The 117,500-nt window shown below is 37.8% G+C and overlaps 1 protein-coding gene across 1 annotated transcript; it reads right to left on the reverse strand.

Moving 5' to 3' along the window:
* Window positions 1–20,518: 20,518 nt before the first annotated feature.
* On the reverse strand, window positions 20,519–85,291 carry LOC131077373 (uncharacterized). Its single transcript, XM_058014860.2, has 3 exons — window positions 84,870–85,291; window positions 21,785–22,035; window positions 20,519–21,572 (listed from the first exon to the last, which is right to left on the reverse strand). Exons 1-3 carry the CDS (start codon window positions 85,014–85,016, stop codon window positions 20,993–20,995), a joined length of 978 nt encoding a protein of 325 aa, XP_057870843.2. The 5' UTR covers window positions 85,017–85,291; the 3' UTR covers window positions 20,519–20,992.
* Window positions 85,292–117,500: the final 32,209 nt, after the last annotated feature.

Here is a 117,500-nt window from a genome sequence, read left to right on the forward strand (position 1 = left end):
GCTATTTTTGAGGCAACTTATTTCTTATTCTTCTTCTCATTTCTATTCTTTTGTTTTTCTCCGTATTGTTACTACTTTGTCTTTTCTACTCGTTTGTGCCTTAGTTGACAACCAAGCATGTGACTTAGAGGATTTTAGAGGACCCATCTAGATTAACTTATCATGCTCATGTGTGAGAGAAATAGCAAAATCATCTAATGATGGCATGGTAAATTGAGTCCCAAGTGCACACTTAGTAGAATAGAAGGTAGACATAAATACTAAATATTCAAAACTTATCTTAGAGAGAATACTAAGAATCAGTTGTTCATCTTTCTTTTCAATTCCACATTGCTTTAATTTCAGCTATATTGATTTCAATTTTGTGAAGACATCTTGGATTGTGTTAAAACTGGTTGGACTTATGAGTTCATTTTCCAATATATGACCCCTCATTGAATCTTGAGTTCCAAATAAAGTTTCTAACTTTGTCAAAATTTCAGTAGGAGTACTCAAAGATTCAATTCGAAAGAGTAGGTCAGGAGAAGCAAACAAACACAAAGTTTCATATGCTTCATCACATCTATTAAACCACTTAGACTTTTTTGCATCTATAGTAGGTTAAGTTTCCAACCCCATTGTTATCCTATGCAAACCAAATTTTATTAAGTAGATTGTCATGTGTGATTCCCACTAAAAATAATTGTAAGGTGTTAGAATGGGAACTATTGTTTGATCCATGATGCAAAAATACTGAAAGAAGTGCTAAAAGAAAGAGAACACAAGAACAATAGTACACCCCCACCCTTTTCACTAGTCTCATAAATCAACTCCCCCGCCCCTAAAATAAAAAAATTACAATGCTAACACTTTATAGTGTAGTGTGATTACAAAGATTTTCCCAAATTACAATAGTGTTAAGGCCCACAATGGCTAAAAGTAAAATCATAGAATCTGAAAAAAATAGCTACGTAGATGTGTTTAGGACCAACTTTAGCATGCAATATTTGAAAAAGGGAGATAACAAATCTGATCAAAACCAATATGGACAAAAATTTCTTATATTTATCTTTCCAACAATATATTATTCGTTGAAATCTGACACCTGAGGCAAAAAAATATGATTTTTTGAAAAAATTGATTTTGTCCTATAAGAACAACTTTTTTTAGCAACAAAATGTTTGTTTCTATTTTGATTTTGAAAAAAGTATTCACTATATGCAGATAATATTAGAAACCCATAAATATTTTTGAGCTATGAACAAAACCTAGAAAGTATTTTTTAATTCAGCAAGCAGAAGTTGAAGTCAACCTTTTATAGTTGAAAAAGTGGTCACATGACACTTTTTGGACAACATTTTTTGTCAGATCTTATCAATATTTGTAAATTCTAAAAGATACCCAAATGTTTTTTGGGAACTGAGAAGCAAACCCATAAACCATTTTTTTATTTGACTTGCAGAAGACATAAATTTGATGCAAAAAATAAGACACCTCCAATCTTCCTTTGAAGTGCTCCAATTTTGGTGAAATGAAAGACAAATATGGCTTTCTTGAGCCTTCTGGATGCAATTAAATAGTTGTAAAAGCCACCAGGATTACTAGATTGTTGCAAGCACCCAGATTTTACAAAATATTTGCACAAGAAAAACCCTAGAGATTAAAATTTTCTCACTTTTTTGATTCTCAAGTTCATATGGAGATGCAAAAGATCAGCATACTCAATTTTTAGGAAACTTGCAGAAAACTTTTTAGCCCACCCTGGAACTCTCAAATAAGGAAACTAAAATCTATTCTTGCACTAAAATAGCTTTGATACCATGTAAAAATCTGAAAAGATGAATAACCCAAAATAACTAGTGTAGATGAATAGAAATAAAATTGTAAATGTAAATGATACAAGACCAAAATAACAACATGAAATTTTGCAAATATTGCAAAAGAAAAATAGCATTAAAAGAATGCAAGAGAAAAATGCTACAGAATGCAATCACAATGCAATATAATGGAATACAAAGACTAGCTAGGAGTGAATATATATAGGAAATGAGAAAGGGAGAGAGGTGGCAATTACAACCAATGGGAAGAGACCACCACAATAACCTAAAAAGGGAAAATGTAACTCCCATGGAAGATGCTGACACCTTGCACCCGCTCACACTAATACTCACTTAAGTAATCCTAAGAAAACTTTTATAAGTGTAGGAAAACCTAGGAATAAGAAAATAAATAACCAACTAGAAAATAAAAACCTACATTAACATGGAGAAAATTAGGCAATTGACTTCCACTAACAAAGAGTGGTGGCAAGTTAACCTCCTCAAAAATTGCAAGAGGTGGTGAGTTACCTATCTTTGACTGGGATACCTAACTAGGCTTAACATCATGTGTATAACCATGGCTATAATGCGTCTAGGATATATACACTAACATTATTTTACAATCTAACTTGAATCAATGCTTGAAAGCAGTTTGTTTTTTAAAAGGAAATGGGGAAATGACAACTAAGGAAAGTAGGAAGTGTACAAGGAACACTTTAAGGAGCTATGAATTGGCTTTTGGTCAAAAGGTTAACTTCTCTAAAATATATATCCTCTTTTTGAACACTACTCCTACATGCCAATAACAAATAGTGGATATTATACATTGTCAAATTGGGACCCTTCGAGGATGGCGATTCGCGGAGCTCTGGTGCGAGCTAGGGCCCGCGTGCCCTAGCTTGTTTTCCCTGATTTCTGTGCACGCCGGTGACTGGGTTCTGCTCGCGGGGGGGGTTTTCTGGGTTTGCAGGGGTCTGGAGGGGGCTGGACAGGGGTTTAATCTCCTCTTTTCTGCGGCTGGGTGTTTTTCTGGCCGCCATCTAGTGCGAGGGTCTCTTGGACGGGGGGCTCGAGGTCGTTTGGGCATTTGGGCCGACTGCCTTGCCTCTCTCCTTATTTTGTTTGGTACGTGGGCTCTTTTTTCCATGGAGAATCAGGGCCTTGCTTCTTCCCTTGATTTGGAGATGGTAGATCCATCCTCTTTGATGCATGCCAGTAACAAGGATCGGACTGAGTTTCCCCCTTCTGGGGAGGGTACCTCCTCGTCAAAAGGGTCTTTTCGAATTAAAAAAGTTAATGGATGTTTGGAAAGATCGGAAGATAGACCAGTTTTGGTTATTCAACCTGAGCAGGTTTTAGAAGATGTTGACTACTGGGGCAAGCATGCTCTTATATGCAAATTTTTGGGCCTTCGTCTCTCTCTTCCTGTGTTGGAGTCTTGGGCACGTCGGGTTTGGAACCCTGAAGGAGATATGGAGATTCTTTTAGCGGCTAATAACTACTTCCTGGTTATTTTTTCAAGCATAGCAGACAGGAATAGGGCTTTTGAGGGTGGCCCTTATTTCTTTAACCAAGTTGGGCTCTTCATCAAGCCTTGGCATATGGGCTTCAACTCTGCGGAAGAGATCCCGTCGCGGGTGCCTGTGTGGGTTCATTTGCCGAGGCTTCCGTTGGAATTTTGGAGGGAAGATATCCTCCACTCAATCTCTTTACTTCTTGGGAAACCTGTTGGATCGGCTTCACAGACTCAAGATCGTAAGGTAATCTCCTTTGCTCGCATTTGTGTTGAAGTTGATTTGAATAATCCACTACCAGACTCTATGGAAATTTGCATGGGTTCTTCCTCCTGGATTCAGCAGCTAGATTATGAAACCCTCCCATTCAGATGCAGAATTTGCCATGAATATGGTCACCTTCATCGCAGATGCCCCAGATTGAATTCTTCCCCCTTGCCTAACTCTGAACCTCCTAGGTTGAACAAGGGGAAAGCCCCAGTGTCTGATGGGCCTGTTGATAAGGAGGGATTTACCCCAGTTAAATCCCGTAATAAAGGCAAAGGCAAGAAGAGACCTTGGATGGATAGACAGAATGATGGCACATTTAACAGGTTTGAGGTTCTGGATAGCGTAGTCCAAGAAGATGGTATTCCAACTGAGCTTTCTTCTGGGGTTAAGGGTCAAGTAGAGAATCAAGAGGTGGTCGCAAGGAAGGAGGAGCCGATTCCATCGTCAGGGGTTCAACAGGTTTGTCAACCGGCTTTGGACTTGCTCTCTCATGTTCAGAATATTGGTGGCCTCCAGGAGTCACAGATTACGGTGGGTAATGCTAGCTTGGCTCCTTGTCCTGAAGCTTTGAAGGCATCTGCGGATCCTGTGAAGGGTGCTAAGGCTCCTCCTGCCTTAGGCTTGCATCAAAAACATTTTAAAAAGGGGCCTCTAGATAAGCAGTCAAGGAGTGGAAGGAAGACTGATCAAGAGAAGGTCAAAGTTATGGGGGATACTTTGGTTGAGTTTGGGTCTGTGAAACCCATTGATTCCCACTTCTCCCACCCCCCTAAATGATAGTCTTATCTTGGAATGTAAGGGGGTTGAACAGCATCCCCAGACAAAAGGTTGTTCGCAGATTAATCGAGTCTCAAGCTCCGGATGTGGTATTCATTCAGGAAACCAAGCTTTCAGTGGATGGTTTGAATAATTGTGCTCTGCGTATCTGGCCCCAAGGCTACTGGCAGGGGGTGGGGGCGTTGGGCAGTTCTGGGGGGGTGGCTTGCTTTTGGAACCCGAGGAAAGTCTCCCCCTTATGGTGGGTCTCTAGTCGGTCTTCTATCTCTATGGTTGCCTCCATTTTCGAAACTGGCGAAAGATGTCTTTTCTCCAATATTTATGCTCCTACTGATCTTCTAGGTAAGACACACCTTTGGGATCATATCAATTTTGTCCGTTCTCTGGACCCGTTTCTCCCATGGATTTTGGCTGGTGACTTTAATGCTGTTATTAGTATGGATGAAAAACGAGGAGGGTTAGCCAGGCTTGATCCTTCCTCTCTTTTGCTCAGAGATAATATTGGTCTCCTTAACCTTGTTGACGTGAAGCCAATCAATGGAGTTTTTACTTGGAATAATAGGCGATGTGGTGATGAGGCTATCTCAGAACGGCTTGATAGATTTCTAGTTTCCTATTATTGGATGAGTAGCAGGTGGACTACCAGTTCTGATATCCTGGATTGGAGGGGATCTGATCACTGGCCCATCAAACTTTGTGTCTCCTATTATGGGGTCACCAAAAATCCGTCCTTCAAATTTCAATTGATGTGGTTATGGGATCACTCTCTTCGGGATCTGGTGCTGGATTGGTGGTACGAAGGGCTTCCTGCTCATGGGAGGGCCATGTACACTTTTTGCAAACGGCTCCAACATGTGAAATATAGGCTTAAGAGGTGGAATAAACAACGTTTTGGGAATCTGCATGCTCAGAAACTTGCTGCTCAGTCCAAGCTGGATAGTGTCACTCGTCAGATTCGAGACCATGGGCTGTCCTCTGACCTTTTGTATGTTGAGTCCTTGGCCCTTAAGGACTTAGAAGAGTGGGAGCTTCAGGAGGAGATTTTCTAGAAGCAAAAATCTCGTATTGATTGGCTTCAGGAGGGGGACAGGAACACATCTTTCTTCCATAACTCGGTCAAGGCCCGTAGGCAGGGGAGCTCCTTTTCCATGCTTGTCTCGAGTGATGGGACCCAACTCTCGTCCTATGGTGAAATTTCGAGGGAAGCTGTCAACTATTTTTCTAATCTTTTTACTAGGGAGAATATTGCTGCTAGAGCCGAGGAGAGGGCTATCTTGGATTCTATTCCTTGCTTGGTCTCAGATGAGATGAATGGGGCTCTTTTGGGTCCAATATTGATGCTTGAATTGGAGAAGGTTGTGTTTAGTATGAAAAAAGGCAAAGCTCCTGGCCCAGATGGATTTTCGATTGAGTTCTTCCAGGAGTTTTGGGAAATAATAAAGTTTGATCTCCTTGAGGTGGTTCAGGAATCCCTTAGGAACAAACAAATGCTTAAGTCTCTGAATTCTACTTTTCTAGCTCTCATACCTAAGAAGGAGGGGGCTAATCGGATGGATCAATTCAGGCCTATTGCTTTATGCAATGTTGTCTACAAGATCATCACCAAATTGATTGTTGAGAGACTCAAACCTCTCCTGGGTGCTTTGATTTCTGCTGAGCAGGGAGGCTATGTGGAAGGGAGACAAATCTTGGATGGTGTCATGATTGCTACGGAGGTTATTCACTCTATGGCTTCCTCTAAGGAAAGGGCGATGTTCATTAAGCTTGACATGGCTAAAGCTTATGATCGGGTGAGTTGGGAGTTCCTTCAGAATATCCTCTTGGCCTTTGGATTTAAAGAGGAATGGGTGAGTTGGGTTCTTAGTTGTGTTACCTCATCCTCCTTCTCCATTCTCATTAATGGGGAATCTTCAGATTGGTTTAGTGCTTCTCGGGGACTCCGGCAAGGGGACCCTCTTTCCCCTTATCTTTTCATTATCATGGCGGAAGGTCTTGGTAGATTTATTAAATCTCAGGTGCGACAGGGTCGTATTCATGGCTGGAGCTGGAACAATGATCTCCCTCCCTGTTCTCACCTTCAATTTGTGGATGATACTGCATTGATGGGCTTGGCTAGAGTTAGTGAGGCAGTGAATTTCAGGAGAACTTTAGACATCTACTTGAAAGCTGCTGGTCAGAGTATTAATGATGATAAATCTTCCATTTATTTCTTTAATACTCCTCGTCTCATTCAGTACAGGATTGCCAGGATTCTTAGATTCCAAATTGGATCTCTTCCCCTGATGTACCTAGGGATTCCTTTGGCTTTGGGACCCCAACGGAGAGGTTTTTGGCAGGGGATTTTGGATAAGTTCCTGAGTAAGGTTAGTCATTGGACTTACAGATGGCTCTCTTCTGCTGGTAGAGTGCTTCTCCTTAAAACTGTGGTGCAGGCTCTCCCTATTTATAGGTGTTGTGTGCAGATTCCTCCTGCCTCCTTTATGAGGGAGTTTGATGCTCTTTCCCGGCAATTCCTTTGGTCGGGAAACCTTCTTTCTTCGAAGTGGAGTTTAGTCAAGTGGGAATCTGTCTGTAGGCCGAAGCATGCTGGGGGCCTTGGCCTTAGGTCTGTGGCTCTTATAGTTTTGGCTTTGGCGGCTAAGCTGTACTGGAGATGGTGCAACAACCAGGATCAGGAGTGGGCCAAGATTCTTTCTTTCAAGTATGTTCCTGGGGTTGAGAGTCAGGAAGTGCCGCGGATTGCTCTGTTGGGCAAAGGTTCTTGCATATGGGATATTCTTAAGAAGGGAGCTCAGCTTGTTAGGAATGGTCTCTTCTGGATCTGTAATAATGGATCTGATGCTCTTTTTTGGTTGGACTCTTGGGATGGTCACCCTCCCATCCTATCTAGTTTCCCTCAGCTTCTGCCTCTTTGCCAAATGTTCTCTGATGTTGGGTGGATTAAGGTGGAGCATTTTAAAACTGTTAAGTGTATTGGTCATCTGGAGGTGTCTTGCTGGAAGGATCCGCAAGAGTGGCCTGTGGGCAGTTCTGAGGAGGATCGGGCAGCTTTGTGTAAGGTCTTGGAAGGCAGGTTATGCAGCTCTCTGAAGGAGAGGGACAAATTGGCTTGGAGTCCTAGCCCAAAAGGTAATTATACTGTTGCTCAAGGCTATGCTGTGCTTGATAGGAATTTACATGGTCCTGCTGAGGTGCCTTGGTGGAGAAAGGTCTGGAACAACTTTTCTTGGCCCAAGTGTAACTTCTTTTTATGGTTGGTTGCCTAGAGGAAATGTCTCACTTGGGAGAACTTTCGTAAAAGGGGGTTTCAGGGACCTTCCATTTGTGTTCTTTGTTTGAGCAGTGAAGAATGCTCTTCCCACTTGTTCTTCCATTGCCCCTACTCACGTGAGATTTGGCACAGATGGTGGGAGGCTTGGCATCATGGTTGCATTCATGCTTCCTCCCTTATTGAGTTTTGGGAGAGTCTGGGCAGGCCTCCTGCGAAGACTCCCTTTCTTCAGGTGGCCTGGTTCATTGGGCCTAGTTTCATCCTTTGGAACCTTTGGCTGGAAAGAAACCGTAGAGTTTTTTGTGATTCCAGATTGGATAGCGGTCAACTGTGGACAAAGATTATCAGTAGGCTTCAGGAGACTATTCATGCTAAATGTGATATGTCCATAAGCATTGATCCTGGGGATGTTACGGTTGTGCGAGATCTGAGCTTGGGTGCTAATAGTAGGGGTTGCTCTGCTAATATTATGACCCGTCGTGTCAAGAAACGGGTCTGTCGTGATGGGAGATGGGCACCTCCTCCTGATGGGGTCCTGAAGATTAATACGGATGGATCTTCTCAGGGGAATCCTGGGCATGCTGGTATTGGGGGCATTGGTAGAAGTAAAGATGGTGATGTTGTTTTTTGCTTCTCTGTCTACAAAGGGCTTTACTCTAATAACCTGATGGAGGCCCTGGCTATCAAAACTGCTGTTGAGCGGGGTTGCTCTCTTGGCTGGAGGAGGATTATCTGTGAGTCTGACTCTCAGATTGTTGTGGATATGTTGAACAACCAGAGGTTGGATGGTGTTAGTTGGCATTTAGCTTTGATGGTCAGACAGATTTTAAGTGTATGTAGCTCCTTGGAATCTGTCTCTTTCTGTCACATCCCTAGAGAATGGAATACCGTGGCTGACTGCTTGGCGAAGTGGGCCTTGGAGAATGGGGATGGTTGGGATATCAGTGGTAGGGGTCAGTTACCTTCTGATTATCGAGGGATTTTGGAGAGAGCTTTATTGGAAGACAGGACTATGTAGTGTTGTTGTTTGGTTTGTTGGTTGTTCTCCTTTTTCTGAGCCTTTGGCTTCTGCCTTGTATCTTGATTTGGATTGAATAAATTTTATCCCCTTCTTTTCAAAAAAAATAAAAAAATTGGGACCCTTACAAATAAGTATCTTAGTGTCCCTCTTTTTTTGCAAGAAAGTTTTGGACTCTTTTTGGCTTGATTAGGTAGATAAATTTCAATCCAAATTTGCAACTTAGAAGGAAGTCCTCATCCAAGCAAGAAAAATTTAGTTGCTAAAGGCATCTTTTCAAAATTTAACAATCTTTTTCATGATTCTATTCAAAGTTCCTTGTAAATATGCAAAAACAATGGACTAGATTAAGATGAAATACGTATGGATTGGGACTAAGGAGAGAAAAAGTATCCCTTTGATGTCCTAGGATAAAGTCTATTTGCCTCCTAGTTTTGGCAGTCTAGGTGTTAGAAAAATTAAATATTTTAATCATACTATGCTAGCTAAGCTCACTTGGATATTTTTGAAAGAGAGCAATGAGTGTATCCAAATTTGCAAGAAAAAGTATATGAACAAATTGGAAGGATTCGTTTCTAAACCCCTCATTCCACTAGCATTGGTTATCTAGAAGAATATCTCAGATGGCATAAACATCATTCAGAAAGGTGTCAAATGGAGATTTAAAAATGGCTAATCAAATAATTTCTAGGAAGGCAAGTGCATTACAGACTTGCCTTTGGTGCAAATAGATTGGGTGAGACCTTTGCAAAATTCCTATAAGAACGAATTTGTTGATAAGGTGGTCGATTATATTAATTTTGGGGAGTGGAAATATGTTCTTGAGGTTGACTTTAAGGTTGATGGTTTTCCTAGGCTCCAATCTCTGATTTCTTACTTTCATATCCCTTTTTATTTTCCTAGGGATGTTTTGGTGTGGCTGACAACCCTTCCGGTAACTATTTGGTAGCTTCGGTTTATTCCCTTCTGGTGTCTCCTTCTACCAATTCCCCCTTTTGGGCATCCTTATGGTGGTCAAACCTCACTCCTAAGATCAATTTTTTTTTGGCTCATGACTGAAAACAAGATCTTAACTCATGATAACTTGAGTAAGAAAGGTTTTCTATTTCCTAGCAAGTGTACTTTGTTCTTGTCAGCTTCTGAAGATGTGTTTCACTTGTTCCTCGTGTCCCTTCTCTTGATCTATTTTGTCCAGGTTGTTTAGTCTAAGGAATCTGAACTAGGTCTTCCCCTCTTTTATTGAAGCTATTATTTCCCAAAGGGGCTTCACTTAGTGAACCTGGGTTATATCACGTGCGATCGTGGCATACTAAAGAATCCCCCTATTTTCAAAAAACATTGCCCTAAACTCCTTTTTTGACACCCCCTCCCAATACACAGCCCAAATTAAAAGCCCCCCTATTTTCATAAAATATTGTATTTTTTCATAACCCAGATTAAAAACCCCATATTTTTATCAATAGGCAATATATTGTACCCTCATTTTTGGGATATTAAACCCCCCAATATGAATGCACATGATATAATATTGCCTAGCTAGTGAAGCCCCCGTGTTGTTTCTGAGTGGTGTTGTCCTTCCTTCTTCTAATCAGCTATTAAATTGTTTTGGACCCTCATGTTTCCCCACTTTGCTTGGGGTTTATGGAAGGAATGAAACAATTGAACTTTCAAGGATTTAATGAGAAATAGTGACAAGGTTGTCTACAAAATTCTCTAATACTATTGAGAACCATTACGTGGTTCCTTAGAGAAGGACTAAAGACTCTAGGATCAAAGTTTAGGCCTCTAACCCTTAGATTTCTATCAATTGGAAAATTCAAATTGATCTCTCTCTCCCACTTGGGACTGACAAGAAACCCAAAGAGGGGAATCTTTGGAAGCCTTTACTTGAGGGACGAGTCAAGATTAATTTTGATGGGATGACCAAAGGTAACCTAGGTCTTGAGTGGTGGATGAGTCTTGAGATTGATAGTTGGTGGTTTTCTTAATGTGGTGACTATCCCATTAGGTTTCCAATATAGTCAATATGTGGAAGCTACAAAAACTTATCATTGTATTAAATGGGTGTTTGAGAAAGGCTTTAAAAAGGGTTTTGTAAAGGGGAACTCCCTAAATATTATCAATTTGTCTTAAATGTGTTCCTCCTTTGTATTGGTCCATTCAATTATTAGTTGAGGAAGCAATCCAACTATCCAAAGGCTATGAGGAAGTCGAATTTTGTCATACTCTTCAAGAGGGAAATTTTGTTGCTAATGTGTTTGCCAATGTGGCTATACCAAGTGAGGGGGGGGCATATTTATGAGGGTTTTTTTACTATCTCATTGCATACACAAAAATATCTTTAGATAATGATCACATTTTTCATAATGGGCCTTTTGGTCATCCCTTCTATCATGTTGTGAACTAGCTTGTATATATTGTGGGCCTAAATAGGGTAGTGATGACAAGTGATCTGAAGATCAGTGGTGATAGAAATTGTGTTGATCCTTGGAGATACTTGAAAACCTAATATCTAGAAGATATTCAAGGATGGAGGGATTTCCATCTTTGTGGAGAAGTTGAAGGGTAATGATCTTGATGCCACTAGCATTATGGAAAATTTGTAGAAAAAAAAACAATCATGACTTTCAGTTGGGAGATGGTGGTCACTAAGGAGGTTATTGCTAGTAACTTTGTTTTGTCCATGGACGAGAGAAAAGTCTTTAAGGAAATGAAAGTTGGTGAGGAGGCTATGAAGCTTTTTATCAAAGGGGATAAACGTAAAGACCTAGTAAATCTCCACAATGGCTATGAAAGAAGGACCCTCAAGTCAACTTGGGTGAATACTATAGAAGTTTTAATAAGGTACGTGACCCTAGAGGGTTGTTATAAGAGTATTCATGATTATCACTTTATCTTGCTCAATCATTTTTAACACCAACTATTGTTCTTTGTTTCTTTTCTTTCTCTCACAGTCTTTGGAAGCCTCCATCAATAACCATTGTAAGAACCAAATCGTCCCTATTATCCACGAGGGTCTTATCCTACTTTTCGTTAATCACATGAATGCCCTAACCCCTTATAAACCACCCTTAATAACAATTAGCAGAATCTAGCAAGGAGAATAAAAATCAAAGAAAATACAAGAAGTTTGCCTCTTTTTATGAAGATTTCCTTTTGGATTGAGTGTCAGAATCCATCTTTGACAAGAAGGAGAAAGCCACCTTGGAGAATTCAGTGGAAACTTTAAGGAGGAGCATTCCCCCCCTCCCACCCTAGAAAGGGAAACTAAAGGTTTCCCTCTCTTCGAGACCCAATAAGAAGGGGAATGGAATGGTGGAAAACTTGTGGCCTAAGAAATAAGGGTATTCGATGGATGGTGGTGAGTAGAGAGGGAGTCGAGCAAGAGGAAGTGATCAAATCAAAATAAATTCAAATACTTGTGAAGATCTCGATGAGTGCAAAGGGAAAAGAGATTCTAGAGGAGGATATGAGGAATCATAGAAAGGTAGTTGGGAGCTTTAAGGATAATCCTTTTGTGGGAAGTATGCTTATTTGCAAGGATGTTGGTCGCTATGCCAGAGTTGTTAATAAGGACAATGGGGTCTTTGTTGTCTGAACCAAGCGGGGCTTACTTCATGCTAGCCCTAAGCAAAATTTTACCATGGGTTACCCCTTGGAGGGTCCTATGACAAGGATTTGAAGGATGTCTTAGATTTGGTTAAGAACATACTGAGTTCTCAACAGAGAAACACCATAAGGTTCTTTTTTGAATTCAATAGAATTAATATGAGAACGGGAATTATCAAGGGTCGGTGGCAAGGTCAAAATGTTAATCCCAGTACAAAGGAGGAGGCTATCATGAAAAAATGGAATGAAATATCCAATGTTAAGGGTAAGAAGACTCTTGGGAATACTAACAATTGGGAGAATTGGAAGCATACTATAGAAGATAGAATGGGGGGAATAGAGAAGGACATCCAAGTGATAAAAAATATCTTGGAGAGGGTTGTTAACTTTAGTTATTGCTCCATTCAAAATAGAGTTGAAGGCATTTTCATCTTTCCATACAAAGTAGGCTCTCTCTGCGAAGATTAAATCAAAGAGACCAAAGGTAATAATATTGAGCCTATGGATCCTAGTGCATAGACAAGAGGGAGTAAGAAAAGGTTTCAAGATGAAAAATAGGAGTTGGTCAGCTTAGCTAATCTCTAGAAGTTCTACCAATAGGAGTTGGTTGTTGTGGAAGCCCTTAAGGATATCTAGTCTCTCTATGTTCTTTTCTATTTTGTTTTTAAGCTGTCTTATTGTTTGCCCTTGGTGGGTTGTTTTTTCATTGTTATCGAATGGTAGTTTTTTAATTTATTGTGTTGATTTTAAATATCTAATGAACAATATTTTGATATAGGGTTTCGAGGTTCCTTCAAAACCCATTTTTTCCTCAATAATTGAAAACATCCCCCCTTGATTCAGTAGTGGGTTCCCCCCAAATTTTGGCAATTTATATTGCTCAGTGCTTATACAAATCCAATAGAATGAAAAACGCCACTTTATAGTTTCAAGGGGATAAATTTCCAATGAAACAGGAACAAAAAGTTATCAACTTTTAAAAAAATGGGACTCAAATTGGAGTTTCTAGTCAAAAGTTATGGCATTTTAAATTTTTTCTCTATGTTACCTAATTTACACCACAGTTTCAAATTTACAAATTGTCTTTCAAAAATCAATTTGGAGAAAAAAATAAGGGTCATGAATTTAATCCCTCACCAATGGGAATCACGAGGTCTTAGCCTTCATGTGACCCTACCATATGGCATAGTGTTAAATTTTAAGATGAGTTCTCATCCGCCCTTCCAACTAATTATGAAATTTGAGGGTAAATGCTTACATCAACAAATTTCACCTTTTTGGAGGTGAATAGTGCATCTACCTAATAGATTTAAATTGATTATCGTTTGGACGATATTGTGTCATTTCAATGCCATGTCTCTCTTGCTAATTTATAAGTTTTGTTGTTTAAGTGGCATTCTTGTTGTTGGTCAATGGCGTGACTTTCTTTCCAACATGTGCTAGACAAGGCTCAACACACCCATTAACATCAAGCCACTAACACAAATTAAACCATAGGTCTCCAAGCCTAAATAAAGATCATGATCCACACATATCACAATGCTTCTGCACACATTGTTTTTTAGTTTTCTCCAACCTAAACTATAGGTTTGCTCTTCACCCTCATGGAGATAAGATCATGTTGGTTGCAAGCATATAGAATGGAGATGTAAACTCGCCTAGATCACAAATCATGTCCCTTTCTTATGCATAGGTTGGCCTCAAACTATCTACAACAAGATGAAATATGTGACCTCTCTATGCCTCAAAGGAGATAAACAATCTCTTCGAAGCATATAAGAAACACACAACAACCAATTTGCATTCATTGTGTTTTCAAAAAATAACTTACATAATAATAAAGGGGAAAAGAAAAACACTCATAGAATGAGGAGACTAACAAAGAATGAAAATTAGAATGCTCCAAAACCAACATTGTCACTTTTCTAACCAAGGGAAAAATAAAAAATAAAAAGTTGAGTGTTCCTACTACAAGAAACTTGGGCATGATGCACACAAATGTATGAAGAAGTAGATTGACCACTTCACACATCTTCTTGAGAAGCACAACATATGGATCCCTTAATCTATCAAAGAATCCACATTAACTCAGAAATCTACTAAGGCAAAGGAAAACAATAAAGATAAAACCAAGGGTAAGGCTCTAGTTGCTACTACATTATCATCTATCACGTTTTGGACCATTGACTAAAGTTCCTTACACCACATGGGATCGTCAAAACTTGAGTTTTCTTCCTTAAAGCCTCATATTTTGTATATTACCACTTTAAATGATGATCATCCAATATCGATTACAATGAGATGGTCTATTAAAGTTGAAAGTGGAACATTCACAAATTTTCTAAGTGTAAATTCTCTTTCAATTAATCTCCTATCAATCTATTAGATTATACACATTGGGATAAGAAAGATTGTTGAGTCCACACTTGATTTAGTGTTTATTAGAGTCTTTTAGATTGTAGAGTAGAGAGGCTTTTGTAGTTGGGGTAGTTGGTCATTCATCTCGATTATATGCCTTTTCGTATTTTTTTCTAGATGATCTTTGTAGTACCATTGACCAATTTACACTCCCATGCATCTAGACTAGATCATATACCTAAGGAGAAGTTTGGTCACTTGAATATATGTGTACTTTAATCCACATTGGTTCATAAGACTTATGCTAAGCTTCCATCTCCTCCACCTCCCACATCTTTAGCTATCAATTCAATTCAATAAGATGTTACTAATATTTTAGTTCCAACTTTGCAGGATGATTCTTTGCTAGATATTGCAAAGTTATTGAGTCACATATTAAAAATTTGAAGGGCACCATTGAGTATATTCGTATTCTCTTTGATGTTAATTCTTATAGAGTTGCGTCATCTTTTTAGATGTTCTAGGGGAGCATTTAGACCCTCTTGTTCCTTCTCTACCTCATCATTTGTCACAATTTGGCATTAGTGTGGAGAGCCTTGAGCAACATTTGGAGGAGCCATCTTTTTCTTTGGATAGTGTTCTACATCATTTTCCACAAAGTTTTGGATTGTCATCTTCATCAATAGGCCCTAGAACACTTGACTTGATTGTGGCATATTTCATCATTGAAATGGGGAGACTTGAGCATAATTCAGAGATACCACACATCTTCATCTTCTTCCCTCATCTTACTTTCAAGATGTGAAGAAAGCCTACATATATTATTGGTTTTGTTTCTTCCTAAGGGGAGGAAAGTTGTTCAATGAGATCGAATAATCTTCAACATTCAATGTCAAGCATCTACCATCATTGCAGCAGACTATACTTTGAGGGGGGATGCACAATCTCTATTCTTGTTCTCTCTTGTGGGGGAATTTTTCCTCGCATGAGATTGTTTTATTCTCATCTTTTAGAGAGTGTTTTTCTTATATCTTCTCTCTTTTGGGAGGGATTTTTTTCCCACTAGATTTTCTCCCTTTCTCCACTTTATGAGAGATTGCATTTTACTTGGGTATCTTATCAAGCCTAGTTGTCAAGATTCAATTTTATTTTGTCCACCCAAGTGAAGTATGGTTAAGGGGGTGTGGGTGTTAGCATATGTACTTTATGCATTATAACACATAGTTATACATATGGCATTAAGCCTAGTTAGGTGTCTTAAATAGAGATAGTTAAGTCACCACCTCTTGTGAGTTTTGGGGAAGTTAACTTGCCACTACTCTTTTTTTTTAACCAAGAAGAATCATCAAGTAAGCCCAACGACTCAAATAATATCTCTAGAGAGGATGAGCCCCCCTATACCCTTTGAGGTGATGGATTGAACCTAAACAAGCCCACTACCAAGTAATCTACAGGGAGAGAATCTATCTCGGGACCTACTTGGGATGAACCCAAAGCACTTACCCAATTGTGACACCCGTCTTTATTAATGGGAATTGACTACCTGGTCTTCTCCACTAATTATGTTGGTAGTTGCTTCATTCTTTGCTATATGCACATCTCTTTTTTGTCTTAATTGACATGTTGATTTATACAATTTTTTGTCCCTTCTTGCATTGTATTTATGTGTTTTCATTTCACAGGGAGTGTGCACTTGTTCATCTTGCATGGCTTGATCCAATACCGGCATTCTACAATCACCTTTTGGAGATGAACAAATGGATGAAAAAGTTATTCAAATCCTTACCCACTCAAGTCTAATGGCTAACATTCCATCATAAGATCAAAGATTTAATTTCTTAATCTACAACAAGAAGAATAACCTTTTTGAGCTCTAAACATCCCATCCTCTAAAGCTCTAAAAAAGGGAAATCTCCCACACTTAACACTTAGAATAAGTCCTAGAGCCAAAGTCACCTTTTGAAGCTTGAGAGTTATGTTAGGTAATTTAACTCTCGAAAGTTAAGCTTTTAATTTCTTAGCAAAAATAATAAATAATATAAAAAATTAAATTCTTATTGAGAAAGATGAATTGATTAAGTTCTTAAAGCAAATAATGGAAATAAAATGAAAAAGAATCAAATAAAAATAAGACAATAAATTATCTACAAGATGTTCTCTAAAAGAGATAAAATTGAGGCACTAACAAAGAATTTGTAGAGTTCCCTAATTGTCTTACAAAAAAAGATTGTGGAAGATTAAGATAAATTAACTATAGTTAATAATAGAAATTCCAATTTCGAGAAAGAACTAAAAGAATGCCAAATTGCCCTACCAAAATAGATAAAGAAGATCAAATTGAACCTTAAAAAAAAATGTTCCAAATACATATTACGCAATGCTAAATTACCAAGTGCCACTTTAGAGGCAAGCATTGCATATAATTATTTGATTAAAAACACAAGTAGCAATTTTGTAAATAAAAAATGAACACCTTGTAAATAAAGATTGAACACCTAAGAAAGGAACTATTGTACCTATTAGCCAAAAAAAACCATCTAGGGTGTATAATTGTTCATAAGGCAACAATTTTTTAGATGGAAATTATTGAGGATCTCATGTGGTTTTCCATATGACTGACAATGATACTAGATTTTGTCGGCTACAAAATAGGACCCCCACAAAATCATTTTAAGGGGCATTTAGGTTTTAGAGTAAATCTAATTTTGAGTGAATATTATAGATTTGTTCATTCATTTCATCACTATAATATCAAATTCATTGTTAGGAACAAAATATGTATTCATAAGCAAGATAAAATCAATAGGGTTGCTAATTAGACATCTGAATCTTGAGCCTAGAGAGTTTACAAAAGCATTATGCCATTGCCTACTACATTTTCAACCCTTTCAAGAAGTACAAAAGCCAAATCCTTTTTGCATCGCCCCCAATCCACAATCCTTCAACATGAATGATCTTGTAATATTTTGTAACATTCTTAGGTTGGGTTGTATGCTCTGAATTTTTATAATATCATTATTAGTCTCTTGGTTGATTTGCACAACTATTACATCATGTCCATTGCTTTTGGTATAGAAAGTTGTGATATCTATTGTAGACACCCATTGTCCACTTAATTAAATAGAAATTTGATATAATTTGATTATTTAACGATCATTTAACTATTAATTAAATAAACAAAATATGTGTTTAATTAATTCATCTTATCCTAAAATTTCATCTCTCACATTTAAATAAATTAATATTTATTTAAAATCATAAAACTCCCCTCTCTCACACTTAAATAAATGAATATTTATTTAAAATCCTAAAATCTCTCACCCACTTGCATCTTCTAGAAAATGCAAGTTGCACACTAACCCTCCTCTTAATCATTTCTAAACCCTCTATCATTGGCCTAATCACCTTTTAATGGTTTGCACATTCCTAAACCAAAGGTTAACCCAAAACCCATCAACTCAAACCTTTAATGGCTTCCTCCAAAGTCTTCACGCTTTTAATGGCTTCCTTCTAGAGTCTTTTTAAGCATTTAAAGGCTTCATTCGAAGTCTTCAAGCTTTTAATGGCTTTTTCTAGAGTCTTCTTAGGTCTCTAATGGCTTCCTTCAAAGTCCTCTTAAGCCTCTAATGGCTTCTTTCAAGTCTTCAAGCATTTAATGTTTTGTCCCCCCCTCCACTCAAGCCTTCCATTGTTGACACTTGTCAACATGTGATTGGCTTAAGAGAGAGCACATGGATTAAGGATCAACACTTAAACAATTCAATCTCAACCCTTTATTTACCTATTTTCCCTATAAATAGAGTTCTTTCCTTCATTGTTAGGGGTCACAAGAGTTATCCATATGCATTGTTACTTTGTTCTTGAATGCTTGTTTGAAGGAAGTCTTTGTATAATGTTTTAGCTCTTCCACTAGTTGAAATTGCTATTTGACATCTAATACTCCTTTCACATCTTCAAACATCCACACCTGACTATCATCAACCATCTCCCATTCTCCATTTGACATCCTTTTGTGCTAGTGCTCAAGTTGAGGGCATACTTCACATAGCAGCAAGATCTGGAGAGGAGGAGGACAAGGAAGAACTAAAGCATGATGCATGAGGGATGTAATATTTGTTTTGTTTATTGCTCCTAAGCTTGCTTCTTATTTACTAATCTTTCTTTATATGTTTTGAAAGGGTTTGAGTTCATTATGTTTATAGTTGAATATGTTTTTGATTAATTAAAAACAGGTTTTAAGGGACCCGAAACCCAGATACATAAGGGTTTGAGTTCATTATGTTTATAGTTGAATATGTTATTTAGATGAACTCATATTGATTTTTTACTAATCTCCATTTTTATTGCATCATCTATATTTTCATGTGTTTACTTTGAGAAAAAAGAAAGAAAAATAACTAATAGGAATCCTAAACTTTCAAGGAGCTCAATGCCTTAAGTCCATTTACATTATTCTCGTGGTTCTAATAGAGTCCATTTATATTATTCTCGTGGTTCTAATAGATTGATCACAGATATTGTACAATTGGAACCATAACTACATCATTCCACATATCCTAATATATGTCACTATTTAACTCATTTCGGAGAATGGCCAGGATTCAAAGAGGTCACTTACAATAAGGTTTGTGGGCTTCCTTGTCAAGTTTCTTACATTAAGTCTCACAAATTTAAGCATCTGATTGTTGCTAAAAGGACGCAAGAAAATTTAGCATTAACATGCCCATATCTTGAAAAACAACAATTGATAATGAACAGAATTAGTGAAAATAAATAATAATAAAATACGGAATTAATATAGTTAACGTTGAATTGATTCATCAACATGTTTGATACAAGAACCTAGCCTGAACAAAGTTCAATGGCTTGAAAAAAGAAAAAAAAAATATTGAAATATAAAATCCTTATATACCCTCAAATGAATGGGCACAGAATGATCAAAAAATGCAAATACTAACAGCAATGAAAAAATGCAAATCCTAACAACAATGAAAAAAGTACATCTAGTAGCATTTTTTTATTTTATTACCACTAATAGTCTCCAATAATTTATTGCAACCAACTTTTCCTAGACTAAAATTATTGTTAGAATGATAACTGAAATGCCCCTCGTAACAAATTAGCAGTCATCACGAATATCATATAATTAATGGTCTGCATTTAGCATTTGCGTCCTGATATCAACAATATTTGCCTCCAGTATTTAACGAATAACCAATGTTTTAGTTCATCCATCTTTTAATTTCATCAGATTTCCACAATCCATTAGTTTATCAAGTAGTTGCTTCTGGATTTGATCGTGTCTCATTTTTTGCATCAACATTTCGGATCACACTCCGTGATCCATCATCAGGATGTAAGAGAGTGCCAGGAGATGTAAAAATATAAATTTTCTGGTACTCTTAAATCTTGATGATGGATCACAGAGTGTCATCCAAAATGTTGATGCAAAAAGACAATCAAATCCAGAAGCAACTACTTGATCAACCATATTTTCTTGAGCTAAAATTATTTTTGAGTGAATTGAAATAACCCTCATAATAAATCAGCAGTCTCTATGAACATCAAATAATGATTTACATTTAGCATTTGCACTCTGATATTGATCATATATTTCCTACATAAACTCTCAATTTCAGACAACGATGCTTAAAAACTGCTATACCTGATTGAACCCTGGGCAAAAGTGCAGCATTTTCCTTTCCAATTTCAAATTGTAATACAAAAACTAATTCACACCTTAAAAGAAAAGAAAGCCAATATAGAATATTTGAAGCACAACATTATGCATCAGGACAATCTATTTTTGCAAAAAAAATCATTTTCTTGATGGTAATACAGAATATGTGTGGATCAAAAATCATAAAGGCTCCAACAAACAAGCAAGTGGTGGGATATGTAATTTGAAATAACAATTTAAACATATTTTATGAACAACGTGACTAACTACAATAATTCAGACAAGGGAAACAACAGAAAATAGTGAAGAGATAACAGTGTTCACCAAGGGAACTTTCTAAGTCATATTCCAATACTCTTCTCAATCTGACAGATTAATCCAAGTATCTTCTCTGACAGATCATTCCGAATCTCTTCTCTGACAAGGACAAGTTTCCAACTGTTTTGTCTTATTGGGTGCTGGTTAAAGTTTTACATCCATTACACAATACCGTGACAAATTGAAATACAACCCAGAGCATAGTCGTATCTTTAGATGCACTTTGCAATCTATTGAGTGGCATTCAAAAGTTTCACAACCTTTTCTGAATCAGGAAGTTTCTCTTCAAAATTCTGGATCATGAATTTCAAAGTTATCCAATTCTACGACAGCATAGGAATCTGTACAGTTTATGATCTACCGGATGATCATGCAATTCTAAGTGCCCAAACACAAGCCAATAGATGATCTCTTCACATTGTTAATAACAGTATCTGAAACATAACGAACCATGCGGCCAGTTACACCAATCCAGAAATAGACAACAGCAGAAGGCAATGCAAAGACACCACTGTCCACTACTAAAGATAAACTTGACAGTCCTTCCTCTATTATTCCATTCAATGTGACAACAACTAAATTAGGTCTCTTCTCTTGACATAAGGCTAGCCTTTTTAAAATGTTTTCTTCATCACCATTGATAATCTTAGTAATATCATGTATGGCTACACAAGTTTTTGGAATGGGACCCTGTGTATTATTGTTTTGTATAGATCCATTCTCACATTCTAAAGAATTACATCTAGAAGGTCCAACTTCCACTGAATTCTGAAACTTACCCTCTCGCTTAGCCCATTCAAAAACTGCATGATAGCCTAGGGTGACAAATTTATTGATCAAATCCTTCTTTTCTGATATCAAATGTTGTAGATTTGATTCCTTTTCCTCCAGAAGTTGTTCCAGGTGCCTTTGCTTATGCCTACAATAATCCATAGCTTTACCCATCTCGTCAAAGTCCCTGAAAAATTATATAAACCTTGGAATCAAATAAATAAATAAAATTATAATCCTTTTTCCTTTCTTAAAAGTGTGGTAATATTCTACGTGTTAATAGTTGTTTTATCAATTTGATTAGAGCAGAATGTTTGTGATGTTTTCATTTGAATGTTAGAATTCTGTGGCTACCTATTGCCATGAAAATGGAGATGTAGATGACTACAGAATACTCACTGCAATAATGTTTCCACAAACATGTTTTGTCTCGCCAAACCTTGTTTGATTTCATTTTTTTCCTCCTGGAGAGAGAAAATTGTTGAAACATATTTCTGCTCTTTCTCAGACATAGTTGCCTGAAATGAAATCAGCTTCTCATGTTGCGTGACACAAATTTCAGCAAGAGGAAATAACAACTCCTCCTCAATCTCCTCCATCACTCCATGTGCATTCTCTTGAGAGCATGACACCTCGGCAATCGCTAAATCCTTTATGAGGAAAATTAATAAAGAAAACAAACTATGTTAATTTTTTGCATCCAAGATATTAAAATATAATTGATATTATTTTTCTCTTGTGCCAAAGAAGTGAACATAACAGTCTAATTGATGCACAGATAGAAACCAGAGAACAGAACCATGTCATTTACAGTCACAAAACTAAAAGATTTTTATGGATAACAATCTTTGATTCACTATCTTTGCCATTTAATTAATGCAATTATATCATTATTATTATTACAAAGATGAAACAGTGTGAAATAATTTGTTCAAGAAACACAAATTGGTTGTATCAAGGAAAAATAGGAGTAATGACAACACAATTCCTTGGCTCACTTTGGCTTTTGGAGGTTTAGGCAAAACATGGCATAATAGGACTTTGATTGAAAGGTGATTCAACCAACTCCCAATTATAGTTCTTCATCAGAGCATCATTTGCAGATTACATTGCAGCTTTCCACTCAAGGTGTTCCTTAGCCTTTGAGTACTACTGTGGTTCATGCACCTGAAAAGGGTTAAAAGCAAGAGAACAATAAACATGCAAATCTGAACTAGTGATGAAGGGGCATCCAAGTCAATGAGCAATCTTGCATCACCAAAAACAAGTCGAGAGAATTTGGCCTTGAGTGTGGGTTTTTGAGGAATAAATGACATGCCCAAATGAGTCAAAAAGACCAAAAGACTGTTTTAGCAGAAAGACATCTTTGTTGTTGTGCAAGAGCTCTCAGAGATAAATGCAACGTTTCCTAGATGATGTGCAACAGTTCTGAGTTGCTGCACAAGATCTTCAGTTGCTGTGCAGCCATTCCTAGTTGTGTGACCAATCTTAGTTGCTACATAATTTCTCTTGGTTGTATTTATTCATTAGACATTTTGTTAAACACTTGGCATGCACAAAAGTAGGGATTTTAGGGTAGAATGTTAGCTGTCTTACTCCCTTTTGGCATCCATTTCTGTTCATACAGGGCCTGTGTGTCTTCTATCCTGCTTGGGTGGCATTCATCTGCCATTATCTTTTTGGCAGCTGCCATGACTTTTGCAACTTTTCACTTTCTTCTAAGTGACAGCTGTTCCTATTCACATGGGTAAATGACAAATGTTTTTCTAGTGGTGTTACCTTTTGGTAGTTGTTGAAACTCCTAGCAGTCAATGATCATAGTTGTGTCATTGCCCTAGATAAAACATAGGTACTTTTTATCAAGAAGGAAAGAGAAACAATGATGGCAATTATTGGGCGACAATATTAAAACCCACTGCTTTTCCTATTATGAATTCAAAACCTAGAGGAGATAGTTTAGAGTGTGGCTATCCAAGTGCTTGCAAGCAAAGATCTGTATGCAAATCTCAGGAAGGTGCAATAGAGGGATGAATCGCATCTGTGTGGGACTTGTGGGAAACACTAATGTTGAGAGTAGTAATTGTAATCCATAGTTAGCAGAGCATTAGGGATTAAGTGTGTAATGAATTAGGCTTCTTATCAACCTACTGCTGTCTATGAATAGCATTGTTTTGCTTACATTGGCATTTGATTTTGTGGTTGAGTTTGTAGCCTGCCCAATTTAGGCAGTCTTTCATTGGACACCCTTACCTAGATCATATCAAGTGGCATCAACGCAAGGCTTTCATTGTGCAGTGGTGTCTTCGCAAAGTAGATTTGTTCCACGTTAATAAATCTTGTGATTGCAAGGAATTGTGAGAGGAAATCGTGTTAGAAAGGGTGTGTCGTGTAAAAGAGTGTTTGAGTGTTGGCTAGAAGGTGTAGGAATATCCTCCATTTAATAGAAAGTGGGTAGAGGGAGTTCTAAGAGTATATTAGGTTCTTTTTAGGCGGCTGCCAAATCACTTGATCAGTCGAGCTTTACTTCTTCCAATCACATTGTTTCGTAGAGGACATGTGCAAGTGGTTTGAGATGAAAACTAAATGTCAATTGGTGTGTGAAAGTGTTGAGACATGGACCAGCTAGGACTCGAACCTAGGACCTTCCATACGCTGCTGGAGTGCTCTACCACTGAGCTACTGGCCCCTCTTGGACCAGTCCATCGTCGGTCCAGGTGTGGCTTATTTCCAACACCAACAGAAAGAGTGAGTGAGAAGAAGTAATCTAGGACTGATAGTTTTGAGGTTAATAAGACTTGCACTTTTAGAGAGTATAAAGAGGGCATGTGAGGAAAGAACTCTAGAGATGTTTAAAATATTGAGGGTAGAGATACATGCTCCGAAAGAGAGAAGAGTTGGCATTAGTAAAAGAAGAGAAGAGGTTGTGATAGTAGAAGTGGAGGAGGGAGTTGCTGATCCAAAAGAAAGAAGTGTTGCAGCATAAGTACCTTTGGAGTAAAAAGCAAATTTGGGACATAAAATGTTGATCTATGAGAGGCCCATATATGATAGAGGCAAAGGAAGATGAAAAGAATCTCCTATTGGAATAGGAGGCAAGAGAAATATGAAGCCTATTAAAGGCAGCCTTTAAGAAAGAGGAAACGGAAGCAAGCTCAGGGCATTCTCATGTTGTGGTAGAGGTTGGTGATAAAGAGGAAGTAGAGAGTTACTGTAACATTGTACATTGTAATCGGTCCAATTTACACCTTATGTTTGTGCTCCTTCTTTAGCGTGTCCTATCTCCATCACCCTCTCTAGGTTCATTTTGGTCCTATTCTCTAACTTTGATGTCATGAACAACATTTGGTGGGCCCCATCTTGGAGGTCCCTCTCCCATTTCTCTTTGTATTAATCTTGTTTGCTGGAGGACCAGGGTGCCCCAAAATGCCCTAGTCCCCCTTAAATAGGCCCCAATTTGAAATGGGGCAGGTTCTCTATCTCACCGACGACATTTCGTCCCCGTGGCTACACATGATTGTTGGAGGTTGGCCTAATCGGTAATTTAACTAGGGAACCCTATATAAAAGCATCCTCTCAATTCATTTAAACCTAAGTCTCCATACCCTAATATTCACAGATCCATGAAGCATTCATCATCAAGCATCCTCAGAGATTCAAGGCTGCATATTCATCATTCAAGCATTGCGGAGCAAAGTAGCATCAATCTTCATGCAAGCATGTGTGTGTGATTAGGGTTTTTCATGTTCATGTGTTTGTCATGCCATTACATTCAACATTTGTGATTATATTCAAAGAGCATTGCATCATCATCAACAATTGCAGATATGAGGCATATCTCCTTAACATTTATTTCGGTATTTGCATTATTTCATTCAAGGTTAATTCCTAAACCGAGGTTTGACTTAGGCAAACCCCTATCCACAACATCTTTCTCTCTCTTTCAGTGTGCAAGAAATAGGTGTAGGAGTTGTACTCGAGAATTTTGGCAATGTCAACAGTGACAAATAGGTTCAGCTTTCGACAACGAAAAACTCAGAGGACTAGGGCAGATTTTTGCTACCTGATCTTGAAAAATCAGGCCGAAATTTTAGGAACAGGGTCTAAACATCTTCTTTTGCCCAAATCTCAATTGGTGGCTCCGTCGGACATCTATAGCATTCTGTATTTGTCAATTTACTTCAATTATCCCTCATTTTGCCCTAATTTCACAATTACAAATCCAATTTCAATTTAAAAAGGAGAGGCAATGAATCAGTGAATCTAATAAGAATTCCAACCCTTTCCTTATTTGGATTGTGGCTAGATCTATTAGGTTCACCCTTCTTTCAATGTATGGTTAATTTGGTTAGTTGGCGATTTTATTCGTTAAAACCCTAATTCCAAATTTTCTTATCTTATTTTGATAGTTCAATTTCGAGTTACATTAAAGATGTTCATGATGTTCCCTTTCATGCATATGATGATAACTTAGTTCTCCCTTTCATTCATGGCTATGATTTACCCTCTCCCAAAATTGGTCCCACCAATGAGGGCATAGTGGTGAAAGAAGAGAATATGAACACTCCTTTCAAAGATCTCCCTCCTAGAGATGAAGCTTTGGAGAATGATGTTCATCCTTCTCCTAAAATGTACCTCCTCCATCAATATTATTTGGTGCAAGAGGATGTTCCTAAGCTTCGAGGATTTAAGATATATGAAAATCCCCTTTATGAACCATTCAATGACTCGTCTCCCCAAGTTTTCTCTCCCTAAAGAGGACATATTGATGCAAGAAGATTTTTAACACTTCTTTCAATGATCCTCTTTGGGATGAACCATTAGAGAATGATGTTGATTATTCTCTTAATATGTCCCTCCCCCATAAGATTACCTTAGTGAAAGAGGATGATATTATGGTAAAAGAGGGTGATATGATTGACAATTCCCTTAATAACACCTCACCTTCTATTAATTTCAATAACCTTCCCCCTAGATATGGAGCATCAATGTGATATGATTGTCCCTTTCCTCAGGTTTGTCATGAAGATACTTTAGAGCAAGAGGATAATACGGTTTCCCATCATTATAATGTTTCCAATACTCTCTCTCCTAAAGATGATGAATCTAACCAAGATCAAATCAATTTTATTCATGTAATGTTGTTGTCCACCTTCATCAAGATGTCTCTTAACTTCACCAAAAACCAAAGATTGTTATACGAGATGGAATGAACCATCAACCCGATTATCATGCAGAGCCTTGCACATATAATAATGAAGTGTTTACTTTAGAAGCTGACAAGAACATACAAATTGAAGCACAATATACTTTGTTAGTTCCTACAATCCTCCCTCCAATTCGAACAAATACACCATCTCCCACTAAAGATGTTCCTAAAGAAGATCTCTTGGAGGATGATTGGGGGTCATTAGATTTCACACCTTTTTGTAGAAAATCTAAGATGCTTGAATTTGATACTCAAAATTTTTATCATAACACATGTCTAGATATCGATTGGACCTCTTCAAACTTCAACCCAATTCCACCTTAGAGAAAATCCTCTCTTGATCATACACATGGATACAATAGACAAGTTACAGGATGTGTGCAACAAAGTCTTGAAAGTCATGAGAAATCACACTTTTCTACTAAAAAGCTAGGTTTCCAACCTCTTCCTCTGTCAACATCCCCTCCTCCATTGTCTAGTGAATCCGTGTCATCTCATTCCAATATGACATTACCACAAGATAATGTTTTGTGCAATCTTCTTCATGCCAACTTAATTTCTCCTCTTTGGCCTAAATGGAGAAAGAAACGTAGACAACATTTTGAAATTGCTACTATTTGCAAGTACCATCAAATCCATGGCTTTACTAATGAATGCCAAGCTTTGCAACTTAAAATACAACAATATATTGATTTAGGTATCATAAAAAATAGCATGTGACAATGAATGGCATATTTCTCATAATCATCTCAAATAACATTCAAGTTCCTATTATGTTGCTCCTCCTCACTATGTGACATCGTTAGCTTACCTATTGGGGGCTCATTGTCATTCATGGTGGTACAATTTCAGGTGCAATCATACTCAATGAGCAACATAATAGTCTATTTATTCTTGTCTCTATGCTTGGGGGGCAAGAATAATTTTCTATCTCATTCCTCTTTCTAAGGATTCACTTTTTCCTATATGAGTTGCATTTTTAATAACATGATGTCCTTTCTTGCATAGAATTATCCTTCATGTGAGTACATGTGTGTTCCTTGGGTAGTGTTGTGACGTTTTCACACATCACCCCATTGCAAAAAGAGACCCCCACTTTTTGCTTGGTAGCATAGTTGTCTTAGCTTAGGCATCCAGCTTGGCAATAGTTTCTTTTAGTTATTAACCTTTACCTAGTTAGAGATGCAATCAAGTCATATTGTTAAGAAGTGATCAAGTCAAGCAATCTAGCAGCAATCAGGTCTTCCTCCAAACTAGTTTGAGGTCTTCTTAGCTCTAGGAGCTCAAGTGATAGGTGCAAGCCAAGTGATAGATAGAAGTCAAGGTGATCATTGGGTGATGCTCCACAGTGCAACTTCTAGGCCACGTAAAGGTATGAGTCTTAAGTGTGATGAGTAGTCAAGAAGGCAAGTGGACATCTTTAGGTTGAAGCACGGAGGCAAGGGGCGATCAAGAAGTAATGAGCAATCAACTAAGAAGAAGTATTTGATAAGGAGCAACCAAGGTCTTGATGGTAATGTTAAATGGAAGTGGCAGTGAGTGAGTTACCCTTTCACTTCCACTTCCACTTCCTTCCACTTACACTTGCTGGTCAAATCCACGGACTTCCAGTACCCCCCCAAAAGTCTGGCCATCATGAGTGCACTTCCAGTTGCCTCCCAAAACCCCGGCCATGACTAATTTCCCTAATTTGGCAGTGAAAGTGCATCATCATTGATATTTGATCAGGTAAAGGAAGGAGTTTGATGAAAGGCAAAAGTAATTAAGATCAATAACTTAAAAGAAAAGTCATCTTTCCTTCAACTTCCACTTGGTGCCTAAAAGTACAGCCATCTCCCTTCCACTTCCACTTGCTTGCCAAAAGCCCAGCCATCTCCAACTTACTTCCACTTAGCCATCAAAACCCCAACCTGTCTTGCATCATTTCCACTTGACCTTCAAAAGTCCGGCCATCATGACTCAACTTCTAGTTACCATCAAAAAACCTGGCCAATATGAATAAGTCTTCCAATTCACATCAAAATCCACAGCAATACTGGTGGAAAATCAGGCCTGCTGATATGAAATCACCTCAAAATGCAAGCTCCAGATCAGGCCTAAAATCAATAAAAGTCATACATGAGATCAGATGTTAGAACATTATTTCACCCTATTGGGAAGGCATTTCAGTTTAGGAAGTTTGAAAAATATGTGAAGTCTGTTTATATCCTAATATGCTTGTTGTTTTCCTTGTTTATTTTGCAAGAATGATCAAGGAAAGGAATGAAGAGGCAACTTGCAAGATAGCACGCAAGGGACAGGAATGTTAGATATGAGAATGATGCAAAGAAGAAGACATTGCCATAAAGGAAGGAATTTTACAACTATCTTGAATTTCCTCCGAAAATCAAAAAAAATGTTGCCAGTACAACAAAAGAGTAATCAAAGATAGGAGATTCAAGATGGAGAGCAATGCAAGAACAAGTTCCAGATATCATAAGGAAGGAGTTTCCACACAAGAGGAGAAGGCAAGTGTGATCAAGTTAGATAAGATAATGTAATTTGGGAATATCTCCCACCATCATCTCATTCATCTCGGGCTTGGAAATGTTGAATATCAAGAGATATTTCCCGAATCACAAACTCTTGTGATGAATTACAAGGAGCAAGTAGCTGAGGTGGCGCCTAATTATCACCAACCCAATCACATCATTCCAAGTAAAGGCGTCCAGATTCAATGCACTTGACTCATCCAATGAGGACAACATGTGGAGGCACAAGTTCGATATACCTAACCTCATCATTCATTGGTCAAACATTCAAGGAAGGACATGTGTCCTATTTATTGTAATTTTATCATTGGTCAAGCATTAAATGCTATGTAATGGGTGTAATAAACCCTAATTAGGGTTTATATCTTTCAATATTGACCATTGATGTGGATTTGATCCAAGCCATTCAATTGTATTGAGAGCACTATATAAGGATTGCTCTCCTCATTTGTAAAGGTTAAAAGTTAATAGCAGATTAATAGTTAGTAGAGAGTAGTACATAGCAACTAGCAGTTAGAAGTAGAATAGGAGGAGAAGACAGAAATTGTTGCCAGGCTTGTAATAAACATCCTTTTCATTGAAGATATGGTGGAATGTGTTGTTTCTTCTACATAATTGTATGGTTTCTTTTTGTATCCTCATGTTAGATGAAGTTTGTTGAAACTAAGTAGCTTCGGTAGGATAAATGATTGAATGAGAGACTTCATTTATCTCTCATTCAATCATCTACCTTATCAATATAACTACAAGCTAATGGTAGCGGCAGTAGATCCAACAGCAGCCACGAAAGCAGAGGGATCAAGGGCAGCAGGAGGAAAGGCAGCTAACCCAGCTTCTTACCCTATCTTACCCTTGATATAGTTATGAACTGAGGCCCCCATAGAATTGTAGGGGGACCCAGTGCTCTTTATTTGGGCTCACATAGCCCACTTAACCAATTATCTCCTTGGTATCATATCAAGAGTCATTCTATTCCCGGGGGGGGCCTCCCACCCGTTCTAGCTATTCTAAGAAGCGGAGGCAGAGACAGAGGTAAAGGCACCAGCTGCACTACTGTTCTATGGGGACCTGGCAGAAGCACTTTAAGTTGTAACATTATTTGGGACAACCATATTAGAACTGATTAGGTTTTGCGGCCTATTCTATGGGCGATTCACTAGCATAATCTCTCATGATTCAGTAGCTCTCATGGAATGCGAAGGGAGAGACTTCATGATTATATGCATTCCACAATCCAAACATCGGATTGCACAGTTTGATATGTGAACATCATTAATCAATCATGCCATGACCATATTTCATATACTGTGATTGCAATAGAACAGATCGCATTTATTATAACTATCATAGTTATCATATGATAGCATCGATTGATGTTATCATATGATAACTATAAATAGTTATCGTATTAATCTCATCATACCGATTAGTTATCAGTTGTTAATGTAATTGCATTTGTCTTGAACCGATTAGTTATCGATTGTTAATGTAATAGCATTTGTCATGAACCGATCTGTTATCGGTTGATATTGTTAATTGCACTTAACGTGAACCGAATTGGTATCGGTTATTAAACATTATATAGCACTTGTTTTAAACCCGATAGTTATGGGTAACGCGCTTCATTGAAGCGATGCCTATGAAGCGATCAAGACATGTCTTGATCGGACATGTCAAGAGACATGTCCGGTCAAGGCATGCCTTGATCGGTGGGCATCACATATAAGTAGATGCCGTGTGAAGTGTTGTAGACGATATAGAAATTAATCAATGTTGTCCACAGCAATCTGAAACATAAAAAGCAACAGTCAATAACAACAAAGGACTATAAAAACTCCTACAACTTAGATTTGAATATAAATTTGAATAACATTTACATGGTATCAAAGCCACGCTGATCGAACCTAAGGCATTCAAATTTGAGAAGTTCAAATTGAAGATAAAAACATCACATTTTCCATGGCTAATGCTATCAGATTTGAGGACAGACTTGAAGGAGGCGACAATTTCTCAGCATGGAAGTTCAAAATTAAGATGATTCTAAAAGAAAATAAAGTTGAATCATTTGTAAGAGTTGAATCTAAAGAACCAGAGAATGAACCTGACAAATCGACATGGATTGAGGGAAATGAAAAAGCCATGAAGATCATAGTCGATGGAGTGAGAAATCACATTATGCCAATAATAACAAAGTATGAGACTGCCTACCATATGTTCAAAGCACTCGAAAGTGCATTCGAGATAAACAACGCAAGTAGAACCCTGGCTCTAAAAAGGGAAATAAATCATATAAGTATGAACAAAGGAGAGTCAATCAATGCATACTTTATGCGGATATCAGCTCTAAGGGAAGAACTGGCAACGCTTGGATATTAGATCCAAAGCAAAGAGCTAACGCTCATTGCTCTAGATGGGTTGCCTAGTACATGGGAAACATTCATCCAAGGCATTAGTGCAAGGGCTAAATATTCGAAATTTGATAGGCTAAGAGCAGATTGTCTTCACGAGGAGTCAAGGTTAAATAAGAAGGGGATCAAGAAAAAGAACATAGATGAAGATCTCCATGTTCTAAATACCAACTCCAACAAGAAAAACAAGAAGAAACATTTCAAGAAGAGAAAGAACCAACATGAGAAAAGGTCATCTAAGAAAGACAACTCTCACATTCAGTGCTTTAGGTGTGATCAATATGGACACTATGCAGCAAGATGTCCGAATAGAATCAAACAACAAGCTACATTTGCAAAAGTAAAAAGGGAAGAATATGACTCCGAGAAGCATGTATTCTACTCTGCCCTCTCTAGCCAAGTATCCAATAAATCTAACACCTAGATCATTGACAGTGGGTCTTCAAGACACATCACTGGGTATAGAGAATTATTGGATTCCATGTTAGAAGAAATTGATGAAGAAGTAACCATTGGTGATGACTCTGCACATCCAGTGAAAGGCGTCGGTACCTGCACCATTAAGCTGAAGACAAGCATGTCTCTCCAACTCATCGGAGTCCTATTCGTTCCTGGCATCAAGAGGAACTTAATCTCCATATCTGCACTTGAAGATGATGGGTACAGAATAACCTTCATGAATGGTAAAGTTCTAGTATGGCCACAAAATTCTTCCATCAAGAAGGCTATAACCCGAGGACATAGAAAAGGCTATTTGTACGAGGTATGTACTGAATCTAACCTAGCCCTACTTCATGAGATTGCAGATTCTAATGAAATTTGGCATAGAAGATTAGGTCATTTAAACTTTCGTGCTTTATGTTTAATGGAAAAATTAGTAATTGGTTTGCCTAAGTTAAAACGATACCATTCTGGTACATGTAAGGGGTGTGCCCTAGGCAAAAATACTAAGAGTTCCTTTCAGAATAGTTCTAGGAAAACAAGCAATGTTTTAGAACTAGTTCACTCTGACCTATGTGGGCCAATGTCTGTACCATCATTAGGAGGGTTCCTTTATTATGTAATATTCATTGATGACTTCTCCACGAAGACCTGGATCTACTTTCTTAAACGTAAAGAATCTGAAGAGATCCTCAAGAGATTTAAGGAATTCAAATCTCTCTGAAAACTCTTCCGGAAAGAAAATAAAAATCCTAAGGACTGATAATGGGAGGGAATATACCTCAGACATTTTTAGGGAATTTTGTAAAGAAGCTGGGATTAAGAGGGAGTTCATTGTCCCTTACAACCCCCAACAAAATGGGGTTGCTGAGAGGAAAAATAGAACCATTGTAGAAGCAGCCAAAGCCATGCTTCTTGATCAAAACTTAGAAACTCATCTTTGGGCAGAAGCCTCCAACACTGCTATATACATGCAAAATAGATGTCCTCACTCCCACATTGAAGATAAAACTCCTGAAGAAGTTTTCACAAGGATAAAACCCAATATCACTCACTTTAGGATATTTGGATGCCCTGTCTACTTTCATATACCTAAAGAGAAAAGAACAAAACTAGAACCCTCTGGAAGAAAAGGAATCTTTGTTGGATATAGTGAAACCTCTAAAGCCTACAGAATATTTGTGCCTAGACATAGCAATATTGAAATTAGTAGAGATGTAATATTTGAAGAAAACATAGCCTTCAAAAGGGCTAAATACTCTATTGAGTCAGAAATTTATGCTCCATCTTCAGACATAGAAGAGGATCCCACTCCTGAGATTCAGAGGGAGTGTTCAGAAGAAAATGAAGTACAAATTCCTCCCCAAGAAATTCCTAAGAAAAGACCTCTATGGTGTAGTATCCCTTGCTTATGTATGGAAGAATTGATGATTTTGATTCAAGGAATATTGTCCAACAAGTTACATACAATCTACAACTAAGCACTTTACTGATTTGCAAAGTATATAGGAAACATATATCAATTTAACTACCAAGGGAACAACTTAATTTTTCATCAATACTAGAATTGACATTATGTCAAATAGATGTCATACATGCTTCAGAAATATGGGAGTTTGAAGTATACAACTGTTGCAATTAATTTCTGATCACTATTTCAGACTTTCTACGATAGACAATGACATTCATTGATACATGAACAAAGATGTAAGTTTGCAACTGATCTCTAAATCGAACCTTGACAAGATAGGATTCCAATTAAGCACACTTGAATTGGCTGAGTACCAATTCCGAAAAGCAACCCTTCAGAGGATCTTTCACCCCCTCAGTTATGCAATCACTTGGGAGGTATCGTTCCCAATGATTCAGCTGAATACTTGCAGACCTTCAAGCTCCACAAATGCTCAAGTAGATGCACTAGAGAAAATAAACTTCGATGCCAAATGAGAGACCCATGGGGTCTATTTATTCACTTTTTAGAATCTTCCTCTAGAAGCCTCTTAACTTTCTAGAAGTATCCATAACTTTCTAGAAGTATCCATAATAGAATCTTCCTCTAGAAGCCTCTTAACTTTCTAGAAGTATCCATAACTTTCTAGAAGTATCCATAATAGAATCTTCCTCTAGAAGCCTCTTAACTTTCTAGAAGTATCCATAATAGAATCTTCCTCTAGAAGCCTCTTAACTTTCTAGAAGTATCCATAATATTCTTATAAAGCCTCATTGCACTTTTTAGATAAAAAAGTAACTTTATAAAATAAAAAGTGCACCTCAATTTAAAAATATAACATCTTGGCCCCAAATAATAAAATATAATGTCTTCAAGAGCATAATGAGCCATCCATTCACCAAATAAACGCCAAAATGACTCTCTCACCACAACCATCTGCCTACGAGAGTCTGGAATAGGCAAATCCACGTAAAGTGTCATGTCATACTAAAGAGGGGACATGACATATGGGTTCACAAAACAATGGAAGATGCAAGGGACTTTGCAGCTCCTTCAGGGACTTTTAGAGAAAGTAAGAGGCCCTGAAGATTCACTAGCTATGTAGCCCTAATGAATGACCTCTCCAAATCAGAACCCTCTAGTGTACCAGAAGCTCTTAAACATCAAATTTGGAAAGATGCCATGTCGGAAGAATATAAATCCATCCTATAAAATGACGTGTGGGAAATTGTTCCTAGGCCAAAAGGGAAATCCATTGTCTCATCCGAGTGGCTATTCAAAATCAAGCATGCTGCAGATGGTAGCATAGAGAAACATAAAGCCAGATTTGTTGCTCGGGGGTTCTCACAGAAAGACGGAGTAGACTATGATATTTGCTCCAGTTGCTAGATACACCTCTGTCAGAACAGTACTAGCCATTGCAGTAGCCAAAGGTTGGAAAGTCCATCAGATGGATGTGAAAACTGCTTTCTTGAATGGTAAAATTGAGGAGGAATTCTACTTAGAACAACCAGAAGGGTTTGAGATCCACAATGCAGAGACACGTGTGCAGATTAAAGAAAGCTCTATATGGTCTAAAACAGGCTCCCAGGGCTTGGTATGAAAGAATTGACAGCTATCTCCTGAGATTGGGATTCTCAAAGAATGATGTAGATCCGAATCTTTACTTCAAGAAAGTCAAACGTGATATGCTGATATTGATCTTATATGTTGATGATCTTTTGATTACAAGAGAAGATCACCTTATTGGTCAATGTAAGAAAGACCTTGAAAAAGAGTTTGATATGAAGGACTTAGGCCTTCTACATTACTTTCTTGGATTGGAAGTTTGGCAAAACTCTAACAGTATTATACTTAATCAAGGAAAATACACCTTAGACATATTGAAGAGATTTGGTATGATGAACTGCAGACCCATGACTTCTCCTATGGAAACTAATCTTCACAAACTAAAGGAGGCAGCAGCATATTCCCCATTGGTAGATCCCACTCTCTACAGATAGATGATTGGATCATTAATGTACCTGGTCAATACTAGACTTGATATCTGTTATCCAGTAAATGCCTTGAGTCAGTTTATGTGTGAACCTAGGGAGATTCATCTTATGGCTGTAAAACATATCATGAGATACCTTCAAGGCACTCTTAACTATGGACTCATGTATGAGAATATTGGTTTGGATCTTCACGGGTTCACTGATTCAAATTGGGCTGGAAGTGTGACTGACAGGAAAAGCACCTCAAGGTGCTGCTTCAGCTTGGGTTCAGCCATGATATCTTGGATTAGCAGGAAACAGTCTTCAGTAGCTCAGAGTTCTACAGAGGCCGAATATATCGCAGCTTCCATGGTTGCACGAGAAGTTGTATGGCTACGGAAACTACTTGTAGGATTATTTGGATTACCACTGAAGCCTACTATAATTCATTGTGATAATCAGAGTTGTATAAAACTCTCTGTGAACCCTGTATTTCATGATAGATCCAAACACAGACATTCCTTATCACTATGTGAGAGATATGGTGGATAGGAATGTGATTCAGTTGCAGTATATCAGACTATCAGTAAAGGAGACCAGACAGCAGACATACTGACCAAGCTTCTATCCAGAGTGAAAGTTGAACACTTCAGGAAAGGTCTTGGTATGATTGAGTTATAATTAGCTTTGTAATCTGTACTAATATATGAGATGTTTAATGTAAACTTCTTTTGTCGTGTTATGACTTTATGGGCTCCACTCCCTGTGTACATTTCTAAAAGGTGACGATCTTTTAGACAATGAACACTTGTATTAAACATTATAAGGTGTCGATCTTGTAATGTTGATATCATGCTGACTTGATATCATTCTGACTCATGGATGTGCCATGATATGTTATGGTAGACATTATGTGACATAATGTCAGTGCACATACCATAACCTGGATATAAGGGAATTCAACATTCTCAGTATTGTATATCCAAGGTATCGCGTGTTATGCGATACTGATATCACGTGTTATGTGATATCTATATCACGAGATGATGTGATATATTCCTGTGTCACTTATTATGTGATACATCATGTCACAAGTATATGTGATATGATCCTTTGTATTACAAGGTCATGTAATACATCCTATTATGAGAAATGTGATGCTCATTTCAATGTTTACATAAGTCTCCAGTTATCTTCCCTAGCTAAGAGGGAGTGTTGAAACTAAGTAGCTTCGGTAAGATAAATGATTGAATGAGAGACTTCATTTATCTCTCATTCAATCATCTACCTTATCGATATAACTACAAGCTAATGGTAGACTTCATGATTACATGCATTCCACAATCCAAACATCAGATTGCACAGTTTGATATGTGAACATCATTAATCAATCGTGCCATGACCATATTTCATTTGCTGTGATTGCAATAGAACAAATCGCATTTATGATAACTATCATAGTTATCATATGATAGCATCGATTGATGTTATCATATGATAACTATAAATAGTTATCGTATTAATCTCATCATACCGATTAGTTATCGGTTGTTAATGTAATTGCATTTGTCATGAACCGATCTGTTATCGGTTGATATTGTTAATTGCACTTAACGTGAACCGAATTGGTATCGGTTATTAAACATTATATAGCACTTGTTTTAAACCCGATAGTTATCGGTAAAGCGCTTCATTGAAGCGATGCCTATGAACCGATCAAGACATGTCTTGATCAGACATATCCAGAGACATGTCCGGTCAAGGCATGCCTTGATCGATGGGCATCACATATAAGTAGATGTCGTGTGAAGTGTTGTAGACGATATAGAAATTAATCAATGTTGTCCACGGCAATCTAAAACATAAAAAGCAATAGTCAATAATAGTAGAAGAATATAAAAACTCCTACAACTTAGATTTGAATATAAATTTGAATAACATTTACAAAGTTCATTGATTGTGATGGAGTAATGTGTGGATGTTGATAATTTCTTAGTTCATGCTATTTGTAGTTGGATGATTTTCAATTGTAGTGCATAGTTAACCTGAACATCAGAATGTGCTAAGTTCAATTGTGGATGTGTTATTCAAGTTGTGCCAGTATATTGGGTACTTGGATGAATGATTCACGATATGAAAACCTTTCGTTTCTCTCGGAAGATTGCATCGGCCTCCTGGAGGCAGATGTCTTTGAGCAAAGATCTCTTCTCCTCCAAGGATTCCCTTTACACTTGTTGCAAGATATCTCTTTTTCAACTATCTTGTCATTGTTTGTAAAAGTAATGCCTCTTTAGCTTGGATTTATGAACAATGTTGCCTAAAAAGATATCTCCTTGGTGTTGAAAGTGTGTATCCTTATTTCTAGCTTCCTTAAGACATCAACATAGGACTATGTTGACATCTTAAGGGGGCGGGGAGGCATTGCATATCGCCGTCTTTGTGCTATATTTTGCATGTCTTACACGGAGTGTTCATTCTTGAAACCAGACAAAACAAAGTATTATATGAGATACTTCATGCCCAAAACCAGACGCAACATTTATATGTCTTATACGAGGTATACATTCTCGAAACCAGACAAAACAAAGTCTTATACGAGATGTTCCCAAAGCCAGGCATATATTTGTCTTATATTGGGTACACATGCTCAAAACCAAACAAAACAAAGTCTTATACAAGATGTTCTTGAAACCAGACATTTTTGTTTTGATTTCATGTCTTATACAAGTTGTTGCATGCTCAAAACCAAACAAAACAAAGTCTTATACGAGGTGCTTAGCTCCTAAAACCAAACAGCAACATATGCAACAGGGTGAGTGGAACTAGCAAAACACAGCTAAACTATTTCGACTCTCCTCCCCAACATGCATCACCTAGCATAACATAGCTTGCTAGCTCGTGGCATCCATGTCCTCTCTTTTCTCTTCCCCATGAGCTCATAGCTTTGCTATTTGTGGATCATGGTTCATTGTTTGATACATGCTCTTTCTCTGTTTATGTGATCGCTTGTCTTCTTGTGATAGAATTCTGAGAAGGATATTAGTGGTTGCAACATTTTGATTATTGAGGTCTCTTCAACTAGTTGAATTGGAACCTTTTTATGTTGTGTGTCTTTTGTCTTTGTTTGTCTTTTGTTTTCGTTTGTCTTTTGTCTTTGTCTTGTTGTGTGTGTCCTTGCATGTGATTGTGTGAGTTAAGATCCTAAGATTGGGGGCTTGATTCTTCAAAATTAGTGATGTCTTATCTCCCTATGATCTTGCTCCTAATTGCTCCTCTCTCTCATCTTTCTACTTTACCATGAGTATTTGCATAGGCTCATACTCCCATTAAAGTGGGGGCTAAATGTAGCGTCGTAAATTGTAACCGGTCCAGTTTACAGCTCATGTTTTTGCTCCTATTTTAGCATGTCCTATCTCCATCCCCTCTCTAGGTCCATTTTGGCCCTATTCTCCAACTTTGATGTCATGAACAACATTTGGTGGGCCCCATCTTGGAGGTCCCTCTCCCATTTCTCTTTGTATTTATTTTGTTTGTTGGAGGAAGAGGGTGTGGAGCACCCTGGTCTGGACCAAGGCACCCTAAAACACACTGGTCCCCCTTAAATAGGCTCCAATTTTAAATGGGGCAAATTCTCTATCTTCCTGATGGCATTTGGTCCCCGTAGCTACACATGATCGTTGGAGGTTGGCCAAATCAATAATTTACCTAGGGAACCCTATATAAAGGCATCCTATCAATTCATTTCAACCTAAGTCTCCATACCCTAATATTCGTGCATCCGTGAAGCATTCATCATCAAGCATCTTCAAATATTCAAGGCTTCAAATTCATCATTCAAGCATTGCAGAGCAAAGTTGCATCAATCTTTCATGCAATCATGTGTGTGATTAGGGTTTTTCATGTTCATGTGTTTGTCATGCCAGACATTCAAAATTTGTGATTACATTCAAAGAGTATTGCATCATCATCAACAATTGCAAATCTGAGGTATATCTCTTTAACATTTATTTCAATATTTGCATTATTTCATTCAAGGTTAATTCCTAAACTGGGGTTTGACTTAGCCAAACGCCTATCCACAACATCTTTCTCTCTCTTTCTATGTGTAGGAAATAGGTGCAGGAGTTGTACTTGGGAATTTCGGCAATGTCAATAGTGACAAACACGGTAAGCTTTTGGCGACAAAAAACTCAAAGGACCAAGGCGGATTTGTGCTACCTGGTCCCAAAAAATCAGGCCGAACTTCTAGGAACAAGTTCTAAACATCATCTTTTGCCCAAATCTCAGTTGGTGGCTCTGTGGGATATCTATGGCATTCTGTATTCGTCAATTTACTTCAATTATCCCTCATTTTGCCCTAATTTCACAATTACAAGTCCAATTTCAATTTAGAAAGGAGGCAACCAAACCATTGAATCTAATAAGAATTTCAGCCCTTTCCTTATTTGGATTGTGGCTAGATCTATTAGGTTCACCCTTCTTTCAATATGGTTAATTTGGTTAGTTAGTGGTTTTATTCGTTGAAACCCTAATTCCAAATTTACACCATTGTGATTACTATGAGAATGCAAAGGAAGTATGCCCTTTGGAGAGCATAAAAGTGTTGGTGGATGTGGTGCAAATGAATGCACAAGAAGAAGAGAACGAGAAGTACCCTAGGATGGTAAAAGGAGTAAAAGTTACAAATATATAACTTGAGGTGTTTATAGATGAAGTAGGTGAGGTGGAAGGGGTGGTAAATGGAAAAAGGAGAGAATTTTGGTGGAGGTGGTGAGGCTAAACCCACGAGAGAGAAAATAGGAAAATAGAGAAGCATTTGGTGGAGGTGGACAAACACTAGTGGGTCAATTCACAAGTGAGAAGCACTTGGAGGATGGCCTATGGTGGATAGAGATCCACAAGAGAAATAGAGATAACGACCAAACATTGCAGAGGAGGATAGGATTTGTCCTAGCTAAATGGTGGAAAAGGTTAAGGAAGATATTATTTCTAATGTACCTAAATGCAGTAGTGGAGCATGTTGAGGGTGTGTGTTCCAAAAGGGTGGTTCTATCACTTAGCTCTTGAAACTTCTTACTAGACATGTATGATCTAGGAACATCCAAATCCATAAGCAATCCTACATCACCAAAAACAATATAAATGTGGGTGAGAAATTTTTGGCTTTGTGTGCAAATTTTTGAAGAATAAATGACATAATCAAAGGAGTCAAAGAGACCAAAAGATCATTCCAACCGATTTTAGTAGCAAGAAATCTTTGTTGTTGTGCTAGAGCTTGTAGTGGTTGTGAGACAATTTTAAGTTTCTGCACAAGATCTTCAATCATTGCACAACAGCTCCTACCTGCTATGTTGTTACACAGCCAGTTTTAGTTACTAGAAAACTTTCGGTTGCATTTACTCATTAGACATTTTGTCAAAAACTTGGCATAAACAAAAGTTGGGCATATAAGGCATAAAGTTGACAACCTTTACTCCCTTTTGGCAATCATTTGTCTTTGTATAGGATTTGTGTGTTTTCTATCCCGATTAGGCAACATTCAAGCATATGTTATCTTTTTGGCAGCTATCATGCCTATTAGCTTCTTTGGGTCGTGATTTTTCACTTTCTTCTAAGTGATGGTTGCTCGTATGTGCATAGGTAGGTGTCCCACTAATGGTATTGTCTTCTAGCAACCATTGAAAGTCTTGGTAGGCAATTATACAAATTTGAGGCACTTTTTATCAAGTTGAAAAGAGAAATGAAGAGGTAGTTGTTGAGTAACTCAAAAAATAAAACATATTGATTTTCTTGTGGAATACATTCAAAACCTTGAGGCAATATACTAGAGTGTGCCCAATAAGGAGCCTACAAGTAGAGGTCTATGCATAGATCTTGGGAAGGGACTATAGAGAGTTCAATCACATCTCTCTGTGGAACTTGGAGGCAGCACTGCAATGTTGAGAGTTGTTGTAAGCCATGGTAGGCAAAGTATAAGGGATTGAGTGCATAATGAATTAGGCTTCTGATAAGCTTTTTGTAGCCTATGAAGGCAGCTTTTATTTATAAAAATGAACATAGAATTGTTTTGTTTTGTTCAATTTTGAGGTGAGTTTGCAGGCTTTTAGGTTTAGATGATTTTTCATTGAGCCCCCTTCCTACATTGCATCTACAAGCAACCTTTCCCCCATTCACTAAGCTCACACATCTAATTGAGGAAGTTCATACACCCTCACATCCCAAAGAATGGAGTAAAAGCACTTGGTTCTCCATTATTGTGTGACTCAAGATCCATGTGGTGAAACAACCAAATCTTTAGTTGAAGTAAACTCAAGTCTTTGTCACCAATGTACTAGTGGTGTAGGAGAAACATGGCCAAAGGATAATGTAGTGATGGCTTGGATGAAGTACAAGTACTAGGGACTTTATCTTTCAAAGGAATAACGCTATTTCTAGAATAATCACTAACAACTAGTTGGCTAGGGTTACAATCAAAGAAAGGTCGTACTTCTTTTACATCAACAATTTGGAAGGAATGCAAGAAGAGCTAGAGAATTCATCTTTCAAAGGAACAACAACACTAACTCCAAACTAATCACTAACAACTATTTGGTTAGGGTTACAAGCAAAGAAAGTTTCTCTTTCTTTCACATCGACATCCCAGCTAACTATTATTTTGTTAGTTTAATATAAATGAGTCCATATGCCTTAGATTGATCACCATACACAATAAAGAAATATCGAAAGCTCTTAAAATATAATTTAATCCTTTTGTTATCAAAACCAAAATATATACAAATGAACCATAAACACAAAAACATATGTTTCCTTTGGATTGTGCTTAGACTAAATCCTTCAAGTGCAAAATTAATTTGAGTGCTACCATGCAAGAGTGAGCACTAGCCTCAATCACCCTACGCAATTGTGCACAACATCATTGCAGCTCCTTACATTGAACAATATTGCGTAGCTCTACTCAATGCATTGCAACATGCCTAACAAACACGACACTAAAAATCATGTGCCATTCACATCCAATTGCACTCAACTACCTACATCATGCACCTCCCACACTACACTAAGAATCACGCAATGCCCCCGAATCCAACTCCTTGCTTCATGCACCATTTATGTAAGTGAAATGAATTTATCAACAAAAACATGGAGGACTTTGAAAAAACTCAACAAGAGTGGATTTTATCTTTTGCACTTTGAGCTCAGATTAAACACGGGAGGGTATACCTTAATAGGTATTTAAATCTCTTCTGATAAGCACTAATAAACTGATTGATAGCCAAACCCAACCCACCTACTCAGCCCCAAAGACTATCACTAAAATGAGTAAAGCTAGCTATCTCTAACCCCTATATAGCTGATATAACACCTTGAACACATGTATAAGGTGGAGTGAGTTCTATGATTTATAGGAAATGCTTCTCTCTACTTCTTGCAATGAATGATATCATGAACACACAATATAAAACCAAGTTAAAGTAAATTTTATGATTTGGTTTAAAAATAGGTAACTGGAACACATACAAGAGACTGGCGTCTATCCCACAGCAGCAGAATCACAATTAACAAGCAGAATATGGAAAAAAGTGGCAAACTGAAAGTGATCTAATTCTCAAATCATCATCAATCACCATTTACAACTTTATCTGCTTAGTAATCCATCCATAAATTGCTCGTACCCATATGCAAACACATAGAAGAGCTGCTACAGAACATTCATAATAGATTTCAGATTTGTCAAATCTCTCTAATAGCAATTACATTCACAGCAGCAAATGTGCTGAAGAAAACATTCCAAAATGATGTATTTTTTGAGTGTGAAAACTTACAAATGGAGACATAAAACAGATAACTGGTATTACGATATTCTTTTACAGTTTGAAAAACATTCTGTCCTGAAACTAATTTTCTACAAATTAGGCCCTTCTAAACATTCACCAGCTATCCTCTATTTTGTGTACTGTCCAATGATGAAAATGATACTAATTTTCCAAAACATACTCATGGGAGGAGAAGACCGAAGAAAGGGTCACTATAGCTGCATTGAATCCAAAGCCAAGAGGAAATCCCTCCAAAATGGACACATGAGATTGCTGGAGATCATCTGCAATGAATGTGAATGTAGGTAGCTGAGATAAGTGTCGCCATTTACCATTGGTAGGTGGGGAGGATGGAGCGATGCACACAATTGTTGCCTTCAAAATCATGTTAACTTTAAAATGCCAACCATTTAGTGAAAAAACCTTGCTTACAGACGATAGGAGGCTCTAGTACCATTTAGTGAAGAACTTACAACACTTCAGAATCTGGACATAAATAGTGGCAGAGGTTGGAGGCCAAATGGTTACGACTTCTAGATATGTCTTCATAAGAAAACAATATTACAATATCATTATGGACCTATGCAAGTTATTTTCTGATACTCTGAGTTCACACTCATGTGCAAGGAGAGCATACTTAAACTTGTAGACTCTAGATTTCTAAGACTCAATACAAGACTCTATGCTTGAAAACTTGATACAAGACCCAAGACTTGATGCCCACAATGCTTCCCAAATCCCTTACTTATAGAACTAGAATGACTTGTTGAGAAGGTTGTAATATCAAAAATCACACCTTGTACAATTCAGCGCAACAAATGGTGCCTTCCTCCACGTCATCACAGGTTGTGTACTGCCGCTTTTGTCTTTTTGCCCACCTATATTGCTTCGTCAGCTACAGACTGGAATCTTACCAACTCTGTCGACTAGTCATCCTCGAGACACTAGCGCAGCGCGGAGACGTCCGCGTGACATGCTAGCGTCCCGCAAATTTGACAATTCGCAGGTGGCCATTTGAGCATTACGCCTGCGCCTAGAAGGAATTTAACACCTTTGCATGCGCCCACCAACATCGGTTTTCCTTCCAGTGCCTATATCTCTCCCGTTTGAAGGCATTTTGAAGGATTCTAGATCACTTCTTGCAGGAGGAAGCTTTTGGCGATCTTCTTTAGTATTCATAGGATTTCACAAGTCCACCATTGCTACAAGCTTGGAGAACACACAACACTTTCAAAGTATCTTGTTTGGAGTTATCTCTTTTTCTTTCTCTCCCATATCGTTTTCTTTGAATCTATGTTTCATTCATCTTTTATTATTTTCTTCTATCCTTCTTTATCTCCCTTTTCTCGTTGAATCTACTGGGTTGTCCGTGGAGGTGGAAACACCAAAACGAGGGTCTGATTGAGGTAGACTCCAAAACACAACCCCCAACATTTTCCTTTTTGCTTGTGTGCAGGTTTATAGTCGTGGTAAGGTAATCATCTTGCGGGAGGCTTCGATTGTGGACCGATTGTAAGTTTCCCTCATCTTTTCTCACTTTATTTTAGTACTTTGTATTCTATACAGTTGATTTAGTTTGTTATTGTATCACTCGTGTAGTAGTTTTATCATACCTGTCGCTTTTGTATGGCTTCCGTGTTTTGTCTGTACAGGACGACAATGCGCCATGCTGGTGTCCCAATTCCGCGCGCTCGTCCTGAGGACAAAGACTCAATAGAGTCGTCCAAGAGTCTCATTTGCAGTCTGTTAGCTTAGCTTTTCATTTTTATCCCCTAGCTCACCCTTAGTGCCAGTATAAAAGAGGTACTGGAGGGTCAATTTGTTCTCTAGGATCCGTCATCCTTGAGGTAACAAATTTCCTCCACTACATTTTGGTGAACCCAACATGAAACCAATTTCCTTTTTGCATCGTGCATTTACCTTTTAGTTCATTGCATACATTTAAAATCAAAAATCTAAACAAAACAAAAAGAGCATAGTTTGCATTTCCATTTTAGCATTTGCATCAATTTTCCTTTATCTTTCCATTTAGTAAGCTTTATTAGAAGACCAAACCCTTCATGTCCCTGTAGTGCGGTCTCAACGTCGTGAGGCTTGTCTATGAGCTTTACGACCCAAATTGCCACAGGAGCCGTAGTCAGGAGGACATCTAGATGGAGTTCCCCTCCCGATCGTTACAGTCCTCCTCTACCTGGCGTGATGTTCAAAGATCCTCTGTCTGACTTAAACGAGCCTTTCCCTTCTCGTCCTCTCCAGATTCCTTTCATGGGCGGCTCATTAGCTCCTAGCTCTCAGACTAACTCCCCGACGAACTCTCCACCACCTTCTCCTGTCATTGACCACGACTACGCTATCACTATTGACTTTGACCAAATTTAGTCTCTAGAGGAGAACCTGAGAGATTTCGAAGGGTTCCTTAATCGGGAGAATGTCCTCCCTCAAGCTAGGAATGTCGTTAAGACTCTAAGAGACATGCTCATTTCAAATAAGAAAGGTTTAGAGATGATAAGGGCATTGTCCATGATTGTTAAAAACCATGTACCCTTGGCAGATGCACCCCCTCAGGATAACCAGTTTGATGCCTCTAGTTCTCAAATCGGTGTTGACATACCGAGGTTGAACGTGCATATGGTGGATTCTACTATTCCTAGCATCAATGTCTCATCCACTCCCTTGGGTTACACGGCTATGTCTAGTAGCTCGATCTCTGCCTCTGCTACAACTCATATCTCTACGGTCAGCACTAGTACTACATCTACTGGTGGCACTGGTCCTCTTGGAGGTACCAATCTAGGTGGTGGCATACATGGTGCACCTTCGCCTCCTCCGCCCTCTAATCTTGTCTTGAACACTATCTTACAAAACATGGGGCAGTTATAGTTATAGCTTACAAACCTGGCCTCCGCTTCAGGTCAATTGTCTATGCCTACATACTATAGGAAGAGTCCCCTTGACATCACTATCCTGAACACCATCCTTCCTCCTGCGGCTGAATCATTGAAGTTCGATAGGTTCAATGGTGATGGGGACCCTAATGTGCATATAGACTATTTTATGACCATGTGCAATGATTATCACAGCCTAGACTTTGTATTTCTTAAACTGTTCTCACGGTCCCTTAAGGGAACCGCGTTAGAGTGGTATAGCTCCTTGCCAGATCATTCTATCTGTACCTTCAATCAGCTTATGGATTTGTTCCTTAAACGATTTCAAGATAACATTGGCAGCAAGGTCACTATCGTTGATCTTGTTCACTGTAAGCAAAAACCCAACGAGAAAGTCATGGATTTTATCTCGAGATACCAGTCAATTTCTACTAGGATCCCCTTTGCCTTGCCGGATAGCGATTTGCCGAGGATGTTCATTGGCAACTTGCAGCCGACATTGAGGGAGAAGTTGTCTCTTAATCATTATCAGAACTTTGCCAATATGTGTTTTGCACTCACGGACTACCAGCACACCATGACGCAGTTCGGAGATTCTACTTCGAACCCTCACGGTGGGTCTTTTCCAGGCATGTCCATAGAAGGGTCTAGAAAGAACAAAGTTGTAACTAATGTTGTGGTTGTTCCTCTGATGGCTGCTACATAGGGATCACAACAGAATGTAGTCTTCACTAAATTGAATGACTCCTACTTAAGCATAATGCAGCGATTGCTAAAAGATAATCTAATTACCCTTCCCAAGGTTAGACCATTGTCCGATAACAAACCCTATCCTCGTTGGTACGATGGGTCAAAATTTTCTCATTGCCATCGTGTACCTGGTCATGACACTGAGCAATGTTATCGTCTTCAAAATATTGTCCAAGACCACACTGACAGTGGTGCAATTAAAGTTGATGAGCGGAAGCATAAATCAAACAATGATAAGACCAATAGATATTTGCAGATCTACACCAATCCATTTCCCCCGCATTCGGCAAATTTTATTTCTGCATCAAATCCTCCTTCAGATGATGGTCCGTTTGTGAACATGGTCACCATCACTCCTATTTGTTCATCTCCTAGCCAGAAGGGGAAGGTGTCTAACATGTCATTCTCATTCACCCCTTTGGATGCCCCATATTGTGGAGAGCCTGCTCCTTTATACATCCCTGCTAAATTGAAAGGTCAAACTATCACAAGTGTGATGATTGACCCATCATGCAGAGTCGATGTCACCACGAAGGAGACTCTATTCGTGAATAGTTGGCATAGGCCTACATATGACAAATGTCGAGCCACCCCAAGGACACATGATGGTTTCTCTATCCCTCCTTTGGGCAGCATCACCTTGACGATCCTTGTCGGACCCAAGGTTGTTTCGTTAACCTTTGTTATTATTCATGAGTCGGACCTCTTTCGCATTAAGTTGGACATTCTCTGGCTGATAGCAGTCGACGCGGTCCCCTCAGTTGTGCATAAATGTTTGAAGTTCTCTCACGAGGGTTTGGTCCATGTCATCCAGGACACTGGATACTGACCCCTCGTAGCTCGGGGAGATTTTTCGTTGGATCATTTATGGCCTACTCCAGTGGGGCCCATGCTTCCCGTGGTGAATTGATGTACCATGCTTACCAGCAAATATAAGACAGGGAGTTGGCCCCTAAGTCGATGCAGCCTAGTTATTCGTTACTGTTTGCTACATCGACTTCTACTCCAACCATTCCAGTGTTAGAGCAGGTGATGTCTTTTGCTCCATCATTAGGGACTGAGGTAAAACCCACTCCCTTGAGCGAACCTCCTCGTTCGTCTCGAACTATGCAGCCTCTAGCAATGTCTTTTGTTCTCACGTTCGTCCCTAATGCGAACAGGGGAAAGGCGCCTACGGCATCCAAGTCTACGACCCGCCCTCCCTTTGAGCTCTCGATCTCGGCCGATATCCCTCGGCCTTCTCGTTATCCTAGGAGGAGGTGTTCTCACTCTCGTTCGTCTCCATTGGCTTCCTCTTTACAACCCACGTCAGCACCCTCTATTCCTCCAGTAGTCCCTCGGGCAAAGCGGAGTAGGGTGCCGGTTGTGAATGTTGTGTCAATCACATCCATCGAGCCTTCTCTTGTCCTTGACACAGCTTTGGATGCCCTGCCCATGGAGCATGATGCTCCTGAGTCCTCTCGAGCTACAATTGGTGGCCCTCATCTCCATCGTAATTAGCGTGCTCGTGAGCGTAAACAATATCGGTGGGCCATGGCCCGAGAATGCAACACTGCTCTGCAATCTACTAGTGCATCTTCAACACCCAGTTCTGTTGCATCGGATCCTATTTCATCAGCTACTCCTATTTCAACATCATCTTATGTTTTACTTCCCGCTGCTTTGAGGTCTCTCACTGAACCTACCCCTAAAAGGGTGCAAGTTTTCATTGCTCCTTTGGAGCCACCCCTCATTACCTCCTTGTCGGACATACCTCTATTATCTCGGCCTATTGATATGCTGCATATGCAAGTGGTGTCCAGTGTAGCTTTGTCTGCTCCCCCAGTTTCACAGTCGTTCCTACATCAGAGCTTTCTTGGGGTCCTTCAACTTGCTACAGTTGATAGGAGACTTGTTGCTCCTATCCAACCCAAATGCAAATCTGAGCAGGGCCTTGTCCTGGAGTTTCAACGACGGAAATCCTCACAGGTATGTTCCTCATCCCTTTCTATGCATGTTTCAGTGTCTGTTGCTTTGCATGTTTCTGTGTGTGTGCCTTCTCCTGAGTTTGTCACTGCCCCTCTTCCGGAGGCCGGCAGTCCTATCCTTGTTTCATCTCCTCTGGCTGAGTCACCTGCTTCCTCTACGAAGGCTTGCTTGTTCGGCTCCTTGGAGGACATCTCGAAATTGTCTACAATCTTTTCACGATCATGGACCCTTACCTCCTCTGAGCTTGTGGCCGCAGACGTTGTTGCTGCCTTGTCCCTCACCCTTGCTGCTAGTGAGGTTTCCGGTGATGCTCTCGCGGTAGTCCCTCTCCGAGCTCGTCCTCCTTCTCCCTATGATCTCGATTGGTAGGAAGATGATCTCCTAAGGGATAACCTTTAGGATTCTTTTTATCTCCATCTTTTTGCATGTGAGCTTGATTGTGTTACCCCGTGCTTGTTTTATATGTTTGTTCCCTCCCGGAGGACCCCGGTTACTTCGTAGGTGCTTGGATACGAGAGGTTGATTGTCTTTATCTGTTGTGCTCTCTTGGAGGACCCGAGTTACTCCGTAGGTACTCAATTACGAGAAATATTTTTTGTTGTGCACTTTCTTCTATTTGTCTCTCTCCTTCAATCTGTCGTATCTTGCTTTGCGATATTCGAGAACGATGCAAAGCGTTGGGGGCATCTTTGGCCTTCTTCCATGTTGACTAGAATTTTTATTTTATCTTTGTCTTCATGTGCTCTTCTTCAGATCCGAGAACTTTGGCACTGTGACGATATATCAATCTCGTAGCTATATTAAATATTTCTTTTCTCACTGCTATGGGTTCTGACGCCAAACTATCGGATCGCCCTGTCCTTTTGCATTCATCATTGATGTTGTGGACATTTATGTGTCACCAGCTAATGGTGGCATTCCATGGAAACATCTTAATATGTTGACGTGCCACAACTGCTCTTCTACTTAGAATGACATGCCTTTCATGCATATCATTCTAAGGGGGGGCCATCATATGTGCATTTCTACATGATCTGCATTTGTTATTTAGCCTCTTGCATTTATGTTTCTTGGCGATCGTGAAATGTCCCCCTGAATTTTTTTTCAATTTTAACACCACAATGCACCCACTAAGGTTAGGAAAGAGAAATATAATACTGTTGAAACATAACCCTTCCACTTTCTGATCACCAAGAGCCCAGTGTGGGTGAGGTGAGAGCATACAGTAAATAAGGGATTGTTAGCTCCAAAACAAACTGAAACTACAATGTTGGGCAGCAAGCCAGCCCCTTCCGCTTGTCCAGCGGGCAAGAACTTAATGTAAAATCACTACCACTTTTCAGCGAGAGGACAATTATTACAACACTGAAAATAAGATCACTCGACCACTTATTCAGCGGGAGGACAATTATTACATTACTGAAAATAAGATCACTCAACCACTTATTCAGCGGGAGGACTATGAAACCAACTAAAAGTAATAGATAGGCGGCTAAGCTTGCCTCTTCCACTTTTCAGTGGGAAAGCAAAATGTAAAATGCAATTAAACAAGGCTGATCAGTATTACTGAATTCAACGTTACAATGAGAGCATTAACTTGCAGATTACAATAGCAAATGGATATCTAAACACACCCAAATGTTAGGAATTGATCCTCTAACAAATATAAACTATCCGGCATATGAAAAGAATCCAAACAAGTAAATAACTCAAGTCTGATATGAAGAACAACAAACTGAAATAACAAACCAGCAAGAATAGAAGTCACCTAAATGCTCATAACTTCGTCCACGCAGCTTTGAAAGACTAGAAACCAAATGCAAATGGTCCTTAGAGCCAAGGCGTCCAAACCAAAACCAACCAACCACTGCAACTCGGATCAAAACATCAATGCACACTTTCCAATGCACCCTCTAGCATGCTACGGCCTAGGAAATAGGGCAATTTTCTCCATAAAATCAAAAACAGCTCCAAAAATCATGAAACTTAGCAAATTGAATCGCCTAGCCATGAGGAAAACATAGGACAAATACCCACAACCGGCAACTGAACTCCCAGAGACTTATGAACGAATTTCACTTTCAGCTCCATACAACCAGCAAACTCCAAAACTAAAAACAACACTCCAAAATCAAAAAACAACAAATATCTTTGTCTTCATTAAGCTCAATCTGCTCCTCTAAATGAGAAACAATCGCAATATTCAGCTAGGGGCTATATTTCAAGCTCGAAACTGAAGGTACTAGGAGGTATGCATCCCTCGATGCAAGAGTCTGGAATAATTTCAACAGCACTTTGTTATAATAGCAATAGATAGTCTCAAATGAAGGCCAAGGCACTTATTTATAAATTTCTCCCAAATCGAACCTCCTTTTCCCTCCAATGTGGGACTTGTTGTGACCTTTTTCACACATCACCCCATTGCAAATGGGGACCCTCCCTTTTTCCTGCTTTTTAGGGTTTTTGTTAGTGCCTTGTGACCTTCCTGCATCAGTATCGCCAAGTTTGTCGGTTTTGAGCAACCTGAGTTCTGAACATTATTGCAATTGATTTGAGCTAATTTCGACAACTTTCTATTTTTGGAAAGTTTTGCTTTTTGCTTTTTTCCTAATTTTTAGGAAGTTTCGTTTTTGGCATTTTGAGCATGATCCCCGAAATGGCTATTTTTAGAAAGTTTTTCCTATTTTCAGGGAACCTTGCTTTTTCTATTTTTAGAAAGTGGATCTAGGGTTTGCACTATTCACACTGAGATACACTAAAATGATCGACAAATTCCTCCTACAAATCCAAGTGCATGAGCTGAAGGAAGTCCGCCTAGGACTAGTCAACACAATGGGAAGCATGCTAATGAATTCCGACTTGAAGTAAGAAATGATAATAGGCAAAGGTTCTTAAGTTTCTTCAAGTCCGTCCTTCCCCTACAAGCTAATAAAGTCCTCCTGAAACATGAAGAATGGTGCACAACCCAAGGAAAGTCCGCCTAGCAAACAAGCAATGTGGCATGAAGTTAATAAAGTCTGCCCTATATCAGCATACACTTGGTGCCTAAGAACAGCAAAGTCCGCCCTTGGTTGAAGTGAGATGCATGAATTGGATGAACCCCACCTATGGAGATAGAGCAGAATTCTCACCAAGTCCGCCCTATGGAAAAGAGTTAAGAAATCAAGGAAGTCCGCCCTAGAGAGAGGATATAAAGTTAGGCAATCAGTCAAGTCCGCCTTGGAGGTGGTAAATGGTGCACAAAGTTAGTAAAGTCCGCCCAACCTGCAAGTCTATGGTTCCTAATTTCAATAAAGTCTGCCTTGGAGCTGTTAGGAAAGGTTTTGAAGTCCGCCCTACCTCAAGTGCAAACAGAAACAAACTTCATGAAGTCTGCCCAAGTGAATGAGAATAACATGGTATGAAGTTAAGAAATCAAGGAAGTCTGCCCTTGATCAAGGTATGAAGTGCATAACCTTCACAAAGTTCGCCCTATCAAGAGTTGAGTGCACAAACATGATGAAGTCCACCCTAGCATGATACATGGTGCCTAAACTTCACAAAGTCCGCCCAGCTATCAAGTATTTAAGTTCGAACAAAGAACTCAAGAAAGAAAGTTTCAAAATTCTAGCTAAGAGAAAGAAGAAAGTTTTAGAAAGTTTCAAAATTTGGAAGAAGAAAGAAAGATGGAGTTTGATTCATGAACTCAAACTGAAAATAGAAACTTTCTCAAGGAACTAAACTCAGACTAGAAACAAAATCAGAACTTTCCTCAGTGACTGAGTTCAACTGAAATGAAATTAGAAACTTTCTTAAGAGACTAAAACAAGACATGTCTAGGTTCAATGAATGGAAGAAAAATAGAAACAAAACTAGTTCAAGATTGGAACGACCAGCTGTGTTTCTAATTGCAAAAATTCGAACTACTTGAAGGTTTATACAAATGGTCATTCATTCATTTCATTCATGATGAAAGTTCGAACTTGAGGAGAATTTTAAGAGTTTTTCTTGGCAGGTCTCAAGAGTTTTCAACAAGTTTTGAGAGTTTTCAAAAGATTTCAGGAGACTTCAAGAACAATTCGAAAATTATCAAGAAGCCGAGGCATGATTGTGGGGTTTTCAATCCACTTTTCAAGATTTTTGGGAAATTTTGGTCTGATTTTCACATATTTTCCAGAATTTGAATCTGATTCCAACTTTAATTCGCAAGATTTTGGGGATTGAGTTTTCCATTTTCAGGTTTCTTGAGGACCAGTTTCAATTCCAAATTCTCAAATCAGATCAAGTTCCTTGAGTATTTCCAAATTCCAAGTGCTTACAACTTGTCAAAAACTCTAAGTGTTGAGGAAGTGGAAAATCAGAGCACACTCTGCCATCAAACCTTCAAAGTTTATGCTCAAAATGAGGATTCTAACTTATTGTCTTTTGGTTTTGCAGATCATAAATGGCAGCTGAAGCCGGGATCATCGCAGAAAACACAAACGGAGTTTCAAGCCAAATTCAGAATTGAGGACAAATCCACAAGCAAGGTTCGTCCGAGCATAAAGATGACCAAAATTTGGCTAAGTATGGGAAGAGCTATTATGACGAAGGCCTAGAGGAATTCTTCTCCAAATTCAAGACACTTGAAAGAATCTCAAGGCATCAAGAAAGAAAAGTCCTCGGACTTGATGAAAAATTAAATAAATTTTAAACTTCTTGAAGGATTTCATTTCCTGAAGAATTAAGGACAAGCTCCCAATCAGAATCGGATGGCGACAAGAAGAAACAAGTTTCCATACTTAGACAATTTCTTCACACAAATTGGAGAATTCAAAGAAGACATCCAACACGCTGAGGTGGCACCTCTTCATCTTCCAACCAATTAGATTGTTCCAAGTCAACATGTCCAAGTTCAATGAACCTGACTTATCCACAGAAGCTTCTAGAGGGTGCATTTCACAATGCAACAACCTTCTATTTTTATTATTGGTTCATATTTAGAAATAAGGACAAGTGTCCCCAAATGTAATTCTCATTGGTCGAGGGGTAGTTAGTTCTAACAAACCCTAATTAGGGTTTTGATCTTTCAATTTGGGCCCTTGATCATTGTTCGATCTCAACCGTTCAAATTTCTAGACTACTGTATAAGGTTTCCTCCTCTCATTTGGAGAATGTGGTGAGGTTTTTGAAATATTGTTGCATAAAGGTCATTTTTCAGATAATATATTACATGTGTGCTTTCTCTTAAGGCTTTGCAATCCCTATTGTTTGAGTGATTAAGCAAGGTTTTCAATTTCTTCAACACATTAGTTTAGAATTTATTTCATGTTGTTAGATTGAATGAAAGATCTGATAAGTATTGGTTTGTGGTGTATCTCCGCTCATACTTTTGGTGAATGGATGATTTTCATTCACTGTGCAAAGATAGTCTGAGCTTTCCTTTTTGTGCATGCTTAAACTTCCGATCATAAGCACATCCCTTGAAGATTGCATCCACTTTGTGTAAGTTGTCTTAAGTGACGCAAAACAAAGTGTGGTTTATTGAGTTCACCGAATCAATACCATCTCTGGAATTCATAGGATTAGAGTAGAATCCTCAACCCTTATCCATTTTGTCTTTTGTTTTGAAAGTCTTAAACCCCGAAAATCCCAAAAAGAAAGAAAGAGAGAGCTTTAATTGATAAATTCATCTAAGTCCCAAAGTTGTTGACAACTCGTTCAAGCGTAAGTCCCTTTGTGTATTACCAGCAAATCACAACGCCCACTGAGCTTATCCACACGTCAAGACCTGACTAAAGAAACCTTGGAATCGCCATATGATCTTCTAGCAATCTTAGCATACACGGTGATTTTTCAAGAGAGGATAAATTATCTTTGGGTACTTTATTCTAATGTTTGGTAGATGATAAAAAAGACACCAACAGGACTTAACAATGGAATTCAAATTTACTTTTTAATTTGCATTTCATTTCATTTCATCCTGCACCAAGTCGTCCCATTTTGCCTAGACAAGACACTTTAATACAATGCAAATAATACATAATATGAGCACCCGACACATAATTGAGAAAATGACTTTAAATATAACTTAAGCAATCGCTTAATAAATCGTCCATTTTGCCTTAAGTTATATTTCGGCTTTAAACACTATTTTCCATCAAACACTAAACTCGCCAAAACAAGCTCCAAGAATATGGGAGATCAAACTTAGAGAACTGCCCTGCTAGATATAGCCACTACACTGAGCTATAGAAACTCTACCAAAAATAGCACTACTATAAATAGAACTTACTAAAAATAGCATATTGCTAAAAATAGTGTGTCCAAATGCATTTTAACCACGTTCTGAGCAATCGTCGCAACTTACTAAAAATAGTAAGTCCGGAAAAGTCTTTAGATTCATTTGCATGTCACCATCGCGAAGCTCTCAAAAAACCCCAGAAAAACCCGGAGAAATGAGTTGTCCTCGCCCCCACTTACTAAAAATAGTAAGTTTACCAAACTCCAATGCTTCCTATGCATGTACCATCATTGCAAAGCTTTCTGAAAACACAGAAGGAATCCAGAATCAAAACTGTAAAACTCCAACATGCAAGCCACCAAAAATACTGAAACATCCCCTAGAAGTAGGAAACCCTAATTTCTGCTTTCGACTAGCCTATGGGTCTCTGGAATAGGCTAACGGCCAACTAAACTAATTATTGCTGAGAAGGGGACATTACAGTCCGCCCTCCCCAAGATTGCTTGTCCTCAAGCAACCGCAAGTCTGGATGCTGCAGAATCTCCTCATTCTCCCAAGTAGCATCCTCCATAAGCAATTTCTTCCACTTCACCAAATACTCCTTGATTGTCCTTCTCCTCAAAGAGTGTTCTCTGAAATCAATGATCTCCTCTGGAATCAACACAAACTGTCCTTCCTCATCCAAGGGAGGTAAATCAGAAGAGACCACAACATTGTGTCCAAGTGCCTTCTTGAGGTGAGACATGTGGAAGACATTATGAACCATGATACTTGTTGGTAGCTCCAACTCATAAGCCATTGCACCAACTCTCCCGATGACTTTGAACGTTCCATAGAAACGTGGCTTGAGTTTCACCGCTCCACTCGTCTTGAGAGTAGACTGTCTAAAAGGCTGAAGCCTAAGATAGACCATGTCTCCAACCTCAAATGTGCGCTCTATACGCTGCTGATCAGCGTACAACTTTTGCCGATTTTGTGCAATCTAGAGGTTATTCTTCAAAGCCTTCCAAATATCTTGACATTGTTGCACCCTGTCCTTTACTTGAGGGGCTTTGCTATCACCAAACATCAAATCAGCAAAGCTAGGGGCCTCGTATCCATAGAGTGCCATGAAAGGAGACATTCTGATGGACATGTGGTAGGATGAATTGTAGCAGTGCTCCCCTAAGTGTAGCCATCTCACCCAGACTCTCTGTTGCTCCAAGACATAATTCCTGAGATAGCCTTCCAACCATTTGTTCACAATCAATAGCTATACTAAAAATCTTGAGACAACTGAAATCAATGCCATGTGACATATCATGCCAAGGCAACTCTATAAAATCCACATCAGCAAACTCACTGACAAACACGATCTTGGGTAAAAGAAAGAATAATCCACTCAACCTTAAAACATAAACCCAAGCATCACTTCTCATGATGTCCTCAAAATGAAGAAGATCAATCATTGTTACTACTCTAAAATCTACCAACCAAGGAATGCCTCTACTGTCACCACTTGAAATTGTATCACTAGCACTTAACCTCCATGTCTCATTGGAAGAAACTCGAGTACCCCAACAAACCAAACTCGCTGTAGTCAACCAACCATCATCTAGAAGTATGCATATTATCATTATGGAGTGACGGGGGCAACCCAAACTCTCCCATGTGGAAGTGGGGATAACTGGACCATACCCAAAGGATCTCCCATAGCTGGTTGCATAATTGTCTGCTAGTGCTCAAAATCAAAATGCCCAAAGTTAGAGGTCACCATAATTAGTGTGGAACAACTATGACAGCCATAAACAATCTGAAATCTTCGTAAATACATAGGGGACATGAGTGTGGGAGTAGCTGAAAAGCCAACTCCTCTAATCAATTCATCTCTACCATCAATCCTCAACCGTGAATAGCTCATTTGTTGGCTTGAAGGAACCATCCAACACATCTGCTGAGGAGAATCTAAACTCATGTTTAAGGTGATCAGATTGTGGATAGTAGTGTTAATGCTTATTGTCACAACTCCAAGGCTCTTTGAAATATGAACCATAGCATAAAGAAGTTCATTGTCCTGGACCAACTTTGGAGGTAAACAGTTAAAGTTTACAACACAAACCTTCATAAAGAGAACTCCTTGAATTTGGAAGGTCTGAAATAAACAATAACTATTGTTGTAAATGATTGAAATCAATGAAGTGCAATCTGATTGAAGTACCCTACATAGAGGACAACAATAGTACCAATGAAATTTCCAAGTATAAGCATGAAATTTGAGCATTCCAATGCTCAAAAATAAATCAAAAGTGGCTGGAAAACACCTCCAAGTAATCTCCAATTGAAAACCATTACTTGCATGCCCAAACAAATTGCACCAACTCCCCTGAATGAGAGCAAACCATAAAGTGAAGTGACTAGTTTGCAAACAATCAGCAAGCCCAAATCTGAAAATCTGATCCATTCTTTTTCCAAAGAAGATGCCCAAGAGTATGCATTTGATCAATGCTCCAATTTTGAAATAATATCTCATGGCTGCAAATTGCACCTGGGTCCCAAACTCTGCAATGTAATCCACCCTCATTACTGAAGTCAAAAGGAAATCCCACACCCAACTTGAAAAGTGGATTAACAAATGTCCAATCAGCATCTGTATCAAACAACGGGTTATCAACCTGCTGATTACTATCATAGTCATGCTCCACCCAAACATTCTGCTGCTCCAAAATCACTTTTTCTGATCTTAAGGGACAAAGAGCAAGATCATACTCCTCCTGAATGCAAAAGCTCCTCCATTACCTGATTAATCTCCTTGGCCATTTCTCTATTCTCTTTCTCTCTTGAATGTTTGCTCTCATAGAGCTGATCATTTGCTTCAAGAAGTGTCTCTTGCACACTTTTGAAAGCAAGCCTAGTGGAATCAAGCTCAATGGTGAGCTCACTAACCTCTCCCCTCAATTGCTTATTCAAAGACAAAGACTCATCTGCAAACTTGGTGGCAACATCTCTATCATGCATCATGTGTAATAAAACCAATTTTGTTCCTTCCATTGTGTTCTTGATCATTCTGTTGTGACGTATTCACACATCGCCCCATTGCAAATGGGGACCCCTCCTTTTGTGCTTTGTGGGGTTTGTTTCTAGGTCTTTTAGGGTTTTGGTCTATTAGCCTTTGCATGCTGAGTGTTGCCAGGGGGATCACTAGGATGGCAGGCTCTGTTTTAGCTAAAGGTGAGTCAGTGGATGCTCCGGGTTAGGGTCATCTTTTAAAGTCTTCCTTAGGACAAGGTTTTGCTCTTGTTGCTAATTGTGTCTTGTTTGAGTTTCAGGAGGTTAATGAAGCTTGGTGAGTGAATATATTCTTTGAAGGTCTGAGTTAGGTCAAGTTGGTGAGTGATGAATTCTAGAATGTCATCCTGATCCTGAAATTTGACTAAGTCTGGAAAATTGAAGAATCCTCCAAAAACTAGATTTTGCATTATAACTCCTGGAGGTCCGAAACCACTCTCAAACATCTTGACAGTATATATGGAATGTAACTTAAAGTATAAGAAAAATGTTATATTCCATATATGAATCCTGATGGAGAGACCAAAATGTCAAATTTCTCTCTTGACCCTTCCAAAGGGTCCAAAGCGAATTTCAATTTCGCTCCTGACCCTTCCAAAGGGTCCAAAGCGAAATTCTTAGAAGACACCTTTTTTCCTCCTTGTTTGCAATGAAAGCCTTGTTCCTTGGTCATGGTGGGGGTAGATGGATATGTTCTTGCCTTAGGGAGTGACTAAAAGTGAAGGAGTGAAGGATTTAGCCTAAAATAGAAATTTCGCTCCTAACCCTTCCAAAGGGTCCAGAGCGAAATTCTTCATAAGCCTCATTTGCTTCCTTTCTTAGACTACCAACCTTGTTCCTTGGGCATATTTGGAAGGGAAATGATGTGTCTTTGCCTTTCCAAGTCATAGAATGTGAAGGAGTGAAGGATTTTTGACCAAGACAATAATTTTGCTCCTGACCCTTCCAAAGGGTCCAGAGCGAAATTCATATTTCCTCTATTTTGCTCTTTAACTTGACCAAGTTTGGAACTTCTAAGGCATCGTTTGGAAGACTTGGATGCATAGTTACCTTGGAGAGGAGGTTTGAGGCGATGAAATGATGGAAATCAACCTGGAAGGAGAATTTCGCTCCAGACCCTTCCAAAGGGTCCAGAGCGAAATCCTCCATTTGACCTTCTTTTTGCCTCAGGCCCTAGAGTGACCTTGTCTGGAGCTAGTTTGATAGCGAATTGCCTTGATTAGGATGAAAGGAAGTTGATTTGATTGCGTTTGAGGAAGAATTGGATGAATGAAGTGCAAAATCAACCTGGAAAGAGGATTTCGCTCCTGACCCTTCCAAAGGGTCTAGAGCAAAAATCCTTATAGCTCTTATTTTCTTCCTTGTTTTGGCTAGGCGTTGGCATATTGCAGGGTGGATGGGTATGTTCTTGCCTTGAGAGGTAGTTGGATGCTTTGAAAGATGAAGATTTTGCCTAAAACATGAATTTCACTCTTGACCCTTCCAAAGGGTCTAGAGCGAAAGTCTTTATTAACCTCATTTGCTTCCATGCTTGGGCTTCAAACTTTGTTCCTTGGGTGAAGAGTGATGGAATTTTACCTTGCAAATAATATTGGGATTGAAAAGATGAAGGGTCAAGTCTAGAATGAGAAATTCGCTTCTGACCCTTCCAAAGGGTCTAGAGCGAAATTTCACAAAACCACTCTTTTCCCTCAATTTTATGCCAAGTCTAGGGTGGTTCAAGGTGAATTAGGATTGGAAGTGTCCTTAGGTGTGACTTTGACTTGCTAGTGATTATCAAATTTGAAGGAATTGAGCCAAATCATGAATTTCGCTCCTGACCCTTCCAAAGGGTCCAGAGCGAAATTCCTAAAATCACCTATTTTCCCTTCAAAGCAAGTCAAATCCTTGGTTTTTATGGCTTGGATGGGTGTGAAGTGGCGTGACCTTGCCTTTGAAGGTGGATGGAAGTGAGAGGAATGAAAGAATAAGCTCAAATTATGAATTTCGCTCCTGACCCTTCCAAAGGGTCCAGAGCAAAATTCCTTAAAACTACCTTTTCCTTTCATTTTTATGCCAGGCTAAGCCTAGACCAAGGTGGGAGAAGTTGGGAGATGCCCCTAGGATTTCCCTTGAATGGATTGTCGCCTCCAAAAATGAAGATTTTAAGCTTGGACAAGGATTTCACTCCTGACCCTTCCAAAGGGTCCAGAGCGAAATTCCTTAAAACTACCTTTTCCTTTCATTTTTATGCCAGGCTAAGCCTAGACCAAGGTGGGAGAAGTTGGGAGAATCAAGGGCGAAATCCTAAATAGGTCTTGTCCCTGGCTATGATTTTGAGCGAAATTCTCCTTATTAGCCATTTTTGAGGCCAAGTAAGTGTTGTCAAGTTGAGAAAAGGATTCAAATGGAGAATCAAGTAATAACAAAGTGAAAGAAATGGAGTTGAGTGAGGGAAAACAAGCAAAGAGAGAAATTCGCTCCTGACCCTTCCAAATGGTCCAGAGCAAAATTCTCCAAATCAACCATTTTCTCCTTGAGTGAAGCCAAAGCATTGATTCCTATGGCATGGTTGAAGGTGGAATGAGGTATTCTTGCCTTGTTAGGTGAATTGAAGTGAAGGAAGACAAGAAATAAGTCTAAAGCTTGAATTTCGCTCCTGACCCTTCCAAAGGGTCCAGAGCGAAATTCTCAATTTCACCTAACTTGCCCATAACCAAGGTCAAGACATGGATCCCTAGGCTTTGGAGAAGGAAAACTAAGCATATGCTTGCCTTGGGAGGAATTTTGGAGTAAAAGAGTGATAGAATTGTCCTGGAATGTAAATTTCGCTCCTGACCCTTCCAAAGGGTCCAGGGCGAAATTTTATGGGGCCTGTCCTTGGGAAGGATTTCAAGCGAACTTCATTTTTGATAACTCTTATTGATGATTTAAGGTAGAAAATGTTATGTTAAATAAATTTATTATGTATCCTTAATCATCTTTTGGTTTATTTTGCAGATAGAAGAAGACCAGGCCAGGGCGAGGACGACCTCTTCCAGTCCATCATCATCAAGGACGTTCCACATGCACAAAGGGAGGACTCATGGTGCTTAGAAGCGTTGGAAGACTAGGGGTGTTCAAGGAGTTCAAGTTAGCCTCAAGATCTCATTCTACCACAAGATGACAAAGAAAGGCTTTGCCAGCACTTCAAGGCGAGATATGCTACTAGAGAAGGAAGACTTGACAATAAGGAAGCCTGGTCAAGCAAAGGAAGTACATCATTCATCATGTCAAAGAAAGAGGAGGATCAACCAAGTCACAAGCATTAGGCAAGGTGGCATCCCAGTCATCATTCCTCCGGTCGGATTTGTCCACCTCAACGTGTCGAGATTCAATGTACCTGACTCATCGAGGACGGCACAAACTTTGAGGCACCTACCCCTGCTTCCTATTGGTCCTCACTCTTGGAATGTAATTTTCTCATTGGCTAGAGGAAGTTTGTTGTAACAAACCCTAATTAGGGTTTCTATCTTATAATCCTAGCCATTGGTTCTAAGTCAATCAAAGTCGTCTGCTTGTAAAGGGCTCCCTATATAAAGCCTTGGCTCCTCATTTGTAAAGGTTAATAGTTGATAATCAGAGAATAGTTAGTAGTAAGAGAGTAGGAAATAGTTAGAGTAGAATAGAAAGAGAAGGCAAAGATTGTTGCCAAGATATTGTTGCAAAAGACTTGTAAACTTCATTGAAGAAATGGTGAATTCTATGGGTCAATTCAACAATTTGCATGGTCTCTATACTTCTCAAATTTGATTTCATGTTATTAGGTGAATGGAAGAAATTTGTATGACCAACGGTGAAATTCGTATATCCATACTACTAGTGGTTTGTTGATTGCAGACTTGCCTTGCGTAGTCAACTAGAATCATTCAGCTTAAGCTTAACTTCAATTATCGCTTCTTCATTGATATGCATCAACCTGACAGTGTCCGTGCTTGTAGCGGTGATCTAAACATCATAAAGCTTTCCTCAGAAGATCGCACTAATCTTGTGGAGATGATCCTAGGATGTCAAAGCAAGACTTAGTTAGAATTTCATCAAAGGTCATTCATTGCTCTTACGTTCTTAGCATTAGGAATAGATCCCATTCCAACCCTTATCCTTTTTTCCTTTTTTCAAAATCAAGGACCAGTAAAATCTCACGTTCCAGTGATAGCCAAAGCAAATCAGACGCTCAGGTCATCGAATGTAAGTCCCCTTGTGATTCCAACAAAATCACATCGTACTGCAAAGAGCTTATCCACACGTAGAGAACCTACATACAAGAACCTTGGAGTTACTTCGACTGATCCTTCGGCAAGATCTTCAGCAGTCGGGAAACTTTGTTCAGGAGAGGATAAGGTACCTTTAGGTATTGTATTTTGTGTTTGGTCGTGTACAAAAGACACATCAACAGTGTCATAAAGATGAATTTTTCAACTAGGCTTCTAATGTCATCCAATCTAGATAAAGTGTGTATTTCATTTTCAGCAGAAACCAACAATTCATTCTTCCAATCATAATCATGCAAGAAAAATGTATTGTTGTTATAATGAATACCAAAATCACAACTATCATACTTGGCATCAAAGTCTTCTAGGCTGTCACAAATCACCTATGCCTCTTCTTTATCACCCTCAACAATGAACTGTGAATCTAGATCAACAAGGACACTATGTCCATGCTCAAGATCAACAACATGCATTGATAAATCAGTCATATCATCAGCGCCATCAACACCACCTTCCATGTAAAGATTGTTGTTTAAAACCAAAACAATATTAAGATCAAAAGTAAATTCATCCCATGTTGGATCCTCTTCATACTTAGTTTCTATTACACCTAGATCCCAAATGCTAAAAGGCTGATTAATTTGTTCAGTTAAAAAGTGCTCACCATAGCTCCAACTATCATCCAACTTAGATCTTGAATCTTCTCTTGGTTTCCACACACTATTCTCACCAAGAGCAATGCTAGAACCAAGTTATGTTCCATCTTCCCACTCAAAAAGTGAATTGTCATATGTCTTCTCTATACCCATCTCAAACAATGGGTTATCATTGGAAACCACAAACTAATTTTCCAAAGTAAGTGAACTGCTACTAAGATGAATACCAAAATCAGAATCTTTGCCATACCTTTCAGCAGTGATTCCATGGCTGCACCAAGTTTCGTGTACCTCCTCTTCAAACTTGTCTCATCATCATTCTCAACAAATCCCAAGCTATGGTTTGACTCCTTGCCAAGATGAGGTGAAGGTGATGAAACAATGCTAGACTCGATTAGAGGGGAACCAAAAGGATTCATACCTCCTTGTGGCTGATCTATCATAGCTGGTTCTATAATCTCAATGGCAGTATCTTCTTCAATCTTCATCTGCTCTTCCTTTGAAAGAACATGAGCGCATTCAACACCATCACTAGCTCCATAAGAAGCATTAAGGAACTCATCATGCACAACCTCAACTACTGATTTTTCTTCTTCTTGAATGACAACCTCATCAATGGTAGTTACATGCATGACATGGGAATCATCATCAACATTCTCAAGCTACTCACTTGAAGTTTTTCTTTCCTCTTCTCAATTAAACAGAGTAAGAGCTATCATATGGTATTTTTTCTTTGCAAAGCCAATCTTGTAGCATAATTTCGAATGGTGGTTCATGAAACAATTGAAAGGCAATTCTTCCTTAATAACTTGAGGAAGTGTATCATATTCCTCAAACATGCCAAGAATTTCTTCTCTAACCTTCTACTAACATGAACCCATCATTAAATTGTAAATTTCTACTAAAAGCATAGGATGGCAGGAATAACTGATTTCTCTATCACTCATGGAGAAATTAATCAACAGAACTCACAAGCTGGTAGGAAAACCTACTCTAATACCACTGAAATGTCCCCCTTAATTTTTTTTCAATTTTAACACCAAAATGCATTCGTTAAGGTTAGGAAAGAGAAGTATAATACTGCTGAAAGGTAACCCTTCCACTTTATGATCACCAAGAGCCCAGTGTGGGTGAGGTGAGAGCATATGGTGAATAAGGGATCGTTAGCTCCAAAACAAACTGAAAGTACAATGCTGGGCGGCAAGCCAGCCCCTTCCACTTGTCCAATGGGCAAGAAAAACTTAATGTAAAATCACTCTACCACTTTTCAGCGAAAGGACAATTATTACAGCACTGAAAATAAGATCACTCAACCACTTATTCAGAGGGAGGACAATTTTTACATTACTGAAAATAAGATCACTCAACCACTTATTCAACGAGAGGACTATGAAACCAACTGAAAGTAATAGATAGGCGGCTAAGCCAAACTATTCCACTTTTCAGTGGGAATACAAAATGTAAAATGCAACTAAACAAGGTTGATCAGTACTACTGATTTCAACGTTACAATGAAAGCATTAACTTGCAGATTACAATAGCAAATGGATATCCAGACACACCCAAATGTTAGGAATTGATCCTTTAACAAATATAAACTATCCGGCATATGAAAAGAATCCAAACAGGTAAATAACTCAAGTCTGATATGAAGAACAACAAACTGAAATAACAGACCAGCAAGAATAGAAGTCACCTAAATGCTCATAACTTCGTCCACGCAGCTCCGAAAGACTAGAAACCAAATGCAAATGGTCCCTAGAGCCAAGGTGTCCAAACCAAACCCAACCAACCACTGCAACTCAGATCAAAACATCAATGCATGATTTCCAATGATCCCTCCAGCATGGTACAGCCTGAGAAATAGGGCGATTTTCTCCATAAAATCCAAAACAACTCCAAAAATCACAAAACTTAGCAAATTGAATTGCCTAGCCATGAGGAAAAAATAGGACGAATACCCAAAAGCGGCAACTAAACTCCCAGAGACTTATGAATGAATTTCACTTTCAGCTCCATACAACCAGCAAACTCCAAAACTGAAAACAACACTCCAAAATCAGAAAACAACAAATATCTTCATCTTCGTTAAGCTCGATCTGCTCCTCTAAATGAAGAACAGTCACAATATCCTCTGAATGAGAAACAGTCACAATATTCAACTAGGGGCTATCTTTCAAGCTCAAAACTGAAGGTACTAGGAGGTATGCATCCCTCGAAGCAAGAGTCTGGAATAATTTCAACAGCACTTCGTTATAATAGCAATAGATAGTCTCAAACGAAGGCCAAGGCACTTATTTATAACTTTCTCCCAAATCGAACCTCCTTTTCCCTCCAATGTGGGACTTGACAATGGAATTCGAATTTACTTTTTAATTTGCATTTCATTTCATTTCATCCTTCATCAAGTCGTCCCATTTTGCCTAGACAAGACACTTTATTAAAATGCAAATAATACATAATATGAGCGCCCAACACATAATTGAGAAAATTGGCTTTAAATATAACTTAAGCAATCCCTTAATAAATCGTCCATTTTGCCTTAAGTTATAATTCAGCTTTAAACACCATTTTCCATCAAATACTAAACTCGCCAAAACAAGCTCCAAGAATATGGGAGATCAAACTTAGAGAACTGCCCTGCCAGATATAGCCACTGCACTGAGGTGCAAAAACTCTGCCAAAAATAGCACTGCTATAAATAGCATTTACTAAAAATAGCATACTGCTAAAAATAGTAAGTGTCCAAATGCATTTTAACCACATTCTGAGCAGTCGTCGCAACTTACTAAAAATAGTAAGTCCGGAAAAGTCTTCAGATTCATTTGCATGTCACACCATCACAAACCTCTCAAAAAACCCAGAGAAATGAGTTGTCCTCACCCCCACTTACTAAAAATAGTAAGTTTACCAAACTCCACCGCTTGCTATGCATGTACCATCATTGCGAAGCTTTTTGAAAACCCAGAAGAAATCCAGAATCAAAACTATAAAACTCCAACATGCAAGCCACCAAAAATGTCAAAACATCCCCTTAGAAGTAGGAAACCCTAATTTCTACTTCCAACTAGCCTACGAGTCTCCAAAATAGGCTAACAGCCAACTGAATTGATTACTGCTGAGAAGGACACATTACAAATCGCTTTTTCATGCTTGTCTAGGTGGGGGCCAAACCACTTGATTTTTTTTTTCACCTAGATGGGGGCCAAACCATTTGATATATTCCTTTTGTTCGCCTTTGTAGGGGTCCATCTACTACTTATCAAATCTATCTTTGATCGCCCAATCGCATGGCTATCTAGCGTATCGCTACCCATGCCGCCAAATTCTCGACCTATCGTGTGGTTATCCATACTGGCATGATCTCACAAACATCATTGCCCTAATGTATGGCTATCTAGCATAACACACCTTGCTATCCATATTGGCACATCTCATATCTTATCTCATATCACAGTGGTTGCTTATCTTGTATCTTTTTGTAATAAGGAGCTTTCCTCCAAGCGAGGTTTGTTTCCGTTTCGCTATCTTATCTATCATCCATCTTAATTTATCCTTTATCTTATCATCCAACATGTTAGTCTACAACTAGCGTGTTTGCAATGTATCGGTTAGCGATAGCTATTTCAAACTTCAACCTCATCTCGTTGGGGGCAACCTCGTCTGATCAATGAAATTCTACTTCCCCGTCGTGACCCTTTCCTTTATCTTCCTCTACTTTAGCTTCTCATTTCTCAACAAAGACATGCTCGCTAAAGTGGGGGCAAAATGTAATATCAAAAATCACACCTTGTACAATTCAGCGCAACAAATGGCGCCTTCCTCCACGTCATCAAAGGTCATGTATAGCCTCTTTTGTCTTTTGGCCCACCTAGATCACTTCGTCAACTCCAGACTAGAATCTTACCAACTCTATCGACTTGTCATCCTTGGGACACTAGCGCGATGCGGAGACGTCTGCACAACGCGCTAGCGTCCCGCAAATTTGACAGTCTGCAAGTGGCCATTTGAGCATTACGCCTACGCTTGGAAGGAATCGTAACGCCTCTGCATGCGCCCATCGACATTGGTTTTCCTTCCAAGGCCTATATCTCACCCATTTGAAGGCATTTTGAAGGATTCTAGATCACTTCTTGCAGGTAGACGCTTTTGGCGATCTTCTTGAGCAGTATTCACAGGTTTTCACAAGTCCAAGAACACATAGCACTTTCAAAGTATCTTCTTTGGAGTTATCTCTTTTGCTTTCTCTCCCATATCATTTTCTTTGAATCTACGTTTCATTCATCTTTTATTATTTTCTTCTATCCTTCTTTATCTCCCTTTTCTTGTTGAATCTACTGGGTTGTCCATGGAGGTGGAAACACTAAAACGGGGGTCTGATTGAGGCACACTCCAAAACACAACCCCCAACATTTTCCTTTTTGCTTGTGTGCAGGTTTATAGTTGTGGGAAGGCAATCATCTTGCAGGAGGCTTCAATCGTGGACCGATTGTAAGTTTCCCTCATCTTTTCTCACTTTATTTTAGTACTTTGTATTATGTACTGTTGATTTAGTTTGTTATTGTATCACTCATGTAGTTTTATCATACCTGTCACTTTCATACAGCTTATGTGTTTCGTCCGTACAGGACGACAATGCACTGCGTTGGTGTCCCAGTTCTGCGCGCTCATCCCGAGGACAGAGACTCAACAAAGTCGTCCGAGAATCTCATTTGCAGTCTATTAGCTTAGCTTTTCATTTTTATCCCCTTGCTCACCCTTAGCGCCAATATAAAAGAGGTATTAGAGGGTCAATTTGTTCTCTAGGATCCATCATCCTTGAGGTAACGAATTTCCTCCACTACAAAGGTAAAAAGGAATAATATCGACTTTACCAAGTAAACCAGTTATCTGATTAAAGGAGGTTTATTGTGCACACTTAAATTAAAGTGGACGACATTGGCAATCTTTTGTAAAAATAAAGTTAAGTCAAATTACCATTCCCACTAGACCAACCACTAGGAGATGGGTCACTTGGTTCAAAATTCAAGTCATTATACACATCTTCCTACTCTAGTGGTTTCCACTTGGCACAAATATGAAATTTAGGGAGAATATCCCAGTCTTGTTGATGTCGATCATATACTATGCATGGGACAAATTTAGATTCCCATTTAATTCTTTTATTGATGACTACAGTTGTCACCTTGTCTTGTGTGAATAAAAAATCTGGGTTGATGTGTTTTATTCTTGCATAACAAAAGAATTCTTTGATTTGATCAGATGGTCTAGCAAAACATGTGATTAACCAGCTAATGCAACTTAAATAGGCTGCAAATACTGCATGTCAGTTTCAATCTCCAAAATAATGAAATCACCATAATCATCAATGTGGTGATACATCCAAGGTGTTCTAAGGTTTCTAAATCTGCTAATGCACTTTGAAGATATTTCTGGTTAAAAACTTTCATAAATGTCTCTTTGAGCTAACTGATTTAAACCTCTGAAATAAACATTGATTTATCTTGTCATATCAAATCCTAGTGATCAGACCCAACAACAAGATTTTGCATAAAACACCAGATTGTTGTCTACTAAGATAATCTGCAAGAATATTTGATTTTCCTGTAATGTGTTGAGCTCCATAATTGGATTGATTTAGATAATCTTGCCATTGGATATACTTTCATCTGCCATCTTTCCTGCCATGATTCTTTTCCTTTAAGGTCAAAAATCAATTACAATCTATTATGATGATAAAGTGCTTCAGATGCATTAATTTTCAAGGAAACTTTTTCAAATTCTTGATAATTCCAATAATTTATTTGTTTGAAGAAATCCACTTTCCGACTTCTTTTGGAAGGCTCCACTCCATACTCTGCAATAAATTCTTTACCATCTTTGGCAAAGCATAAGTGTAATCCCCATACATAGTCAGGATCATCTGTATATAGAATAAATTCATCAAAAGTAGGGACATGTAAAACTGGGAGAGTTTGTACCTTTTGTTGAATTGTTTTGACAAAAGTAGTGTGAAAATCAGTCCACTGGGGCTTCTTCTTTGTAAGTAGTTGTTGTAATGGTTCTTTGTCAAATCCTGCACCTGGATAGGAATTATTTACATAATTTAATATTCCTAAGAACCCTTGTAGCTCCTTTGTATCAAGAGGAGGCTGAAATTCAAGGATTTTTTCTTTAATGTGAGGTTGGACCTCAAGTTTTCCACCATTAACAATCATACCTAAAAATTTACAAGAGTCTACACACCATTGAATTTTAGCAAAGGACAGAACAATCCCAGAATATAATGCTAACTTATAAAATATTTCAAGCAATCCCAGAATATAATGCTAACTTATAAAATATTTCAAGGTGAGACTTATGCTCATCAAAGTCTTTGCTGAAAACTAAAATATCATCTACAAAACACAGAGAAAATCTTCACAGCCACAAAATATCTTATCCATCCTCTCCCGGAAGTATGTTGGGGCATTCATTAGTCCAGAAGGCATTACAATCCATTCAAAATGACCAAATGGACAACTAAAAGTTGTCTTGTATTGATCTGATTCCTTTACTCTTATTTGATAGAATCCTGATTTGCAATCAAATTGAGAAAAGATATTTGAATTAGCAAACTTTTCTAACAATTATGACTTATCTAGAATAGGGTATGGAAAAGGAAGTGTAGTTGCATTTAATGGCCTATAATTTATGACCATTCTCTTTTTTGTCTTCTTTTCTCTAATTCTTTATTTACCATGAAAGCATAGAAGTCAAAATCAGATTAAGAATGTTTAATATACTTCCCTTTCTTGAATTCTTCTATTGCTTGGGCCATATCAGGATAGTCATGAGCTGGAATAGGGATCATTTTCCCACATTTGGTCTTTTCTCCTTTCAATTTAATCTCTATCTCTGGTATTTCTTTCTCCCAAAACTTCTGAAGATAATTTAAACATATTGTTTGGCTTATTACTGTTTTGAGTTCTGGAAGAGGCTTACTATTTGAATTCTCCTAATAGCTGGATACTTTTCAGAAGCATAACCTAGATGGAAGTGGTAGATGGATTACCGATAGATGTGAGTGGTAGATTCGGTCAAAAGTAATGAGTGGTAGATGGAAGAGTAGGAGTACTTTATTTGGAGGGTAGTGGTAAGTGGTAGGTTGTAAGATTCCAAATGAATCTTGCCCAAATTTTTCACTCTTTCCAACTGAGTAAATTTTGTCAAATAGTTTATGTAATGGTCTGAATGCACACTTTCAAATTGTGTGGGGAATAATATTGCAACTTTACCACTTCAGACTTATAGATTGAACATCCATATGCATAATTCAAAATGCTACAAAAAGATCATTAATGTGAAACTAATTTCTGCACTAAAGATCATTAATCTGAAACTAATTTCTGCACTAACTTTGGATATGTCATTGCTTGAGTATTAGTTCATTAACCAGAAATGCATATACCAGAGATATTGATGTTGTCCTCAACTAATTCCAACATTGCTGATAGTACTATTAATTCACAGAGCTAAAACAGAGATAAACCTGCAATTAATTGTGTGAGCTTTGAGAGCACCAAACAGTCAATTCTGAATACTTGATGAAGAAATTTACTTATACATTGAACAACCCTCGATCTTTCAAATGCTTTAACACAACTGTAGTGAACATAAATCATTCAAAACCATATAGCAGCAGATATGTTTCATATGTATGAAGCAGGGAATCATATTAACATCAACAGTCCCAAAACAATCAGCTTGAGACATAATCCTCAATATTTAAACAGCAGCAATGCAAGAGATATCTGGAATATGCACAGAATCTTGCTTTTGTTCAGACCTGAAATGAGTACCTTACCAATGTCTCTCAACCTCTGTATTTAATTCATTGACCAATAATAACAGTAATTCCCAGGTATGTCTAAGTGGCCAAGACTACAGGAATTCCCAACCAGCAACCAACATAAACTCTATCTGATTTCCACATCTAGCAAAAAGGAATTAATTTCATGAAGAAAACTCCAATGTAGAATCCAACTACTGTGCCTAAACAGATAAGAACTCAACACTGCATAATGAGCCACAATATCATGCCAATGATAGACTAATCTCACAAAGAACCCCACGATACACCAGGAATCGTGCCAAGACTGTGAAATCGCACCGATGTTTTGATGCCTTATAGACTCAAGAATGACTTGCACTTGGAGATCTGAAAGGTCGATGCTCAACAGCAATTCCCGTCTTCTCCAACTTACATGGTCTCTTACACATTAGTAACAAAGACAGAACAAAGAATAAGCAAGATTCATGCCACAGGAAGAAAAAAAGGAGTTGTCCCGAAAAGAATATGAATCACCACATATATATACAATAGGAACCTTCACAAACAGAAAGATCTCTTTTCAATGCCAAAACTCACACCAAAACCAAGAAGTTGCACCTTAGAATAAACTCACGCCAAGAATGGAAGGCCCAACGTCCACAATGAAGTAAAAATGTTGTGCCTCTGATTTTCACACAACATCACCATGACTTTCATACAACAATATTCTGCTTCGAAGCTTGAACTTAGAACAAACAAAATGCAATTTCAATGAACGAAGTGGTCAACACTCAAACGCTTATGCCTTTCTTTTCAAATATACAGTGCCTCTTCAGCTTCATATCTTAATAAAATCTATGCATAATCTTAGTATCTTGACCGCCCAACAAATAGCAATATTATATCATTTGTCTTAAATATTCAAAGCCATGATTTCTTCAACAACAACAATTTAATCAAAATTTGTCTCTTTTTTCAGTTTGTCTTACGCTAGCTCCTCAATCTGATAGTTTGTCTTTATTCTCCCATATGGAATAACTCTATTTACCATTAAAAACAATTTGTAACTTTATTTCTAGTAATTAACTTAATCTTTAAAATTGAATAATTACCTCCAAAATAAATCTTATTACGAAGAACTGCAAAGTTCCTACAATTTGTCTTCAAATAAGACTTTACTAATTACATTGAACTCTAGTCGTTAAATCCAATTGTGAAATTTGAATGACTCTGCCAAACAACAGTTAGGGAGGAATCTTTCACCCTCGAAACGTATCTCATAGTTGCTTTTGGGGAAGTTGGTTTATGATCCGTCTTCTCAATGTTATTCTTTTGTTTCTTATCCTTATTCTTACTACTTTGTCCTTTATGTTCTTTTGTGCCTTGGTTCACAACCAGGGCATATGACTTAGAGGATTTAATAGTGCCCATCTGTATTAGCTTATCTTGCTCCTGTGTGAGAGAAATAGCAAAATCATCCAACGATGGCATGGTAAATGTTGGTTGTAATTAGGGCTGGCGGATTCCAATTGCCTTGGGCAACATTGGAATCCGCCTCCTTAATATAGGGCCTGGTCCAATACCTTTCGGTGCACCCAAAAAGGTTCCACGCTTCACTCAAACCCACTCGCCTCCTTGATAGGGCCGACCCTATCTCACTTCACCCAAAAAGAAATTAAAATAAATAAAAGATCTAAATGCAAAGAAGGCCGACATAAATAAAAAGGAATATGACTCATATAAAGATGGCGTATACTTCTCAATATCCACATTCAGTTTTATGCACATGCAAAACATATTTGGTGAAGGCGAAATTAATAGAAGGGAAATCTGGTAACAGCGAACTCCAATAGAAGGTAGCAGATCTTGAAATAGGAGGCAGCGAACTTCACGAGATGGCAGCAGATCTGTAATAGAAGACAGCGAACCTATTTAGCAGCAGATTTCCAATTGAAGTGAGCGAACCCTTGAAGGACTTCATTGAAGGACTGTAATCTACTCAAGGTGCTGTTACCCTTGTTACACTCAGAAATTCCAATGAGAAGGACTGCAAATCATAACCTCATCAGCAACCTAATTGTGAAGTCTTCTATCTCTTATTTGTGACTGCATCCTCTATGCTCCAGATAAGTGTGTAATATTCAGTTTATAATCATAATCAGATCTGAGGATCCTTTGGCTAGGTTTTTCCTCCTAGGAGGTTTTCCCAAGGTAACTGTGTTTTGTCCTTGTGCATTTCATTTCATGCTCAAGTCTGGAAAACTATAAGTTAATTAACCTAGTTTAATCTAATTCTGATTTTTTTCTGAGTTTATACAATCTGAAAGTACTAAATTTAACATGGTATCAGAGCTAATTGGTTAGATCAATCTTCAGATTTAAAATTCAGTACACTTTCATTTTCAGATTGCTGTAGCTTTTGTAGATCAGGTCAATGGGGCTGAAAGTTGAAGATAGGCTTGATGGGAATCTAAATTTTACTGCATGGAAAGTTCGAATCAAGTTGGCTCTTGAGGAAGAAGATCTTCTCCAATTCATAGAAGTGAAAGAGCTAATTGAGCCTTCGGATGCAGCTGAGTTGAAACAATTCAAAAAGGATGCTATCAAGGCCAGGAAGATTCTCATTGATTCAGTCAAAGACCACCTCGTCACCTCTATTGCCTCATTCACCACTGCGAAGGAAATGTTCAGCCATCTACAAGGTACATATGAAGTTAATAATCTTAGTAGGGCAATTACGTTAAGACAACAACTACTTAATATAAAAATGGCTAAAGAAGATTCTATTATTTCCTACTTCATGAAAATTTCAGAACTAAAGAATCAGCTAGGTTTAATTGGCCATAACATGGAAGACAAAGACCTTGTCATGATTGCCCTTAGTGGTCTACCTCACTCATGGGAGTCATTTATCCAAACCTTAAGTGGTCGGTCTGAGTTACCTTCACTTGATCGCCTTAAGAATGATTGCATCCAAGAAGAGTCTCGCCTCATCACAAGGAGTCAATCCAAGAGCCCCCATGTAGATGACCATCACATGCTTGTAGCTCAATGCAAGAAAAGGGGAAATTGGAAGCAACCTTATCCTAAAAGAAATAGGGATTCCAGATCTTTTTCCCATCACCCTTGGAAGAAACCAAGAGATACTTCGCGTGGGCGATGCTTTAGATGTGACAAATTTGGTCACTATGCTAAGGAATGTCAATTTAACCCTAACCAAAGTGAAGCAAACCTAAATGAAGTCTCAGAACAAAATGATGACTTCTTATTTATCTCCGCTCTATCTAGCAGTGTTCCCTCAGATAGCAATACATGGTTGATTGACAGTGGTGCCCCCAGACACATCACAGGTTACTGTGATCATCTTTCAGGCCTAGTAGAAAAGGATACCAGCCTTCACGTGGTAATTGGTGATGACGCTCGTTATTCGATAAGAGGTTCTGGCTCTACTTCTCTAAAATTAGATTCCGGTATTTCCTTACATCTCAGTGATATATTGTTTGTTCCTGGAATTAAAAGAAACCTAATTTCCATTTCTGCTCTAGAAGATAAAGGTTATCAAATTGCATTTTCTGAAGGAAAAGTCCTTGCTTGGTCTAAGAAAGATAGTTTTAAATCTGCTCGTATAATTGGACATAGATATGATAGTCTTTATAAGCTCTCCACTAACCCTATTCAAGCCCTCATTAATGAGGCTCCGGAATCCTGTGAGTTATGGCATAGAAGACTTGGACATCTACATTATCAAGCCCTTCCATCTCTTGAAAGGTTAGTTAAAGGTATGCCTAAACTCAGTCAAATTCACAATAACACTTGTAAAGGTTGTGCTATTGGTAAGAATGTTAAAATTCCATTTCATAAAAGTGAAAGAGAGCTAAAGACAAACTAGAACTTGTTCACTCTGATTTATGTGCTCCTATGTCTATAGCATCTCCTAGTGGATTCCTTTATTATGTAATCTTCATAGATGATTTTTCTAGGAAAACTTGGATCTACTTCTTGAAATCTAAAGAATCTAATGAAGTCTTAAGTAAATTTAAGGAGTTTAAAGCATTAACTAAAAACTTCTCTGGTAAAAGAATCAAATGTTTAAGATCTGACAATGGAGGTGAATACACCTCCGGTAGCTTTCATGATTTTTGTGTTGAGTCAGGAATTAAGAGGGAGTTTTGTGTTCCATACAATCCTCAACAAAATGGTGTTGCTGAAAGAAAGAATAGGACCATTGTGGAGGCTGCAAAGGCTATGATCCACGATCAGGACTTGCAGACCTTCCTATGGGTTGAGGCTTCTAGAACAGCAGTATACATCTAGAACAGATGTCCTCATCGTGCTCTAAAGAACATGACCCCGGAAGAAGCCTTCACAGGATCCAAACCAGACATTAGTCACCTCAGAATCTTTGGAAGTCCCGTCTATGTTCATGTGCCCAAGGAAAAACGATCAAAGTTGGAACCCTCCGAAAAGAAAGGCATGCTAGTAGGATACAGTGAATCCTCCAAGGCATTCAGGATTTACATCCCAGGTCAAAGGTACATTGAGGTAAGTAGGGATGTTAAATTTGAAGAAGACATTGCTTTTAAGAAATCGAAAGGTTCTTGTGTTATTGATGAATCTAATGATAATCAAAATATAGACGTTGATACTAACCCTGAGATTCAGAGGGAGCAAGTTGAACCTCCACCTCAAGATGATCATGATGATCCTCCAGAACCCATGAATCCCACTGATATTCCTAGTGACATTGTTGTTACCAAAAAGAGGCCACTCTGGGTAAGAAACACCATTCAAGAAGCTGAGAGATTTGCTGCTCCAAGTGGCACCTTCCGTGAAACTAAGAGACCTCAGGTATTTTCCAACTACGTTTCTTTAATGTGTAATCTCATTGAAACTGAACCTTGCAATGTTGAAGAAGCCTTAAGTCATCGTGCCTGGAAGCTTGCTATGGATGAAGAATATCAGTCAATCATCAAGAATGATGTGTGGGACCTTATGCCCAAACCCAAAGGTAAATCTGTTGTTTCATCTAAATGGTTATTTAAAATTAAACATAATGCTGATGGTAGTATTGAAAAATATAAGGCTAGATTTGTAGCGCGTGGTTTTTCCCAAAAGGAAGGCATAGACTATGAAGAAACTTTTGCTCCTGTTGCTAGATATACTTCCATTAGAACAATAATTGCTATTGCTGCCTCTAAGGGTTGGAAACTACATCAGATGGATGTTAAGACTGCTTTTCTCAATGGTGTCATTGAGGAAGAAGTCTATATTGAGCAACCTGAGGGATATGAGATTCGGGATAAATTAACCCATGTGTGCAGGTTAAAGAAAGCCCTGTATGGTCTTAAACAAGCTCCTCGTGCTTGGTATGAAAGAATTGATAAATATTTGCTAAGTCTAGGTTTTTGTAAAAATGATGCTGACCCTAATATTTACTTTAAAGTAGCCAATGATGAAATGCTAATTCTAGTTCTTTATGTGGATGACTTATTTCTTACTGGTAAAGATGAACTTATTATTAGATGCAAGAAAGAACTAGCTTCAGAATTTGAAATGAAAGATTTAGGTCTAATGCATTATTTCCTACGTCTAGAAGTATGGCAAAGATCTAACGAAATCTTTCTAAGTCAAGGGAAGTATACTATTGACATTTTGAAAAGATTTAGAATGATGGATTGTAAACCAATGTCTACTCCTATGGAATCTAACTTAAAGAAGTTAAGTGTTTCTGGAGCTAACTCTGAATTTGCAGATCCATCCGAATACCGACAGTTGATTGGATCACTGATGTATCTAGTTAACACTAGACCAGACATATGTTTTGCTGTAAATGCTCTCAGCCAGTTCATGAGCTTGCCCAAGCATGTTCACCTTGTTGCAGCCAAGCATATCCTAAGATACTTGCGGGGCACAGTTGGTTTTGGGCTGAAGTATCCACTTAACACTCCAATAACCTTGGAAGGTTATTTTGATGCAGACTGGGCTGGAAGCGTCAAAGACAGGAAAAGCACCTCTGGTATTTGTTTTAGCTTGGGTTCTGCAGTGATCTCTTGGGCTTGCAGAAAACAATCCTCAGTGGCATTGAGTACTGCTGAAGCTGAGTATATTGCAGCAAGTGTTGCATCCAGAGAAGCAGTGTGGCTTCGTAAGCTTCTTGCTAGGCTGTTTGGTCAGCCATGGTATCCTACAGTTATTCACTGTGATAATCAGAGTTGTATTAAAATGTCTATCAATCCAGTGTTTCATGACAGGTCAAAACATGTGGAAACCCATTATCATTTTATTCGGGACATGGTGCAAAGAGGTGCTATTCAGCTGAAGTATGTCAGCACTGATGAGCAGGTTGCAGATATCCTCACCAAGCCTCTATCCAAAGTGAAGTTTGTGTACTTCAGGGATAGACTTGGTATTGTGGAAAATGAAACTCCGATTGAGAGGGAGTCTCAATTTCAATGATACTTTGTATTGTATAAAACCACCCTCTGCGGGCAATGTAAGGTGGTATTGTAAAACTTCTCAGGGAGAAGTATAATTCTTAACCATCCTCTGCAGGCAATGTAAGATGGTATTGTAAATGTTAACCACCCTCTGCGAGCAATGTAAGGTGGTATTGTAAACTTCTCAGGGATAAGTATAATTCTTAACCATCCTCTGCGGGCAATGTAAGATGGTATTGTTAACCACCCTCTGCAGGCAATGTAAGGTGGTATTGTAAACTTCTCAGAGAGAAATTGTTAAACCATCCTCTGCGGGCAATGTAAGATGGTATTGTAACCTTTGACCATCCTCTGCGAGCAATGTAAGATGGTAGAAAAGGATCCTCTCCACCCTCTGGAGCAATACAAGGTGGATCCAGTCTATGCTTGTGTGCAAGCTGGAAGATTATGATTAGGATTCTATTCCCTAATTAAGAGGGAGTGTTGGTTGTAATTAGGGCTGGCGGATTCCAATTGCCTTGGGCAACATTGGAATCCGCCTCCTTAATATAGGGCCTGGCCCAATACCTTTCGGTGCACCCAAAAAGGTTCCACGCTTCACTCAAACCCACTCGCCTCCTTGATAGGGCCGACCCTATCTCACTTCACCCAAAAAGAAATTAAAAGAAATAAAAGATCTAAATGCAAAGAAGGCCGACATAAATAAAAAGGAATATGACTCATATAAAGATGGCGTATACTTCTCAATATCCACATTCAGTTTTATGCACATGCAAAACATATTTGGTGAAGGCGAAATTAATATAAGGGAAAACTGGTAACAGCGAACTCCAATAGAAGGTAGCAGATCTTCAAATAGGAGGCAGCGAACTTCACCAGATGGCAGCAGATCTGTAATAGAAGACAGCGAACCTATTTAGCAGCAGATTTCCAATTGAAGTGAGCGAACCCTTGAAGGACTTCATTGAAGGACTGTAATCTACTCAAGGTGTTGTTACCCTTGTTACACTCAGAAATTCCAATGAGAAGGACTGCAAATCATAACCTCATCAGCAACCTAATTGTGAAGTCTTCTATCTCTTATTTGTGACTGCAACCTCTATGCTCCAGATAAGTGTGTAATTTTCAGTTTATAATCATAATCAGATCTGAGGATCCTTTGGCTGGGTTTTTCCTCCTAGGAGATTTTCCCAGGGTAACTGTGTTTTGTCCTTGTGCATTTCATTTCATGCTTAAGTCTGGAAAACTATAAGTTAATTAACCTAGTTTAATCTAATTCTGATTTTTTTCTGAGTTTATACAATCTGAAAGTACTAAATTTAACAGTAAATTGAGTCCAAGTGCACCCCATCCAACGATGGCATGGTAAATTGAGTCCAAGTGCACCCTTAGTAGCATAGAAAATAGAAACAAATATAGAATATTTAGAACTTAGCTTCGAGAGAATACTAAGAATCAATTGTTTATCTTTCTTTTCAATTCCACGTTATTTTAACTGCAACCTTACTGATTTCAATTTTGTGAAGAAATCCTCGATTGTGTTAAAATTGCCTGGACTTAAATTTATGAGTTTATTTTCCAACATATGGCCCCTCGTTGAATCTTGATTTCCAAATAGAGTTTCTAACTTTGTTTAGATTTTATTAGGAGTACTCAAGGATTCAATATAAAAGAGTAAATTGGGAGAAACAAACACAAAGTTCCATATGTTTCATCACATTTGTTAAACCACTTAGACTTTTTAGTATCTAAAGCAAGTTCAATTTCTAATCCCATTGTTATCCTATGAAAACCATATTTTTTTAAGTAAATTGTCATGCATGATTCCCACTCAAAATAGTTGTAAAGAGCTAGAATGGGAATTGTCGTTTGATCCATGATCCAAAATTGTTGAAAGAAAGAGAACACACGCACACCAATACACTCCCACCCTTTTCACTAGTTTCAGAATTCACCCCCCCACCAATATTACAATGTTGGCACTTTATAGAATAGTGCGATCACAAAGCTTTTCCCAAATTACAATAGTGTCAAGGCCCACAATAGCCAAAAGTACAACACTTGACACAAAATTTAGAAAAATTAGCTTTGTAGTTGTGCTTAGCACTTCAACCTAAAATATTTAAAAAAGAATGCCAATAAACTTGTCAAACCCAACACAGATGGAAAGTGTGCATCTTTAGCTTCCCAACGATATCTTGTTCCATGAAATCCAACGCTCGAGGCAAAAGATACGAATTTTTGAAAAAACGAATTTGCCTTGTAGGAATGATTTTTCTCACAATAAATGTTTTACTTTTGATTTGAATTCTGAAAAATATATTCATTGTATGTAAAAACTAACAAAAACCCAAGAATATGTTCATGCTACGAACAAAACCCAGAAAGCATTTTTCTTTCCAACAAGCAGAAGATGAAAAAATGAAGTAATTTCAACCTTCAACCTATAGAAAAATGGAAGCGCAACGTTTTTTGGACAACAATTTTTGCCAGATCTGCTCAACATCTGCAAAATCTAATCTCCAAATGGTTTTCCGACCCTAGGAACAAAACCAAGAAATCATTTTTCTATTTGACTTGCAAAAGACAAAAAATTGATGCAAAAAGAACACCTCCAATCTTCATCTAAATTTTTTTGCTCTAGTTTCGGTGAAATGAAAACCAAATTTGACTTTCTTGAGCTTTCTCGATGCTATGTAACAGTTGAAAATGCCACGAAATATTTTACAAAATATTGCACAAAAACCCTAGAAGTTAGAATTTTCCCCTAAACTTTTCTAATTCTCTAGTTCATATGAAAATGCAATTGAAGAACATACTGGGTTTTTAGGAAACTGCAAAAAACTTATTAGCTTCTTCCCCCCCGAATCTCTTAAATAAGGAAACTAAAATCTATTCTTACGCTAGAATATCTCTGATACCATGTTAGAATCAGAAAGATGAATAGTCCAAAATACCTAGTGCAAATGAACAAGAATACAAATTGTGAATGTAATGATAGAAGATCAAAATAACAACATACAATTAGTCTCTAAGAGAGAAATGCAAATGCTGCAAAAGAAAAATAGCATTAGGAGAATGCAAGAGCAAATAGCTTCATAATGCAATTGAAATGCAATAGAATGGAATAACAAGACTAGCTAGGAGTGAGTATATATATAAAATGAGAGAGGGGAGAGGTGGTAAATATGACCAATGAGAAGAGTCCACCACAATAGTCTAAATAGGCAAGTGTAACTCTCATGGAAGATGCCGACAACTTGCACCCACTCACACTATGTCATGCCCCGAACTCTAATAAATAACGATAACACGACAAATATCCAAGCAAATCACAAGCAATAAATTAGTGCATGGCTAGCCCAACATAAGCAATGAATATAGGCAATAATAGTTCAAGGAGGGCCGACTCTAAATAAAATTGTTTGTGACTATTAAAGGGTCGACCAAGACAAGAAAGGGATTAATAAATACAAAGGTCGACCTCCTCGTGTTAGAACCCACAACAAGAAGCTGACCCCTTTGAAGTGTTCACCCCTTTTAGGGAAATTAAATTAAATCAAATCTATTGTTAACGGGAGGCTGACCCTTTTGAAGAGTTGCCTCCCTTGGAAGGATTGCTACTTTTTGAATAGTCGCCCCTCTTGAAGAGGAATGACATGGTATAAGACGAAGATAAGATGGGATTGGGAGGCAAGCAGAAAATAAGATATGTCAGTCCATTTTAAAAGCAGAATGCTGAGTATAACCATAGATATATATATATATGTTATAAGCAGATTTAATAAGGGGAGAATATGCAGAATTCTGAAGGAGAATGTATGTGTGAGCAGAATTGTGAAGAAAAATATATCTGTAAGCACAATTGTGAAGGGGAATGCATGTATGAGAATATCATCAAAAAAGACCAGTCATTATATATAACTTGTACTCATCAAAGGAGGTCAGATCTGATATAACAAATCTACATTCAGAAAACAGCAGACTTGTGAGCTAACAAGTATTGTGGTATGCAATGTGATGTTATTGTCTAGTATATATTCTCATATGTATTTGTGATAGATAGTAAGGAGAATTACTAAACTATCTAGATTCTTCAATCATTAATTTAATTTATATATTCTCCTACAAGCAATCATGTATGGGTTAGCAAGGAGACACGATTGGGAGAGCAGATACGAATTCCCCCTCCACCCCAAAGTTGGATGGACAAGAAATTATTGCCACTTGCGGGCCTAATGGTGTTATATCATACCCTCTGGGCTTAGTTGCGACGAATGTTCCAAGTGCCTTATCGTGCTTTCCTCTCCAACCCCTATGATGGTCGGTTGTTGGAAGGAAGCAATCATGCATGAGTTAATAAGGAGACACGATTGGGAGAGCAGATATAGGTTCCCCCTCTAAGTAGGCCACCCCAATATTGGAAGTACAAGAAATTCCTGCCACTTGTGGGCCATGGGGTGTTATATCACACCCTTGGGCTTAGTTGTGGTGAATGTTTTGGGGGCCCTATCGTGCATTCCTCACCAATCCCTACTATGGTTGATTATTGGAAATGAAGCTATAGATTTAAGTATGTGATATTAATTGCTTATTAACTTTGGACAATTCAATAGATATTATATGATTTAATTATAGAATACTATTTGCTAAACAAATTATGTTGTGGAATTGTTATTTTGGACAAAATTAGGTATACCCCAATTAGGGGACATTACACACTAATACTCACTTATTAATCATAACCACACTTAATTATGTGTAGAAAAAACCTAGGAATAGCAAAATAAATAACCAACTAGAAAATAAAAACCTACACTAACCCTTTCAAATTCAAATTGGCTTAAGAGGGGTGAATGTTTAAATTTTGTGGGTAGAAACACAATGGTAAAGTTGGTAATATCAACTTCATCAATCTACCTCCTATCAGTCCTTAAAGTACTAAGCATTATTATGGAGGTTGCTAACAAGATCATGAAAGATTTCCTTTGGCAAGGGGTGGAAGATAAAAAGAAGCATCCCCTAATCACTTGGGGCAAAGTACACCTATTTATGAACACTGCATCTCCATAATTTGATCCTCAGAGTTAATCTTATCTAGAACAATTTTCAAATGAAGATTCTATCTGGATTAAATCCATGAGAAAGAAATGGTTGGATTCGATGGGGGATAATAGTATATTACCACCTGCAACCCTTCAAATGGTTCCCATGTATGGAATTTCATAATGAAGTATAGACACAAAATTACTGATCCCCTCTCTTGGGAAATCAGCAATAGAGAAAAGGATGACTATTGGGAAGACTCGTGGTATGGTCATCAACCCCTACAAGATAGGGTAGACCTAGCAAATATAAAGGAATCTCTCTCTTGCCACTAGGGGTCCAGGGCAGCAAATTATATGCAAACACAGTTTGTGGACAAAGTTAAACAACGTAGATGGAAATACATCCCAAATGGCATTACCCCTTGTTTACAAGTGGAAGCTCTCAGGTCCATCTTGAGACAATGGAAAACAAATATAAGTTGAAAGGAGGATGACATCAAATGGACCTGCTTTAAAAGTGGATCTTTCTCAATAAAAATTGGTTAGAAATCTCTCCTAGCATGCCCTTGGGGCCCTAATTAGCCAACAATCAAATGTTGGCATCAGGATTGCCTGCCCTAAGCAAGTGCCTATGCTTGGGCTGCCATCAAAAAAGAAAAACTTGACAGGATACAAACTCAGAAAAATGGGCTCCTCGAATCACTTTCAATGCTCCGTATCAATACAGGCAAAGGAAACCAATGAGCATTTGTTCTTGAGTTTTCTCTTCACATAAAAATGCTGGATGTGACTGAGTGGTCAATTAAAACTGAACATAAACTTCCCAAATTCCCTTCTACAATTATTCAAAGGTTGTCCCAATGGAAAACTCAAAGCCATTTTCTCCTACCTTTGGAACACTAGCTGTTATGTGCCAATTTGGCACATATGGAAAAAGTGAAATCAAAGAACTTTTCAATATTAAAAACAAAGATTGGACATAGTCATCTCAAAGCTAGAAACAGCCATTTCGGAAGTTGTAATGAGCAAAGTCTCCTCCAAAACCCAAAGGAAGTGCCTCTTCACATCATGGGCTAGAGATATGATTAGACTATGGGATAAACTTTCTCATCCTCCCATTTAGGAGATTCCTAACTCTTATTACTCTCCTTCTATGTAATAGCGAAATGTGATGATGGCACTCATGGCCAAGGCAGACAAGGCAATTAGTTTCACTTATTAGCTCTTATTACGAGATTTCTAGCCTCTAAAACATGTTTCAGTGCTTTGCATTTTCATGTGAGCAAAAAGAGTCAGGAATGCCTTAAGTGTATCCTCAATCTCTACATGTAGCAATTGATAAGATTGTACTCTTTATTAAAATTCAATAATATATAATGCACTAGACCCCATTTTGTATTTGAACAAGAGTTCACATATAGGAAACCCAAAAAAATAGAGATGCATGTTGCCTCAAGGGAGAGCTAAATTCTAGTAACACAAACATACAATATCAGTCAAAATTTTATTTGGTAAAGTGGAATTCAAAGCACTCTGACAATCTAGGTATCCTTATCTACCCTGACAATCTAGGTATCCTTATCTAATCGATCCATAGTTTAAAATGCCACTTGAAAATGATTCTGTTGATACACGATATTAACCTGGTGCGGTTAAGGGCTATAAGCCTATAACTTAACCTGCATAAGCCGCACTTATTGAAACATCTTTGTTCAAAGCTTGGCTACAGGAAAGTTCTTCGTCAGGGATACACACCAGAGATCTTGGTATCCTAATAAAGGTACTCCTGGTTGGATAGAAATAAAGATGTTTTATGGTAATCTGGGGACCCGTGATTTTATTTGGACGGTTTCAAAAACCCCGGGAGGACTGAAGTGGGCTATGTATCATTAGTTAGTCAATACCGATGATACTTAACTAAGGGCAGCTTCAATAAATAATAAAAAACTAATTTTCTTCACAGAAGTTGATAAATTGAGATAAGATCCAGATCCCGTATGTTCATTTCATTCTTTTACTAAAAATTTTCCAAAACCTGTTCTTCTAAACATTTTGGACTGTCCAAGCTTAATGTCATTTTCAATATTCACGGTTTTTCCATTGATTTTCATATTAAACAACTATTTAGCGCCAAGAGTGTCGTATTATGAGGCCCCCTCCTAGATTCAGGTCCCAGAAAAACACGATAAATTAAGGAAATATTCATTGGTACTCCACTGCGTAATTTCGAGCCAAACATTATCGATCCATATTCAATTAATAGTGGATCAAATATGAAATGAGGCTGACAAAGATTGTCTCTAAATTACGCAGTTGAAACCCAATAAATTGTCATGTAATTTAATAAACTGCAAAAACACCATTTATATAAAACATTATAACTTAAGAAATTGTTAAAATACTTCATCCAACTCGCTGGCACAGAAATTGAAGGTTATCCAAAATAAGGCAAATTCACCAAATTTACATTTTTTTCACACCTAGCGTTAAAGTGAGAATATTTGACAGTTACCTAGAGGTTGCAGGAAATTCGATTATAAATTCTATTCAAACAATATGAAATCTCGGAGTACAGAGCAAAGCTTTAAATGAATTGATTTTTAAAGCAATGCAGAGGAAACTTACTCGAAGAAGTTTTTTCAAGGAAGCCTCGTTCCACCGAGCGGGATAACAACGGCTTAAGCGCAGCAAGAGATGGAGTCCCTTTGAGCGTTGGGCCTGCCCTTCTTTTTCTCCTCTGCACTGTGTATTATTTGAGCTGCTTTCCTCCATGCCCAATCCGCCCTGCTGCTGCAATCTAGAAGAAAAGGGCCTGATTCAAGAGGTGATTAATGAAAATGCCAACAACAAATACTCCCTGTCGTTCTCACAATTTTCAGGTGAGGTGTTCGTGATGGGAACGGATACTTAATTGAGATTGATTATCGTGTAAAGTTCAAGCTGGTCATCAAGCCAAATAGATTTCCACGTGCATAGCTTCCGCCAGGGACAAATGATACGGTCATACGACCATCAAAGTTCTGTAAAATCTGACGCTGATTTACGTAAAAAGAAGCTTCTTCAAAATCCATAAAATGGATTAAATGTAACTTTGATGAAACAATGAATAAGGCCAAACACGAACTTTGATGAATGATTAGATATAACTTTGATGAATGAATGAATGTAACTTTTATGAATGAATGAATAAGCAAAATATGTAGAATCTAAAATATTACGCTTGTTAAATTATTTTCCCTTTTATATTTTAGATCTCTAGTGTATATCGTATCCGCATTTATGTTTAAATTTCCAAATTTGATGGATGTATGATCATATTTAGGTATTTTTTAAGATAATATATTATTATTAAGGTAAAGAAGAAGATCACATAGAATACATTTTAGGATTAAGAATACAAGATGATATGAGTATAAAACTGATAAACAATCAAAGTTAATAAAGAGAATTTTTGTCCAAAATTACCATCATTATTATTTTATTTTTTATTTCTTTCAAGCTAAATAATACATGCATAATGTTTCGCTCGAAATCAATGAGGAGGAGATTGCGCAAGTGACTGGCCTTTCCATAGAGGGCATGAAGTGGAAGAGAACCAGTCATGTGGCAAATAGTGAGAGCCTAAACAAGTTCTTTCGTGGGAATGAAGCTCCAATCAAGTTGCGAGGTGGATATGCAAGAGAGGAACTACATGACCACTAGAAAACGATATGCCTACTGATAATGAAGTATTTTACTTTGGAAGGTCGCCTTAAAGTTTATTATTTTTATCATATGCCACTTCGTAATCACTTTAGGAATCATGACATTATCTCCTTCCCGTTTTACCTATTTCACTCCTTGAAACACTTTGTTAAAGAGGCCCTTGACCCTAAAAACCAAGATAAAAAAACATGTGCCCTTGCACCAGGGCTTGATTTATAGACTAAAGTCTTTCCACCTAGCTCTGTGTCTACCTAGGAATGGCATGGTTATGGAAGCCCCTTCCTCAAGTGCCCCCTTTTTTAATTGGTATGCCTGGTGCTTAGAAAAAGCAATGCATTCGCGAACTTGAGGCTGGTTTTTTCACTTCCCCTAAAACCCCCTCTTCCTCAGTTGTCATTATAGAGATTGATGTGTCTAAGGAAAAAAAGACCTCGACAAACAAACAAAAAAGGAAAGAATACTAGCCACCGTAAGAAAATTACAGTAATTTATTTACAGTGGTCAGCATCTCGACCCTTTTTCTTTCCGATGGATAGCTCCATTTCTTATCAGACAGTGGGCCCCACCGAACACATTGTGGTTTTGCATGTCTTTACAATCAAAGACTTTATTCTTTCATATCCTTTCCAATAACTTGCCACGTTTTGCCCCAACGAGGAAAAGAGATTATACAATATAGGGGGGCATCTGACTCTTCAATAGCTTGCCACGTATGATGGGCAATCAAGTTTCAACTCCAACATTTCCTAGTGGGTGTCTTCGTAGTTCGCGAAGAGGGTTATGTAGGGTCCAAGCTGATAGAATTTGACACTGTACTACCTACATGCCCAACATGTCAAGGATCCGGGAAAGTTTGTAACTCACAATTTTCCAGCATAAAAGTGATCAGAGATCATCATTATCGATCTGATCGTTTAGATGGTGGTGAGGGGGAAATCTTAAAGATTCCCTATAGTAGAAAAGGCTATAAAAGGCTAGAGAAGAAAGACACAAAAAAAGGAATTTTCTTTGGAGGAGGATATGATATGATCGAATCTTATTTTCTTCTAAATTTTAAATCGGATAATGAAAACTCTAATGTATTAGTTTTCGAGAGGGATAGGACCTTTGTATAAGTGGTCAAAAAAATTTGAAACATTTTGAAAAAGTAGCAATAGGATCAGACAATCCAATTTAGTTTTGTACATCATAGAATCGACAGTCAGGCCTTTGTATTATATTTTGAATAGCAAAACTATGCCATGTTGCCTTTTTTTGTTGTTCTTAATAATGTTTTGTGCTAGTTTTATTTGTTGGGTTCTATTTGCAGTTTTTCTAGTTTTCTCTTATGATATTGTGGATCATGTGTGTAGACCACTCTTTCATACTCATAAAGGATTCTAGACTATACTATTCTTGTGAAACTTAAAAGGGTTGCATTCAAAAAAGTAAGATTATTTGTTTAGGCTTTGCCATTATGGGCAGTCCCTACTAAATCAGATTTGAATATTGTGTCTTATGTCTAGGTTGCTTTGCATACTCTGTTAGATCCTCCCGATAATGAAGGGGTTGTAACGTACTATGTCTTGTCTGCTTATTAGATTAATCCTAACACTCATTGGGCCACTTAATAAGATTCAAAATAAGTATAATTTAACTTTACTAGCATAACCATACTGATAAAGATCATATCAAATCATATGAACATTCAACACCAACATCAAGATGAGATACAAACAAATACCATACTGAGAAAGATCATATCAAATTGTTTGTATTTCATCTTGATGTTGGTGTTGAATGTTCATATGATTTGATATGATCTTTATCAATATGGTTATGCTAGTAAAGTTAAATTAAAGAACATTTGGATTTAGACTTTAAAAAAAGCTCTTATGTAAAAAAAAAATTAATTTTGGATTTGGATCTTATTTGGAATTTGTGTTTTGAAGTAATGCAATATCAAAGGATTGGTTATGAGTTCATGCAGATGTATGGAGATTGATTGTGCTTGTGTTAGATAGTATATCCAGTTGTCTTGTGACTTTTTTGGCATGTTGAAGGTGTATTATGTGGTTCGCAATAGAATATAAGGTGTTTGTCTTGGTGAACAGACTGTCAGACTGGATATAGTTTTATGGTCCACATTGTGATGCATTGCTTCATAATAATTTTTGTTGTAATATGATGTTGGTAGATGTAAATTCTTAATATATCCCAATTTTTATATTCTCATTTGATCTATAGTTTAATTGTGTTGGTTTGAGTATCAGCTTGTATAATGACAATGTGACAGCTAGCAAAAATGTGTTGCATTCCTTCGCCTTCATTTGTTTTGGTGGTTTGCCTCAATCATTTAGCTATGATAGTGTTAGGTTATGATATATTGTGCATCCATAAGAGTCTTGGTGATCTGCATCATGTTTTGAGTAAGTTTGGTTGGTGTGCTTAAAAGGATCTATCCTTTGGAGCTGACATGTGCAACTTTGGTCTGTACGGTAGCATACAGATTTCTAGGAGTTGATCCAAGATGGATAGGAAGGTCTACTAACACAGTGTGATCCTTCACATATTTCATTCTTCCTTCTGCGCTATCTTGGAGATTATTGGGCCAATTGTTTGTATCTTACACAATACATCTAATTAGGCAGACCTAATTGATGTTTCTTCAGTTACGAATGGTATATAAAGATGAAATCCATTTGGAGGAAGATAGAAGTGAGTAGTGTGAGATGTGAAGTTGTGTATGGTGTATCTTATGAGTGCAAAGGTTTGCAAGTGCAGTTGAGTAGTAATGAAGTCAATTTCAAATGTGTAATAATAGTGAACTATAATCAACATTTAGAGGATGCATTTTTCTATAGTTCAACAATATTAATTCATTGTATTCAAAACTATTGTATCTTACCCTGAAGAAGTGATCTCCAGTATTTGCAAGTCTCTTATATCTTTCCCTAAGGTTGTGCACCTTAGTCTTTGAATTCAAAATCAATATCTGTGAGTTTCCTTGGCCTTGAGTCGAAAACTTTGTCGCTTGTTTTCTTATAGTGAGATAGTTCTCACCATGGTTTTTCCCTCATTAGCTTTTCCATGTAAAATCTTGGTGTTCATATGTGATTGCTCTTTTCTTTTACAATTATTTACTTCTACACATATGGTAATTGGAATAAATGGTAACTAAATGATTAAATTAGTTAAGTATTAATATATGTTGATTCACCCCCCTCTCAACATCTAGAAGTGTTCAACAATTGGTATCAGAACAAGGTTCCTGAAGAAATAGTCTAACAGTTGAGGTAGATTCAAGATTTGAACACTTTTTTTAAATTTGAAGATTTGGATGATATGGAACATGAATGGGATATTGATGTAGTTGTAGATCTTGAAGGAGACTTAAGAGTTTCTCTATCTAATCTAGAGGCTTATCAGAAAAGGTCCAAGAAAGTAGAAGAACATGTCTATCTGAAAGGACAAATTTATGACGAGAAAAAGACTATTGGTGATCTTGAAACAAAGCTACATAAAAAATCTGGAGAATGCATGAAGCTTGAAGAAGAAGTGGTTATTTTGAGGAAAGAGTTGAAAGAGGCAAATTAAAAAATTGATAAGAACCTGAAGCTTAAAGGCAGTAGTGATATGCTTAATGAGATGCTAAGTGCTCAAAAACTATCTAAAGACAAAGGCAGACTTCAATTTGACAAAGGAGAATGTTCTAAAACACCTAACAAAGATGACAAAGGAAATAAAAGGGATGAATCTAAGAAGACAAATGAAGATCAAAAGGGTTTCACTCAGGTTTGAAACAAGAAAAACTTCAAGAAACCTCCTCCTACTCAAACTAGGTACTCCATCTTTCGATGTTAAATTTTTTACATGCAATTAATTTAGACATGGAGTTAGTGAATGTAGAAGTCAAATCAAATCTCAACCATTTAATGGTCAATCCTATGCTTGTAATGAGTTTGGACATAAGGCAAATGAATGCAGAAGTAGAATGATGCATGGATGTTGGAATACAAACTATGGTCAAAATGTACAATCTTTCAACGGGTATTTTTATGCATGCAAAAAATATGGGCACAAAGCTATTGAGTGCAGATCTAATTTTGGAAGGAATGGAAGTGATCGGAAACAAGTTTGAACTTTTTATAATTGCAAAAAATTAGGATATTTTGCAAGGTTCTGCAGAAGAAAGAATGACAAGACCTCTACTCTGAAAAAGAAGGTTGGCATTAATAACATAAAGGAGAAGATGAAAAAGATATGGGTGAAGAAATATAATGAGAATGTAGATGGCAAGAAAGTGGATGGATCTGTACCTATTGATGGTACAAGTGCCTCCTTCAGGAACTAGATAAAATGCATTATTTGAGGGGGAGAAGTCAATGAAGACCCTAAGGACCCCCTTATTATGTGGATGTTGGATTGGTTCCAACATGGTAGATGTTAAGTGTTGGGAAAATGGTGTCTCAACCTCACATTTACATGAGGTTACTATTTATAATAAGTTCTCTTTTTAGCACGAAATGGTGTGAAATTCTCCTCAAAGCTTATGGTTGGCTAGATAAGCATTCAGGTAAAGTTTCGTCACAAGATCACAGCTACTTTTGAAGATATTAAAGTTTTCGTTTTGGAGGGGTCCAATGAAAGGTTTAAACTTAATTTTGAGGACTTTAGAGGCCCTAAAACACCCTAAAAAGTGGGTGTAAATGATGCATCAGTTTACAAGGTGATAAAGCACTTTGCGATCTTTCCGGTGCTTCAAATGGTTCATTAATTGGACACACGGTTCGCAGGTTATGGCCTCTGCAAGTTTGTACTCCTCAAATAGGAAATATAATTTGTATCGGACACATAAATGAGTTGTAAAAGGAAGGGGCATGTGTTGATGTGTGTTTTAATGCATCATAGGGCATCTAGATTGGAGATAAGGTTGACTATACATTATTGGGTGGTTTCAGCCTATGGTTTTGTAATACCGTTTGATGGTTTTCTTGTATTGTATCTCCTATATATGAAGTGCATGAGATAGAGGTTGTGTGTAAGAGTCTTATGGATATTGAGTTACCCCTAAATGTCTGATTAGTGGTACTCATTCGAAGAGCTTGCTCTGCAAGTATATTATAATCTGTTTTTATTGTTGAATAATATATTGGGCGGCTTTTGGAGTGTGGGATTTTTCTTCCGAAAGGGTTTTCCGCACATAAATCACTATGTTGTGGTATGAATGTTATTTATGAGTATTTCTGTTAAGTTTTTGTAACCTATTGTGATGATCTGTAAAAAAAATTGCATTACCCTCCTCTCAAGGTTAGTGTGAAATTTTTTCCACTACTTAACTTCCTTACAAGTGGTATCAGAGCTTGATCACCTTTGGTTTCAATTGTGAGTTGTTGGGGTTTTTTGAACTAATCCATATTCGAGAGGGAGCTTTTGCAAATGACACATTTTGATCTTGTTGCAGGAACTTTCAAATGGAAAGTTCGTCAGGGAAAATAGAGGTGGATAAATTTAATGGAACAAATTTTGAGATGTGGAAGTTGAAGTTGGAAGATCTGCTAATAGATTGAGATCTATGGGATGTTGTTGATGTGAATATCCAAAGGCCCTCAGATCCTACCGCGGTGGCTCAGTATGATGTTATGGACTGAAAAGCTAAGGATCTAATCAAAGTTTTCCTAGAAAACTCTATTCTGATCAATGTCCACAAAGAAAACTCTGCAAAGACGCTATGGACTGAGCTTGGTGAAATGTATCAAGTGAAATCTTTATTAAATCAGAGTTTCTTGAGGATGAAATTATATTCCTTGAAGATGGAAGAGGGTGGACGAATTAAAGACCACCTAGAAGCATTCAATATATTGGTGGCTCAATTAGTATCTCTCAGTGTTAAGATGAATGAAGAGGAGAAATGCAAGATCTTGCTTTGTTCATTGCCTGATTCGTGAGATTCTCTTGTTATGGCTATCGGCAGTACTTTTATTGTTTTGAAGTCTGAATATGTGGTGGGTGCCTTACTTGATGAAGAGATACGGAGGAAGGTATCCCTCAATTCAAAGGAAGCCCTAACTGTTTATGGAAGACCTAAGGAGAAAGGAAAGAAGAATGAGAAGCCCGATGGGTCCAAATCGAGAGGGAGATCAAAATCTCCTGGAAAGTCCAAAGTCATTTGCTGGAATTGCGGTAAACCAGGTCACATCCATAAGGACTGCAAAGAAGAAAAAGAAGAAGTTTGATTCTGATTCTGAGTTCGAGAAGGAAGATGGTGATGCATTTATTGCAGCGTTGGCGACTCATGCAGGTAATGATGCCTGGTTAATTGACTTAGGTGCATCTTTTCATATGACTTCCAATAGGGATTGGTTTTTTGAATATGAAGAATTTAATGGAGGTAAGGTGTACTTCGATGATGATTCACATTTAGACATTGTTGGTCAAGGTAAAGTTAGGATTAGGTTTTTTGATGGTAGAATAAAAAGGATTAATGGTGTGTTTCATACCCCTGGATTAAAACGAAATCTTTTGTCTATGAGCAAACTGATAGATGCGGGTGTGCAGGTAGTCTTTTCTAAAGCAGTATGTAAGATGATCGAGGGTGCTATGGTAATTGCTAGAGGTGTCAAGTTCGACACTTTGTATAAGCTAGACGCATACATTATTGAGTGTAATAGAAAATCTATAAAAATCAAATATGTGGATACTTCATTGGAAGATTCGAGGGTTTCACCTTCAGTAGATGGAAATGGCTTTTGGGTATCTAAGGGTGCTCTTTCTTTTGAAGCAAAGTTACCTACATAGAAGACTATGTTATGGCACCAAAGGCTTGGCCACATTAGAGAAAAGGGTGTAAGGACCTTGAAAAATAAAAACCTTGTTGAAGGTTTGAATGATTGTAATCTTGCCTTTGAATTCAGTGAGCATTGCATTTATGGAAAACAAAACCGCATTCAGTTTTACTCAAGTTCTCATAAATCTTGTGGTGTTGTGGATCTTATTCATTCTGATGTGTTTGGTCCTGTAGATGTTTCTTCTATTGGAAAATCCACATATTATGTTTCATTTATTGATGATTTTAGTAGAAGGACATGGGTATATTTTCTAAAGAGTAAATCTGAAGTTTTCAGTTAATTTAAAGCAATGGTTGAGTTGCAGAATGGAAAGAAAATTAAATGTCTGAGGATTGATAATGGTGGTGAATTTTTCTCTAATTATTTTGATAGATTCTGTAAAGACTGTAGTATTAATAGACAGAAGACAACTCTATATTCTCCACAACAGAATGGAGTTACAGAAAAAATGAACAGGACACTGATGGAGAAGGCTAGGAGTATGTTGAGTGGTGTTGGTCTAGAATAAAAGTTTTGGGCTGAAGTTGTTACCACTACTTGCTACCTGATTAATAGGACTCCTACATTAGCCCTTGTTGATAAGACACCTATGGAAGCATGGTCGGGTCACAATCCTTCATTGAGACATCTTAGAGTTTTTGGTTGTGAGGCATATGCACATGTGCCAAAGGAGAAGCAAACAAAGTTGGAGAACAAGGCTGTGAAATGTATCTTCATCGGGTATAGTTATGGTGTGAAAGGATACAAGCTTTGGGACCCTATTGCACAAAAGTTAATTCATAGTAGAAGTGTTATTTTTAGAGAAATTAAGTCTCCTTATGTTACATTGTAGCTAGAACAAACTAAAAAGGAAGATGTGATTCAATTCCCTTCTACACTTGAAAGAGTTGAATCGAGACCCCTAGATAGGCAAGAAGTTGATGAGAGCTCGTCTAGCTCCGAATCTTCAAAAGAGGAGGAAGAACCTCCAACTCAGCTTGTTCGAAGGTCTACAAGACATAGAAAACCACCTGAAAGGTATTAACCTGATGATTGGAGATGTATTTTTGCTTTGAATACTAATGTGATGAACCAAAATATGTAGAAGAGGCATTAGGTATGAATGATGCAGAATCTTGGAAGATTGCTATGGAAGAAGAAATGGCAGGTTTGAAAAATAGTGACACGTGGGATCTTGTACCATTGCTTGAAGGATGGAAACCTATTGGTTGTAAATGGGTGTTCAAGAAAAAGATTGGTTTAGATGGAAGCATTGAGAAGCATAAAGCGAGGTTGGTTGCAAAAGGATACTCTCAAATTGAGGGTGTTAATTATAGTGAGACATTTTTTCCTGTTGCAAAAATGACATCCATTAGATTTTTGCTTTCTATTGTTGTTTCTTATGATTTACAGGTTGAGAAAATAGATGTGAAAACTACTTTCATTCATGGTGATTTGGAGGAGGATATTTATATGACACAACCAGAGCACTATGTGGTAAAAGGTAAAAGTAATTTGGTCTGTAAATTAAAGAAATCCCTGTATGGCCTCAAACAGAGTCCTAGGATGTGGTATTGGAAATTTGATACATATGTGTTGAGTTTGGGATTTGAGCATTCTAAATCAGATCATTTTGTTTATTATTAATCTGATGGTGATCATTTCCTATACATTGCACTGTATGTTGATGATATGTTATTCATTGGTAAATGAAAAGGTATGATTTCAAAACTAAAGTCTCAGATCATTGCACTAAATTTGAAATGAAAGATCTTGGTGCAGCAAAGCACATTCTTGGGATGGAAATTAGAAGAGATAGAGAGAATAGAAATCTATGGCTAGGCCAGAGTTAAGTATGTGAATTCAGTGTTAGAGAGGTTCAACATGCAAGATTGTAGACGATTGTGTGTTCCTTTTATAGTTGGAATGAAATTATCTGTTACAAATTGTTCTACATTCCCATCAAAGATGGAAGACATGATAAGAGTGCCTTAACAGAGTGCAGTTGGAAGTTTGATGTATGTTATAGTCTATACTAGACCAGATATTGCCCAAGCAGTGGGAGTTCTTTCCAGATATATGTCTAATCCTAGTAGAGTTCATTGGGATGCAGTCAAAAGAGTTTTCATATATTTGAAGGGTACCTCAAAGTATTCTTTGTGTTATCATGGTAATTTAGTTGGAGACGTGATTTCCCTTGATATTCATGGTTATGTGGATTCAGGTTGGGCAGGTGATATTGATAGAAAAAGATCCACCTGTGCTTATGTGTTTACTTTATTTGGTGGTGCAATTAGTTGGATGAGTAAGCGATGACCTATGGTTGCTTTGTCCACTACTGAAGCAGATTATATGGCAGCTACTCATACTTGTAAAGAATCCATTTGGCTTAAGAGACTGTGTTCGGACATTGGAATAAAACAAGGAGCCATGACAGTTTATTGTGAGAGTTAGAGTGCAATTTGCCTAGCTAAGAACTCAACATTTCATGCCCGGACCAAGCACATTGATGTTCAGTATAATTTTCTCAGAGATATGGTTGAAGATGGTAGGGTGAAGCTAGTTAAGATAGAAACTTTGATGAATGTTGTAGATTCTTTAACTAAGATTGTGAGCACAGATAGGTTCAGATGGTTTTTTGATTCTATGGGCCTTATGGCCCCTAGCAATTGATTCATTGTGTTGATACTCCCTTTTCTCTTGCAAGGTGTTCGACAAGTGGGAGATTTGTTGGGAAAATGGTGTCTCAACCTTACATTTACATGAGGTTACTATTTATAGTAATTTTTCATTTTAGCACAAAATGGTGCAAAATTTCCCCAAAGCTTTTGGTTGGCTAGATAAGCATTTTGGTAAAGTTTCATCACAAGATCATAGCTAGTTTTGAATATATTAAAGTTTCCATTTTGGAGGGGTCCAATGAAAGGTTTAAGCTTAATTTTGAGGACTTTAGAGGCCCTGAAACACCTTGAAAAGTAGGCATAAATAGCATAGCAGTTTACAAGGTGATAGAGCACTTTGTGAGCTTTCTGGTGCTTCAAACAATTCGTCAATCGGGCACACGGTTCACAAGTTATGGCCTCCGGAAGTTTGTACTCCTGAAATAGGAAATATAGTTTGTATCAAACACATAAATGAGGGGCATGTGTTGATGTGTGTTTTAACACATCATAGGGCATCTATATTGGAGATAAGGTCGGCTATGCATTATTGGGTGGTTTCAACCCATGGTTTTGTAATGTCGTTTGACGGTTTCTTGTATTGTATCTCCTATATATGAGGTGTGTGAGATAGAGGCTGTGTGTAAGAGTCTTATGGCTATTGAGTTACCTTTGAATCTTTGATTAGTGGTACTCCCACGAAGAGCTTTCTCTACAAGTATATTTTAATCTATTTTTTATTTCTAAATAATATAAAGGGCAACTTTTGGAGTGTGGGGTTTTTCTCTCGAAAGGGTTTCCCCCATGTAAATCACTGTGTTGTGGTATGAATGTTATTTATGAGTATTTTTGTTAAGTTTCAGTAACTGTTGTGATGACCTGTAAAAGTTTTTGCTTTACCCTCCTCTCAAGGTTAGTGTAGGTAGTTGTTTTGTTACTTAACATCCTTACATTAAGAAGGTATTTCTAGAACATTCCAGATGGTTGTGGTCATCTATGGAGGTATTTGTGATATCTAGTATAACAAAGTATTAGCTTTTTTTAATGTAACGGTCAAATGCATTCAAGGAAAAAATCTAAGTTGGTGGAGTTAACATATAAATTGTTATTTTGAATTTATTTTGATCACTTGTGATCTTGCGAATTTGAGTGTTATTGTGTGCAAAAGATATTTACGATGCTAACCCTAGTGAGAAAGTGTTTCGATGTATTATGTGAATTTTGTGTTTTCAATTGAGTTTTATTGATCAAGATGACTACACCAATTATTGTTGATATGTCTTTGAATCCACAGCTACAATTAAAACCCTATCCCTTTGTGTCGACGAAGAGAGATAAGGAAGGAGATTTGTCGAAGATGTCGTTGGACATTGTATACATGGAAGACGTTAGGGCTTATATCCATGCGCTCCTAATAGAGGTTAATCATGCAAAGTTTAATGGTTTGTGGAAGTGGCTAGTGGAAGCTGACCTAATGGAATTCAAACAACAATATAAGAATATTTTGGAGTTAGGATTGAATATTTGGAAGGAATTCCCTAATTTCAACTATGAGAATGCATGTATTTAAATCATCTTGAGACAAATTCATGGAGATGTTATGTTTCTAGAATGCCCACACAAGATCACAAAGCATACCATTAACTCTTTAACAGGGTTGTGCATCTATAGTGCACTTCCTATTTTGAAGTTGGTAAAGAATGATGTTGTGTATGAACTTACCAGTGTAAAATCAAACAAAAGGGCTATGACTATTGAGGATATCACTGATTCAATTGTCTACTATTTTACCAAGGGTTTGGTATACTAGATTTACTATAATAATCGTGAGGGTTACACCACCTCCATCGCTATACACTTTTCTTATCAAATGGTGGTTGAAGGAGAGAAGTTTGATCTATGTGAACTTTTGAGATAACGACTTATGGATAATCTAGACAGGACAAAGAAAAGAAAGTATTTAGAGAAAAGTATGGAATAAGTTTGCCAATAGTAGTACAAATTAATCATCATATTAGAAGTTTTAATAATGATACAAAAGCATACAATACTACATATTCGGGGTGTTTTAAGAATTTTCAAGACAACATGCAGGAAATAGAAAGGGTTCCTACCAATTTGGTCTACAAGTAAAGAAATGAGATCACCTTTCTAGTCAACAAGGACCATTGCTACATTAAGGTGCTAGAGACAAGGACTGCTTGGCTACCTGAGTTATACTATGAGATGTCGGAGGATTATGTGGAGAAGAATATAAAGACCTTTGCAGTTTGTTGGCATTATAGTAAGAAAGATTGTTGGCATTTCAATATCAGGAGATTGTTGATATTCATTAAGGATATTGAGAAGGTTGTTGAAGATTATTTGATATAACTAAAGAAGGATGATAACTATCTTTATAACATTATTTTGTCATTGATGTCAAGAAATTGATTATCTGATTCAGTATGATGTTGCCATATCTTGAGAAGATTGATTTGAAGGGAATTAAAATGTTGGTAAAAGACATAGAAAGAATGTGATGAATAAGAGGAGGAATAAGTTATTCAATGGGCAACTATTACCAAGTTAGACAATGATGAGATCATGATGTTTAGATTGTTTTGATATCCTACATATGTTGTTGATTGTAAGGTTAATACTATACTATGTCACCGAGCAAAGAACCTAGTCGGTAAACCCTAAGGAACTTAGTCAGTAAACCCTAAGGTTATCGATATCGGTTAATGAAGGCAGAATGTCCACCAAGTAAAGTTTAGTATTTACCGAGTTGCAACCGAGTTATGACAGTGCGCATTGGATGGATAAAAGAACTATTTAATGAAGGACAATGATTAGCTGGAGATGTATAAATGATTGGTATGTCGTGCATGAAGTTTGTTAAGGATCTATGGCAAAGGAAAATCGGCAGGAAGATCTACAGCGCAGATTGAACTGCAATAACCTTGTGCAAGTTCCTAGAAAGGACTGCAAGTCCCGAGGCAAGGTAAAATGTTTTCAGATCGGAAGGATACATTGAACCTAGTCAAGTTTGAAGATCTGATGGCTAAGATTGATCATGGGAAATGTGATCAAGGAGATTAAGCGGTTAGCAATTGTTTATAAATAAGGAATTATTGATAAACAATGTATGCGGGCAAGTGTAAGCACAAGGATGCTACATAGTGATTACCGAGCACATAAGCTTGAAGACCTATTTGAATAACAGAGTAGAGAGCCCAGCAGAGGGACAAGATAAGTCCTATGACTAGATTGTTTTGAGCAAATAAGAATCTGCTTTAGCATTTTAGATGTGAAGTTGCAGATATATTTTTATTACTGTTATTTTGTAAGTGACAGGAAATCTCTTAACCGAGTGGACTTAATAGTCTTATTTGTAAACCCTCTAGCAAGGTGACATTCTAGTTGAGTTTTTGAAATCCTTTAACAAGGTCACTTCTAACAAAGTGAAGATCCTAACAGATCTGAGGGAAATCCCTTAATTGGGTCACATCTAGCAATGTGTTTGTAATCTTTAACAGGATTTGCTTTTAACCGACCATACTCTAGAAGAGTATATTTCTTAGTCGGTCTGAAATCCCACAGTGGTTTTTCCCTATTTGGGTTTCCATGTTAAATCTGGTGTTATGAGTGTTATGATGATTATGTGTTTATGAGTTTGCATGTTTAGCAGTTTTGGTTATATTGTTGAAGTATAAGTTATCGAGGTTGAATCTGTTGATTTTATGGAAGATTAAGTTTGTATGATTCACCCCCCCCTCTCATCTTGTTAGCTATTGGCATCTGTACTTTACAAATAGTATCAGAACTATCAATTGGTATCAGACCTTTGGACTCTGGAAGAAAAGTTTAAAGGTACTCGAGGCAAAGATCTAAAGATGTATAAAAGGGATGCACCGAAGCTGAACAAGTCAACTTTCTCCACATGGCAGAAAAGGATGAAGCTGCATTTATCAGGAATTGGAGAATATGCAACATATCATCTGGAGAATGATTACATTGCACCGAGCACCACCCCTATGACCTTGGAAGAGATAAAGGCAAAGCAAGAACACATTCAAGTTATGATTGAAATGACATCAGCATTGACCGACTCAAAGTTTAATGATCTAGAAGGTTGTAATGATGCAAAAGCAATGTGAAATAAGCTCATATCAGTGTATGGCGGTGATGAACATGTTCAAAGAGCAAAAGTAGATAGCCTAAGAGGACAAATTGAATCCATGAGAATGAATGAAGGTGAGAACATAACCCAATACAATACAAGACTAAAGGAGCATGTGGAACTATTGAAGAAAAGGATATAACAAGTAAGTTGTTGAGAACCCTTCTACTAGCTTATGCAATCAATGAATTGAGGTATGTACCTAACATGCCAGTTTCTTTGGATGCTACTATTGGTAAGCTACATGCATTTGAGTTAAGTAATTTTGATAACAATGGGTCTTCGGTAAATAAAGTTGAATCTGCATTCGGTTCTTTTCATATTAGTGAATCTAATGATTACAATGATAGAATGAGTAAGTACTCTGAAGGGAATCACAGTGGAGCAAGTGAAAGATTTCGTAAGAAGATGGAAGAAGTGCACAAACTGTATGAGGAAATCAAGAAGCAAGAAGAGTTTGAAGCATTATTAGCCAGAAGGTTACCGAGAGGAAAATGTAAGTATAAAGGAAAGCTACCTTTAAAATGTTTCAATTGTGATAAAATAGGACATATGGCTTCAAACTGTCCTGATAAAGAATCTAGTGAAAAGAGAGAATACCGAGATAACAGGCAGAAAGACAACCAATATAGAGGACATCGAGACTTCAGAAGGAGAGATAAAAAGACATGTCTAGTAGCTGATGAAGAATCGAATGATGAAAAATCTGATGAAACTGATATAGAGGAAGTTGTTTATGTGGCTATTAAAGATGGATCTGATGAAGAAAGGTATGAAGAAAAATCTCTAATATCTCACATAAATAATAATGATTCTTGGATCATAGATAGTGGATGCTCACATCATATGACAAGTGATAAACACAAGTTTGTTAAATTAGAAGACTATGATGGAGGCTATGTAAGATTTGGTAATGATGCACCATGTCTGGTGAAAGGTAAAGGATCTATAACACTTCTTGACAATGATAAATGTGATGATGTATACTGGGTTGAAGGATTGAAATACAATTTGTTGAGTGTAGCATAGGTAAATAATACAGGATACCAAATAGAATTTCAGAAAGGAATTGTCAAAGTTCATGACAAGCATGGAAAGTTAGCTACTACTGGGACACAAATAAAAGGTAATACATTTCATCTTGACTCAACTCAGAACAAGTGTCTTTATGCTAAGATAGATGATACCTGGTTATGGCATAAAAGGTTTTGTCATGTAAATTTTGATAATTTGATCAAAATAAGTAAGAAGCACCGAGTAAGAGGTATATCGAGTCTTGAAAAACTTGAGAATGCTACATGCCGAGGATGCCAGATGGATAAGATGACAAGATCAAGCTTTACAAGTAAGTCCTACACTTCTAAAGGAATTTTGGATCTAGTACACACTGATCTTTGTGGTCCCATGAAAGTTCAAAGTTATTATGGTGATAAATATTTCATGTTATTTGTGGATGATTACTCAAGGATGATGTCAGTCATGTTTTTAAAAGAAAAATCAGAAGCTTTTCAAATGTTTACATGGTACAATGCAAGAGTTGAAAATGAAACAGGAAGACAACTGAAATGTCTTAGATCTGATAGAGAAGGAGAGTTCACTTCTGATGAATTTAACTTATTCTGCAATGATCATGGTATAAAAAGGAAAGTATCTGCATCGAGAACACCTCAGCAAAATGGGATAGCCGAGAGAAGAAATGGATCAATTGTAGATTGTGCAAGAACCCTGATGATAGAAAAGAGGGTACCTCAAACATTTTGGAGAGAAGCAATCAGCACTGCAGTTTACACCCGGAACCGAGTTCAACTGAAGAAAGGAACTATGAAGACACCATATGAGATCTGGTATGACAAGAAACCTAATGTAAGTTATTTTAAAATCTTTGGAAGTAGATGCTATGTTCACAAAGATGACAGAAATGGAAAGTTTGATCAGAAAAGTGAAGAAGGAACATTTCTTGGTTATTCTTCTAGAAGCAAAGCATTTAAATGTCTGATCAAATCATCTAACAAAATAGCGGAAAGTGCAAATGTGAAAATTTATGAATTTGCAGAAAGAAATGATGAAGGAAATTCCAAAGAACCAGAAGATTATGAAGAATTTGTTTATGTTCAACCGAGAAGTCCTACCAAGAAAGCTGTTGAAGAAAATGAAGATAATGTCTAGTTACGGAGTGATGAAGAAGATCATACAGAACCTATCGAGCCTATATTAGCCAAATATGTCAGAAGACATCATGCATCAAGTCAAATTATAGGAGATAAGGATGATCCAGTGATGACAAGGAACAAACTGAGACAAAACACATGTCTAATATCTGAATTTGAACCGAGAATAGTGAAAGAGGCATTTAACAGTGAAGATTGGGTAAATGCTATGACAGAAGAGATTGATCAAATCAAGAAGAATGACACATGGACACTGATCCCAAGACCAAAGGACAAAAATGTAATCGGTACTAAGTGGATTTTCAGAAACAAGCTAAATGAGAAAGGTGAGGTCATTCACAACAAAGAAAGACTAGTTTGCAAAGGTTATGCTCAAGAAGAAGGAAAAGATTATGGTGAGACTTTTTCACCTGTGGCTAGACTTGAAGGAGTAAGAACAGTGTTGGCATATGCTGCTTTCAAAACTTTCAAGGTATATCAAATGGATGTTAAATCTGCATTTTTGAATGGTATACTAGAAGTTTATATAGAACAACCTGAAGGATTTGTTGAAGACAGGAGTAAAGATCAGGTATGCAAACTGAACAAAGCTTTATATGGTCTGAAACAAGTACCTAGAGCATGGTATGAGAGACTGCACTCTTATTTAATCAAGATTGGTTTTATAAGGACAAGTGAGAACAACAATATGTACATGAAGAAAGATGAGGACAATGGAATACTGATCTCAGCCATATTTCTTGATGATATTATTTTTTGTGGTAATGACTCCTTATACAAGAACTTTGGAAATGAAATGTGCAAAGAATTTGAGATGTCACTAATCGATGAGATAAAGTATTTTATAGGTTTACAGATACTGCAAATGAAAGATGAGATTTTCATTACTCAATCCAAGTACATAAAGGAAAACTTGAAGAAATTTTGAATGAAGGATTCTAAACCAGTAAGTACTCCTATGACTACTAACTGTAAACTATCAAAGAATGATGAATCCACATCTGTTGATGAGACACTTTACCGATCTATGATTGGAAAATTGCAATATGTTGTGCATAGTAGACCGGATATAGCACATGCAGTAAGTATTGTACCAAGATTCTCTGCAGATCCCAAGGAAACCCATATGACAGCAATCAAGAGAATTTTCAGATACCTGAGAGGCACTGAAGATTATGGCTTAGTATATGAAAAGAGGAATAATTTTGATTTAAAAGTTTATACTGATGTTGATTGGGCAGGCAACATAGATGATAGGAAAAGAACGAGTGGTGGAGCTTTCTTTTTAGGAGAAAGACTAGTGAGTTGGCTTAGCAAGAAACAAGGATGTATCTCACAATCAACAGCAGAAGCTAAATATGTTGTTGTAGCATTGAATTGTACCAACATAGCATGGATCAAACAACTGTTGGAAGGTATAAATGAGAGAGTTACCGAGCCAGTAACTATATTCTGTGATAATACTAGTGCCATTAACATTTCAAAGAATCCAATAATGCACTCTAAGACAAAGCATATATCTATAAAGTATCATTATCTCAGAGAAGAAGTTCAAGAGAAGAAAGTTGTGCTGGAATATATCAGTTCAAAGGAGCAATTAGCAGACATCTTCACAAAGCCATTGCCAAGGGACACTTTTGAGTATCTCAGAAGCAAGTTAGGGGTCATACCCCTATCTTCTACTCACTGACCAAGTTCGATGAAAGCATCAATTTGATGAATCTACATAATATTATGTGTGGATTGATGTTGATTTACACACTTTAGAAGGTTTTCTAAAGTTGTACAGGAAATAGTGAATAGAGATAAGTTGCTCTGACCGAGACTGAGATGATACATAGCAAGGCAAATCACTTCACAGGAGAAGAAATCATGATTTAGTTCTTTTACTTTTTGGCATTGTTGTCAAAGGGGGAGCAGACTAAATGGTTGGAAGACTAAATGGTTGACTGAATGGAAGCCCTAAATGATAAATAACAGAAGACTAATGATAGGGGGAGAAGATTGGAAAGGGAGAAGACTTCGGAAGATTTTAACAGCTCAAGGATAACAGGAGAAGTCTAACAACAATCTGAATCCGAATCAATTTGAATATCTTGTTGGTATTACCATTTAATTGTTGGTTTTGCCATCAATGCCAAAGGGGGAGATTGTTGGCATTACAATAAGAAAGATTGTTGGCATTTCAATATCAGGAGATTGTTGATATTCATTAAGGATATTGAGAAGGTTGTTGAAGATTATTTGATATAACTGAAGAAGGATGATAACTATCTTTATAACATTATTTTGTCATTGATGTCAAGAAATTGATTATCTGATTCAGTATGATGTTGCCTTATCTTGAGAAGATTGATTTGAAGAGAATTAAGATGTCAGTAAAAGACATAGAAAGAATGTGATGAATAAGAGGAGGAATAAGTTATTCAATGGGCAACTATTACCAAGTTAGACAATGATGAGATCATGATGTTTAGATTGTTTTGATATCCTACATATGTTGTTGATTGTAAGGTTAATACTATACTATGTCACCAAGCAAAGAACCTAGTCGGTAAACCCTAGGGTTATCGATATCGGTTAATGAAGGCGGAATGTCTACCGAGTAAAGTTTAGTATTTACCGAGTTATGATAGTGCACATTGGATAGATAAAAGAATTATTTAATGAAGGACAATGATTAGCTGGAGATGTATAAATGTTTGGTATGTCGTGCATGAAGTTTGTTAAGGATCTATGGCAAAGGAAAATCGACAGGAATATCTACAGCGCAGATTGAACCACAATAACCTTGTGCAAGTACCTAGAAAGGACTGCAAGTTCCTAGAAAGGACTGCAAGTCCCGAGGCAAGGTAAAACGTTTTCAGATCGGAAGGATACATTGAACCTAGTCAAGTTTGAAGATCTGATGGCTAAGATTGATCATGGGAAATGTGATCAAGGAGATTAAGCGGTTATCAATTGTTTATAAATAAGGAATTGTTGATAAACAATGTATGCGGGCAAGTGTAAGCACAGGGATGCTACATAGTGATTACTGAGCACAAAAGCTTGAAGACCTGTTTGAATAACAAAGTAGAGAGCCCAGCAGAGGGACAAGATAAGTCCTATGACAAGATTGTTTTGAGCAAATAAGAATCTGCTTTAGCATTTTAGATGTGAAGTTGCAGATATATTTTTATTACTGTTATTTTGTAAGTGATAGGAAATCTCTTAACCGAGTGGACTTAACAGTCTTATTTGTAAACCCTCTAGCAAGGTGACATTCTAGTCGAGTGTTTGAAATCCTTTGACAAGGTCACTTCTAACAAAGTGAAGATCCTAACAGATCTGAGGGAAATCCCTTAACCAGGTCACATCTAGCAATGTGTTTGTAATCTTTAACAGGATTTGCTTTTAACCGAGCATACTCTAGAAGAGTATATTTCTTAGTGGGTCCGAAATCCCACAGTGCTTTTTCCCTATTTGGGTTTCCACGTTAAATCTGGAGTTATGAGTGTTATGATGATTATGTATTTAAGAGTTTGCATGTTTAGCAGTTTTGGTTATATTGCTAAAGTATAAGTTACCGAGGTTGAATCTGTTGATTTTATGGAAGATTAAGTTTGTATGATTAACCCCCCCCCCCCCCCCCTCCTCATCTTTTTAGCTATTGGCATATATACTTTACAATTAGTATCAGAACTATCAATATTCGTAGATTAGAGTGTAGAAAGTGTTGTGACTACGGTTGAATTATTGAACAAGATGATCCAGAAGAAGGTTGAGACCAAACATGCAAAGCAGATGGAGAACTTTTACAAAAAGCTAAAACTTCCCATGATAGAAGAATCCTTTGGAAAACAAACACAAAGTTGAACAAGGTCAGTGTCTTCCTCTCCTATGATAAAAATTGGTTCTTTTGGAACCCCAGTGAGGGCGGTATCAAGTGAGAAGAAAGGGAAAAGACCTAAGCAAAAGAAAACAAGAGAGAAATCTCGATCAAAGCCTGACATTGAGAGAGTAGACAACAACAACAACATGGTTGAGGAAGAAGCAAAAAGAAAAAAATGTGATAAAAAAGGGGCCCACAAGGACAACAGTTAACAAAGAAGATGTTGAAGAAGAGAACATTGTTCCTCCCAATTAGAGAAAGAGAAATTTGATCTCTCTAGTAGAGGCCCCTGAAAGAAGAGGAAGGAAGTGAAGAGGAAAGAACCGGAGAAGACAAAGGGAAGGAAGAAGAGGAAGGTTCCCCTCTGATTGATGTTAATTATCAACCACTTAATTTTGGCAGCCTAGTGAATGTTATTTGACAGCATGAGTCCTTGGAATTTTTTGTGGAGTTATAGAAGGATGCTCCTCTAAAAGACAAAGAGAAGATAGAAAAATCCATTATCTAGTATCTTATCACCTTTAACAAGAATGTAAATGAAATTGTAAATAAGTTACCTATGGAATTGCTAGAAGCCTTAACAAAAAGAAGGAAGGATGCATTGATGAAAGAATCCAATGTGATGGGATGAGATTTAGATATGGTGTGTATTCCTTTGTCCAAGGAAGATGGAGCCAAGATTGTGTAGGCTCTTAATACAAGATCTAGAACAAAAGAAAGAGTGAATATCATAATGGGAGGTGATCTAGATGACTATCGAAGGATAGTCAAGAAGAATAAGGATGCAGTAGCTAAGGTTGCAGAATAGATAAACAATACTTTCTCTTCCCTTGTGGGAAAGAGAAACATGAAAACTAGTCTATAAGGGATTACACTTGGTGTTGGCAGCAGTACAGTTGATTCTGAGAAGAGAATTGGTGAACAATTAGGTGGTCATGGACACTCAGAAACTAGTTCAAGTGATCACATGGAAATTGATAAGAATGTTGAAATAGTTGTAGACCAGATTCTAGAAAACACAAAAGAAGAGGTGCAAAGTTATGCAAAGAAAGGGCAAGAATAGGAGAAGAAGACAATGGAAGAAAGTAGCTTATGTCTGGTGGAGAATCTTTTGGTCCCTGCGAAGACTTTGCATCATAATTGTTAAAATTGTAGTGTATAGTTTGAACCAGTCATTACCATTGAGGCACTTCGAGTACCTATGACACAAGGATAGATGGACCTTAATCGGTTGTCCCCTTTGCACATGTTACATTTGTTGTCCAGATTATTGGAGTTTGTTGATAGCATGAGCTTGTATGGTTGTCATTGATGTCAAACCTAGTTATCTGGATGGATGTTTGTCCAAATATAGTTTGTTAAACCTTGGTTATCTGATGGATGTTGCTTTGGCTATGATTTTGGTGTTGGTTGTGTCATCTTGTATTCAAGGTGTTCCAAAATTCTTTCGGTGCCCTCTAGATATGTTGCTAATTATATTGTGGTTTAGTGGATCATATTCTTTTGGTTTGGATATGTGTTGGAAGATGTGTTGAGATGTCAATTTGGGTCTCACCATGGCGTGTGGAGATTCACTTGGAGTATTTTTGCATCAGAAGTGGTTATGTGGCTAACTAGTTGATTATGTCTACATGTTACATTTGGTAACGCCCTTTAGAGTATGTGTTAGCATGTGTGGTTTGTTTGATCAATTGTGGAAGGATGAATTGTGATATGTTTTGGTTCCCTCTTTCTCCTACAGTGGACCAATCTAATTATTTTAGGTATAGGTGGCTTATTTTGTGTAATATTGCTCATTCTATTTTGGCAAACCCTTAGTTAGGATTTCAATGTTGTATCTCATATTTAAGATGTGCGGAAGGATGAATTTTGTGTGGATGAGAAGTGAATTGTGTGAGAAGTGTATGCGAATTATTTGCAAGAAAATTTGAGTTTGTTGTGATGTGAAAGATAGTTTTAAAAGAGCTTTGAAGGTGATATATTTAGCAAGATAGTGTGTTGGGACAGTGAATATTATCAAACATATTTACCATGATGTTGGCCGCTTGATTCAGTTTTTCAAAGACAATTTCATATCAATAAAATCCTTCTCAATTTCGATTCAACTATTTAATTCATTCTTGATTGATAGTGAGTCTTTCGACATTAGTTTGTATCTTATCCTGAAGAAGTGTTCTTTAGTTGTGTAAGATCTCTTTGTATCTTGTCTAAGGTTGTGCGCCTTAGTTTTGCAAGTCCTTCAGGTGTTGGTGCTCCTTGGCTATATGCCTAAAATATTGTAAAAATTGTTATTTAGATTCTCACCATGGTTTTTCCTTGTTTGGGTTTTCCACATAAATCTGGTGTTCATGTGTTGTGTTTGATGCTTATGTGTTGATTGTTAATTTTTAATTATTAAATAAGTTGATGTTGTTTATTAATAATTTATTTTGAAGTTCCAAACTAATTCACCCCCCCTCTCATTCCTATCGGGTGTTTAACAATTGGTATCAAAGCAAGATTCCCCCTTGGAAAGCTTAACCACTTGAGGTAGATCTAGAGATGGCATATGATTTTCACGTTAAATCAACAATGTTTTATGGAAAAAACTTTAATTATTGGAAGGAAAGAATGGAGTCTTACTTTGAAGCATTTCAAAATGGAATCCGGGAGATTATTCAGACAGGTTATCAACATCCTCTGAATGGACTATCAACTCTAGATGAAATTAAGGCTCAGGAGACAAATGAAAAAGCTAGAACAATTCTTATAAGTTGTCTTAGTGATGAAGTATTTGGTAAGGTTAAAGGAATGAAAGAAGCTAAGGGAATATAAAACAAGTTGTGTTATGCATATGAAGGTGATTTGAAGACTCAACAAGCAAGAATTTTGCACCTGAAGCGGAAATTTGAAGGTTTTAGAATGGTTGTTGATAAAAGCGTTGAGAGCTACACACATAGAGTGAATGATATAGTGGGAGATATCCAAGCTATTGGTATAGTGTTATAAGAAAGTGATGTCATCAAAAAGATCTTGTTTACATTGACAAAACCCTACAAACTAAAGAAGTGCACTATTGAAGAATGTCATGATTTAAACAACTATGCAATTGATCAACTTATTAGAAGATCATTTTCTTATGAAATTGGATGGAATATATAAAATCCTATCGAAGAGAAGTTGCATTTTTCATTCCAAGGATATCAAGAGATGAACCAGAAACAAGTGAGAACCTAGATGAGGTTTAAGCAAACTTTGTAGGAAGACTAAAGAGAGGAACTAGAAAGTACAAAGGTAAGTTGTCCTTAAAATGCTTTTAATTGTGGAAGAATTGGTCAATATGCTTCTAAATGTATATACAAAGAATATTAAATAAAATTTTATGATGATGAAAAGAAAAGTAGATATAGAAGACATGATTTTAAGAAAAGAATAGATGATGAGATAAAGAGATAAATAGTTTTTTTCTATATGGAGGCATATTCATCTGAAGAAGAAGATGTTGAAGACTTGAATGAAGAATCTTTATTTATATCTATAAAGGAGAAGTATCAAGAAATATATAGAAGACCAAAAGAGAAGACTACATTGCATGCTAAAGTTGAACCAAGATCATGAATCATTGATTCTGGATGCTTGAATGACATGATAAAAAACAAAGACAAGTTTATCACTTTGAAGTAATGTGATGGTGGATCAATGAAATTTACAGGAGAGGAACTTGCACTAATTTGTGAAATATGAAGTATCTTGTTGATGATAAGCATAAAACTGATGGTGTTTATTATGCAGAAGGATTGAGACATAGTTTGTTGAGTGTAAGTCAGATGTGCAATAGAGGTTATGAAGTTGTGTTCATAGATGCTAGATGTATGATAAAAAAAAATGTAGAACTGGAAAGTTGGCAGCAAAGGGAATTAGGACAAGTGGATATGTCTATTATATATATATATATAAAGGTAAAAAGTGGGAATAGATTCTATCCGAGTCAGAGTAATGAATGCTAGTTATAGCATAAAAGAATGGGACATCTTAACTTTGATAACATGATAAAGATCAATAACTTTAAGGCAGTAAGAGATTTACCAAGGATTATCAATCCTATTGACACCATCTGCAAGAAATGTCAGTTAGAGAAGCAAACAAGGAGAAGTTTTGAGAATGGGAGTATTCTACGACATATCCATTAGAGATAATTCATACAAACTTGTATGTCTCTTAAAGGACAAGAGGACTTAATGGTGAAAGGTATTTTATGTTACTCATTGATGATTATTCTAGAATGACATGGTTTACATTTTTGAGAGAAAAATGTGAAACTTTTGAAAGATATAAAGTTTTCAAGTCAATGATAGAAAATCAAGTTTATGCTAGAATCAAGTGTTTGAGATTTAATAGAGGTGGAGAATTTAATTCAAACAAATTTAAATTTTTTTGTGAGAATATGGTATTAGGAGACATCTTTCTACTCTGAGAACTCCTCAACAGAATGGTGTAGTAGAAAAGAAGAATATAACTATTATTGAGATGTCTAGGACTATGATGAAAGATGTTAACCTAGATAATGTATATTGGAAAGAAGTTGTGCATACTAGTTTTTACATTCTTAATAGGGTTCAGATAAGAATAAATCATACAAAGACACATTATGATTTGTGGTATGGAAGACCACCTACTATGAAATATTTCAAACAAATTGGGAGTAAGTGTTATATCAAAAGAGATTTGAATGGCCTCTGAAAGTTTGATACTGGAGCAAACGAAGGAATATTCTTGGGATATGCTACAAATAGAAAAGCCTACCGATGTTACAATAAGAGATTAGAAAAGATAGTGGAGAGAACAAATGTGAAAGTATGCGAGGTATTGGATAAGACTGCCCCTAAACCTATTCAAGAGATTGAGTTTGAGATTATTCTTGTCGTTGAAGAAGAAAAGACATATCCAGAATGAAGGAATGAAGAAAAGTCAAATGAATCAGAAGAAGAAGATAAAGAAGAACCAGAGCAAGCAATAAAGACCCTAAAATATATGCAGAGGAATCATTCAAAAGATCAGATAATTGGAGACAAGAACAAAGGAGTTCAGGCAAGAAGTAAATGAGAAAACTAATTGTTGTTTTATTTCACTCATTCAACCTAAATCATATGAAGAAGCAATAAAAGATGAAAGTTCGGTAAAAGAAATGGAAGAAGAAACAAATACAAAAGAATCAGACTTGGGAGCTAGTACCTAAACCAATGGATAAAAATGTGATAGGAACGAAGTGGGTGTTTCAAAACAAATTGAACAAACAAGGACAAGTCACAAGAAATAAGGTAAGATTGGTATGTAAAAGCTAAATTCTTAGGTAGAAGTTATTGATTTTGAAGAAAAAATTTCCCTAGTTTCTAGGATGGAAGCTATTAGAATGTTTCTTTCTTCTTTCGCCTTCAAGAGCTTTAGAGTATATCAAAGGGATGTTGTCAGGATTTTTGAATGGATAAATAGAAGAAGAAGTGTACATTGAACAACTAGATGGATTCATATTGTTAGGTGATCCAAACATGGTTTGTAGATTAAAGAAGGCATTGTATGGACTCAAACAAGCACCTAGAGTGTGCTATGCAAGACTATATAGATACTTGTTACAACAAAATTTTAGGAAAGATATTGCAGAAAGAAATCTCTATTTCAAGGTTAAAGGCATCAAGTTATTGATTGTTATTGTTTATGTTAATGATATTATCTTTGGATGAAGTGATGGATTGTGTAGAGAATTTGCAAAAGCGATGCAAAAATAATTTGAGATGTCTATGTTTGGAGAGATGTCATTTTGTCTTGGCCTTCAAGTTACTTAGTTGAATGATGGAATCTTTATTTCTCAAGCTAAGTATGTTAAAGAGATGTTAAAGAAATTTGATATGAAAAATTGTAAACTTGTTACTACCCCTTTAGTTGTTAGATGCAAGTTAGGCAAACATGATACATCTCTAGTTGTTCATCAAAAGAAGTGTAGATATATGATTGGAGGACTCTAAAATCTTACCGCTTCTAGACCTGATATTATGCAAGTTGTGTGTTTGGTTGAAAGATTTCAAGCTAGTCCAAAGAAAATTTATGATCAAGCAGTGAAGAGGATTTTCAGAAAGGAACTCGAGATTTTGGCCTATGGTACAAGGAGGGTGGAGATTTAATATTGAAAGCATATATAGATGTTGATTTGACCATAAGTGTTGATGACATGAAAAGTACCAGTGGTGGTTTATTCTTTTTGGGAGACAAAATGATTTCATGGATGAGTAAGAAACAAGAGTTAGTATCATTATCCGCTGCAAAAGTTGAATGTATTGTCGTTGTATCGTACTATACTCAACTTTTGTGGATGAAATAGACTCTTAAGGATATCAGAATAGTGTATGATGAAGTTAATAATACCAGTTCTATAAACATTTTGAAGAGTCTGGTTATGATTCAAGAGATAAACATATTTTAATTTGTTATCATTTCTTGAGAGAGAAGGTTGTAGATAAAGAAGTCGCACTAGAATACATTTATACATCAGAGTAGGTAGTGGACATTTTTACTAAGGCTTTGGTGAAGGATAATTTTGAGTATCTTAGGCAGAAGTTAGGGGTTATTACCCCTCCTTTTTCTAACTAGATGCATTACCAGCGGTGCATCTTTCTAGGGGGGGACTTAGTACTTATCCTTGTCTCCTGGTTTGATGTTGTTGTTGCTCTCAGGAGGAGCAATTGTGTGAGTTGGTCAACATGGTATTTTCAGTGCCCTTTGTCATTATTGTCAAAGGGGGAGAGAGTTGTTGTGAGACTAGAGAGAGTTGTTGTGATATTGGAGAGAGATTTGTGTAATTATTATGATCATAATTGTGTTTCTATTTATTGATGTTTCCATCAATGGAAATGGGGGATATTGTTGGATTTTTTTGATAGCATGAGCTTGTATGATTGTCATTGATGTCAAACCTAGTTATCCGGATGGACGTTGGTCTGTATATGATTTTGGTGTTGGTTGTGTCATCTTGTATTTAGGGTGGTCTGAAATGCTTTTGGTGCCCTTTGGATATGTTGCTAATTGTAGTGTGGTTTAGTGGATCACACTTTTTTGGTCCGCATATGTGTTGGAAGATGTCTTTAAATGTTAATTTGGATCTCACCATGGAGTATTTTTGCATTGAAAGTGGTTATGTGATCAACTGGTTGATTATGTCTTCAAGTTATATTTGGTAACACCCTTTGGAGTGTGTGTTAGCATGTACAATTTGTTGAATAAATTGTGGAATGATGTATTATGATATTTTTTAGGCTTCCTCTTTCTCCTAGAGTGGACTGATCTAAGTATTTTAGGTCCAAATGGCTTATTTTGTGTAATATTGCTTATTCTATTTTGGTCAACCCTTAATTAGGATTTCAATGTTGTATCTCATATTTAAGATGTGTGGATGGATGAATTGTCTATGGATGAGAAGTGAATTTTGTGAGAAGTGCATGCAAACAATTTGCAAGAATATTTGAGTTTTTTGTGATGTAAAAGATAGTTTGTGAAGAGCTTTGAAAGTGATATATTCTACTAGACAACGTGTTGCAACAGTGAAGATTATCAGAGATGTTTTCCATGATGTTGGTCGCTTGAATCAATTGTTCCAGGACAATTTCATGATCAAGAGAATCTTTCTCAATTTAATCTCAACTATTTCATTCATTGTTGATTGATAGTGAGTCCTTTGGTAGTAGTTTGTATCTTATCTTGAAAAAGTGTTCTTTAGTTATGGAAGTCCTCTTTGTATCTTTCCTAAGGTTGTGAGCCTTAGTTATGCAAGTCCTTCAAGTGTTGGCGCTCCTTGGTTGTATGCCTAAAATGTTGTAAAAATTGTGGATGCAAGGAAAAGGGGGTTGAGGATTCAAATGCATACAATAATCAAGAACTCAAAAGAAAGCACAAACATGCAATCAAAACCTTTATACCTCTTATCGCTCCCTTGGAATGAGCCTTTGGTGAAGTGAATAATGTGCCCCTTCCTCACTTAATTAGATTGGATCCTTGATTGGATGTGGGTTACTCTCCACCACCACAACAACAAAAGGTTCGATATGGAATGGATGAATTGACTAGTTAAGTGTGGAATGAAATGGGCATGATAAGGATGCTATGAAGAGAATTATAAGCCTAAAATGACAACATAAGATTGCACAAAGATGAGATGAAATGTAAAGGGAGGAGGCCCTAATTTATAGATTGGAGGAGGACAAAATGAATGGTCAAGATTTATTTGGAAAGGAGTGTTGGCGGCAATATTGTACATGAAAATAAAACTAGTTAATTAAGTTGTAATTGTCTTGGTTAGTTGGCAACTGAGGGGTGGCAGTTGCGGTGCGACGGTTGGCGCTCACACCCCCTTGGTATCATTATATACTTCTGAATGTAACTTGTGATAGACAACAATTATGAATGGAATAACATCACTTATACTTTATCTGATATCTATGGCATTATTATTCTACATTACGTGTTTTATCTGTGTACTTTAAGTTATTCACCCAAGAGGGTAAACATTTGGCATCGTTGCCTAGACGTACTCAGGAACGGAAGACGCGGATGGCGCACGGACACGATGGGCCTACCCGTTGGTGAGATAAACCCAGAGGCCGACGATGGGCAAACAGAGCTCTATAATGGAGAAGACACTGCGACGAGGGAATTTTCAATTCTGCTCCAGGTAGCCATCGTGACCTACGTCCGACGAGAGGCCATAGAGGCAGAAATCCCACCAAGTGTCGTGTGGACAACGCTGGAGATTAACCCAGCGGTAAATCGGTTGATGAACCATCTTCCCCGGTTGCTTGCACAGGCATCACTAGCACAAAAGATCGCCTGGAGGAGATTGCCCAGGAAGAGCGACACCAACAAATTCTTCAACAGTACGAAGAAAGCAGCCGTCAGGAAGCGGAGCGGGATGGCACAAGGCCAGGAAGGAATTGAACCCTGAATCCCATAGGGATAACGAAATATTTTATATTCAAATAAAGGTGTCATAATATTGACACAAGTTGTATTGATGAAATGAATTAATAAAGGCGTGTTCTGGTTTATTTGTTGTGAATTATGGAAATGTATGGGAATTAATGCCCAACCTATTAAATAAAGATAGAAATAAAAAAGCAAAAACGAACGAGTGGGAGGCTACACAAAGGGCCTTGATTCTGGAACAACAAGTAGACCGTAGACGTAGGCTGAGGCAACTTGTCGAAGGATGACCTATCGAAGGGTGGCCCGAAGGGAACCAAGGAGGTGTCACAAAGGGTACAAAAGCCGAGGGAAATTTCTACGCATCGCTAGAACACCGTAGGGTGAGGAGCCACGAAGAGTTTCTGGAGGAAACAAGGTTACAACGGAATCTAGTCGAAGAGACTCGGGATCAGTTTAGAAACTTATCCCTTACGCCACGAAGTGAGGATCACCAGAGGGAGCCAGGAGTGGGTGCGGGTGAGAACAGAGGGGAGGACAACCGTATGGTTGCAGGTGCCACACACAGCAAGAAAAGCACCGTACCTCCAGTCACCCACGCAGGACACACCACAGACACCGGAGGGAGCGGGGCACAGCCAAAGCCACCTCCAGGAAGACGACCCCCATCGATGGAAGGCAAACAGAAGTTGCCTAAATTCAATGGAGATGGCAATGATGACCCCGTACGACACTGTTGTACATGTGAGACAATATGGTAAGCCAACGGGGTAGTTGACAAAGCGGATTGGGTGGTGCAGTTCCCTGCCACCCTGAGAGGAGTAGCCGTTAATTGGTACTCTGATGTGGATAAAGCAAAGGTGGGAACATGGGATGACCTACAGAAAGCTTTCGAGAAGGAGTTTCGACTCCTTCGAGATGATAATGAGATCATGGCGGAGATATTAAGCACAAAATAGGGAAAGCACGAGACAGTGTGAACATACAGACGACGGTTAAAAGAGTTACTGGGGAAGATGGAGAACCAGCCAGCTGATGGACTAAAGAAAAGATGGTTCATGGAAGGGTTGCGGTCATCCCTGGGACAAAGATGAAAATTATAATGCCCACCTCATACGATGATGCGTACAATCGTGCAATGGATTTGGAAAGTGAAGGGAAAACATCGTGGAAGAAAAAGGACAAGTCCTCTGCAGAAGAGGAGTCCTCGGGAGAAAGCAGCAGTGACGAATCATCAAGTAAGAAGGTGCAAGCTCTTCAAAAGGATATGCACCATATGTTGAAGGAATTTAAGAACATGAAAGGAAGCACGAGCAAAAACAAAGACGTGTGGTGCACTGATTGTAAGGAAGAAGGCCACACAAAAGGCACCTACCCGAAGAAGGCCTTTTGTGAGATTTGCCAAGTGATGGGACACTCCATCAAGGAATGCCCATACAACATGAAAACCCAAAGTATGCAAATGAGCCAAGTGTTGTTCACTGAGAAGGCCACAACAGTTGCACCAGTAGGTACGACCCAGAAAACCAACACAACAGCATCATCTGGAGGTTAGCGGAACAATAGACGCGGCGGCGGAAGGAATAACAACAATAACAATAACGGAAGTTGTATCTAGTATGACGCCAAGGATCGGCCAATGATCCAATGTAGGGCCTGTAATCAGTGGGGGCATTTCGCCCGTGATTGCACGAAGGAAGCCACCCCTCAGCACCTCTGTCGATGGTGTGGGCCAAGTGACCATGAGGATGCAAATTGCCCAAAGGCAGGGGTTAATCTCCTCAACATTGAGAAGGCTGAGAAGACGGGTGAGAAAGAAGTACTGGCAGTCACCTGCGCTCAGATGAAAAAGGTCACTCATCCCGACCCCCGTACGGAGAAGGAGAGATTACGGGAGGCAAAGGCCAATATTGAACGTGAGATGACGGCCAAACAACGGAACAACAAGGTGGTGAGTACATCATCCCGTACGGAAGCTGAAAATAACATCATTGGGCAAGTACTACAGATGGAAGTACCTATAAGGGTAAACAACCTTCTAGAAACAATGCCACAGTTAAGAACCGCCATTTTTAGTTCCATACAAACCACTATGCAGGCACCTTTGCGTGCCACACGGGCAGAAGTTCCGGTCAACCCCTCGGCTGACCCAATGTTGTTGGCCTTACATAGTGGTCAACATCCTGTTGTAGTAGAGATGGGAATTCTCAGGGCTATCCTCAAAGACACCATCGGAGGTTCAGGGGTGAATGTACTGCCGGAGGATACATGGAAGAAGCTAGGGAAGCCAACACTATGGCCACCCATGTTCAACTTGGTAGGTGCAGACCAGCATGACATCAAGCCACTCGGCACCCTGATGGCCCAGCCGATCACCATCGGCATGCAACCCTTCATACTAGATTTTATGGTAATCCCACTCAAAAAGAAGGGGTATGACGCTATCTTAGGTAGAGGGTGGCTGGTTACAACAAAGGTGAACCATGACTAGAAAAAGAACACCCTTTCTATGGAGAAAGGGGGGCGGAAGTACACCATAGATCTGAGGACCCAGGTTGTCGGCGACGAACTGGCATCATCTTCGGAATTGGAGGGTGAAGGAAAAGGCGACTTGAGGGACGAAGGATGGGGCTGCAGGGAGCCCAATGACGAAGGGATTCTCAAACTAGGAGAGTGCTCCGAGGATGAGACAGGGTCATTGAATGAGCTCTTCCGCTGGCAGATGAAGGATTACAAAATGTTCCAGAGCTACAGGCTCGAACTAGAGGAACCAGAGCAAGTAACAGAGGAGGTACCTACCAGAATATAGAGAATATTGGAAGGGAGACGGCCCAAACCTCAGTGACGTAGATAATCCCAAGATCATGTGTGTCGGCAATAATTGGAACCTTGTGTGGAAGGCCGCAACCTTCAAAATCTTTATTATTCTTCTTCT

The sequence above is a fragment of the Cryptomeria japonica genome, chromosome 4 (genome assembly GCF_030272615.1).
Source record: "Cryptomeria japonica chromosome 4, Sugi_1.0, whole genome shotgun sequence".
NCBI classification, from domain to species: domain Eukaryota; kingdom Viridiplantae; phylum Streptophyta; class Pinopsida; order Cupressales; family Cupressaceae; genus Cryptomeria; species Cryptomeria japonica.

Coding starts and splice junctions, on each gene's coding strand:
- LOC131077373 (XM_058014860.2), bottom strand. CDS start 85,016: ATGGAGGAAAGCAGCTCAAATAATACACAGTGCAGAGGAGAAAAAGAA. Junction 22,036..84,869: donor CCTTGAAAAAACTTCTTCGA/GTAAGTTTCCTC, acceptor TTCCTCATAAAG/GATTTAGCGATTGCCGAGGT. Junction 21,573..21,784: donor TTTGTGGAAACATTATTGCA/GTGAGTATTCTG, acceptor ATAATTTTTCAG/GGACTTTGACGAGATGGGTA.